Source organism: Capricornis sumatraensis, chromosome 9 (genome assembly GCF_032405125.1).
Source record: "Capricornis sumatraensis isolate serow.1 chromosome 9, serow.2, whole genome shotgun sequence".
Taxonomy (NCBI): domain Eukaryota; kingdom Metazoa; phylum Chordata; class Mammalia; order Artiodactyla; family Bovidae; genus Capricornis; species Capricornis sumatraensis.
Genome location: NC_091077.1, coordinates 60306208 through 60447422, shown reverse-complemented (window position 1 = coordinate 60447422; position 141215 = coordinate 60306208). Strand labels below are relative to the sequence as shown.

Below are 141215 nucleotides of genomic sequence, written 5' to 3'. Positions count from 1 at the left end.
GTGTGACCTTGGGCAGGTTGCTTACCTGAGCCTTGGTTTCCTCATCTGGAAAATGCGTCAATAAAATCCACCTCCCAAGCTTGTAGGGAGGTTAAATAAAATTGTGCTTAGCCCAGTGGTTTTCCTCTGCTATTTCTGACTAGTCTGAAGCCCCTGAGAGGGATCAGATATTTGAGAGATGCCTGGATTATTTTAGGCAACACCTCAAAGAGTAAAGAGCTGGACTCAGAGCCCAGGACTTTGTCTTTAGTCTGAAAGATTTTTTAGGAATTGACCAGTTCACAAATGATGAAGTGTTTCACCTTTGAATCAATAGCAGCTCTCTAGGACTTAGCATTAAGAAGGATTCTGAAGCCGCATCTGAATGCTTTAAGAAAGGATGCCTTGACTGATTAGCCATGTCTGCCATGGGCTCAGGAGAAAGCAGAGTCAGGGTACTGGGTAATGGCCACCACCAAATGCTCCAAAATCTCATATTACAGATGAACAAACTGCGGTGCACAGAGGAGTCAGGACTTGCCCAGAATCATGAAGCAGATAGTGGCACAGATAGGACTCAAGTCCAGTGCTTCCTCAGCGGACATTCTGGAGAATGGAAACACTCCCATCCTTCCTGGTGCCTGCAGGCACCATACCACTTACCACTTCTGGCGACGGCTGTAGAACAACTTCTCCCTTCCCGAGCTACAGTGCTTCATCTCAGACTCCCAACTGACCAGAGATGCAGCACTGCACCTCAGGCTGGGAGACAGGACGCCACACCGCTCTGCACCAGGGGCCGAAGGCAGGGAGTCCACCCTAGGCAGGAGAAGGGGCATTAGAGGGGCCTCGGCTCCTCCCTCCAGCTCCTGCCCTGGAGGCTGCTGCAGCTACACTGGTGTGCTTCCTGCCCTCAGCCTGGCATTTGAGCCCTCTGGGACCAAGCTTCACCCTTCCTTTCCTTTTTAAACAGTTTTGTTGAGATATAATCCTCCTATTCAAATTACACAATGAAATGCTCTTTTAGTTCAGTCACAGAGTGGTGAGTTGGGCTTCCCTGATGGCTTAATGGGAAAGAATCTGCCTGCAGTGCAGGAGTTGCAGGAGATGAGGGTTTCATCCCTGGGTCGGGAAGATCCACTGGAGGAAGAAATGGCAACCCACTCCAGTATTCTTGCCTGGAAAATTCCATGGATGGAAGAGAGCCTGGTGGGCTACAGTCCATGGGATCACAAAGAGTTGGACACGACCGAGCGTGAGTGCAAAAACACAGAGTGTCACAAGCACTGCCACAATCTTAGAACATTTCATCATTCCCAAAGAACCCTCTACCGCCCCCTCACCCCTCACCCTGGGTGATGGTCTACCTTTTTGACCCCATACCTCACGTTTATGCTTGGTGTAGCCCAGCCAAATGGCACATTCATGGTACTTTATATTTTATATCATCAAGCATTTGCTTCAGCCTCCCACCTGGCTTCCCACCCATCCTTCCCACCCATCCTCTCAGAATGATTTCTCAAAATGCAAATGTGCCCATATTTCTCCTGGGTTTAAAATGGTGAAAGGTCTCCTTCTGGCTGAATTCTAAAACCCTTACAAAAGGCTATAGGCCTGCCCTATCTGGCCCAGCTGGGCTGTTTCTCTTGGGCCCCTGCCCTCTTTTTCCACTCCTCCAGGGAGTCCTGTGCACACCACCTTGGGGCTTCCAGGAACTATGTTACTCCCTCTCACTCCCCTGCCCATCTCTTCTTGGTGGGATGAGTCTCTACTTAAATGGCCACTTTTCCTGTGAAGCCCTCTTTGACTTTTTCAGACATCAGAACTCCCCGGTCTGCATCCTTTGCCCTCTTTCTTTCTTTTTTAAATTTTATTTATTTGACTGCATTAGGGCTTAGTTTCGGCACGTGCAGTCTTCGTGCGGTACGTGGTTGTGGCATGGGAGCTCAGCTGTTCGATGGCATGTGGGATCTTAGTTCCCTGAGCAGGGATTGAACCTGAGTGCCCTGCTTTGCAGGGCAGATTCTCCACTACTGAACCACCAGGGAAGTCCTCTCTGCCCTCTTTCTCATCCTTTATTGCATTTGTGATGGTAGATGCTTAATATGTGTTGTCCGAGTGAATGAATCATGTTCTTCAGCCACATCTCTCCAGTGTCAGAGCTCTTTGCCTCTGGGTCTGACTGGGGTAGATCCAGCACCCATGTTTGTTCGTGGTGGGGATCCCTGGGCCTTGTGAAGGCCTTTGTTCATGGTGAGGGACCCCAGGGAGTGCTGCTGGTAGATGAGTGAATGGCCTTGTAGATAATTCGTTTTCCTGTTAAGACCTGGCTTAGATGGGAACCTCTGAGTGAGCAGGCAGAGCCTTGTACCCCCTTCTCCTGTCCCGCCAAGATCTCAGGGCACCCCTCCTGCACTGCTGATACCACTGTGATGGCCTTGATGCTGGATGACATGTACTTTCAGGGATGTCTGAAGGGTGGAGAGGGCCGGCAGCCTTTTCTCAGGGCTGGGAGAGAGCAGGGAAACACACACATCCTTCAAAAATTAGTGTCTCTTATGCCTCGATGGAAACCTGACATCAGGCCCCAAACAGCAGAGTGTTTTCCTTTGGTCTGCCACTTGGGGCAGGTCAGCCCCTCTGTGAGGTATTCCCACCCAAAGAACTGCCTTCCTCTAATATGAGTAGGAACTTCTTCCAAACTGCATTTGGCTGGGGAGTGATTCCAACAACAGGACCCAGCTTGGGGGGTCCTGGACAACCCACAGTGTCTACTCCACTCTCGGACTGCTCCCACTAGTTCTGCAAGAGATGCCTGGCCTGCCCAACGTGGAAGTTTTGGTAAGAAGCAGAAGTGAGCCTTTGCTGCTGGGAGGCCAGCTGATAGGCCAGCCCCTTGCATTCCTCGGTGCGGGACTCGGTCCAAAGCTCTTTCACCTGACCACTTTTGGCTTCTCGCAATTTTGCTGCATATGTGGCCTGAGCACAGACTTTGGAAAACACAGTGACCCAGGCTGTTCCCTGTCAGTTTGCTTCCAGTCCTTCTGTTTTCCGGGAGAAAGAGCCTCAGTTTGGTGCTATCGTGTCTCTGACACTTTTCAGGCTCCTGTTTATCTCCCTCAAGTCCAGGGCCTTGCAAGCCATCGCTCAAGGGGAAGGAGTAAGAGCACCACTGCGTATTTACTGTCTGTCTCATCTTTATTATCTCCTAATTATGGACAGTGTTTAGTTTCCTATTTAGGTATTGAAAAAAGACTCACCTCAAAATTTAAAATCTTATGATTGCAGATATGGCAAAAGTTAAAAAGGGGGCATCTGAGAAAAAAAGGGTGGGTGGCATCTGAGTGCCTGCCATTTGAAAAACCACCCCACCACGTTTAATCTGCAGAACAGCTGTGCAGTGGTCAGGGGAGCTTTATCACTGCACATGGCGAGCCAGGAAGGGGAGGAGATGGTTCCAGGGTCACAGCCTTGCTTGCACTAGGGGAATTGGCAGCTATTTCCAGCACACCCCGTTGGGCTCAGAGTATTGCTGCAAAGATAGCAGCTCTCCTGGGTGCAGAGACAGGAAATGGATGGGAGGCAGTCCCACGCTCCTGTGGGAAACTCTGACACAGGGCCAGAGGTTGAGGCCTTTGACCAGGGGAAGGTATTTGCTTCCGTGTCCTCTGTGGCTATAGGTTGCCTGGTTCTGTTCCTTTGTCTCTAGAAAGACCACAGTGACGCTGGTGGTAAAAAGAACAGTCATGTTTTGAATGTTTTCATTGTGCTAATCCCTGTGCGTCCCAAGGTTCCACGAGAAGGGGATTTTCTAAGGGCACAGAGCTAGGAGCCCATCTTGGGTTCCTATCAGAACAGCCACCTCAGGATCATGACTTTTAACCTCCATGCTGAACATCTCCTCCCCTGACCACTATACCAGTCTATCAGGGTTGAGGACAGGGTCTAACCATTTCATCCATCCATTTAGCAAACCAAATACATCTTCTATGTGCAGAGGGGACAGGCCTGCATCTGATATGGTTCTTATCCTGGAAGAGCGCAGTCAGGCTGAAATGGAAGGATAAATGCCCTTGGTGAGTTGAATAGGGGACAGACCCACGTGGCCTAAGAGAGAGCCCAGAGAGGACTGCTGAGGGCTTAGGTTCCTCCTCCCTGGGGGAGCTAGGAGGGCTTCCTGGAGAAGGTGGTGCAGCTGGATTGGGAGGAGGGCAGAGGTGCAGGAAAGATGTCATTATGCTGCTCTCTGGCTCCAGGAACTCCTCCCTTGAGTTTTGCATACTTGCTGGGAGGCAGACAGAGCTGGCCTTGACCCCATTTCTCTTTCAAATGAGGCCCCACTGAGAAGGGGGTCTATAGCTCTCCTGTTCCACTTACTCCGCAAGAGGCCCCTCCTTGCTCTGGGTCCCCAGTCAGGAGATGGGTCCCACTAGGGAGACTCAGGTGGTGTGATCCCTTCTCACAAGCACTTCTCACTGTCTCCCTGTTTCCCATTCCATCAAAAGAGGCGGTCGAACAGGTGGCCTCACAATCTTACCTGGCAGAATCTTACCTGGTGCTGGCTGTCAACATCCTTCTACTACCGGAGGACGGACTGTTTTTTCTTCACTGTTCCCCAGTGTCTTCAGGAAATGTCGCTTGGCCCCGGGGGGCAGCCTGTGTCTTCTGTCGGGAAGCTCTGGGGAGGCTGGGAAGGAGAAAATAAACAGTGGCTGTCTGGATTTTCTCGCCAGGCCTGAGAGAGGAGACCTTCCTGGCTCCTTCCCTTATATGGCCAGGCTGCTCTGGGCTGGGAGCCTACCGCTAAGTGCCCCCACCCCCCGCCGTCTCTGTGGGCGGGGGGCCACCGCTGGCCACCTGGGACTCTGGTGCTGCAGAGGCTGGGCAGGGCTCAAGAAGGAGGGCAGGACCCAGGACATGTCCCTGTGGGCCCTGCACAAACTGGCCAGCTATTGTGGGTCTGGGCTGCTTAGGGTGAAGCAGGTCGGGGGGCAAGGGGAAGGGATCCACCTAGTTATGACTTAACCCCCAGTGTGACCCTGGCCGAGCCCTTTCACTCTTCAGGCCCCTGTTTCTCCCTGTGTCCCAAATAAGCGTAGGGGAAATAAGAATTAGTCCTCACAGTCAGTCTTACGAGGTGGGAGCTTTTGTATTTTCCATCTTACAGGTGGAAAAACAGGCTTCAAAAGACTAAGACCACAGCTTTCCAGTCAAAATGAGAGCAAGGCAGGATTTGAACTTGGGCATGTCTGACTTCAGGGTCTGTGTTCTGAATGGGCTGGTTGCTAAGGGTCCTCTTGGTGATAATTTCAACTGCTCACACATGCCATATGGAAAAGGGATTCTGCTGGAGCTTTTCCCCAGGAAGATTGGGGTCGGGGGTGTCCCAGTGCTCAGTGATCTGGCCTAAAGGTGACTGTTCCATTAAGCCATGCAGGCATGGGCTGCAAGTCATTCCCCAGCACCCCACATAGGGCCTGGTGCAGACTCAGGGCTCAGGACAGGAGGGCTATGGGATCACTGAATGAATGAAGCTCAGTAGTCACGTCTGTAATATGGGCACAATGTCCTAACTCCCTGGTACATTCTGAGGATCAAATAAAGCAATGAATGAGAAAGCACAGAGATGCCACTTTTATGATGGCGTCGTCTCAGTTCAGATTTCGTTTCCCCTCTGAAGTGCCTGTGTCTCAGCCCCAGGGCATTGTCTCCTAAGTGACCCGTTCCCACTCAGTCCAGCTGTGGGACCGAGAGTTGGGAGCAGATCTGCTCGGGGTCTGGGCTCTGGCAGCAGTGACCGGGTGACCGTGGGAGAGGTTGCTGGAGGGGAGGGAAGGAAGGGAGGTGGAGCTGGTTTGCTGGAAACAGCTCAGAAATGAGCCTCGCATAAGCACGAACATCCTGTGTGCTCTTGAGCTAGCCCTGGAACCTCCCTCAGCCCATCCATCATCATGGCATTCTTTGGGACCCAGGGCCCCTTCCCGGGGCCCGGGGGCGGGGTGAGGGGACCGAGGAGGCCGACCTGTCAGCATGGCCGAGAGACCGCAGCTGGCTGCTCTGCAGGCCTGCTCAGTGTCGGAGCCGACAGCGTGGGGGAGGAGGTGCCTGCAGCCCTCCTAATCCAATTTGTTTGGACCCAGTTCCGAGGTTCATTTGCTAGTGAATGAGGGCCAGGTGTGTGTGCTGTGCTGGGGCGCACGTTTGCACGCACGTGTGCGGTGTGCAGAGGTAAACAGGTGTGCTGTGTTATATAATCCAGGCCTGGGGCACCCTATGTCTTTGGCTTGTCAGCTCCTTCTCGGAGTCTTGCTTCCTCTGTTCACTTCCAAGTCTTCCTCTTTTTTCGTCTTTGTGAGATCTTGTACCAGAAAGCCCCTGGGCACTTGAGACTGAATGACTCTGAGTGGAGTCCCTTCGCCACCCTGGGCCTCAGTTTCTCCACCTGTCTTATGGAGCTGGTCCCTAACCCTGCCTGCTCCACGAACAGCTGTAAGCGTGGGAAGAACGTGGTGGACAGTGAACACAACCGCGTGGGTTTCTAGAGCTTCACCGTGTTCCAAGTACTGTGAGTCCACACACACACCTGGCCCTCTCAAAGCCCTGAGAGCGGCTTCTGTTATCAGAGGCTGACAACCTGATAGCCCCGCATCTACCTGCTTTCAGAATCCTACCCTGTTTACTCCTTTCCAGGGAAGAAGACCACCATCCTCCACAGCTCCCTCAAGTCCTTTGGTTTTGGTAGCATGCAGGCTCTGTGTTTGTAGGTTTGTAGGGAGCATGGGATGGGGGTGGATTCTTGGCTCCTGGTGGGTTTTCCCTTCCTTGGTTCCATTTCTTTTCACCTACGACCCCAACCCAACAGCCCTGTCTTGTCCTCAGCCCGTCAATCAACAGGGCCTTCCTTGTCAACCCATTCTGAGGCCTGCTTTCATGGTCATTCTGAGGATGGGATGGGGAGTTTATTGTCAGCGGGGTGTAGAGGGGAGGATGTGGGTGCCAGTGGGTGGGGAGGGGTGGCACTCACAGTTCTGTGTCCAGGGAACCTGCTGCCTGCCCTCCTCGGGTCCTCAGGAGGCCCTTGTCTGGGGTGTTTGCTCTGTCAGTGTGAGGGTTGAAAAGGGGTGGCTCCCACCAGCCAGTGCCCTTGCCTGAAAGGAACAAGGATGCCCCCATCAGAGAATGTTGGGGTACCTGTGGGTCCTGACCAGGCTGCTGGGCTCCGAGGGATTGAGGATGAGCCTGGGGCTGCCGCTGGGTCCTTAGAAGCCTCAGGCCGAGTCTGCGGGGATTTTCCAGGCCTCGAGGTGTCTGTCCTTCTGCCCCTGCTGCTGCTGCTGCTGCTAAGTCGCTTCAGTCATGTCCAACTCTGTGCGACCCCATAGACGGTAGCCCACCAGTTTCTGCCGTCCCTGGGATTCTCCAGGCAAGAACACTGGAGTGGGTTGCCATTTTCTTCTCCGATGCATGAAAGTGAAAAGTGAAAGTGAAGTCACTTAGTTGTGTCCAACTCTTATCGACCCCATGGACTGCAGCCCACCAGGCTCCTCTGTCCATGGGATTTTCCAGGCAAGAGTACTGGAGTGGGTGCCATTGCCTTTTCCACCTTCTGCCTCTAGGCTGCCATTCTCTGCAATGCTTGCACGGCTTTCAAAGGGGGTGTTCTGAGGAGCTCTAGGCTCCAAGAGCAAGAGGGGCTGCCTACCCTTTTCAGCGCACCAAGACTCCATTGGCAGAAGTGTGGGTTTGGAAGGAAATTTCCCAGAGGCCCCAGTGAACCAATGCCCCCACCTCTAGACTCACCCAGGGATAAGGAGCCATTTAGGGGTAGATGGAAATTTGTCGTTAACATAGTAGCCAAGACTGAAGGGACAGCCCTGGGGCCACCTGTGCCCACTTCCAGCTGCACAAGGCTTGCAGCCTGCAAAATACTCCCTCCCATAGCTTCGGAAATGCTCAAAACCCCTGCCAGAGATAGGAGTGACTTCCTTGCTTACTGAGGCTCCAAGAGGCTCTGCAGTATACTCAGGTCAACACCTGGTGAGTATCAGAGGTCAGCTTGACCCCTGGGCTGCTCACTCTCAACCCAGCTGTCCCCTGAGCTTGGGCCACAGTCGGCTGGATGACCACAAGACAGAGCTCACGTCGTCATAGATGTTGCATAAAGGCCCTGTGCCTTCTCCTGGTCTTGCTCATTTCCAAGAAGTCCGAGGGGCTGGGAATAGGCCACATCTGCAAGCCAGATGGCACTACCCTGGGAGATGGCTGAGGGTGGGGCCCCATGTGAATACACCCCCACCACCCCCACGCCAGTTTTTTCTGGACGGGCTTCTTTACCCACAACTCCCCTTCCGCGGCTCCCTCACCCAGGTACAAGTCCTCCGGCCTGCGTTCTCCTTGGGTTCCAGGGCCCTAGGGTTTCCGGCATATGTCTGGGGAGAATTGAGAAGACGCTAGCCCTGGAGCCCGGCAGACCTCTGTTTGCATTCTCACCCGTAGCACTTTCTAGCTATGTGATCTCGAGCTGGTGGCTTTGCCTCTCTGGACTTTGGCTTGTGTGTGAAGGTCAAATGAGGTGGATGTCAAGTGCAAGCGCGGTTGCTGGCACATTGTAAGCCCACAATGAGCAGCGACAGCTTCCATTATGAGCCCACAGTGAGACACAGGCACGGGAGCAAGAGAGCAGGAAGGATGAGGGCAAAGGTCCAACGTGGCATCTAGAGATGTGGGAGCTGGGGTGGGAGCTGCCGTGTAGGGCCCCTTCCCATGTCCCCTCCACTGTGTGGCTTCTCTGGGCCTGTGTTCCCAGAGCGCCCTCCCAGCCCCTGACAGCCCCGCTGAGTTCACCAGCCTCACACGCTCCCCACTTCCTCCCCAGGGAAGGTTGCTGCCTGGGACTTTTGAGCAAGGCCTGGGAATGCAGTCTGAGGCTAACACAAGATGATGCAGGAGAAAGGGAAGAGAGGGAAAGAAAGGAGCCCAGCCCCACGACCTACAAGCCCAAGCCCAGCCTTGAGTAGCTTGGGCTCTGGGAGGCTGGGGGTAGAGACCAGGGTCCCCGAGACTCCCCATCACCCTGACTTTCCAGTGTGAGCAGACTGGGAGAACAGTGACAGCGGTGACAGCCACCCCCCACCTACCACACTGGGACATGCCATCATCTTAACAATGGCCAGTACATGTTACAGGTGGCACACTGGGTGTCTTCCATGCACTCCACACTTGCTAAGGGCTTTATTTTACGCAGGTTTTTCTCATCCTCACCATTGCTTATGAGTCAGGTACCATTCTTATCCTGTTTTGTAGATGAGGAAACAGGCTTTCACGAGTTACAGCAGTCCCTTGAGGTCACACGGTTAGTAGGCGTCAGAATCAGGGTTGCCGTCTAGCTTGTGTTTTTCAAGCTCCCCTGTAAGACCAGACTATTCATGGAGACAGCCTGAGTCATGAGTCAGTGTCTTAGGACATTCCGTCAAATGTGTGTTATGGAAAGCATCCTTATGGAAAGGGGGCTGTGAGCAGAGAGCACATTTTCAGTTAAGTGAAGGCTCTGTCAGCACTGGCAATGTGTGTCTCTGGAAACAGGGGACTTCCCACAGCATTTCTTCCTTGTATGTGGTCTATTTGAAGAAAATTCCATGATAAAGGAGTTAGTTCTTTCTATCCTGTCTACTTTGCAAAGAACTGAGACCTCTAGGGTTCCAGTTTGCTGGGCTCGGTGATGTTTTCTGGATAATACAAAGGTTGGTTTCTTCTGGAAGGTTTTGGAAGGGAAGAGCAGCAGGTTAGGTACTGGGTCTCCTGTAGGCATGTTGTGTGATTGTAGATGAGTGCCTTCCCCTCTCTGGACCTCACTATGATGTAGGGAAAGGACTGGACTCTGTGGCATCCAGAGTCCTCCTGGGGTCACAAAAAGGGAGATGGTTTGGTTCCGCTCCTGCCCCCACCATGAAGGAATGCATAGATCTCGTTGGGGTGAAAGGCACAGGGCTGCAAGGGGAGAGTCACCCTCGCTGCTCAGCCCAAGGTGGGCCCCAGGGACCTGGGCCTCAGGGTTTCCTGCGCTAGGACATGAAGTCTCAGAGCATTAGCGCTGGAGGCACCCTAGTCGTGTTCCCACTGTTCAGATGAGGAAACTGAGGTGTGGAGAGAAGCAACAAGCTTAAAGTGACGCAGCCCATCAGAGGCCCAGCTAGGACTGACCCCTTCCACTCGCTGAAGAAGCCTAATCCGTCAGATCTTAACAAAGGGGCCCTGGGAGGGAGGCGGGAGAGAGGAGGGCCTTTATGTTCCTTTGGCTTTGAAGATGGAATAATCATGACTTCCTTTTCTAAATATCTTTTGGCCCTTTCTAGAACCAGATGGCGGATGTTTGGAATTTATGTTGTAAATAGTGTTTAAGAAGGGTGTGGGGGTGCAGATGTGTTACTCTCTCCAACCACCAAAAACAGGATCTGCGGGAGGGATGAGGGGCAGGGGGAAGGGGAGCTGGCTGAGAGGAGATCTGGGGAGAAGGGAGAATTGAAGGGGAAGGAAGAGAGGAGGAGAGGGAGAGGGAAAGGGAAGAGAGATTGATGGAGTGAGAGTGAGAGCAAGACAGAGGCAGAGAGAGGAGGAGCGAGGGAAGAGACAGCAACGGCCGAAGAGGGAGGAAGACAGAGGGCAGGTGGGCAAGGGAGATGGGAGAGGGCTCCCCGGGTGCAGGCTCAGACAGGCTCCATCTTGAGTTCAGGAGCAAAGCCTAGAGTTTTCTAAAAATAGTTCCGCCTTTCCCCCAGTGGGGCTGGCAGTGGGGACCCAGAGAGGCAAGCTTGCCCTTTTATGGTAAGAAAAACCCAGATCCTCCGAGGGAGCTGGGCTGGAGCCTGTAGATCTGGATGAAACCCAGTCCTGGGGTCTGGGGTGGGACCGGGCTAGATGGAGGTTGTGATCTGGTGGGGTTTCCTGGCCTGGGTAGCCCCACCCTCTGTGAAGAAAGAGCTGAGGAGGCCACCCTGGGGTCCTGGAGTGCAAGGGCTCCTAGAGACATCTGTTCCACCCCATCTCCCAGTTGGATAGAAGAAGAAACCAAGTCTCAGAGAGGGGTGGGAGAGTATGGGCGCCCTGTGTGGGGAGTGTTAAGTGTCAAGTGAGTCAATGCCCGGGTCCACATGAGATTGGCTCATGCGTCTATCATCCTGGAAGGTGTGGTCAGTGAAAGCACTGGTCTGAGTGTCAGGAGAGCCTCCCCAGGTTTTTGCCTCTCCGGGAATTCCAAGGCTGGAAAGCAGAGCTAGGGCATAGAGGATGCTGCTCCCAGCAGAGGGGGATCTGCAGGCTACTGTTTTCCCCTCCTGTGCCTGGCCTACTTCTGTACCAAAGCAAGAGCTAAGATGGCTTGAGAGACGGGGGAGGCACTCAGGAGACTGAGGGAGGCCATGGATGAAATCTCTGACCATCCAAGCTGGTTGGGTCCAGCCCCTCACCAGGCACATTGAGGTCAGAGAAGACCCTATCTCAGGTCATGTGGTGAGTTGGGGCAGAGCCAGAAACAGAACCTAGGTCTTCCCCTCCGGCCTTGGGCGCTCTCGTCTGTAGGAGTCCCCTATCTGCAGCAGCTGACAACTCTGGGGACCATGTCTGGCCAGGGAAAGCACCCTCCTGGGCAGAGCTCCCAGGACTGAAGCTATGACGCTCTCCTCTGACTACCTCCTGGAGACCGTTATGTCCTGGCAGGGCACCTGCCTTTTCTTTGTCTCCCTCCTTGTGCGGAGACCATACCATAGTCTCCATCTCTGGCTAGAAGGCAGGGAAGAGGCAAAGAAAGATGCATAGGGCTGGGTGGCCACTCTGGCAGTCTGACCTCAGGCAAGTCTCCTTCCATCGTGGACCTCAGGTCCTGCATCTGTAACACGAGGAGATGGTTTTGATGCACTTAAAGGTCGCTGTTGGCTCTAATAGGACTTTTATGCTATGGGTTTAGGATTCAACATGAGGAGTGTTTACTAAGTGTCTCCCAGGATCACCAGGGTGAATGAGATGGATTTAGTAGTACTCTGTAGCTTTACAGTCCCTTAAGGCCTGGCCCCAGTGTCCAAGAGTCTCAAAAGAACTGATCCTGATACCATCTGTCTCTTCTGGGAAACTCGGCTGATTCTCTGACCTCAGCTTGAACCCAGAGCTGAAGTAACTCTGGTCTTGAGTGTCCAGAAATGCCTGCTGGTCTTGTTATCCCCCCCCCCTTTTTTTTTAAAAAGGCTTAAAATGTATTTTAATAAGTTCATGTTGCATTATTTCATTTCTCAGAAAAACTTCAAAGGTATTAGGGACAAATCAAACATGGTACACCAATAAAAAATGCACAGCATAACTACCTAAGATAGGCAAAGCTAAGAGCTACCGTCTGACATTCAGCATACAGCAACCCTGTTCTCAAGATTGTACTAGGCCTATCAAAGCTGTGAATGGCAACATCACAGACACAAAAGGGCCATTTCTGGGTTGTCCTTACCCAAGAAAAAGATGGAGGCAAGTTTAACACAAGATTTTTTTAAAGATACACTAAATGAAAATCTCTAAGAGAAAATGTCTTCCTTGGGACATGAAAGGGTAATATATGGGACATAACAGAACCGTATGTATGTTGTCTGTGACCTCTGTGGACATGTGCCTGAATTCCCACCTGGGAGTGATTGGAACAGTGGGGCCAAGGTCATTGGGGGATGTTTGGTTTTTGTGGTATATGTGGCAGGATTTCTGGGGTAAGACAGTGCACTAAGTCATGTCCAACTCTTATGACCCCATGGACCGTAGCCTGCCAGGCTCCTCTGTCTACAGGATTCTCCAGGCAAGAATACTGGAGTGGGTTGCCATTTCCTTCTCCTTGTTACCCCCTTGATTTTGCCCTCACCGTCGCCCTCTCCCATGTGGAGTCCACTTCCCCAGGCCCATCCGGGTCCCTTCCCTCTCTGCCCTGCACCCCCATCTCTCCACACTGGTCTTCCTGTGATTCTGCCCAATGAGGATGCTTGCTTTCCTCCCCCAACCTCCTGTGACAGCCTCCCCTTCCCCCCAGTAAGGGGAAAGGAAAGGGGACAAAAATAAAGCATTTTGTTCTAAATTGGAATCTTCCCTGTGACTCTCCTGGAATTTCCATGCAGTCTCTGTGGGGCGTGTGAACAGGGCCCCCAGGGATGCTGGCCCCCTCTGCCTCATTCCTGCTGGGCAGATTGTTCCCTGGGGACCTGATCTCACAACCAGGCTCCAGGTCTCTCTGGTCAAGCCTGGTGCTCTCTGAAAAGGGCAGAAGGCAGCAGAGGGGTGGAAGGAAGTGGGAGGAAAGGGGGAGGGGTGTCTCTAGAGGCCCCTGTGTGAAGTCAGGGCAGAACTGATGTCATGCCCAGCTGGGAATCTGACATCCAGGCAGCAGGGGGTGTTCAGCCCCACAAGACTATCCCAGGGCCATTAGGGCTGTAATGTGACATCTCAGGCTGGTGGTGGGAAAAGCCATGAGGTCCAACCTCCTCTAATGGTGAGTTCTAGAGTGTCCCTGCTAAGCTCATATACCTCTCTGGTGACAGGAAGCTCACTGCTTTCCAATCACCTCATCTCTCTGTGGACAAACTGTTGAAGACTTCTTCCTAATATCCTGCAGATACTTGCCTGTCTGGGGCTGCATGCCCTGTGTTTTCAGGCTGCAAAGAACAAATTCCTGATCCCCAGAGAGCTCTTCAAATCTCAAAGATGATGACTGCAGCCCTCAGGATTCCTAACCCCCCAGCCTCATATTTGACACCTCAGAGTCAACAGTGTCCAAATTCCCAGGTCTTTCTCCTCTACTGGGGCTCTTGGTCTGATGGTGTTTTGGGGGAGGGTACAAATGTCCCTCCCAGGAACACTTCTTCCATCTTCTGGAGCTTTGGTTTCTGGAGATCAAAGCCACTCCATGACCAGACCTTCACCACTTAGCCAGCCTCAAATCATAGCGGGTCTTGACCCACTCTTGGTTCCAGCCAAGTGGAACCAACAGCAAACCACTTGTTTGCTGTTCTTCTGAAAACGTTTTTCCAGCCCTGCCTCCCCACCTTTGCAGGCAGGACTCCCCTGGGGTGCCGTCTTCTCTCACCTCTGTCTGTCCAAAGTGTGCCACTGCCACTCTGACCACCCCACCCCAGCTTTATCTTCCCTAAGAGTCTGAGCGTCCACTGTCATACAAGGGGTGAAGGGAGCTGTCCTATTCCCATCCCAAATCATGGAGCGTCTCACCCTGCAGGGCCCAGAGGGATGGACTAACTTCTGTGTTGGCTGTAGAGCCAGGGCCAGCGTCTTAGCCTGTTTCTTTCCCTTTCTCCCCATCTTGTTCAGTTTATCTCATCAGATGCCCTCAGACACAGTGGGGTTGTTGGGTCATATGCCTGAGGTCCAGCAGGCTCTGGGGCAGACTGATCAGTGGCCCCGGAGCCCAGCAGCCCTGCCAGGGTGGTGTCATGGCCACTATGGATGGCCTCCCAAGGCAGCAGCCTGCCTCTGAACACTTCAACCTGAGCTGTTTCCCTGAAGGAGGAGGAGGGTAGGGGCAGAAGCTAGTGGCAGTCGAGCAGTGTCCCTGCCAAGCTTGCAGTGTCCAGTGTGTTTTCCATCTCCCTCGGAGCGTCGCTTGGGTCAGAGGAGGACCTCAGAGGAGGGCACCTAGGAGTGTGGGTGGAATGTGCACTCTCGGGGATGTGCAGGAGTGAGGCGGCTTCCTCCTCAAAGCACCAATGAGCTGTGTCAGTCAGGGGCAGCCCAGGACTGACCAGGCCCTGGGGGCACTCAGCCCACAGAAAGATATGCTCACTGGTGAGAAGTATTGTCTGAAATTTTTTGCCCCTGAGCGAGCATGGGGATGGGAAAGGGGGGCTCTGTTTTTATCTTACTGAAGCATCATTCTTCAAATAGCCCCCTTCCTAAATGCCAAGAGTTTTCCTACTAGACGAGTACAACCAGAAGTAGCTTTTGCTCACAGACTAGTCAGGAGAGTGCTAGGGTTTCTGTGCATGGGTTCTGGAGTCAGCCAGACCTGGGTTTGAGCCCCAGCTGAGCCTTATATAAAGCTGTGTGACTTTGGGCAAATGACACTAAATCTCTCTGAGCCTCTGGGTTTCCAGAGGGATCATGGTATTTACTTCAGAGAGTGCTGGGTGGAGAGCTGGCTGCTTGGGAAGACTTGATATATAGTTATTGTTATTTCTGAAGGAGCAAGAGTAGATTATCCCCTTAGGTGGAGGGTGGAGTTGGGGCTTCATATGGCACCTCCTCCCTCTTAAAGAAACTGCCTTTTGTCATCACATTTGGACAGTTATTTATTTATTGAGTACTATGTGCCAGTCACTGATCTAAGGACTTCATGAGTTGTAACTCATTTAATCCAGATGATTCAATAACCTAATGAGGCTGGTACTCTTACCTTGCCCAAGGTCACACAGCTGTTATGGGGCAGATCTGAGATGCAAACCCAAGCAGCCTGACTCCTCTCTGGCACCTTTAATGGCCAGCCTGCTGCATCTTGAACTGTGGTGTTGGAGAAGACTCTTGAGAGTCCCTTGGACTGCAAGGAGATCCAACCAGTTCATCCAAAAGAAAATCAGTCCTGAATATTCATTGGAAGGACTGACGCTGAAGTTGAAACTCCAGTACTTTGGCCACCTGATGTGAAGAACTGACTCATTTGAAAAAACCCTGATGCTGGAAATGATTGAAGGTGGGAGAAGGGGATGACAGAGGATGAGATGGTTGGATGACTTCACTGACTCAATGGACATGAGTTTGAGCAAGGTCCGGGAGTTCATGATGGACAGGGAAGCCTGGCATGTTGCAGTCAATGGGGTCGCAAAGAGTTGGATATGACTGAGTGACTGAACTGAACTGAACTGCTTGCTGCATCTTAGCTCACTCTATCAGTGCTCTGACCCACCTGGTCCCCTTATCACCTGGGCATGGGGATTCATTCAGCCCACACTGGAAAGGTCCCTGGCTCCAGAGTCAGCCTCTGTTTTCTCATCCAAACAAAAAGGGGCCTGATGAGTGGGTGATTGATGGGCCACGAGAGTGGGTGACTCATGCGGTGCATTCCTGTTTTGAATTGGAGAAAAGGTTTCTGGTGATGAAGCACTGTCGCCAACAAGCCTCTTTTCCAAGAAGGGAGGGGGCCGGTCTCTGTGGGGTTTCACCATGTGTGGTGAAGCCCCGTGGGGCCAGGGTTGTCTAGACAGGCCATTAGGAGGTGGCAGACACGTGGGCTCTTTCCCCACCCCAAATTCCTGCAGACTATCGCAGGCAATCTCCGATTGGCCTGAGGCCCCTCTGTACTGCTGGGCTGGGGGAGGGCCATGTGGGCTGTGCCCACCCCTACTCCGGGGCCTGCAGGCTGCCCTGCAACTTGGTGCATGTAGGGCAAGTTTCTAAATACCCATGTGGACAGTAGCATTAAAGCATTTCTGTTTCTTCCTTCTTAATTATACAAATTCAATAAGAACAAAGTATATAACAAGAATTCAGGTAATTTCAAGGCTTGTCAAGGAAGGGACTGCTCACATACTGTACTGCTGGTGGAAGCTGTGACATGGATTGGCCACTTTAGAAAATAATCTGGTGCTTTCCTGTGATGTTGATAGTCATGCACACCAGAACCTAGCAATCCCTCTCTAAAGATGAATCCCAGAGAAACTCTGGCTCATGTGCTCCAGGAGACATGGACAAAAATGGTCATAATAACCACAGTTGGAAAAAGCTTTATCATGATCCTTTGCACAACCCATGGCCCTGAGCCCCAGGGCTTGTTTAGTTGGGAAATCACTGTTGAGGCAGGGCCCAGGCATAGCCTGGAGATGAGGACCTCAGAGGCTGTCTCCCCCCACCCTCAGGGCTCACACAGTGAATAAGACAGCCCCACGGGTCAGGGGTGGCACCGGGACTGGAGCTTTGTATTCCTCAGGGCTGTGTGTGTGTCAGCTGTTCCCTGGCACAAGCCAGCCTGGGAAAGGGCTGACTTTGCCCAAAGAGCTGTCCTGTGGCTCCTAGAGACCAATGACAAGCAGACTCTTTTCTGTTTTGGCAGTGGTGGAGCTAAAGGAAGAGCGATGGGCTTGGAACTAGAAGACTCAGGTTCAAACTCTGGTGTGGTCACCCGCTTAGCCTCGGTCTCGAGAAGTGGGATTCCTCATCCCTGCACTCAGAGGGGTCCTGGTGGGCAGACTACAAGCACGCATTTTGCAGAGTGGTTTCAAACCCCTTCCGCCAGTTCTAGCTGTGTGACTTTGGGTAAGCTCCAGTGGTTTTTTTCCATATGGATTAGGATGGTGGAATGATGCTGATCCTGCCCAAGGGTAGTCCTGGGAGGATTAAGTGATAATGCAAGAGAGGGGAGATTCCCTGTACATATTCATGAGGTGCTTTGGAGGGTCCCCAGGAAGTTATGGAGTGTGGTGTCCAAGGAGCAGGGCAGGAGGTAGGAGACCTCTGGGGACAAAGGGGCAGGAGCAGCGGATAGACATACCGTGTCCAGGTGTAGTAGTTCACCGGCTGTGTGACCTTACGTAAGCTACTTAACCTCTCTTTCTCAGTGTCCTTGTCTGTGCAGCAGGGCTAATTGTTGCCCCTGCCTTGCAGGGTTGCTGTGCATGACTGTAGTTTGTGTAAAGGCAAGCGCACTGCGGTTCTCCTGTCCGCACCACCTTGCTGGCAGAGGCTTGTTGTGCTGTAGCTCTGCCATCAGCTCTCTGTGTGACCTAAAGCAGTCCTCTCTTCTTCTGGGTTCAGTGACCTCGACTGTGTTTGTAAGGGCCTCAGGCTACTTGACAGCACAGCATTCTCCAAACTCCATACACCTGGTGTTTCCTGGAGAGGCTGGAGTGCAGCTTCCTGCCAGAGCCAGGATTCCCTGTCAGCTGATGAGTGTGCAGTGCTTCAGACACCACACTTTGGGACACATGACCCACAGAAGGCCCTATTATATATGCAGAAAATGAGACTTCATCTAGCCCTTTACACATTTCAAGCTGACCCTCTCCTGTGCCTTGTAACCTCTGACCTTTGAACTTACCCCTCTCGCCTCTTTCCAGACCTTGTTCTCTCTTCAGCAATTCAGGGTGCTCCCTGGCCAGTCCTCACTCTCACTTCTCTCTAAACATAGCTAAGGTCATCTTGCTTCACAACAGGACTAGGGTCCAAATGTAATGAACATGAGCCCCATTTATTCTGCTTTTAGGCTTCCCCGATAGTTTAGCAGGTAAAGAATTTGCCTGCAATGGAGGAGACATGGGAGATGCGGGTTCGATCCTTGGATTGGGGAGATCCCCTAAAGGAGGAAATGGCAACCCTCTCCAGTATTCTGACCTGGAAAATCCCATGGACAAAGGAGCTTGCTCTTAGGTACATATGTCCCTCACGCTTTAGGACAGCCAAGTGAGGTCAGAACAGAGACCATAGCTGTTCTATAGAAGAGGAAGCTGAGGCTCAGAGAAGGCAAGTGACTTGCCCAAGGTCATGTGTTCTGTAAGTAAAAACAAGCCAGAATTGGACCCAGGCAACTGGTTTCAGAGTCTGCTTTTGGACTGTTGTGGCCTCGGGTCTTGTGTAACCAACAGTGGAAGGTGAAAGTGCTGGGCAGGCTGACACTGTAGGACCATGTTCATTCTGGGCCCTAGATGTGGCCAGAGCATACTCAGAAGAGCCGTGTCTTCCAGCCCTGCCTCCCACGTTCCGCATTGCAAGTCCTCTGCTTTCCTCTGAATCCCCTGGCTCCACCACCTCACCTCACTGGAACTCTCTGCTGTCCCCATCTCCCTCCAAGATCCTGAACCCTTAGTACACTGAATTTAGAGACCAGCACCTTCCCCAGCAGAGGCTGCCTCGGGGCAGGCTCATCCTGAGGTCTTGGGGCTGTGGGCTGACCCTTCCCTTGGCCAAGCCTGCAGTCAGAGATGCTTCAGCTCTTTCCACCTCCTGAGGCTCAACCTCCAAGAACATCCCGGGCTCCAGGTGTCAGCTTGGCCTCTAAACCTGTTGTCAAATGGCAGACTCAGCTCAGGGCCTCCTGGGGAAACTTCCCAACACCAGCTGCCCTCTAGGCTCAAACGGGGCTCTAAAGCCACATCCTCAGAAGCACAGAGACTGTGTTGTCTGATGGCCTGACAGTACAGATGGGAAACTGCAACCCAGAGAGGGTAGGGTGTCTGCCTGGGGCCACAGGACCAGGCAGTGAGAAGCAGAGCTGAGGCTGGAGCCTGCGCCCCCATCCCCCAGCCAATGTGCCCTACCCACTGCTGCCTCTCAGCCAACACCCTGGCCTTCCCGCCTCACTGCCTGTCTGCTGGAACCTGAGCTGACATAGCTTCTCCAACAGCTTTGTTTCTTGAAATCATTATTTGAAAACAATTTTACTTGCCAGGAGCCCCAGGCTCTTAGGGCTGAGAAATCAAACCTCATAGACAAGGAAGAAGCATTGTCTATAGCGAAGTCAGCAAGACGGGCCCAGACTTGGGTACAGCGGTGATGCTCAGGTGGTGGGACATCGACGCCATCCCCTCCCTCTACTCCCACCCCCTGCATTTAACCACAGCCACAAGGAGTCCCCATAGCCAACAGGATCACAGATCTGCACATCTGGTCAGGGCAAGATGCATGCATAGAGATCATCCAGTCCAGGCTCTGCACAGATGAGGAAACTGAGGCCCAGAGGGGGTTAGCAAGAGAGCAAGGATCAGAACCCCGATGCAGCATCCCCCGGGGTCTCCCGGGGGAGGAGGATACCACAGAGACCCCCCTCACACACACAACACATACACACAACTAGACTCACAGACCCCTGTCTGCCACTGGTTCTTACCTCTCTCGGGGTCATCCAGGTATGGCTCCTTGTGGCCTGGAGACATGGGCCAGCCCATTTGGGGAATGGCTGGAGGTATCACTGCTTCTCAACTAACTTCACTGGACCTCTGGCACCCCTCACTGCCACTGCCACAGGGGCACTTTTAAACAGCTGGCACTGGGCCCCCCTCCCCTTAGCCCCTTGCCCGCTGCTCCCTGGCCGCAAAGACCCCTCTGCCTTTTACCTTATATGAGCTGAAGAGGCGAGCCTGGTGTTGGGGCAAGGCGGGTGCTGAGTCCTCTCAGGGGCCCCCATTGGCCCAGGCGCCTGCCACGTGACTGCCTCGCCTTGACCTGCCCCCGGTGCCGAATGTTGCTTTTACCCCCTAAGGAAGGAGTGGTTGACAATTTTCATATTTCTTCTAAATTTGGAGATTTCAGACAATGCTGGGAGTCTTGGCTCCAGCTGCCAGAGGCCCATGTGGAAGTCATTAAGCTGAAGAAGGGGGGCTGGGGGGAGAGCGGGAGGCAGGGAGAGGAGGAGGAGGAGGAGGAGAAAGGGGGTAGGGGCCGGAGTTCTGAGGGTTGCCAGTTGTCAGCCTGGGAACATGAGCAAACTCCCTGGGAGCAAGCTATGTGTAAGAATTTCCTCCCTCTCCCCTGGCCCCTGTGTCCCAGGGCTGGAGTGGGAGTGCTGAGATTTTTTTCTGGGAATCTCTGGCAGGGAAGATACCCATCCTGGCTCCTGGGGTCCAGAGGGTGGTGGGAATGGCAGGGGATAGATGACCATGAGGAAGTAAATCCTCTCTTTAGAAAGTTGGGACCCTGGGGGGCCAATCCCATCATTGTGCAAAGAAGGCTGGCACCCCAGAAGCGTAGGGCCTGCTCTGGTCACCCATGGGGCCTGCAACCAGCAGGAGAGGAGTCTGAAGACCCGCCTCTAGGGCTCTCCTTCCCCTGGAGTCCTAGTCTATAGAAATGCCTGTCCTTCACCCTTTCCCATCATGCTCTGGCCATCAGAGGCTCTTAGACAATCCTTAACATTTTTCATGCCTCAGTGCCTTTGCATTGCAGTCCTCTCTGACAAAAGTGCTCTCTCCGTAATCTTCCCATGGCTGGCTCCTCCTCCTGCTTCTGGACTCAGAAGTCACCTCCAAGAGAGGCTTTGTCTGGCCATAGTGTTAGTCTCCATCGCTGCCTCTGCTTGCTGCCCTCCAGGGCTGTGCCTATTTCATATGTATCTACTGAAGTAGTCACTTGTCATCTGGCTCTTCCCAGAGAGCACAACTCCCCTAGGGAGGGTGAGTCCCCAGGCCGCCTGGAGTGCGGGTGAGGGACCGCCAGGAAGATGTCTGTGGAGCCAGCAGCCATGGGCAGAGGAGCGAGATGCCTGTGGAGCCAGCAGCCATGGGCAGAGGAGCGAGATGCCTGTGGAGCCAGCAGCCATGGGCAGAGGAGCGAGATTCCTGTGGAGCTGAGGCCGGTGGAGGGCTCCTCCCAGTGGCCTTGTTGCTCAGAGCTCCCTTTCTGTGGTGAGGCTGGCTGGACCCCAATCACCTTCATTCAGACTCTCATTCACTGTCCCCTGGACCCCTGGCCCACACGGCACTGCTGCCCCCTCCCCTCCCCTTTCCTGGGGCAGGATCACCTCTAGAATTGCCTCAGGCCGTCTTACGTGGGGCAGCTACGTGCCCCAGGGATGTGGCATGCTGAGCCCTACACTGTACTTGGTCTTAAGAGGCTCCTGGTCTAGTAAGAGGGTCTTCACCCCGACTTTGTTTCTTCTCGGAGCTTGTGTTTGTCCCTGCCTTTGCAGTTTCTTGGCTGTGAAGTCTGGGTGCAGTTGTTTAGCTGCTGCTCCGTGAAGTGGGGAGCACAGGGCCTGCCGTTTGGTGTTGCCGTGAGGGTCAGGTGGGGTGCAGTCCTGGGGGATGGGCCAAGTCTGGAGCACTGCCTCTGCCGCTTCCCGGAGGGGGTGGGGCTGGGAACTGTGTTTAACATCTGTGACCCCCACTTTCCTTCTCTGTAAAATGGAGCCAGAAGCAGCCCTCACCTCCCAGGGTTGCTGTGAAGATGAAGGCAGACAGTGCTTATGAATGGGTCAGTCTTGTGTGGCCCCAGAATAAGTGCTCAGTAAATGCCGGATATCTACCCCACACCTGACACATAGCAGGCTTGCTGTTCGTGTCATCTGCTTCCTTCCTGAGCCGAGAAGATGGATGCCATTCACGCGTGTGCCCCTGGGGTGTAAGACTGTGGCGAGGAAGGCTGTAGGCCCACCCTCTACTCTGCTCAGTGTTTTCGTCCAAAGCACCACCAGCGGACCCCAGGGAAAAGATAAACCAGCCCGATGGAGCCCTATGGAAAGCCCACTTTGGAAGCTGTGAAACTTAAGTTATGCTTCTGTTACTCCTGCTACTGTCTCATCAGGATATTACATCAAGACAGAGAAGAAAACAGAAAAATAACCAGTGTAAGTCACGGAGAGACCCACCATTTGAATACTCATGAACTCTGCGCTTGGCCAAGCATGAGTCGGCCATCCTTGTGAGCCAAGTTTCCTTTATCAGGAAGTCTTTTACTAGAGGTCAGAGCAAGGATTTGAAATGACCTGGAGGCAGATCCTAGGAGAGGAGGTGTTCTGGAGCCATAATATCTCAAGAGACTAACTAAATGGCAGCCATTTGTGACACAGTCTCCCCAGATCAGTCTCAAACATTTTTGAAACCATTTCTGTTTGCTCTTATGCCCTCTCTTGGGAGTCATTAGTGCCTTAACCATTAACCATTGTGTGACGTGGCTTTTCTTTCCACACTGTGGCGAGGCAGCCATGAAACCCCTCCATTCCCAGGGGAAGCAGAGAGACTGGCTTTGTGAGGGGGCCAGAGTAAGGCATCTGGGGAGGTGAGGGGAGCCTCTTGTTAGGGGCTAAGAATCAGAGTGTCTGGTGAGTTCCCTGTCCTCAGAGGGCGTGTGCTGTCAGGGGCAAGGTAATCCCTAGTGGGAGGGTGAGGGGCCTGGAGGCCAGGAGACTCAGGGGAATGGAGCAAAGCAACTCCACCTCTACTGGTGATCAAGGAAGAGGTTGAACTGGTGCAGTTGAACCTGAAGGAAGATGGGGTTTAGACCTACATAGGAAAGACTTTTTTTGAGGGAAGGGCATGTGGGATCTTAGTTTCCAACCAGGGATCGAACCTGCACCCCCAGTGCACAGAGCCTTAACCACTGGACTGCCAGGGAAGTCGCAGGAAGGATTTTTTGAGTCAGTGGATTTACTCAAGGATGAGATGGACTAATGGGCTGTCTTGATAAACTGATGGGTCAGAGAACTCATCACTTTACCAGGACAGCTAACAGACTGAACGACAGCTTGACAAGTCTCTTCCAGCCCTTAGATCCTGTGAGCTTTATCTCACACTTCATGTTCTCACCCCACCCTGTCCCTGGCCCCTAACCCTTATTTGATGCTAGTTCGGCCCAAAGGCAAACCTCAGAGGTGATCGTTTGGGAGACATGTTTTGGAACATTGAAAATCAAGCTCCGTATGTTTCTGTGATGAGCATACGACTTTTGTTTCATTGACCGAGTTTGATTCTGAGAGGTACTAAACAATTAGTGAAGAACTGCTTATAATTGTCATCAAACCAATTTTTAAAAAATACACATATTTTAAAATATTTATTTATTTCACTTACTTATTTGACAGTGCCTGGTCTCAACTGTGGCCGTGGGATCTTCACTGTGGCACGTGTAATATTTAGTTATGGCATGCAAACAAACTTTTGTTGTGGCATGTGGGATCTAGTTCCTGACCAGTGATCATACCTGCATTAGGAACATGGAGTCTTAGCCACTGGACCACCAGGAAAGTCCCTCAAAAATATTTTATAGATAGCTGTCCACAACATATTACTGAGGTTAAAGATTGTGGTATAGAAGAAGATATATGGAATAATACCATTTAAGTAAAAGGATGTGTTTGCCAAACTGCAAAGAAATACCACTTCACACTCTTCAGGATGGATGGCTATGATAATAATAATAATTATCACCACCACCAAAACCCATAGATACTTAGACACTTGTTCACTGACCTCTGTAGCAGCATTATTCACAATAACCAAAATGTGCACACAACTGAAGTGTCCATAAATGGATAAGTGAATAAACAAAATGTGGCTCATGCATACAGTGTAATGTTGTTCAGCCATAGAAAGGAGCAAAATTATGGTACATGCAACAGCGTGGGTGACCTTTGACAACATTATGGTAAGTGAAATCAGATACAAAAAGGATGAATACTGAATGATTCCACTTATATGAGGTATCTAGACAAAGTCATAAAGACAGAAAGAATAGTGGTTGCCAGGCCTGGGGGCAAGAAGATGGGGAGTTAATGTTTAATGGCTATAGCGTTCCTGTTTGGGATGATGGAAAAGCTCTGGAAATGGATAGTGGTGATAATTGCACGACAGTGTGAATGTACTTAATGCCGCTTAATTGTTCACTTAAAAAAGTTAAAATGTTCAGTTTTATGTTGTGCATATTTTTACCATAACAAAATAAATGATGTGTCTGTGTGGAGGAGTAAGTGTGCATGTAGCAAGATGCCCTGCTGGAGGTTAGGTTTGTGTTTCGTCTTGCCTTAGTCCACCGCATGGACAGACCAGGACAGAAGGTCATTATGAACTGCCTGAAGGGAGTATTTCTGGGAAAGGCAGGGAGAGAGGGATGTAACGAATCTTTTGTGCTGCTCACCGGGGAGGGAGCAGTTGTAGGGGAGGGGCAATTGTGTGGTGCAGTCCTTTGAAATTTCTGTGACTCTCTGGCATATCAATGCTGTTGGAAAATGGGACAGATTTGCCCCATTGAAGGGCCCTAGGCAGTTGGCTTGGAGCCTTTCCCTGGTCTAGGGAGAATATTAGCTTTCAACTCTGAAGGCCCTTTGGGGATTGTGAACTTGACCCACAGTTCTGGATGTAACTCACCAGGAGCAGCTTCTGCTTGGACAGTCATATCCTTCTATCATGGTCAACACAATGATATAGCACCAGGTGGGGCTCATCACTTGTTTATACCCCCAAGACACCTGTAAGGATTAGGGGACCGCTGGGTGTGTAAGAGAACAGTGGTAAGAGCCTCCGGGAGAGCGGCTGCATTGTGCTTTGCTTTGTGCTCTTACTGGCATATGAGGCCTTGAACACTTAAAGTCTGAGGAGCAATTGGGCCACAGTAACCACAACCTGAATGGTGCAAAGGAACTGCCTGTGACACATGTGAGTGTGTGTATGGTTGCACATGTCTGCGAAAATATACTGTTGGATGTTTGCAAGAATATGGGAATTTGGGTGATTTTGTCTTACTTCATTGTAGTTTTCTGTTTTTGATTTTTTTTTCCTGATTTGCTCTGAGGTGGTGAACTTAACTAAAGGGGTTTAGTTATATTCTATATTCTATTATATATACAGTTATTACAATATAAGGACTTATATTTTTATTTCTATCTAATTTCTTTTTTTGTGTTAAGATAGAATATATTAGTATAGCAGTACTTTACAAAATTTGTAAAGATTTATTTTTAAAAATAACTTACTTAAAATAAAATATATTTATTTAAATAACCATGGAGATCAAACCAACTCCTAGTCCATGTTCCCCCAAGGAGAAGGGCACTGATCATGACTGATGATGAAAGGGGTCAGTTTTTTGTAGAAGCCAAGAGCAGTGTGACCATTGTTTCACCTGCATGCCACAGAGCAAGTTCAGGTTCACTGCCCCTGTATGAAAGGGTTATGGTAACAGAGGGGAGTTATTGGAGATAATTTCCAGATGGGAGCAACCTGATTGGCAGGATTAGGCGAAATTACTTTAATAGTCCCCTCCAGGCCTCGGCTTCAGTTGACTTTGCTCATCCATCTCTCCCCTTTGCCATAGAGGCCCCCTCCCTGCTCCCTACCCTCACCCCACCCACGTCTCCACATCTGACACTCCTCAGCAGCCCTCAGGACTGCAGGCTGACTCCAAGCCTTTGTAAACCACCCGGGATTATTAAACAAATCCTATAATTAGAAGCCAGGTTTCCTAAACGAAGTGAAAAATGTAACGTTACCCTTTGTTTGTTCACTGGATGCTCAACGCATGTCCCATGACCCAGAGGAGATGTGACTTTGGGTTTCCAAGAAGCCTTAATAAGGTAATGTTTATAAAGTTCTTAACTTTACAACTCCATCAGAGTACAACTCTGTGAAATGAGGACAAGCTATAATTCCGAGATATCTGCCCCGCTCCTTGCCCAGTGGTAGAGAATGTTGTTCCCTTATGTGATGTGTGGAAAGCCCTAAGATTGTGATTGAAGGAAGTGCGTCTGGTCTCAGCTTTGACACTGAACTGCTGTGTGACATTGCATCAGCCCCCTTCCCTCTCTGGACTTGTGTTTACCCTTCGGTAAAAGAGACATCATGATGGGACCTTCTTGTTCTAAAAGTTTCTTGTCACTCTGACATTCTACAGTTTGACTGCTGTGTTTCTCTGCCATAGGGTTGTAACTCAAGCAAGAATTCTCCAGATTTTACTTCTCTTCTCTGGATTCCTCAAAAGGACTTGGTAATGTGCCTTGAACTGGATAAATTGGTTGGGGTTGGAAAGACACATGGATGTATCCTTTTGTGCCTCAGCTTTGAACCCTTAAGGGCCTCTCTCATGAGATAAAGTACATTAAAAATAATGTGAAAATGACTTGCATCATAAAAAAAACTCTCACGCTCTGTTGTAATTATCATTAAACTGACTATTTTTCTTAAAAAAAAAAACTTCAAAGGAATTCAAACTGGTCAACATGAGGAACAGTGGAAAGAACCACTGTTCTGTCTGGAGCTGGTAGGCACTATTCAGTTAACATAATTCCATGGTAACATTATATATAACTGACATTTATTGAGTTCTTTCTATGAACCAAACTCTGGGCCAAGGGTTTACATGCATCCTCTCAGTTAATCTCATAGCAAATCTGTGAGATAGGTACTTTCTCATGATCCTCACTTTATAGATAAGAGACAGAACCTTAAAGACATGAAATAATTTGCTTGAAGAAAATAAGTGGTTGGAGCCAAGACTCCAGAACCTGTCATTGATCTTTGTAAATCCACTGCCTGTATACTTCTGATCCAATTATGGTGCTTGTGGAAGCAAGTATCACGATAAAACTTCCACCACACTGTGTTGCTGAGTGATTCTGATGAGCAGAGCCCACTTAGGCAGCCTACATAGGACTTGTAGATGAGAAAGGCGCCTTGGGCCGAGCCTCCAAGAGGATTACTTGTTACTACAGCACAACTTGGCCCATCCTGACTGATACCACTTGTCACAGGGAGAGGGATCAGCTTTATTCTTTGTATTCTCAAGAGCAAATGTCATCAGCAGATGGAAGAACGGGGGAGATAGACATTTTTAAAAGAAGTAGAAACTAATAAGAAACTGGGACCATCCAATAGGAGTATCACTGAGACGCCAGCAAAATGACGTGTAAGGTCCCCTTGAGCCTGTGATTCTAAGAAATGGTCTAAAAACAAGATTCGTAAGTGATTCTGGAATGACAGGGTCAGAGCTGGCTCTGTGGTTGAGATAATAAGATAGAATGCAAAGGAATCCCAATATGGAAGACAAAAAATTATGGACATAGTTATGTGACTCCCTGACTGAAGAGCCCAAACCAGTGTTTCCCAAGAGCACACAATGTGGAGGTGGGGGGTAGGATGGATGGAGATCACGGTTAGCCTGACCTTTGAACTCTTTCCAGCGCTGACTCAGAAAACATATCCCTTGGGCACTGAGCCCTCTCTTCAGACACATTTCCCTCGAATGTAGGTTTGTCCGTAGAGCATAGCCAGGCTGTGTCAGAAATGATCTGGATGGCTTTGGTGCTCTGTGTGCACTGCCTAACGACAGGGTGCCCACTTCTAACCACAGCCTGCATACAATGCTCATTCCCTAACTGGGGCGAACATTAGGGTTGGGTGGGGGTCAAAAGTAGCTTTGGGAGCCGAGCCTTTCATCTCAAGCTCTGCCACCCTTTTACCTACCCTATGAACATGGGCAGATGATTTCCCTTCCCTGGGCCTCAGTTTCAACTCCTGTGAAAATCTTTTTTCTTTCTTTTTGTTCTTTTAATGTATAACCTCCTGTTAAATGTAGAAGTCTAGCTTCTGGTGTTTTCAGTCATCTGTGTTAACTTGGAAATGAGCATTTCAGATAGCACAGTAGGGTAATTAAGCAGAGATCTTAAGGAAAAATCTGAATTCTCACTGTTCTGCCTACTTACGAGAGCTCCTGTGAAAATCTTACATTTACATAGGATTGATGCCAGAAATAAATAAAGTCACAGATGTAAATGTGCTTAGTAAACTGTAGAGTGTGACCAGTGTAAGAGGGGTATCACTGTCATCATTAGCACAACTACTTGCAGCATCTGCCTGGGTGCTAGGGCTGGACCACCTCCGTCTCCCAGGGTCAGAAACCTTGGAGCTGTCTTCTAACAGCAGAAGAATGGATTGGGGCTTCTTTCCTGGGAACCAGACTTTGGAAATAGATTCCACGCTAGGCACTTCTTCCTCTTTCCCCACAAATACAGTATTTATGAGAACTGACTTTCCAATGGAAATTTGGCAAGATTTCACATTCTGGAGACACCGTACCTTCCTCCACATGCCCTGAGGACTGAGGTCATGGGCTTCCCAGGAGATGCAGGAGTTCCCACGGATACAAGAGGTACAGGGGACTGAGAAGAGAGGGGCCCAGCAAGACCCTAAGTCACAGGCTTGTCCTAAAATGTTGATACCGTTACCGCTACCATCCTCTAAAAGAATATGAGCTCAGGAACTGTTTTAACTGTTCACTGCTGTACACCCAGTGCCTAGAACAATGCCTGGTACATAGTTGGTGCTCAGTAGATATGTGTTAAATGAAGGGAACAAACCCTTCTCAAGACTTTTTAAGGCTCTTCCTTGCTCCTACCTTGAAGGTCACAGCTCCTAGAAACTTACAGAGCCTCCCAGACAAGCTGTGTAAACCCCCACTTGGTGCATCTTCTCAATATCGTCTCCCAAGAGGCTCAGACCACAGGGACGAGCTTCTGTTGGGAGGCCTGGGTTGAGTTCACTGCAGCTCTAAGAGCCTGCAAGTTTTGCAGGCTGTTTTCTGGTCGGGGGAGGCAGGGTGGGGACGGAAGCCTTGGCTGTGGCCATCAGGGCTCCTTGCTGAAGAGTGAAGGTGAGGGATCTTGGAGTCTCTGCCTGTCCCCCAAGTGGTGCATAGTGAGTAGCCTTAGGGTTTCTCTCTTTTTTCAGCAGATCCTGCCCTGGTCACAGCGGGGCCCAGACACCGGAGTCAGGAGCTTGAGAAACGCATATGAATAAGGTGTGTCCAACGCCTGCAAGAAGCTTCCACCTGATGACTCTTCAAATCAATACTGAAACAAAACACCCACAGGCAAGACCCCATCCACAAATTTGCGGTCGTGCAGGTATACTCCAAAACCTGGGCAACAAAAATAGCACTATCTGAGCCAGTAGCTGAAGCCAATACGTAAGTCAGACTTTGGTGAGTACCATCCATTATTAGCTGTGTTGGGGGGAGCAGGTCTTTGAACCCAAGCTGCAAGGGAAGTGTCCCCCCTCCCCCCAACCTCTCCCTCCCAGGACTCCTCTCCCATAAGCAGCTGTGAGACACCACCGCCTTCTCTGCTCATCCCCCACAGCACAAGCTCCCTCCGCCTCTGGGGTCCAGGCTCTGAGGGACTGAAGAGAACATTTCTCACCCTTTTGCGGCTTCCCACCCCAAATAGGTGCAGACCCACCCGGCAAGAGGAGGGGCTGACGGTGGGGGAGGAAATCAGAACTCTGGATTTTGTAAGTCCAGACGTCCTGTAAACTCTGACCAGAGTATAAACATCCCCTGGGACTGAGGGGAGGATATGCTGGTGGGCAGGGGGCCCGGCGCCTCCATCTGCCCTGAGGACAGGCTGTTTATTCCACATCCTTCACAGGCCGCCTTGGGCTCCTTCCTGTCTCAGTCTGGGCAAGTAGAGGCAGGCAGGACGGCCCGCATGGGGGCCTGAGGCCTCAGACGTCAGACTCGACCTCTCTGGGCTAGAAGGGAACTTATAAAGCTCAAAGAGCCCAACTCTCTCTTTTTCTTGAGTTTCCCTCACAACTGGTCTTCTGGCCTCCACTAAAACACCTCGGCTAATGGGGAGCTCACTCTTTCCCAGGGCAGTCCATGCTGTTACTGGCACTCTGGCAGCTGAAAATTTCTAGAAGGAAGTGCTTCTGGAATTGTTTGGTGTGACCTGATTGAGCATAGCTAAGAATAACGTGTAGCACGGCCATTCACTGAGCCCACACTGTGACAGGTGCTTTAGGTACGTTTTCCCATTGAATTTTCCCTCCTTTCAAGGAGGACACAGGCTCAGAAGAGTTAGGTTACTTGCCTGAGGTGACTCAGCTATTTTGTGGTGGGGCTGGGATGCAGTTGCTATAGTTCAAAGTCTATGCTTTAAATATTAACCTATACTGGTTATTCATGATCAAAAAGCAAAAATAGCGCACATACCACAAAAACACCCATACACCAAACCAGTCACACACAAACCAATCACATTACTATAAAAGCAACCCAAACTAGGCAAATCTTAAGTTTATCTATTGTATGCTGGGCCAATCATAATTTTTATGATAAAGCCATTTTAACAACCGTATGAGGCAACTGAGGCTCATTGAAGTTAGAAAAAAAAATGGACGTGGCAGAGCAAGTGTTCAAGCACCAGTTCTGAAGTCTGCAATTGCCACTACACCCTATTGCGTGATAGGAGGGGACTGAAGAATAATGAAAGACAAAACCTTTATCACAGTTATTTTCAACAACTAAAGCTCCAAAAAGTGGGATGTGCAATCTCAGAGACAAATGATTGCCCTACACTGGAGGTGTCCAGCAAAGATGCTTTAAAAGGAGTTCTTACACTAGTAAAGGCTAACACAAGATATTCCTCAGTGTCAATCTGCAACCCAGAAACACAAACTTGACATTTTCAAGGCTGGATCCTGGGTGGAAGAGTGGCCTCGGTCACCCAGTCCCAGAGCACAAGCCCACTCTTAGAATTCTACCCCGCCTCCACTCATATTTCCTTGACTGCCTCTGGAAACGGAGGCATTGGCTCCTGGCCTGGGCAGAGGGTCATGTGGACTTGGTGGGCCTTCTGCATATCCCAGTGGCCGCCCATTCACCCAGGCCTTGCCCTTTTTTGAGAACTGGGAGCTTTCTGGCTGGGTCTGTTCCCACCAACAGCGTTCCCGTCCAGGGAGCTTAAAATAGTGCCTCTTGGCTGGGGCCCTGAAGCGAGCAGTGAGGGAGGCATTTGTGCAAATATGGGCCTGGGAGAAGAACTCCTACCCTGAGAGGGTGGGGGATGGGGTGGGCAGCTCAGCAGGAGAGCCAAGACCTCCAGTGGAGGATGCGCCCTCTTGGCCACAGCCCCCTCCATCTTGCAGCAGAGGCGCCTGCTAGTCTCCTCCTGCCTCCTCTGACCTTACTGGGTCAACTTGGGCAAATCTCTACACTGAATCCCACAGGCCTTCCTGGCTCAGCCAAGGCTCCAGGGTGGGCCCACAGGGAACAGGGACCGCTACATTCTTCTGCTGGTTCTATCCTTGTCCCCCTATCACAATGCCCTTCCTACCCAGGAACATCCTAGGTAGCAACCTTTTTTAGAAAAAAAATTATGCATTTAGCTGCACCAGGTCTTAATTGTGGCACGTGGGATCTTTGGTTGCAGCATGCAAACTCTTAGTTGCAGCATGTGGGATCTAATTCCCTGGCCTGGAATCAAACCTGGGCCCCCTGCATTGGGAGGGTGAAGTCTTAGCCCCTGGACCACCAGGGAGGTCCCCAGAAGCATTCTTTGGAAGGCCCAAGTCAAAACTTGTTTTAACAATCACAGTGACAATTGCAGCTGCCACTGATTGAGGGCTTACTTTTGTCAGGTGCTCTGCTAAGGGCTATAACATGCATTATCTCGTTTGATCCCCACAACCATCCACTGAGAGCCAAGTTACTATTATCTCCACTGTGCATGAGAAACTAAGTTCAGAGATGTCAAGTAACTTTCCTGAGATTACACAGCTCTGAAGTGGCAGAGGCAGAATTAAAACTCAGGTCTGTCAACCTCTGGAGTCTGAACTCTGACCTCCTGGGCTGCATCTCCTTCTCTGGTTCCCCGCTGCTCTGGCCTCCCATGCTCCACCCCAGCATTACCACCGTGTGTCACATATATATAGCTGTTTGGATTGAATGCATCAGGTATTTAGTGAATGCCTACTATGAGCCAGGAATATTGCTGGGTGCCAGACCCACAGCCTGGGAACTCTTACATCTCTCTGAGGACTCTGTTTGGGCTTGGGTTCAGTGACTGCCCCAACATGCAGGATCTGGTTTGATGATGTCAAGGTGTGGCTGAGGCAAGCATAGACCCTCCTCAGTGACCAGCTGACCAGTTGGACATTCCTGCCTCCTTGCTGACTGTGATACCCCTCTTGGAATCAAATTTGCTTTGAATCCTCTGTGACTTTGGGCTCTCTGAGCCTCAGTTTCCCCATCTGTAGATTCGGGATAAAATTAAGACCTCACCACAGGGTGGTTGGAAGGATTTAATAAAGCAGTGCATGTGGTACTTCCCTGGCAGTCCAGTGGTTAAGACTCCATGCTTCCAATGCAGAAGGTGCAGGTTCAATCCCTGGTCGGCAGACTAAGATCCCATATGTTGAGCAGTGTGGCCAAAAGATTTTTTAAAACAAACAAACAACCACAAATAACAATGCACATGAGACTTCTCACTCTACTAGGTGGTCTAAGTGGAGGAAGAAATGGCAACCCACTCCAGTATTCTTGCCTGGGAAATCCCATGGACTGAGGAGCCTGATGGGCTACTGTCCATGAGGTTGCAGGAGTTGGACGAGACTGAGCAGCTGAGCATGCATGCATGCAGGTATTCTAAGTAAGTAGAATTAAGCAGCAGCTATTATTACTTATTGTTTTCCTGAAGATTACTTTGTCCTAGTGCCAGAGGCCTAGGGCCTAACACATGGTAGGTCCTCCAAGTAAAGGCAGTCATTCACACAGCAGACAGAAGCTACCACCCAGCCCCTGCCCCCTCACTCCTGGCTGGTTGTGTGTCATATAGTTCCTGCTCTGATCTGGAAGGTGTCCCGGGCACTGGTCCTCATCAATGCTAGGGTTGCTCCGGCGGCCATGGGTAGGCACGAGACTTTTACTTACCTGGTTCCCTTGTTTTCATCCAGGGAAAAGAAGTGGCTGGCGTGAAGGTTCTGCCAGGGTTTGCCTGCTCCTCGGGGACATCTGGCTTTCTGGTGGTGCCACCTGGCGGTGAGTACAGAACTGCTTCTAGCTGGGCGGCCTCTGAGGGACCTGGTAGCTCTGAGCACAACCATTTCCTGCTCCTTGCTCTCCAGCCCATGTAGCCCTTCCCTCATTCCCCTGTATTGATCACTGACTGTGAGAAAAGACCTAAGGGGTCTCTGTGGGGTCTCTGTTGTTATGCCTCCTTCAGGCCTGGCTCTGACCTGCAGGGGAAGGTCCCTCAGTGGTCAGGCAGGGTTCATCCTCAGGATACCCTTCAGGTCTGATGACCTTTCAGTGGTTTCTAGAAACCAAAGTTAGAAGAATGGGCCTGCTTCCTGGCTTGAACTGGCCCAGGAATGGGAAACCCAATGATGGTGACTGGGTCCATCCTTGACTCCTCACTGTACCTGCTTAAGTATCTACAGATCCCCCTCCCCTCTCTGGGGCCACCAGAAGGACTGGCCTGGCTTCTAGGTTCTCTGTCTTTTAAAAAAAATACTTGAATTTATTTATTTGCCTGTATTAGGTCTTGGTTGTGGCATGTGGGATCTTCAGTTGTAGCACACGAACTCTTAGTTGTAGCATGTGAGATCTAGTTCCCTGACCAGGGACTGAATCCAGGCCTCCCGCTTAAGAATTAGGAGAATAAATTGTGCTTGATCCAGCCTTACTCAGCTTTGCACCAACATGCTGTGTGAGTTTGGGTAAGGCCTGTCCCTCCCTGGGCCTTGGTCTTCCTGTGGTAGAATGGTGATGGGGCAGGTGATGGGTGAGGAGCCCTGTAGTTCCCTGACTGGGGCCTGGGGAAGGTGCAGATTTCTGGGACTGCCTCATTAGAACTCTGGGGCCAGGACCCTGGAATCTGTGAAGTTGGAAGCTGAGGCAGCCAAGCCCTGTCTTTGGGAGATGGAAGCCCGCAGTGTGTGTTGCTGGCAGGGAAGAAGAGTGTGGTGGTTTCAGGGGTCCTGAGAAACTGAGGAGCCCCCTTGTAGCCCAATCCCCATCTTTTAATTTCTCCCTTTCTGTGGATGCAGGGAGGGGGCCCCCGGCTGCATGTCTGTGGGACCCTACCAGCAGCAGCATCAGAAGGGCAGCAAGAAGGCTGCACAGGTTACAACCAGCTTGCCCTCATCCTTTGCGTCCTCATGCTGGCTGTTTCACACATCCAAAGGACAGTGGTGTTGGGGCTGGGGCAGCCTGGGGTGGGACTGGGGGCCTTTGTTGCTTGAGGAGGTATTTTCAGAGTCCCCCTCCCTCTGGAGTTTCCAGTGATAGAATAGAGCCCTGTCTAGTATTTGACCAAATATGGTGGTATCTCTCATGAGCTCGAGCCTCAGCCAGCTTCTCAGTTATGCTGTGGAAACCTGCCCCGGACAGATTAATCTTGTGACATTCAGGAGCGCCTTGCACCCTGCGTTCTTCCCCTCGGCGATTCCTGTAAATGGCCAAGAGTGGCCCCAACAGGACGGTATAGTCCTGAAGCCTGCTCTCGGTGTCCCTCCCCTGTGCTCTTCACACCCCCTTTTACCTCCTCCTCAGGGGAGCTCGCTTGCTCACATTCAGCTGGGCTGCTCACTTGAGGGGAGAGACCCAGACCAGGTCCATCCAGGACATGATTCCTAGACAAGAGGACCCTGGGGTTACCTAAGCTCATGAAATTTTGGCCAGAGGCTGTGAGGTCCAAAGCTCTCAGCCAGGAGGGTGGGCCCAAAGAGGTAGAAAGGAGAGTTGGCTGGGCCATGAGAACTGTGCTTGCTCTAATGCTAAATAGAACAGCAAGAATTGATGCTTTTGAACTGTGGTGTTGGAGAAGACTCTTGAGAGTCCCTTGGACTGCAAGGAGATCCAACCAGTCCATTCTGAAGGAGATCAACCCTGGATGTTCATTGGAAGGACTGATGCTAAAGCTGAAACTCCAGTACTTTGGCCACCTCATGCGAAGAGTTGACTCATTGGAAAAGACTCTGATGCTGGGAGGGATTGGGGGCAGGAGGAGAAGGGGACGACCGAGGATGAGATGGCTGGATGGCATCACCGACTCGATGGACATAAGTTTGGGTGAACTCTGGGAGTTGGTGATGGACAGGGAGGCCTGGCGTGCTGTGATTCATGGGGTCACAAAGAGTCAGACATGACTGAGTGACTGAACTGAACTGAACTGAATGTTCCCAAGAACAATTACACCATTATTGTACAGTGATAGTCTTCATAATAAACAGCTATGTTTATTGAGCACATGCTACACACCAGGCACTATGTCAGCTGCTTAATGTGGCTTATTTCCCTTACTCCTAGTAATAACCCCTAGAGGTTGTTCTAGACACAGGGGAAATGAGACTCAGAAAGATTTCCAGCAGAAATGGGCCAGGCCACCACTGATTCATGGGCACGGCTCCCATTTTACAGAGAAGGAAACTGAGGCTGAGAGAGGATGGAGGTCACAAGCAGCCACGCAGGGACAGGCCCTTGGAGTGGAAAGCTTCTCTACATGAGGGGGAGCATTGCATCTGGAAGCCCAGGACAACCCGCCATCAAGTCCTCATGGACCTCATGGACTTGGCTCTCGTGAGAGCACACAGATTCAGAAACATGTTCATAGCAGGCTTGAACCGTGCAGAAAATATGCCAAGAAAAGCAACACTGGGGGTGGATAAAGCCCTGCCCGGAGACCAGGTATGAATCCCGGCTCTGGCATCCCTCACTCACTGTATAATCCTAGACAAGTCCCTTCTTCACTCTGGCCTCAGTTTCCCTGCCTGGGAGCTATGGGGGTGCCAAGGGCCTCTGAGCTTACCTGGGGCTGGCTGAGGCTGGGGTGCCTGAGGCTGTCTCCCTGGGAGATGGGGCCTGTGTCCTGCTCCTGGCCAGCGTGCTCCAAGGACATTTGCTGTCCTGACCAACGGACAGCCTGTCCCTCCTCCACCCTCGCCCCCTCGCCATCCCCCAAAGTAACGAAGCTGATTGTCTTAGGTAGCCCTGTGGGTGCTGGCTGGGCGGCCGGCCGCAGGCCACAGGCGGAGGTGCCACCCGCCAGAGCCCCACCAGACACACAGGGCATTGTCCCTCAGTCAACAGCCCCTGGGCACCTCAGCCCGGCTCCTGGCTTGCCCCCACGCCCCTCACCGCCTGCCACCGCGCCAGGCCTGCCAGCTGGGAGCCCAAGGTTCCCAGGCGATGACGAGCCCACCCACCCACTCCCCCGGCAGCCCCCTGACGAGCTATAATTGCTGCGCTGAGTCCTGTTGCTGCCATTCTCGTGGCGGAGGCATCTGGGGTTCCAGGCGGGCGGCAGCTGCAGGCTGATCGCCTGGCTCGAGGGATGGACTGGCCGCATAACCTGGTACGTGGCGATTCCCCACCCCACCCCCACTCCTTTTTAGGGCCTGAGTGTTTTTTTTACTTCTTCTCCATTGATTAATAGCCACCTCTGTTTGGCTTGGAATCTGCAGAGGCGAGTTCTCCCTCTGTCCTGTCCCCCAGGACGAGAGAGAAACAGAGACTGGTCTCAGAGCCTGCAGCCATGGCCAGCGGCTCCGGCTCCTGAGCTGGGCGCAGCCCCACTGCACCAAGGCCCTTTCAGGCCAAAGGCAACTGAGGAGATCTTGGCAATCTCAGTTATCGGGGTTTTTCCAGAGTCTCTCTGTCCTGAGATCCAGGCTGTGTGATCTTGGGCAGGTCCTTCTGTTTCTCTGTTTCCCATCTATAAAGGGATGGAGGGAGACGGGTTCTCTTCTGAATTTCTCTGAGTGGAGAGCCAGGGTTTAGGAATGCCATGTGAGCAGCTCAGATGAGAAAGCCTATTGTTAGGGAGATGTCTTTCTGTACCAATGACTTGAATCTGTCATGGATTTGGTGCCAAGAAATGGTTCTACCAAGAGGGGCTCTGCTGGAACTTGTTTGCAAGGGTCAAGACTGGCTGGGTAGGCGGGAGAGATCAGCACGGGCCATGCGGGTGGCGGGGTGAGGGGTACAGGGCAGGTAGGAGCCTGGCTAGGCTCAGGGAGGAGATGAAGTCCCCTCTGGAGGCTTCTCTCTTCTGACCACCCAAGTCCTGGCCCTCCTCTCCCAGCTTCCTCCTCTCCAGACTCCAGTTCTGGAGTCTGCATTCTGCTGGGCACCCAGGTCCTCTCCCATGTGAATGAGAGGCTTTCCTGATGCTGCTTGTTGTGCAGGGAGGGGTGGACAGCAGCGGGTGGGGGTGGACAAGGAGTCGGGAAGGCAGATGGTTGGGGGGTGGAGGAGTGGAGAACCAGTGTCATGGAGTTAATCAGGGGTCTTTGGCCATGGCCTGTACACATCACTAACCTCATCTGCCCTCATCTCCTGTCCACTCTATTTCAGCCCCACCATTTCCTTTCAGCAAAGTTTTAAGCCACTGAAACTTCCTCTCACATGGTTCCCTCCCCCACCTCTATACCATTTTTAGGCTCCTTCTGCCCACATCTGCCTCTGTCTTATTCTTCAAACCTCACCAGTTATGCCCCCTTCCCCAGAAAGGCTTTGCAAGCCCACCCCACTGCCACCAGGCTAAGTGGCTGGCCCTGCTTGTCTCTGACCGCACGCTGTGTGGCCCCATCCCCACTCTGCTGCTAGCGAGGCTTGGATGCTTGTTTCTTGTCCACCATCTGTTTTCCTTGCCAGACTGCAAGCTACAGACGGGCAGGGGTGGTGACAGGCATTCATTCACTCAGCAAATGTTCACTGAATACCTAAGTGCCCAGTTCCGTGCAAACATGGGGGACAAGGCAATATGTGGAAATGGATAGAGCGCTGGCTGTCACGGAGCCTGTGTTTAGTGGGGGCCTGACTTGTGAAAGGAGCGCACGTACACTGGAAGACGGCAGTCGTGAAGGAGGCATGGGGGTGCTGAGAGCCCAAGAAGGTCCACAGAGGCCTCCCTAAGGAAGTAACACTGGAGCCAAGACATGCGGGGTGACTGTAGGAAGCAGCCTGTGTGAAGCCCTTGTGCGAGGAGAGGAAGGTTCGAGAGAAGGCCTGAGGCTGAAGCATGGGTACAAGAGGAAACCAGGTGTGATTTGAGGAGGGAGAACACAGCAGAGGTCTGGCCTGGGGAGGTGATGTTAGTAGGTTGGCATTCCAACCCATCATTGGGCAGGTGTGGAGAACTGATCAGAAGGAGTCAGGGGGAGATGGGAAGATATGCAGTACCAGGCAGGAGGCTGCTGAGCTGTCCGGGGAGTGGCAGGTTGGTGCAGGTAGAGAAGGGGATGGGTGGGGAGGTTTTAAGAGGTGCAGCAGGATTTAGTGATGGACGTGGCACACACATGTAGCAGTGCAGGTGTGGGGGGCTGGTGGGGCCAGGCCAGGGCTTGACAGGTGGCTCCCCTAGAGGCCTTTCTTCTTCCCTCCTCCTTCCTTGTGCCCTGAGTCTTGGCCTAGGCAGTGACCTGTCTCTCCCACCTTTAACTTGTGGCCTTTCTCCCCAGCTGTTCCTTCTCACCATCTCCATCTTCCTGGGGCTGGGCCAGCCCAGGAACCCCAAAGGCAAGAGAAAGGGGCCAGGGCGGCCTGGGACCCTGGCCCCTGGGCCTCACCAGTTGCCACTGGACCTGGTGTCCCGGGCAAAGCCCTATGCCCGCATGGAGGAATATGAGAGGAACCTGGGGGAGATGGTGGCCCAGCTGAGGAACAGCTCCGAGCCGGCCAGGAGGAAGTGCGAGGTCAACCTGCAGCTGTGGCTGTCCAACAAGAGGAGCCTGTCACCCTGGGGCTACAGGTAGGCTAGGCCAGGCAGCCATGGGAAAGCTTTGTATTGGGGGTTGCAGGGGATGCCCTTCCCACTCTCCCTATCAAGAGTGAAGACCTTGGATTCAGAGGCTTAGGTTTGCATCCTGGTTCTGCCTTTTACTGACTGTGTGGCTTTGGGCAAGTTGCTTAGCCTCTCTGAGCCTCAGATTCTTCAACTATACGTGGAGGTGATAGTAGTTATCTACTTCACTGACTTGTTATGAAACGAGACATCTATGCCGGGCTCTGATGTTGTGCTCTCCAAGTCTCCAGTGAAGGGCCTGAAAGGCCTTCCCCTAATGCCATGTCCTCCAGCTCGGAGTGCCTTGTACACACCGCTAGTTACAGCACTTTCAGGCAGTGCTGAGTTGGCTGTGTGCACATCCATCTCTCACGCTAGATGGGACCATCCCAGTGCCTGTATCAGAATCATCTAAGGATTCTCACGCCCCATCCAATCAAAATCTCCAGGGATGAGGCCCAGCAAGTGGCATTTTCTACATCTCCACATGGTTAGGATACACTGCTGGGCTTGGGAATCAAGACCGGCTGCCCTTGGGGGACAGCAGTGGTGTCTTACCTTGGTTGTAGCTCCACTTCCCAGCACAGCACCTGGCACACAGAAGGGGCCATGTGTATGTGTGCTGATTAAATAATAAAGAAAAAGACTGACCCTGAGGGGTTCTCACTCACGAACCCAGGCCACAGACTTTTAGCCACATAATTTATATCTTGAGACTAGAACAGTATGTTCATAGAACTTTCTGTGACAGTGTAAAGTCCAGTGTGGTAGCCACTAGCCTCATGCGGCTCCTGGGCGCGTAGAATGTGGCCAGTGTCTCTGAGGAGCTAGTTTTGATTATTTTAAGCTCGAACAGCCCCATGTTGCTAGCGGCTCCCATACCTGGAATGTGGCAACTGAAAGGGTCTATAAAGACCCTCTGAAGCCAGGCTTCTACTTTGCTGTGCCCTTGACCTTCTCGGGGATCTTATGAGTATGTAGGCTCTGATTCAGGAGGTCTAGGGTAGGGGGAGGTTCTGCATTTCTAACAAGCTCCAGGGCTGCGGGCCCACAAGTTCACTGCCTGTCCTCCACATGGCACATGCTTGCTGTGCCGAAACCTGGGCCAGGAAAGGCAGGGGCGTGGTGGTGGGTGTCGGTTTGTCCTTCCCGCGATTGTCCTTCTTTCTGCCCTGTGCTCTCTCCTGCGTTCCCACAGCATCAACCATGACCCCGGCCGCATTCCTGCAGACCTGCCGGAGGCGCAGTGCTTGTGTCTGGGCTGCGTGAACCCCTTCACCATGCAGGAGGACCGCAGCATGGTGAGCGTGCCCGTGTTCAGCCAGGTGCCTGTGCGTCGCCGCCTCTGCCCGCCGCCGCCACGCCCCGGGCCCTGCCGCCAGCGCGCGGTCATGGAGACCATCGCCGTAGGCTGTACCTGCATCTTCTGAGACAGTCCTCCCCACACCCCCTTGCCGAGCAAGGCGATGAAAAGTAAAGGCTGTCTTTTGTAAAGCAAGAACTTGGGTTTGCTCCTTGTGGCTCTGAAGCCAAAACTGGGTGGGAGGTAGATTTCAATCAATGTGGAGGAAGATTTTCCATCACCCAGAGTTCTTCAACACTGAGATGGGTTCTTACAAAACTGTACATTCATTTCTATCATTTAACTGTTAGTCGCTCAGTCGTGTCTGACTCTTTGCAACCTCACAGACTATGGCCTGCCAGGCTCCTCTGTCCTTGGAATTTTCCAGGCAAGAATACTAGAGTAGGTTGCCATTCCCTTCTCCAGGGGACTTTTCCGACCCAGGGATTGAACCTGGGTCTCCTACATTGCAGGCAGATTCTTTACCATCTGAGTCACCTAGGAAGTCCTTTCTACCATTTAGGACAGTCAGATACTTTCTTTGCATTTATAAGCCTTTATTTCAGTCACGTTATTGGAGCTTTATTAGTAGAAACCTATCTAGGAGTGAACAAGGGCTGATTCTCCCTGGTGAAGTGGAGGGCCACTGCAAACAAGCCGTTTCTGCCGGGGTGGGGGGCGGGGGGGGGTAACGGAGGTGGGGAGTGTGCAACTGGGGGCGGGGCAGGGGGCAGGGGACTGAGAGGAGACTTTGTGTTTCTAATTCAGTGGTTTCCAGGTGATACTGACGCTGCTGGTTATGGGGACCACATTTTGAGAACTGCTGGCTTATACCAAGAATCTTTGCTGATCAAAAATGCAGTGTGGGGACTTCCCTGGCAGTCCAGTGGTTAAACTCTGCCTTCCAATGCAGGGGGTGTGAGTTTGATCCCTGGTCGGAGAATTAAGATCCCACATGCCGTACAGTCAAAAGTTTAAAAAAAAAAAAAAAGGCTATATGGACTCACTTGTCCTAAAGCCCCTGCTGGCTTCTAACCCCTGGATGCTAATCCCTCCCCCAACCCCATCCATTAGACCCTTGCAATCCAATCCTCCTGTGCCCTCCTAGCCCCTGCAGCAAATCCTAAATCAGCTGTTCTAGGGGCTAAAAATACCTAGGCTCTCTGAAGACAGCTGAGGGGCTCAGGCGGTGTTTTCTGAAGGTAAGAATAGCTGGCACTTTAGAGTTAATTTTGAGAAGACGGCCAACCACCAGTGTAGAATACTTGGCTGCTCAAACTTCAGCGCCTAAAGCAGCCTTCGTTCTGAATGTTTTCAGGGTCTAATTCATGAAAGGGCAGTGGTTAGGTATGTGCCTGTCTGGGCTGGCAAGTAACTTACCTTTTTTGGTATTGTTCTAGAGTGGATACTGGTTAAAATTACCCTAGGACGCTTCGGCCTGGTTCCAGACACATGGAAAATAGACTTCCCGTGCCAGCGCGTGCTGATGCCTTCAGCAGCCGTTTCTCCTCCCTGAGGGGTGGCTCTTCCTTGTCGCCTCTGCAGTCTGCTCTCCAGGCCTTAAGACTTCAGCAGCACATGAGGGGCCTCCAAGGCCTTTTTGTGGGGAAAGGGCCTGGGAGCCCCCCAGGGTGCCCAAGGCATAGGGATTGGGTGAGGAAGCTTCTAATAGGGTGGGACTGCCTGTCCTCCTCCTATGAGAACATCAGACACACCGAGGCTGGTGCTCAACGAACGCTCGTTAATTTTATGTGGGTGTTGCCTTTTCCTTTTCCTGGGCTTCAGTTTTCTCAGTTTTGAAGCAAGCAGTGGGATTTAGGGATCTCCAGGGTCTTCTCAGGTTTTACCATTCTGTGACTTAGGAGCCTGGCCTTGTGAGCTTGGGCTGACAGTTGGCCTTTCCCAGTTCCCTGGTTTAAGGGCAGCAATGGGGAGTTCAGGATCTTTGGAGCGCCAGGTCTGCATTTTCCCCCCAACTTTATGTGGTCTAAGTGGGTCTCCTGTTTTCCACTGTCTGGTGAGAAACTACTCCTCCACAAGAACAGAGGCCTCATCTAACTCCTTCAGAGCTGCATCTCCAGCATTAGGGCAAAAGTAGCAGCAGCAGCGGTGCAGGGATTGGTGAATGAATGCATGCACTCATGCTCAGAAGCCTCTAGGGGGAGCCCATGATCTGCCCTTTGCCTGTTGCTTCTTCAAAGGTGGGTCAGTAGCAAGGATTCCTCTCTCCCTCACTATTCCTCACCCACCCCAAATTCTACCCTCTAACCCCTCCCCACAAAGTGCTGAGATTTTGCTTGGGTTACCTGCTTTAAGGGTGGAGTCTAGGGGGGTTGTTTCAGCCGTCTACTACTTGTTGGAAAAGACTGATGCTGGGAAAGATTGAAGGCAGGAGGAGAGGGGGTTGACAGAGGATGAGATGGTTAGATTGTATCACTGACTCAATGGACATGAGTTTGAGCAAACTCTGGGAGATGGTGAAAGACAGGGAAGCCTGGTGTGCTGCAGTCCATGGGGTTGCAAAGAGTCAGTCACAACTGAGTGACTGAATAACAATGTTGTACCCAGGACTACTGAGGTGGTGTGACCTCTTTCCTGTTTCATTTGGCAGGTTGTAGGGCTCTGTCTTTGCAAATGCTGTCTTCTCCCAGAGAACTGTGGGCCCATGGTAGCCTCTTTTCTGGCCTAAGAAGGCTAGGGTGGGCTCTGAGGCCAAGGTTTCCTGCTGGTTTCCACACTCCCTTCTGCTGCCTTCAGGAATTTCTGGCTTTTCCTTACAGGCAGAGAGGTAGTGGGATCCGGCTGGCGCATTTGGGCTTGTGGAAGCAGGTAGCGTAGGCATCTTGGCCTGTTTTTGTTCTGAGCTGTTCAGGCCTGCCTACCCAGACAAAGGAAGTTTCTGAGGACCAGCGAGCCCCACTGCAATGAGGCTGAGGATCAAGTGAATCTGCCCTGGTTGGCCTCTTCTGTGCACATACCCTGAGGGATGCAAGGGTTATTAGGGACAAGTCTGATATTGGCCTTGGTCCTCCAGCCTAGTACCAATGGTCATCAGTTATACCACGACAGCCCACAGCATCCTTATTTCAAACACAGGCCTTGACAAGAAATCATTGCATGTAGATTTCACCAGACCTGAGAGGAGGGGCAAGGAACAGCCCCATCCTGCATCTGGCTGACTTCCCTCCAGCATCCTTTCCACCCCTCTGATCTTGTATTCTGGAGATCACCTCTTCCTCAGGGCTGTTCTAAGCTGATTAGTTTAATCTCATCCCCTGTGTCCCAGGTACTGGTCCAGTAGCTAAGTCCTAAGCTGTCTGCATGTGGTGTGCATTTGACCACAGGAATTGGTTCAGTAGGGGCCCAGTGAGCCCAGAGCCAGACTCTGCTTCAGGGGTTGTGAGAGAAGACCCTCTGGCCCTGGGAGCTGTTGGCGGCCATCTCTGACCACGAAAGAAATGATGACGCTGGCATTGCACTACACTCAACGCCTGCCCTGTGCCTGGACTTTAATAAGACCCTGTTATTGCTTAGACTAGTTTGGGTTTGGTTTTTTACTACTGCCACAGCCGAAAGTATTCTTACTGATGTGTCGGCTTCCTATTTCCTATAATGACCAATGAGTGCATGCTATGTGCACCTCAAAGGCACCATCTCTTTCACTACCATCGCTTCCGCATAGTAAAAGCAACTTCAGACGAATCTGGGCCTCTGCTGCCTTGAAGGGTATTTTGTCCTATACTGAATTCAGTTAACTTTTAAGGAGAAGCTCTGGATTTAAGTTCTATGAATTCGTCAAGAGACTGGGCAAATTTGTTCCTCACTTTGGGCTTTTATCTCCATCTCTACAAAAAGAGGGAGTTAGCTGGATGATCTCTGGGACTCTTCCTGTTAGCAATTTACAATGCCAATGTCATTTGGCAGTGTGGTATCCTCATGGGGATCTGGGCCCTCCTCAGAACCAGCTTTAGCTGGTCTGGATAGGACTTGGGCATCCAGTCTCCAACAAACTTCATCACAGCACCATCTTTCCTCCCTTTTCTCTTCTGGGTAGATATTTGGGGGGTGAGGTACAACTGCCTTCTACCAGCTGGAAACTTGTCTTCTTATAAGACAAGACTCTTAATGGACAGAATGGTCGTTTCTTCCAGTTGCCAAGGAAAAAAGTGTTCCTCTTCCTACGGCCTGATATGTTTCCCTTTTTCCTCTGGTTGCCAGGAGACTCGGAGCTAGGCTGCCATCTCTGCTGGGGTAACCATTTCTTCCTCGTATACTTCCAGCCATCCCCTCCAAATGCAGTGTTGTTTAAAAACTTGGATGGTATCTAGTTAAAAGTTCTTAACTAGGTACTTGCATCTAGGAAGCCTACCATAAATAGGAGCTATTATCCTGTCTTATTTATGTTTTCTCATTTTCCCTCTATTTGTAACCATCTGGTTACATATGTTTCATTGGAGGTGTTCCTTAGGTGCCTTTTGGGAGTAGACAATAAAGAAATTGGATTCAAAGTTCTCTGCCTTATATTCCCTACCACAGTTATCACCATCTTCTACTTAGAAAACAAAGTCAGAAGCAGCTTAAGATGGACTTTTATTTCTTCTTAAAAAAAAAAATAAATAAGTGAATACATTGGCTTGAATGTTCTTCCCCTTCTCTTACTCTCCCCCTTCAAAAAAAACAACCACTGTGAGAATCCTTAAGATGGAAAGGCAGAGAGTGGGTCACCGGGACCCACACAGGAGGGGTCAGAGAAGGACTCTTGTGGGTGCGCGCGGCTTACACGCGCTGTTGTGAAGGGAGTCCTTCTTCAGCAGAGGCTGGACATTTCCAGCTCTCCTCGGAGCCCTCACAGCTCAGTCTTCACCTTGTGCATCAAATCCTTTTGGTCAATCTTGTCTAGGTCCTGGTACCAGCGGTTGAAAGCCAGCAGTGCCACGTTCTTGGCTGCCACAGCCATCACCTCCACGGAGCTGGCCGCCCACTCCAGGGCATTGAGGTGGAAGAGCTGGTCATGCAGTGTGAACCGTGGGAGGGGGGTGTGGGGGCTATGGACGGGGTGGGCCTGCCACTCGGCCGTCTGGACTGAGTAATAGGAGCGAAAGAGGGTCTTCAGCTGGGACCGGAGGAGGGGCTGGGGGGACTGGACTCGCCAAACAGCGGCCTCCTGAGGCTGCTTCCGCCGGAAGCTGGCCGAGATGTTGACGGGACAGATGTTGTCCAGGGCACAGAAGAAGCTGGGGAAATCTGCAGTAAGGATATTGGCAAAGGGGAAAAGCCTGGGGTCGGGGAAGCCAAAGTAGGAAGAGTTGAGGTAGCCATGGACCAAAGAGACGACGGTGGGCTGGAAAGAGCCCTGGACGACGTCGATGGGCGGGTCGAATCCTTCAAAGGCGATGGTGCTGCTGTTGTCCAGGTGCAGGGGGGTGGCGATGACCACTATGTCATAGTTGTCAGAGCCCGTGCCCGCCTCATTCTCATACCTGACCCGATACAAGGGTTTCCCCTCTGGACAGAGAGAGAAGAGAACACAAAATCAACTTCTTTCTTGGCTGCCACCCGCTTATCTGCTGTCCGGGGCCCAGCACCGAGGGGCAAGACCCTGGGTGCAGCCGTGCCGTCCAGCTGCTGTGTCAGTTTTTCCATGCTGGTATGGTGGCAGGGCGAGCCCTGGACCGGAATCAGGAAACCCAAGCTCTTTCTCTGGCTGTGGCGCTAACTAGCGAGGGAGCGTGGGCAAGGCTGTGGCCCAGAGTCCTCAGTGGTCAAATGAATGGGGCTAGATGAGTGCAAGTCTCTGCTTTCTGCTCTGACATTTGAATCAGGACAACAGTGCCCTCTGGTGTCGCTTGGCAGTGCTGGGACCTGCACCCCAGCAGAGGAGTTTTAGGGATAGAGAAGGAGGAAGTCTTCATTGTGTAGGAAGGGAGTGGTCATGGCTCCTGCTCTGTCTACTTACCCGTTGGCTGCAGAGTCACAGTGGTCACCGTGGCATGGATCACGTTGGCCTTGGTGAGCTTCAGCAGACCAGAACAAACCAGCTTGTTGCCTCCCTCCACAGACCACAGGCTACCTTGGGCCCCGGCTAGAGACATGGCTCCTGGGCAAAGGGGGAGGGAGGGCGACCAGTGGGTTCTCAGCCTCTAGGCTGTGGGGCTGGAGAGGCCAGTACCATCCTACCCAGGCCTCTGTCCCAGGCCAAGACTCCTCCCAACCCCCACAGGGAGAGACAATACGCAGAAATAAATACAATAGAATTCACAATATTGTAAAGTAAAAACATTATGCTCAGTGCAAGAGCCGCTATAGAAGACCACAGATTGTATGATTCTATTTAAATAGACTGCCCAGAATGGGCAAATCCAAAGAAACACAGAGCAGATTTGTGGTTGCCTAGGGCTGGAAGGCTAGGGGATGTTGGGGGAACTGATTGCTATAGGGATGAGTTTTGAGGGCAGTGAAAATGTTCTCAAATTGATTGTGGTGATGGAGACACAGGTGTATGTGTGTGCACGCTCAGTCATGTCTGGCTCCTTGTGACCCTGTGGACCATAGGACACCAGGCTCCTCTGTCCATGGGATTTTTTTCCAGCAAGAATTCTAGAGTGGGTTGCCATTTCCTCCTCCAGGGGATATTCCCGACCCAGGGATTGAACCCATTGCTCCTCCATTAGCAGGTGAATTCTTTATTGCTGTGTCACCAGGGAAGCCAGATGGAGACACAACTCTTGAGTGTTCTGAAAGCCATTGACTCCTACATTTTAAATGCGTGCACTGCATGATACATGAATTATATCTCAAAGGATACCTACAAGATACTGGGAGAGTGAGCAGGATCATCTCGCTGAGGGGACACTGCTGCTGCTACTGCTGCTAAGTCACTTCAGTCGTGTCCGACTCTGTGTGACCCCATAGACGGCAGCCCATTAGGCTCCCCTGTCCCTGGGATTTTCCAGGCAAGAATACTGGAGTGGGTTTCCATTTCTTTCTCCAATACATGAAAGTGAAAAGTGAAAGTGAAGTCGCTCAGTCATGTCCGACTCTGTGCGACCCCATGGACTGCAGCCTACCAGGCTCCTCCACCCATGGGATTTCCCAGTCAAGAGTACTGGAGTGGGTTGCCATTGCCTTCTCCAGAGGGGACACTAGGCAGGACCAGAAGGCTGGGAAGGATCTAGCAGCGGCCAGAGGAAGAGTACCCTGTGCATGTGGGAGGTACTTATTAATTATAAACCCTTTCATTCATTTATTTAGCAAAAATGGCCTGAGTGCCTATGATGGTCAGCACTGTTGTAAGGATATCTCAGTGAACAAAGGGGACAGATTCCCATTGGGAAGCCTGCATTCTAGTGGGAGGAGATAAAATAAGTAGATTCAGTAGCTTGGCAGGGCAAGGGGACTGGGACTCCTGGGGGTGCGAGAGGTTAGGCAGCTTCGATGAAAAGGCAACATCTTCACAGAGACATGGGAAGCAAGAGTTTACTATGACTGCGTCTCCAGGAAGATTCTTCCAGGCAGAGGGATGGCCACACAAAAGCCTCAAAGTGGGAGTGTACGTGGGACGCTGGAGACACGGCAAGGAGATCAGAGTGGCTGGTCTGGGGTGCGTGAGTGGTGAGATGGTGAGGCCTAGACCACACAGGGGCCTGCAGACCACTGGAAGGACTTTGGATTTTCCTTGAAGGAAAGTAGGAGCCATTATAGTCTTACACGCAGGCCTGTCAGGAGCTGTCTTTTGTTTTAAAAGGATCATCTGGGTGATGTGTTGAGCTTGGAGGGGCCAGGGAGTGGGCAGAGGGTGGAGGACCTGGTAGAAGACTTGTAGCAATCCTGGTGAAGGATGCTAGTGCTTAGACCAAGGAAGAGGCATTGCTAGGAAGCAGTCAGATTCTAGGTATACATGGAAGGTAAAGCAGATGGGATTTCCTGACATATGACACAAACGGTATGAAAGAAAGCAATGATTCGAGGTTTTGGCTGGAGCAACCGAAAGGAGTAATTACCAGCCAACCTACGGGGAGGCTGGGAGGGGCAGGCTTGAGGGGAAAGATCAGAAGCTCAGGTTTGGATGCACTGAGTCTGAGACGCCCATTAGCCCTTCCAGTGTGGACACAAGGGTGACGGCTGACACATGAGCTTGCAGTTCTGGAGACAGGTCTGGGCTAGAGGTCATGTTTGGGAGTCAGGTGGGTAGAACTGAAGCCCCAAGACTGGCTGAGGTCACCAAGGAAGGCTGAGTAGTTGAGAGCAGAGGAGGACAGAGGACTGAGCCTGGGCCTTCCATGTTGGAAGGCAGGAGAGGAGAAGAACCCAGCCAAGCAGGCCAGTGAGTGTCTGTGTAGTTCCTTGGCCTTGAATGCCCCTCCTCGGCCCTCCACCGCCCCAGTAAAATCCTACTGTATCTTTCAAGGCCCAGAATAGTCACCACACCTTGGGGAAGATGTGCCTTGATGCCTTTCTTGGGCAGATCTGTATCCTGTGCTGGGAAATGGTGGGTGATATATGTGCCTGCCCACCCCAGTAATGAGCTAGGAAGATGCAGTGCCCTAATAAGTGGATAGCCAGGGGCCCAGAGGCCTTAGCGGGGCAGATTATGAAACCAATCCAAACAGGAGTGGCAGAAACACCCCGGACCTGAGATCTGAGCTTCCCTTTTGCTGTGAAGTGAGGTGAACACCATCTCCTGCCAACTGAGAGGACGGATGCCAGAATCAAAGGGTGTTGGGGTGATGTCATGTACTGAGTTGGATAAATGTAAGGTTATTACAGGGAGGGCTGGGGAAGGGCAGGTGGGCAGGCTGAGGGCTGGAGGCTCACCAGCAAAGGCGGGCATCGCTGCTGACTGGCCATAGCTGGCCCGCAGGACGGCGGAGACTACGTCGTCGATAAAGCGCTGGGTGACGCCCACCTGGAGCAGGGACTCAGCCACGGAGCGCTGGGTCATGTTGACGAAGGCGGATTCTCCCAGCGAGTAGAGCAGTTCCTCCACACCCGAGAAGGCATAACCGTGGGCCTGGTACTTATAGATCCTGGGAGACATGTGGGCCCAGAGCCCTTGTGCAGAAAGGCCTTTCTGCTGACCACCTGCCGCTGGGTCACTGCACCTTGGGGCCCACCCCTCCTCTCCATGTAGGGGTGGGAGAGGAAGCTTGTTATATTACCTTGGCCTATTTGCTGGCTATGGTGGGCCCGTCCCACCTGGAGGGACAGCCCAGAGGGAAGGGCAAACACTTTGGATCCCACCAGAACCTGGCTTCACATGGTGGCTCCTCTGAATGACAGTCATATCACCTCTCAAGCCGCTCCCTGAAGAGGTTGCAGTCCTCTTCTTTCTCAGCTGGGACTGCCAAGCAGTGGTCCATGCTCACCCCCACTGTCATATCCCCTCTGCAGTAACAACAGCTCTTCCCTGGCTTCTAGGACCACGCTCGACCCCATGGCAGCTGCTTTATGCAAAAGTTGTCACCCTCTCTGCTAACTTGGCCTGTCTTCCCCTGTGGCTCGGTCCAACGAGGCTCCCACTCATCCCCTTGCTAATGTCTTCTTCCCCCACGACTCCCCACCTTGAGGACTGGCATTTGCCTGGAGCCATCGGCTGATGAACTTTTGGATAGTGGCCTTTGGAATACTGCTTCTGCTCGGGCTGTTCTGTAAATGTGCTGGGTTTGGTTGTTGACAAGAAGCCCAAATGGAGGTGTCCAGAAAGCAGTTAGAAACTGCTTAGGTAGTGGGTCTGGAACTTAAGGGGAAACTGGGGCTCACAGGTAGAGGCTGTCTCCCACAAAAGGGAGAACTTGGTGCTGGGGGGTTGGATAAAATTGACAAGGGAGAAAAGTATAAGAAAGAGGAAAGAGAAGTGAAGAACTAACTTTGGGGATACCTGGAGAGTACAAGGAGGAAGTGCCATAAAAAGCATAGTTACAGGAGTGGAAAGAGCAGAGAAGTGCCAGAAACCAGGAAGGAGGCCTGGAGGCCATGAACAAGTGTCTGATCCTGAAGTCTCTGCACCTAGGCCAGGAAACAGGGAGAACCTTTGAAAGGACTGACTGTCGGGGAGAGCTGGGACCACCCTGGTGAGTGAGTGGACTATGAGGGGTGGACAGAGTGACAACAGGATACTTATCCTTATTTGGAGTTGATGGGGAGGGGGCTGGGACATAAGGGGGAGACAACTGGCAAAGAAAGGTGTTTGTTCTAGATAGGCCTGGAGGACAGAAGAGTTTGTAAATGGTGGTCCACAGGTTGCTTGTGGCCTCCAGATATGTCTTATTTGCCTTGTAAGATGAACTGGTTGCACGCGTTGAAAAACTAATCTCACATACAATTGGATTTCCAATTTCTTCTGAAAAACTGGAATTTGCCCTGTGAGGCTGGCATTCCCAGGTGCCCACAAGCGGTTTGAGCAGAGAGCTAGCTGCCCATTCTGATGGGGCTTGGCTCTTCAGGACCCCTCACTCCTTATCCTTCCCTTTCACTAAACTGCTGCACTTATTCATACCCCAGGTAGGCCCTTGAAGGTGGCTGAGTTTGCAACCCATGCTTTTTTTTGGCCAGAGCACAAGGGATGTGGGATTTTTAGTTCCCTGACCAGAGATCAAACCCATGACCCTTGCACTAGAAACACAGAGTCTTAACCACTGGACCACCAGGGAAGTCCTGCAACCCATGCTTTTATTTACCAGTTTAGCCGAGGGAAAGAGGATGCCAGCGTGACAACACGAGAGACAAGTACTGCTGCACTAAAGTAAGTCCCTTCCTGATGCTAGGGGTGTGCTCGGAACCTGGGTGGAATTCTCACACCCAGTGAGTACCTTTTCCATTTTGACAATGTACAGTCAAGTTGGTTCCTTCTGCATCTCTTTTCCTCTCTCCCTCTGGAAGGCCCTCCCCAAGGCTCTGCCCAGCCCTACCTCATGAACTTCTCCATGACCTCCTCCACCCACATCTGCAGTCTCAGGAAGCTGATGCCGTAGTGCCACCACAGGCGGAAGAGGTTCAGCAGGTACCAGTCTGTCTCCTCCAGCACGAAGTTCTCCCCATTGAAGATGGCGCTCCTGCCTCCCACCTCGCGCCGGTGCCGCAGCCCTGAGGAGACAAGGAAGAGGCCCTTAGGTCCCCTACAGAGGCCCCCTGAACCCCAGGGAAACCTAGCAATGCCGGAAGCTTAAATTCAGGGCCATCCTGAAGGATGGCGCCACTAAAGGGAAGGCGGCACTATGTTTGGTGCTTGTTCAACAACGGTAAACAGTGTGCTGGGGAGATGTTGGCCCGGCTGGTCAACAAAGAAATGAAAATTAAACTCATATTCCGTTTTATATGTTTTTCTAACAGGGATCCACTCAGCCATGAGTGAGGGAGATTCAGTCATCATCCTGGATTGTCTAGAGGCTGAGCGCCATGGCACTTGCTCTGGGATGGCGGCCCCGGGCACCAAGGCCACAAGGAAGAAATCACAGCTCCTGACAACCAGCTGCACTCTACAACTGAGAGAGCACCGGAGCTTCGGATCGTACTTCATCCTCTCACAGTCTCGGGAGAGGCAGAACAAGAGTCAGTACCCCCCAGGTAAAGACGGATGGATGGAAGGTGAGGCTTAGAGATTATAGGGACTGCCCTAAGTCATGGGTTTTCCTTTCTTTCCCTCCCATTCCTGTCCCTAAACCACAAAGTTCCCCTACCCAGAGGCAACCAGTAAGTATATTCCTTCAGCATCCTTCTAGAGATATTTTGTGCCAACACTTATAAATGTGTACACATCTGTGAGCTGTCTCTCCCTCCACCCACCCCCATATACTATTAATATACACAGTGGCCCGCACCTTACTGACATGTGCATCTTATGAGAATGTTCTATAACTGGGCATATAGGACTTGGCTACTGAATAGTCTGCTGTGTGCTTAAACAATATTTAGTCTCAGATCCTAGTGGATGGGCAGGTAGGATATTTTCAACGTTTTACTATTACAAACAGTGCTGTAATGAGTAACCTTGTGCGTCTGCTGCTCTGTACATCTGTGAGCACACTTATGGGATCACTTCAGAGAAGTGGAATTTCTGTATCCAGTGGTATATATATTTGTGGTTTTGACAGATGCTGCTGGGGTTGAATCTCAGCTCTCTTCACTTATTAGCTGTAGGGCCTTAGCCCTTTCCTTGGGAGGAGATACAGCACCCGTCTTGCAGGCTGGTAGGAGGATTAGAGGTAATGTCTATGTGTGACCCAGAAGGACGCCAGGTGCTTGGCAAGCACACGGCATGTGGAAGCCATTGTGATTATAGATTATTGAGAAGCAATAAACTGATGGGGAAAGAAACTAGTCTGGGGGTGGGGCTGTCAAACCTGAATTCTAATCCGGGCTCTGCAACTAACTCACTGTGTAACCTCAGGCATGTTCCTTCCCCTCTCTGGTCTCAGCTGCTCCATCTGTAAAATGAGGAGATTGGGCTACATGACATTCTGGCCTTGACCATCAGGGTCACCTGGGAAGGGCCCGAGGGCTGCCGCCAGCCCCAGGATGGTGCACTCACCCAGCTGCTTGACGAAACCCTGCATGTGGAGGCTCAGGGAGTGAAAGGAGGCGGCGCCGCTCTCATAGTGCTGCTTGTTGACGGAGATGGTGGCTAGGCGGCCACCCACGGTCCCCTTCTCGAACACATCGATCTGCACCCGGGGGCCAAAGTGCTGTTGGAGGAAGTGGGCCACAGCAGAGCCCCCGATTCCAGCTCCAACCACAGCTGTCATCAGGCCCAGGAGGCAGGCGTGGGGAGAGACAGAGCAGGGGCATGAGACTGAGGGTCACTCCTTCTCAGTCTCCTGGGCCAGTGGTTTCCCAGGTACTTGCATCTCATAGGCTTCTAACATCTCAAAAAGGAAATCTGTAGACTAGTGCTTAGCAAAGTGTTAGCTGCTCAGTCACTTCTGACTCTTTGAACTGTAGCCTGCTAGGCTCCTCCATCCATGGAATTTGCCAGGAAGTAAAGCAATCAATAAACAGCAAAGTACAACCTGCAAACTACCACCTACTATAACCCTTATTTTATAAAGAAAAAGACAAGTTAGCAGCAAAGGGGCAGGGAAGAATCTCAAAATTTATTTAAGGGAATAAATCTAGCTTTATACAAACTCAATGAAAGTCAAAGTGAAAGTCACTCAGTCGTGTCTGACTCTTTGCAACCCCATGGACTGTATGTAGCCTGCCTGGCTGCTCTGTCCATGGAATTCTCCAGGCCAGAATACTGTTCCCTTTTCTAGGGGATCTTTCCAACCCAGGGATCGAACCTAGGTCTCTCACATTGCAGGCAGATTCTTTACCATCTGAGACACCAGGGATATTTTACTATGAATTGGTGAATACCTGGTCACTGCCAGGTAATTAGGTTAGATTAGTATTAGGAATCCACTCCTTAATCCAGGGGTTGGCAAACTACAGCCTGAGAGCCAAATCAAGGCAGATTTCTGTTTTTGCAAGCTGAAGCTTTATTGGAACCGAACTATGCCCTTTCTTTAGCTTATTGGCTATGGCTCTTTCATGCCAGGCAGAGTTGAGTAAAGTTGGAACAGAGGCTGTAAGCACAGCCTAAAATCTTTACTCTCTGGTCTTTAACTTAAGAAGTCAGCCAACCCGTGGTCTATTGCAACTTCTCACCTGACACAAGTCATTTCCACATCCATGTTTGCCAAGCCTGGAATTCACCCTGTGACAGATAACTCGTCACCATATAGGGCACTCTATTCCACTTTGGACTCTTGTTATAGTTTCAGCTTTTTCAGCTTTTTGACATCTTTTGGGGTCTTACCTACTGTCTTTACTTCTCCTTCTTTCCTTAGTTAGTTGCAAACGTAGTTCATATACCATCAATATTCTGATCCAAGTCACTGAGAAAAGCGTGTTACTGGTCAGGGCTCTGAGGTGCTGCTAGGAACCACTGACCAAACAGATAGCAATCATTACACAGCTAGTGTAGCAGGATAGTGTAGAGGATAGTGAAGCAGCTGTGAAGTTACTGAGCTGGACAGCCATGCTACCCACAATTTTTGCCCACCAGGTATCTAAGACACAGCTTTCCTCTCACCTGACAGTCTAGTAACCTATCAAAGAGAAGGAGATTTGTCCTTACTAGACCCATGTTGGGCTTTCCAGGTGGTGCAGTAGTCAAGAATTTGCCTGCCAATGTAGGAGGTACAAGAGACATAGGTTTGATCCTTGGATCAGGAAGAGCCCCTGGAGGAGGAAATGGCAAAACCCACTCCAGTATTCTTGCTTGGATAATTCCATGGACAGAGGAGCCTGGTGGGCTACAGTTCATGGGGTTGAAAAGAATTGGATATGACTGAGCACGTGCACATGCACACGCACACACACACGCACACACACACACACACACACACACACACATACCCCTGTTGGACCCTAAGACTACTAACTCTTGTCAAGAAGGCAAAACTACAAGGTTCTTTATGATCTGGTCTCCATTTACTTATTCCATGTCCTGCCTCAGCCTTGCAACACTCCACCTTCTTGTCTGCCTCAATTTCTTTTTTTGGCCATACCATGCAGCATATGGCTCTTAATTCCTTGACTGGGGATAGAACTTGTGCCCCCTGTAGTGGAAGCACAGAGTCTCAACCACTGGACGGCCAGGTTAGCCCCCTGCCTCAGCTTCTTTTGCTCTGGAACAGAGACTTCGCCCTGTCATGCCTGTGCCTTTGCCCACGTCGTTCCCTTTGTAAGAAATGCTCTGTCATCCTTTGTCTTGCTGACCTCTGTGGCCCTTATATGTCATTCTTAGCTGGCTGGCCTGACCTCCGAAGACAACTGTCCCTCCTGCATATTCCCACAGCATACTCTCCTACCCTGGCCTGGTCCGTGGGACACTACTCAAATGATCTGTCAAGATCTGAGGGCAGGTCCCTATGTCCCCAGATTCTGGCAGGCAGTAGAGCTCACTATTGCATTTCGAAAGAACAAATTACTTCTTTATTCTCAGTGTTTACAAAGCCGGTTCCAAGGATACCCTTTAACCTTTTAAACCAAGTGCTTCCCACCCTTTCCATTTTTGACAAAGCCCCGAATTACCCATTTTTTTCCCCCCAGAGAAATTGCTATCACAAGACCTGGAAGCTGCCTAAAGGCTATAGGGAAGCAGAAGACCTCATCTCACCAAGAACTGGCTCCTTCAACACCAGTGACATGACATCTGCTCTCTAGTCTGTGGTAAGATTTGCTGGACATAGAATGAATGAAACAGAGAGGGCCCTGTAGCAATGTAGATCGGGATCCTGGAGGACAGTGGGTTTTACCAGTGAGCAGAAGCCCATTCTCTACAGAAAGAACAGCATAAGCAGGGGCCGGGTGGAATTATGGGGGAATTTAAAGGGTCCGACGCCACACTGAGGTGTTCAGATTTGATCGTAAAGCGGCCTGAGGGTTATGACATCTTAACAGGAAGCTCCTCATTCCCATTGTAGGTAGAGTCCAAGCCACCGAGGACACACAGAGGCTCTTATCAGAGCAGTGAGGAAAATTAAAGTTGCAGGAAGCTTGGCACTGCCAAATCTTTTGCCTTGATGATGCCTGGGGTGAGGTGGGTAGGGCCAGCTGGAATGAGGCAGGCAGCAAGTTCTGCGTTGGCAGAAATGGTTGGGCTGTGAGGAGGTCCTGCCCCTTCCTCAGTGGTCACTGGGAAATGCCATGCTCTGCTGCCCTTTCTCAAGAGATGTGGGAGCCCTGCACATCAAGACCTTGCCTGCCTAATTCTTCCCCATCCTTCAAAGCCTGGCTCCAAATCCATCTCCTTCATCAGGACTTCTCTATCTACTCCAGCTCTCAGGATTCTCTCTCCTCTGAAAACCCTAAATGTTCAGTCCTAAATTGATTTCTGGCACGCTTCAGCCTGTCTTAATCCTTTATGGCCTGAGCTGGGGTTTGGTAATGCAGACCTTAGCACCGCACTGGCCCCATTATGTCTGTGGCACTCCCATGGGGCAGCCCTCCCTCCCAGTGAGAGTCACTCCTCTCCCACACCAGAAACCCAGCATCTCTGTCTACAGGAATCTGATATATGAGGGACTTGAAAATCTTTGATTCATGTTGAGTTAAAATGACAAATGTTAGGAGGAAAAAAGTATAAACAAACATGGAATGTTAGTCAGTTATATACATGATGAAGTATTTAGCAGTATGTCCTGATGTCTGCAATTTATTTTGAAAAGCATTAAAATGTAAGATGGATTAATGGACATGTGATAGGTCTGTGATAAGGCAAATATAGTAGCAGTTTCTTAACAGCAGAATCTAGGTGCTGGGTAAAGAGATGATCAATGTGTAAGTCTTTCAATTTTGGTCTAGGTTTGAAAATTTTCAACATAAAATGTTGAAAAAAAAAAAAAAAGCAAATAAGAAGACTGCTGTGAAAAATACCTCACTTTGTCATTCAGCAAATCTGTCCCCAGAGGACTTACCATGGGTTCTGTCTCTCCTAGAACTGCCTCCTACCCTCCATGAGGTTTTTGGCTTAGATGTTGCTTCTAGGAAGCCCTCCCAGAGCCCACAAAGACGGCTGAGTGCCCTTCCTCTATATTCACAGTCTTTCTAAGCCTCAGCACTAACTTCCTTGTATTGTGCAGTCTCTCCTCCTCCGGACAGGAACTATGGACCAGTGCCTACTACACAGACGACCCTCAATAAACCTGTGTGAATGACATCATCCAGACAGACCAGAGTCCTGGGGGAACCTGGCAAAGAGCCAGGTCGAGGGCAGATGCTCAATGCCCCTGAACCTTCTGGTGAGATCAGTGACCAGTCCTTCCCCAAGGCTCTTTTCTGCCCCAGGTAGCCCTGGACACAGGCCCACGCCTCCCTCCCCATCAGCACCTCGCCTACTGCGGTCCCCTTCCTCGCCCAGTCGCAGTACCTCGGCTCTTCTCCACCCAGCTCCTCTCCCGAGGACTCCTCCCTCGTCCAGCTGCCTTCCCCTTCCCCCATCCAGCTGCTCCCGGCTGACAACCCTTTTCCCGCGCAGCCCTCCCCAGATCTGCACCCCACCCAGTCCTTCCCGCACCGATTTTACTGGGCCGGGCATCGCCTGTAGCGGCGGCAGCGAGGAGCGCGGCCAGCGCGGCGAGGAGCCGGGCAGCGTGGGCCATGGCGGGCAGCGATGGGGGCAGCACGCCGGGGATCGGGCACTGGCGGGTTGGCGCTGGGCGCCCCGCCCCGCCCCAGCGCCCAGCTGGCTGTTCCGCCTTCCAGCCTCGCTGGTCACAGCTTCTCATTGGACAAGCGGCAGTCCCTCTTCGGCACGAGGCCCTCATTAGCCGCATCTCTCTGGGGGCAGGCTCTGTCATTGGCAACTTCTCCGTCCCGCCTCCTGGATGCGGTTTCCTCATTGGCTGGCTTGTCTTGCTCCGGCGCAGGTGTGCGCGCTTTGGGTACTCAGCATCAGGACCCGGGCCCAGCTCCGGGGAGATTGATGACAGAGGAAGAACTGAAGCTTTGACGATCTCCGTTCAAATCCAACCTCTGAGCGTTAGTAGCTCTGTAACGTGCCTTCTCCGTGTCTCAATCAGTCTTCCTGCTCTACCTTTCTAGGTGGTTGTGACAATCACGTGAAATAAGGCATGTGAAATCACTTGGCAGTGTCTGCAAGTGCTGGAGATTGCTGACCAACCATGCAGCCAGGATGGCAAGGCGCTACTTGTTTCAGCATGCTGAAACAAAGCCAGATGCTTTCCAGACTGCTGTTAGTTACCACGTGTCTTTGCGGCTTTGACACAGTTTGTGTCTCTGCCTTCTACTTAAAAAAAAGGTAAGAGTTTCATCCACTCTTAGAGGGGAGAGGAAAGGTAGAAAGGAAGAGATAAGCTCCATTTTTCACCCTCTAAGGAAACAAAAGCAGCTTCACTGTGGCTAGTTTACTACACTATAAAGGACAGATTTCCTCTCACAGAAAATAAAATTGGGGATGAGTTTCAAAATAAAATAAGGAAAACTCATGTGTATTCAGTCAGATTATGGCTAAGAATAGAAATAGAAAGGACTCTGAGAAGAGTAAAAGATTATAGAGCTGAGATTACAGCCAACTTTGTGAGTCTTAACATGGCCAAACTGATTAGTAAAATGGTAGATGAATAAATATGCATTTCTCATTAAAAAAAAACCCCAGGAACACTTTTGGGCAATATTTGTATTAAAATGCAAAACCAGACTCAAGATACTCCTTTAAATTACTATGTTTTCTTTTTGGCCTCACTCTGTGGCATGTAATCTGCATTTCAACTTGTGCCCCCTGCATTGGGGGCAGCCTTAACCACTGGAATGCCAGGGAAGTTCCTTCCATAATCATCTTTTAAAACAAGCATTCATTGATCACTTTGTGCCATGTTCTCTTATATGCTAACAGTATGATCCATGCAGTATTTTTTTATAGGGTAAAATCATATTAAAACAACGGAGGATGAGATGGCTGGATGGCATCACTGACTCGATGGATGTGAGTCTGAGTGAACTCTGGGAGTTGGTGATGGACAGGGAGACCTGGCGTGCTGCGATTCATGGGGTTGCAGAGTCAGACACGACTGAGCGACTGAACTGAACTGAACTTGCTTTTTAGTAAGTAAAGTAAATGTTGCTCAGTGGTGTCCAACTCTTTGTGACCCCAGGGACTGTAGCCTACCGGGTTTCTCCATTCATGGGATTCTCCAGGTAAGAATACTGGAGTAGATTGCCATTTCCTTCTCCATATCTTCCCAACCCAGGGATTGAACCCAGGTCTCCCGCATTGTAGGCAGACGCTTTACTGTCTGAGCCAATTTTAGGGTCCTTGGTTAATTCTAGATTTTACAGCTGTGTTTTCTCCTGTTAGGAAAAAATTCTTCCAATCCCACACCATGTGTATCAGAGTTGTAGGACAAATTCAAAAAAGCTGTTTAAGAGGAAAAGCAAGGAGCCATAATTCTGGCGGCCAAGGTACTAGCAGTGAGACTGGGAGTGGGGTTGGGTGATTCCTTCAGTTGTTTATTGCTGCATAACAAACTACCCCGAAACTTAGTGGCTAAAGGTAACAATCACTTTTTTTGCCCATAAATCTGCACATTGGGCAGGACTCAGGGAGATCTCATCTGTTCCATGTGATGTCAGATGCGGATGTTCCACTGGGGACTGGAAAGTCCACTTTCAAAGTGGCTCACTAAGGTGGCTGGCAGGTTGGTGCTGGCTGTCAGCTAAAAGCTCAGCCATGGCCCTGGGTTCTACTCCACAGCCTACTTGAGTTGGCTCTTTGATTTGATGGCTAGGTATCAAGAGTGAGCATCCAGAGACAGGAAGGTGTGGGTCAGAAACCAGCAGTGTCACCTCCCTATAATCTACTGGTTCAGATTCAAGGAGATTTCAAAGCTGTGTTTTAAAACCTCCAGTGAATTTGAGAATGGACAAGAGTACAGATATACTTACCAACTAGCTCTGGGATTGTGAGAAACAATGGATTATGGAGCCAGGGTGGGAAGAATGATGAAAATGCAAAGCCAAAACTACAGGAAAGGCTGGCTACAAAGAGGGGCACTTAGCCAGGAGGCTGGGTATGTGGAAGCCAGTGGAGAAGCAGAGGTAAAGACAAGGCTAGGCAAAGGTTGGGAAGGACACATGGAAGCAGGCGGCCACATGCCAGTAATTGGATTAAGAGGATGGTCAGAAGTTCTGCAGTTTGAGTAAAATGATTAAAGCATGTAAGATTATTAGAACCAAGAACCAAGCACAAGAATATAAGGCAGTGCCAGACAGAAAGGCAGAAATAAATAGGAGTCCAGATTTAAGAAATATATAGAAATCAGGAGGCTAGTCAAGGAGGTAAAAAAACAGTCTTGCCTGCACTGCATCCACTTGCCTGGGCACTTGTGAGACCCCAAGTTCCCTCCACTGAGCGTCAACAAGGTCGGTCAGCAATCAGTGAAGTGACCATGTCAATACACAGTATGATTCTGGCAGACAGTGAATACATGAAACACAGTAATTTCAATTAAGGTTTATTAATGTTTCTGAAGATTATATTTCACCTTTGTCTTCTTTGATTTTGCTTTAGTGTTTAAGGATGTTTCTTCATTTATTAAATCCTTTGCCATGAAAGAGCACCATGTAACTTATGTCAGTACAAACTGAATGATTCCTTTACAGTGGTAAGGAAAATCCACCAAAGATTCATAAAATCCAAGTACTAAGACACCAAGGTCCCTCTTCACATAAGCCAAAGCTTCCTTACACATATCATCTACAAGCCAACAGTATCTTTTTACTTTACCATCAAGATGAAAATAATTAAGAGCGCCGAGACAACCTTATTTCTCCAGTCTAAATAGACTTCCTCAGTATAGTTTAAACAGACACACACAAAAAACAGAAGTTGAAAGGAAAATAATTCACTATGACTGATTAACTTACAATTATTTTTTTATAGTCAAGCACCAGTCTTCCCCTTCCCTTAGACTTTAGGCAACTATGAAAACATACAAAAAACAATGTGTATAAAAAGCAATAAAAATAAATATTCGAGGGCCTACTGTAATAGGCAATTTGCACATTTCATTTAATCCTCGTAACAGTTTGAGAATTGCAACTATTTTACAAACATGGAAGCAGGCTCACAAGAGTGAAGTGACTAGGCTGGGAATTATGTTCGAGTTGATGCTTACTAAGCATATGCTGCTCTGTTATGCTGTGCTGGCTCCTGAAAGCCTTTCAACTTTTTGAGATTCTGTTACAGCTCCAGCTTCTAAATTTATACTTTTAACTCTGCAAAACTACTGAATAATAGAAGAATCTAAAATTATTCTCAATCTACTTGCTAAAACAGGAGGGTGCAAAGAATACTGAAAAACTCAAGTAATCAGAACATTCCACATCTAAAATTATGGTTATTCTAATTCATTTGTAATGAATAGCTAGAGATCCAAGCACAAATGGAAAATCATAATTGCCTCACTTTCTTATTGTCACTATTTGTCATTCTCAAAGGAATGAAGGCAAAAAACAAAACAAATTCCCATTGTGAAATCTGACTGCTCATTACATTTACAGGATGTACTTAGTGGAATGCCAAGAGGTTCTGGTTTTAAAATCTCAGCACCAGTCTTGTTTGCATCTTAGAAGTATGTACTTGTTTTTTTAAGTGTCTAAATCTGGTGGAGGTGGCAGTACCCATTAGGGGATGGTTTTGCTGATGCCTATCTGTGTTGTGTGCTAGAGCTATCTACGATGTCTAAGAGGCTGTTTCACCACCCCACAGAATGGGGTCATAGAGTTCTAGAAGAAATGGATTTATTTTATGGGAAAGTAACTTAAACCTAAACCTGGACAATCTGGACACCTAACAACATTTAATTGTCTGTTGGGGGTATATTTGCATGTTTATTATAGAACTGTTGAATCTTAAATACTGAAGTTAATATCTAGTTATTTTTTACTTAAGTTCTCACTGAAATTTAGTTTACTAGTTTTAGAGATTTTTTTTTTCTTTGAGTCCAGTCCTAAAAAGACTATGTTTTCACACATAGTCTGAAGAAACTGAAAGGGTGAGATAGATCATTAAGGCAGCTTCTAACATTAAAATATCTATAAAGATCCCCTTTCTAATGTTTGATATATACATCATCATTCACTAACTCATTTACTGAATAAATTTTTTATAGAACACTATCTATAAGACTGAAATAAAAAAATATACACATAGGCTCATTACCTCTAGGAGGTCAGTACATAAAAGGGGAGCTAGATGTTTACATGTGACATAAGACAGATAAAAAACTAGGATATAAAGCTAGTTAATGTAAGAGAGGTAGTGAATTGTGAGTACCCCCCAAAAAAACCCCAAAACAAACAAAACAAAAACTCCAAGCCCATTATAACTAAATGAAGTGAGGAATCATAAGAACCTAACATTTTTTGGTCCTGACCACCTCCCTACATAATCTAATCAAGGATCACAAGATAAATCTGACAAAGTGGCAGAGGATTTAAGGGCCAGTGGAAGGAGAAATTGCGGTAAACTACTTGCATAGACCAGTTTAGGTCATTAGTGGTTGGGGCTGCCTCAATTTCCCTGAAATGATTATACACCCAGGGAGGCTGAAAATAATTTGAAGACAACCCAGCAAGGAAAGCACAAGGTTTCTTGGCCAGATTTGCTTACAAGGGACCTGGTATCTTGATTTCTTGCCAACCTCTGTCTTCCAAGTCTTTCCTGGGGCCTTAGCCTTGTAAATAGGATTTGAAAAGGGAAATGAGTGTGAATATGAAGTCCACCTGGCAGAAACTACAAGGACAAAAGACAGAAGAAAAATAAAATGAAAAGGGTAGACTCTGAAAATCTATGTGCATAAAAATCAATCCAAATGGTTTAAATTCATACAGCTATAAAGCTTTATCATTTCAGTACCCAAATGTTAAACCAATCCCTACCACCTCCTCTTCCCACCAAATTCAAGATCCTATTCAATTTCTGTTATAGGGACCAGAAATGAACATTTAGTTGAAAACACATAAACACACACTCATTTCCACCTTTAAAAAAGATTTTCGATTGAAAGTCATCAGAGTACCAATTTTAAAATAATTTTCTTAAACACATTTTGATAAGGCCACAGGAACACTTGTCACATTGTTCAAATGCCCAATGGCAAGACTTCTGATGAGACCAAACAGGTCACATTAAATCAACAGATTATCTCAGAAATAAAGCCAATATGACTAAATCCAGAACAGATCACATGAAGTACCTCATGTACAATACGAACCTAGCTTAATAAATAAAGGAATCACAGGTGACTGCACTCTGGGAGAACATGCAGTTCCCCTGGGCCCATTCATAGTCTTCTTTGAGACTCTACTGCCACTTCCACCTGGGCAAGTCTAATGGTGCGGCCATGAAGCTTGTAGCCATCTTGCCTTACGAATGCCACGGTGCCAGGCTGCACCCCAACACCAGCTGGCACGTGACAAATGAGTTCATGCTCATGAGGGTCATATTTGTCACCGATGGGTGTCATCTTCTCCAGGCCATGTTTGGCGAACACACTTTTCAGCTTTGCTTCTAAAAGTGACAATCCTCGGAAGATCTTCTCCAGAGTGAGCTTCTGGTCTGCAGGCTCTGTTTCTTCAGAAATACACTCTGTAGTCTTCTCCAAAATGTCTGCAACCTCCACCAAATCCTTACAGAAACTCTGAATTCCTACAGAGAAACCAGACACTCTTACTGTTTGTGAGGAAATCACTGTTCTTGAGGGAGATTTTGGGGAAGGCTCAAAGAGGTGGCTGGTATACTAGGTACCCCAGGAAATGCAAAGATTGCTACATGGGATTCGAGGATCATCACCAGTGATTACCCTTGCAACTGAACTGATGAGCCAACATTTCTCTTGGAAGCCGCCTAGGAGATGGGGAAGATCATTAGAACCCAAGAACTAGGTAAGACTATGTACAAAAGGTTCAGAAACCTGTCTTTTTAAAAACTTGACTTAGTTTTATATGCTTCTTTCATCTATGGGGTGAAGGACAGCAAGGCCTGGTATGCTGCAGTCCATGGGATTGCAGAGTCGGACGTGACTGAGTGACTGAACAACTCACCTTTAGTGAGTTGTTCACCTTTACATATATTTTGAAAATTCCTGCCTGTCTCATTTGTGCTAAGGCATGCATTCTCAATAGGAAGAAGACGTTCATTGATGGGGGAATAATAAAAGAGGAGTTGATAAGACTGTGCTAAGGAGTAGTACAGGAGTGATTTATTCTTGAGGATTAGCTAAACAGAAACAGGAAAGAAATATACTCCATAGATGAGGTACGTCTCTAAATGCCTGCTACAAAGTTATATCTTATTGTTTGTAAGGAAATCACTCTGTCTGCTGGAGACAGGCCACCAAGCTTGTGTAATTTTTTTAGAGTCACATAAATTTTATAAAAGTGAACTCAGTTGTTGAGAAATCTCATTACTTTCAATGAAGCATTCTTCATTTTTCTTATAGAAATGATAACGAATATCATCTTTGTGTGTTAACACAAAAGCCCTGGTAGGAGCTGGTGAGGGCGAAGGACTTTGTTGATCTAGTTTTAACCCAGGGACAAGTTTAAGGCCCTGTATCAAAACATGCAGCCAATAAAAGAGATAATGACAGAGGAGAGATTTCCCAGGTACATACTGTCTGGATGGAAAGGCTGCAGTTTGCTGAGCCCTGATAGTTGGAAATATGCGACTAAAACTTGGATGAAATATCAGAAACACATTTGGGGGTCAGTACTGAGTTATTTAGGAATACAATTTCGGGGTTAGTATTTACTCAGAGTCTTGAAACATAGTATCTAAAGCACTGAATGAGAATCAGAAGGCTAAGCCAAAGGAATGGCGTTGGATGGGACACGAACAGAGTGAATCTCGTGTATAAAAAGCAGATAAAATCCAAAGAACAGGAAGGAGTATGAGTGATACAAGGGAAAGAAAAATAGATTAGGGATCACGGATCAATGGATTCATATCTACATCTGACGTCAAATAACTTTTTCTAGCTTGCCTGTAAGAGGAGACTGGACTAAATAGTATCCAAGGGCCCCTCAGGCACTCCATTCTATGTGCAGTAAAAGTATAATGCTCCATATTAAATTGTGAGTATAGCAAGTCATCGCAGATGGCCTTTTACCCTTGAATCTCTGTTATTCAATTAACAGTTTCATGAACAGATTTGGAACAAGATGCGGTACATTTAGAAAAAGATTTCTGAGAGACTTTGAAATGAACCAAAAAGATTATTCAATGCCATCAGTGAAAAAATAGATTTTATCTAGCACAGCCATCAGGGTTATCTGATTCCATGTGGTCTGAGAGTCTTTGAGTTGTAACTCAGCAAGTTGGCTTAAAGCTCAACATTCAGAAAACGAAGATCATGGTATCTGGTCCCATCACTTCATGGGAAATAGATGGGGAAACAGTGGAAACAGTGTCAGATTTTATTTTTGGGGGCTCCAAAATCACTGCAGATGGTGATTGCAGCCATGAAATTAAAAGACGCTTACTCCTTGGAAGAAAAGTTATGACCAACCTAGATAGCATATTCAAAAGCAGAGATATTGCCAACTAAGGTCTGTCTAGTCAAGGCTATGGTTTTTCCTGTGGTCATGTATGTGAGAGTTGGACTGTAAAGAAGGCTGAGCGCCGAAGAATTGATGCTTTTGAACTGTGGTGTTGGAGAAGACTCTTGAGAGTCCCTTGGACTGCAAGGAGATCCAACCAGTCCATTCTGAAGGAGATGAGCCCTGGGATTTCTTTGGAAGGAATGATGCTAAAGCTGAAACGCCAGTACTTTGGCCACCTCATGAGAAGAGTCGACTCATTGCAAAAGACTGATGCTGGGAGGGATTGGGGGCAGGAGGAGAAGAGGATGACAGAGGATAAGATGGCTGGATGGCATCATTGACTCGATGGACGTGAGTCTGAGTGAACTCCGGGAGTTGGTGATGGACAGGGAGGCCTGGTGTGCTGTGATTCATGGGGTTGCAAAGAGTTGGACACGACTGAGCGACTGAACTGAACTGAAGCTGTAGAACGGTGACAGTAACGCAAATGATTTTTGTCTCTAGTTGTGAAAGTTGTCTGGTGGAGACATAGTTACTGCATTCTGGATATAGACCAGTTTTGCTTAGATGAAGCAAATTTTAGCATTTCTGATTGCCTATGTGTCTGCCTTTTGGATTCTTTTCTAAACATCTTAATGATTCACTTCACTTGTTTGTTAAACAGGATTGCCTGTACATGCTTGAAAAGATAACTGTACATGCTTGAAAAATAACAAAAGTCTGGTGAAAATAAAGGCAAACATTATTTTAGCAAATGGTTCATTTCCCAACATTCCCAGTAAGCAGCACAGAAAGCCTAGGGGAATAGAGGAAGGGTACAGCATAGGTTGGTTAAGGACCCAGATGTGTTTTTTGCTAAGTTCAGTGTGCAGAACTGCTAGTAAGTGCCCTTAAACTAAAAAATATTTTTATTATTAATAAATCTCTCACCAAATATCTTGGCATCTTCTACACATCTCTGGGTTCGCCTTCTTATATTTTCACTGTCAGCTACAGCTCTCTGGTATCTCACCTGAGCATCAGAAGCAAAGTCAAAACGATGAGAAAACAAATGCTTATTGGTGGAAAAGAAACTTTTTGCTTATTTTACAAATTTCACCCTTGGTATAGATTTTTATTAAAACAAACAAAAACATTAGGAGTAGTGTAGGAATCTTGTATCAACTACTCCAAATTCCCAGTCAGAGAAGCAATCTCTGTTTACAACAGTTCTGACAGGCTGTCATTTAGGCTGCCAGTTTCAACCCATAACAGCTGTTTTCAAGCTCATTATCTTCAGAAAAAGCTTTTTTTCCCCATCTTCAGCCAACACTGCCACCCTCCAACTTTCTTTTGTTGAACTGAACTCTAGGACAACCAAGAGTAAGTTTTAAAAAATATGTCATCTTGGGACTTCCTTGATGGTTCAGTGGTTAAGACTCCATGCTCCCAATGCAAGGGACCCAGGTTCGATTCCTGGTCAGGGAACTAGATCCCACATGCTGCAACTAAGACCCAGCACAGCCAATGAATATGTATTAAAAAAATATGTCATCTATTTGAAGGCAATTATTTAGCCTCTTTAGTCTTTTTTTCTTTCATTCTTATAATCCCTGGTTCCTTTCATTATTCTCATAAGACACACTTTCTAACTTCATTGCCCTTTCTGGGTGGTCCTGCTTTGGAATTACTCTATTTCTCAAAATCTGTCAGTACAGTACTGGCGCATTAAACCAGACAGAGTCTGACTGGCAGAATAAAATGATAAATGACCACACTAATTCAACAAATATTTATTGAGTGTCTACTACATGCCAGGCATTGTACCTCCATTGAAACTACCAAAATATCAGATATCTAAGTACTGTGACACACCAGGAAACTGAACAAAGATAAGTATCCGTAGTCGGCAATGTTTTTCAACTACTACAGATTATTTTGCTCAGTATATCTAACAAAAGGGAGTAAAGAGCTAATTAGAGGAAACTGTTTAAAAAACTGACTTAAAAAACTTTATGTGAATATTTAAGCCAGAGAGAGGATGTGACTACAGGTAACATAAACAGATAATAGAAAATATGATATATATTTCAGACTATATGAACAGATAATATAAAATCTACCTACTGTTAAATCTTGGACTTCCTTCTCCAGTTTAACAGCTTTTAGCTTTAAGGCTCGTTCTGCAAGAGAGGGTCTCAGTTCATCAGGGGGGTCCTCTGAATTGCAGTCTTCACCAGCGGTTCTCTGAGTGGCAGTGCTGAAAGGATGCAGCCATCCCCTAGCCATGACAAACAGCCAAAGTTATAACAAAGTTCAGAGACTGGAATGCTTCCCAGATTGACTCTCTCTAGACAAAGTGCTTTCAGTTTCAGTAACAACACAAACACTTATAATGTGCTTGTTAAGTGCCAGACACAGTTGACAAGATTTTATTAAATCATCTTTTCATCTCACAATATGTGAGATAAATACTATTATCATCCCTATTTTGTAGATGAGAAAACCGAAGTTCAGAGAGGCTTATGCCTTGCTCAGGATCACACAGTTACTGTTGAATCAGGATACTGAGCATCAGGCAGTAGAAATAGCTGGAAGTGGGGACACAAAAGTCAGCAAGAGAACATCAAATTATAGTACCTAGAACTAGCAGGACAATGCCAGAAGCAAGAATTGAAAACAAAAAGCCATACAGTTCAGGTTCAGTCTCTCATCTTATAAATGGGGAAAATTAACCCCAGTAAAGGTACCTTATCAAATGGGAGTGAGGCCTAGAATTCTAAAGCTTTCTTGATATACAAGAAAAAAAAAAGCTTGTAAAGCTTTTACAAGCTCTAAGTAAAAGGCTTTTATAGAAGAGAATTAGCATTAAGAGAAAATGAGTTGGGAACTTACCATGTAAAATCAAATCAATCAAACACTTACAAAACATTTACTGTATGTTGTGGACTGTGAACAGGTGAATGAAATAGATTATATAGATATGTAGTTCAGTTTACATAAACATTTTAGAATAGGGGTTTGTAGATCTTGGATTGCAGCAGTTTTGAACCCCCTGTTCAAGGAAGTTTCCATTATACCTCCTGGGTCCTCATAATTTAATATGAAGTAAAACCATCAGGAAAATCTGTGGGTGCAAAAGGTCTTTAAAACAAATAGTTTATTTATAAAAACTGGCATATACTGAAGAGTGGCCACTAAGGTGAAATCTAAATGAACGCTTAGTAGGGGTAAAGGAGTTTAGTTCAAGAAAGGGAAGAGGGAACCACCAGTATAAGTGTGTGGTCAAGATTACTTCTTATCTTTCATGCTGGTACTGAATTCAGTTATTATGATATAATCTTATGTCAAATTATACATGATTACCAATTTTTAGTTCAGAAAATGTGGTCATCAAACAGGGTGAAATAGATCCTTCCTCCTAAAGTCCTAAAAAACATTTATCCAATTAAAAATAGGTCAAAATATCCTCAGGGCCAGTGGAAGTGAACATGGCTAGGGCCCAAGTCATGAGAAAGAGGGAACTTGTGGTAGATTCTTTCAATTGCTACTCTTTCAGAACTGGAGTGGGGGAAAATTTTATTAGAAGGAACCATTTTGCTCCCCATCACTTCCCTACACCAAAAACTGCCAAAAAGATTAGGGAAAAAAAGCTTGAAACCCAGAATTATACCTCTCACCCTAGTGCTGGGTCAGGCGTGTTATGGTAAAAAGGCGACAAATAGTTATGCAAAATTTTCGGATTTCACCGTAATTTACTTTTCAGAGATCCAACCTTACCCATCCCCCTACTCATCAATTTTTATTTTTTCTGGTAAAGAAACTGTGAACAGGGAATCGTCCCTGAGAATAACGAAAGTTGGTCACTAATTAAAAGGGCAGATTCTACAGCCCTGACTGGTTTTCAGTCGGAATTCCATCACTTCATGAGTGTTTAAGTTTGGAGACGTTACTCAAAATTTCTAAACAACAGTTTCCCCCAATTAAACGGGAGAATAAAAAGAACTACCCATAGGTTCTGCAATCGGCAAGATAAGTGATCAAAAAAAGCTGCTGCAATCGATGGATAAAAGCAGCAACCAGAACTTAAACTCCTGAAGGCAGGTGGAAGGGCCGTCTGGCAAAGTCCAACGCCCTCCTTTCAGTTACAGGAAAAGTGAAGCTTAAATATTGGTTCCCCACTATGTTCATACAGGGTGCTAGGAGAGAATCCCAATTCACCTGTAGGCACCAAAGCTGGAGAAAGGGGCGGGAAGGGCACGTCCCCAATTCAGTCGGAAGAACAATTCCCACCTTCGAGGGCGTGACCTCAGATCTTCCAACGTACCTCAGCCCGACAAGGAGGCGCGGCTGTGAACCTCAGTTTCCCGCTCTGTAAGATGGGGCCGTGAGCGCCCAGTTGTAGCGGCCGAGAGGCTAGAGAGGTCTCCTCGTCTTCCAGCCCAAAACTGTCCCTTCAGATCGTTCGTCTCTCATTGTCCTCAAGTTCCCAATCCCCACCTGCGTCGCTTACCTGCTCTCGGAAGCGGCATGGACGGCCAGGGGCTGCATCCGCCGACGGACCGCCCACAGGACCCTGGCGGCCATGTTCCCACCTCGGCTTGCGGAAGCAGCGCATGCGCACTTGCTCCAAATGACGAGCTATGCTCACTTCAAAAACCACGCTTCCCAGCAGCCTCCGCGGGCGTTTTTCTCTTAGGGCCCCGGATGGGAACGCCACTTGTCGGGTTGCTCCTGTGCTGTTCCCTACCCGGTCTATAAGCAACGCAACGCTTCCGGTCCCTGGCGTGCTCCACGGGTAGGTTGGTTTCCTGTGGCAAGGGAGTAGGCTCAGTGCTAGGCGAGGAATACGCGGCGACCACGGAGAGTAACTGTTGTGCCCTCAAGTAGCTTACATGAAGTTTTACACAAGGTGCAAACACCATATAAGGTCAAAATATGACCCTTATTTAAACGCGAGCGGCTTGGTGTTGCGGAACCCTAGAATACGATATGACCTAGTGTAGGGCGTTTTCCCAGGGGAAATAACGTTTGCACTGAAAGCGGAGTAACGAGTAAATGAAAAGAGAAGGCAAGTGGTTCAGGTAGAAGGAAACAGCATCTGCAAAGTCAAAAAGGAGCGCCTTGCGAGTAAGGGACTGAAGTACTGGAGGAGGCGGAGGAGCAACACAAGACCGTGGCTAGAGCCAGGGCCTGTGAGGAATTAAAGTCAAAGCGTGACCCTCATCTCTTGCCACTCACGCTCCCTTCTTTCGTCAATTTCCCCTTCCCCCTTGACTTACTGTGATTAGAAATGTGTAATTTTTTTTTTTTCTCCTCACTAATGTGTAAACTCCATTAGGGCAGAGATTTTTTTTTTTTTTTTTTTGGTCTGTTCATAGTTGTTCAAAATCTTTTTGTCCAAAGAACTTCAATGTTACAGTGCCATTACGTGTTTAAGGGGTCACTGACCGTAGTGTGGAGGAGACTGGGTCTAAGAAGTGGGGAGACAAGCTGCAGGGAAGGGGTGTGTTCTGTCCTGGGATTACCTCACCAGAGAGGCGTTTGTAACCACCTGATCTAAAGTAACTACTATTTTAGGTACATCCAGCAGTTTTTTTGTTTTTGTTCTTAGTGTAAGCTTCATGAGAGTGTCTGCCTTGTTCACAGCTGTGATTTCTTACGTCTAGTACAGGGGCAGGGGAGCCTGGTGGGCTGCCGTCAATGGGGTCACACGCAATCGTATCTGACTCTGTGCGACCCCACCAGGCTCCTCTCACCTTGGGATTCTCCAGGCAAGAATACTGGAGTGGATTGCCATTTCCTTCTCCAATGCATGCATGCAAAGTTGCTTCAGTCGTGTCTGACTGTGTGTGACCCTGTGGACAGCAGCCCACCAGGCCCCTCTGTCCACAGGATTCTCTAGGCAAGAATACTGGAGTGGGTTGCTATTTCCTTCTCTGGTAGATGCTCTAGTATTTGTTAAATGAATTAATGAAGTTGGATGGTGTCAGTCGAGATGGGAAGAAATGGATGAATTTTAGAGAGATTTAGTATGGAAAATGACAGGTTGTGAGTTGTGGACACTTGGAGTTGCCAGACTAGTTACTGGATAGTCCTTAACGTCAAAAAAAGTTTTTTAAGGAAGGAGGAGTGTGCCTTCTTCTGAATCTTCACCTTAGCGTGGCTCGTTCGTACTGTAGCTATTTGAGTCATAGTTTTTCTCTGCTTGTTTGTGAGTTCCATAAAGAGAAAGCTGGAGTCGCCTTATATTCTATCCAAGGCCTGGCTCAAATGTGTTATAATCAGCAACCTTCTGTTTCCTTTTGACCTTAGGAAAACATGGGTTAAGGAGTGATCATGATTCTCTTTTACATAGGAGAAAACAGGCTCAGAGAGGTTGGTGAACCTGCTCAAGGACCCCCACTGAGGATACAGTAATACTAGAAATCTGATAATCTAAACGCTGTGCAGTACTGGGGAGGATGGAGCTTCAAGTCCACCTTAGAAAAGCCCTACACTTTGAAAAAAAACAACCAAAGTAGAAGTGGCATCCACGCTGTAGCCATTTCGTTAAAACGTCTCGTAGCTAAGTTACATACCAGGCGTGCTGCATCCACTCATTAGGTGCGTGTGTGCTTCTGAAGGCTGCAGTGCAAAAGGAGGGAGGACATGAGTGAAATAGAACCTTGGAACCAAGAGGACGGGGATTCTAGGGTCAGACTCCATGTATTCAAATGCTAACTCCACCACTTCTTAAATGTGGACTTGAGTAAGTTACCTAACTTCTCTGGGCTTCCATTTCCTGAACTGTGAAAACTGGGATAACAGAACCTATCTCACAGGGTTTTAGTGAAGATTAAAGGGAAAATACCTAGAGAAGTAATTAGCACCAGGTTTTGGCTACATAAAAGGCAAAAGTAAAGTGTGGAGCCCTTTGCTCAAGATTACTGAGTGGGTAACAGAGCAATAAACCAAGCACTGCTAAGTTACTTCAGTCGTGTCCGACTCTGTGTGACCTCAGAGACAGTAGCCCACCAGGCTCCCCGTGCCTGGGATTCTCCAGGCGAGAACACTGTAGTGGGTTGCCATTTCCTTCTCCAATGTATTAAAGTGAAAAGTGAAAGTGAAGTTGCTCAGTCGTGCCCGACTCTTAGTGACCCCATGGACTGTAGCCTTCCAGGCTCCTCCATCCATGGGATTTTCCAGGCAAGAGTACTGGAGTGGGGTGCCATTACCTTCTCCGAGACCAAGCACAGAGCCCTGCTAGGCATGGGGCCCTCTGTGACTGCACGGGCTGTATGTCTTGTAAGCCAGTCACGGCTAACAGTGCCTGATGCGTGGTGAGTGCTCAGTAAATGTTAATTATTAATTTTGTAGGGTAACCCCTTCAAAGAGCCAAGATCTATTGTGGGAAAAGGCACTCAAAATAACTAAAAATAACTATAGGAAAGAATGTGACACACATCACATACACAGTTGAATTGCTGGGTGCCATTCCAGGATCTATGTTTTAAGGAAGAACATTGGCAGTGCAGTTTATGTGAGCTCCATTGTCATTGAAGACACTCAGGTGGAATTTGGATGAAAGATGTTAATTATGGATTGGTTGCTTTTTAGCCTTTAATGGTTGTTAAAACCATGTGAAAGTCATTTCTTCAGTGGAAAGGACGCAAAATTTGAGTCAGATGTTTCTTATCTAGCTAATAACCACTATGGCTGAACTTTTCTATTTCTTGGACAGTGTGCAAGATGCTTCCTGTGTGTTATCTCATTGAATCCCCCCAGTAGTCTTGGGAGAAAAGTAGTGTTGTTAACATGGTTTTCACAGGTAAAACAATCAGAGGTCAGAGTCACAGCTGGTAAATGGCAGAGGCGGAGCTCAAGCAGCCTTGTCTGGATCCAGGCTTATATTCCTCATATATAAGCCTCATATTCCGCCGCTGGCAGATGGGTGCTTCTGGTCAGGTTATTTTGCTTGCTTTGGTCTGCTGCTTCCTCAGAGGGTGATACAGTTTGGGTGAGGCTCAAATGTGTAAAGCCTTAGGTAAGTAAAGTGTGTGCAGCCCAGAGTGTCCAGAGGCTTCTCTAGGTTTTCCTTTCTTTCCCCTTGAGTTAACCTTTGAGCTTTTGCATTTAAATGGTTTTTATCTTTATTGGAGGGAAAGGTGGTGAAGGCCTGAAATGGGCCTACAGTGTTGAGAAAGTAACGAATGGCACAGTTAGAAGACTGCCTGGGACTTGAGGTCCTTGCTCTTCTATAAAATTATCAAATGTTTATAAACGGTTTAGCACTCCTGTGGCATAAATGAGCCACCATCCTCTTGGTTTTCTGTGATAGGTTTACTTGATAGTAGGGTTGAAAGGGTGGACTGGTGGGTCTCTAAGTGCAAAGTAAGGTTAAAGACATAGAGAGTATCACCTGGATTTCTAATCATAGCTCCCAGAGCCTGAGTGCCGTATACATTAGGTGGGGAACTTCACTGATAGCAATGATCCCACCTTACAGTGCCTGCAACATTCTGTGGACATTAGAAACCTGTGCTTCTGAGTAGCACTGTGAGCTTAAAATATGTCAGCTGCTGAACTTCTTGGCCTGCTAACCTCCTCTGTGCCAGATCTCTGATTTGAAAACACTCAAATCTGGGATTCTAGAATCTGTGTCATGAGGAATGATTGTAGAATTTGCATAATCTCTGTAGTTTTTGTTCACTTCATGCGAGTAGGGATAATGGTATTGATTTTTCAGCCTGTTTTGCCTAGAGACTGTCAGCAATGCCCAGTGTGAATCCATTTGGCACAGGTGTTGTCAGATGATCAAGTCCCATCTCTCTCTACTGCACCACCGATGCCTCAAGACCTTCCTTTTTCCTATGGACTGGGAATGGGGTGCTGAGAAGGGGATGGAATGGCTTATTCACATGTGCTTTCATTTTTCTTCTTCAGAGGGGAAGGCAAAGACATTCAACAAAACCTTTACAACTGTAGAGATTTCTGTCTCCCTCCTTCCCCATTTCCACCCTCTGTAGAGTTATAAGGATGCCTTCTAGTTCCCTCTTCTACTTCTTTTCTTCCCATATACCCTATAATCATGCAGACAATAAAGGCTGGTCTTTGGGATGGCCAGAGAGTTTGGCCTACTTTCAGTCTTCTGATGTCTCCTTGTGAAAAAGGCGTCGCCTTGGATGGACAAGGTGTTATTTCCTTTGGATGAAATCCTCATCTTCTTTCTAGGTCTTCTTCATTTCCCATTCCTGAATAACAGAAAAACAGGGAAAAAATCGGTTTGTTGAATATTCGGGTGTAACTTGCAGGATGAAAACAAGGTAAAAACATCCTTGATTTCTTTCTTTTCCTTATCTTCCACATCCTCAGCAGCAAATCATTCTTCTCTACCTCCAAAACCAGCTACTTCCTATCACCTCCACTAAACTTTCCTAATCTCTCATCAAAATTCTCCTAACTGATCTCTCTATCCCCTCATCCATTTTCAACATAGTAGCCAGAATGGTCTTTTAAAAATGTAATTCATACCTCAGAATTCCTTGGTCCAAATTTGCCAATGACTTTTCATTATGTTAGAACAAAATCCAGAGTTCATCCAGTGGCCCATAAGGATCAAGGAGAAGCAAACTCTGGCTCATGGACCAAATCTGGCTCACTACGTATTTTTGTATGACCCATCAGCTAAGAATGGTATTCAGATTTTAATATTTCAAAAAAAATTTTTTTCATGACACCTGAAATTTATGTGATATTCAAAGTTGTGTTCATAAACAAAGTTTTACTGGGACACTGACATGTCAGTCACTTCTTTACATACTGTCTATGACTACTTTCCTGCTATGATGGCAGAGGTGGGTGGTTGTGAAAGAGACCGTGTGGTTCACAGAGCATCAAATATTTACTGTCTGGCCCTTTCCCGAAAAAGTTTGCTGATGTCTAGTCTAGGTGGTCTGGCCTTGGGCTGGTTACTTCTCTTATCTCCTGTCCTAATGCTCAGGTATTTGTTTTCAGGACCACACTTTCTTATCTGCAATTTTGAAACCAGACAGCTGAGACCAGAATCTTTTTCAAATGTTTTGGCACAGATTCAGTGGCCTGGCCTGACCTGATATGAGGTCGTTTGAAGTCTTTATTTAATGTGCTGTGAATGTTTGTGTCTTGCTATAGAATTATCAACATGTTTGCTTACAGAGTACCTCCTGAGAACTTAGGGTTTTTCATCATACATAGTATATGCACCACATTACCTTTGTAAAATTCAAAAAGTTCTGGAACACAGCTGGCCCCAAGTTTCAGAGGTAGAATTCCCCAAGTTTCACTCCAGTCTCATGGAGTGAGCTGTTGACTTGGAACTGGAAGAGATGGATTTGCATCCCACCTCTCTCAGTGATGCCCTGCATAACCTTGGGCAAGTCCCTTTACTCAGTTTCCTCACCTATTAAATGGGGCCTTTCTTGTCTCAAGACATACTGTAGGTTCAGAAACCAAAGCTTGGTAGAATTCTGTATTAAGAAAGAGTAAATAGGTTCCAAAGGAGATTTGAGGGTCTTGCTTTCTGAGCAAAGTTTATGAGTTTTACTGCATGGATATATTGGCAATTCTCTGTCTTTCTCACTAGCTGTTTTTTTTTGTTGTTGTTGTTCTTGGTGAGGTTCTATAGAAAGGAAGCTTCCAGGTCTCTGAATTTTGATTAGCCAAACTATCGTGGTACCTTGGCTTTTTGTAGCACCCTTCCTTGGTTGGAGTTTATGATGGATGGGCTCCTCTTCCGTAGCTCAGAAACACAATTGACAGGGAGAGGTTGCTCTGCGGCATTGTTCTGGGGTTTATTTGCAGTTTCCTGTTGATGACAAGAGATAGTTACACTGGTGAGGTCTAGTACTCACACAGCCTGCCCTTCAAAGAATGCAAGTAGAAGACGTTGTCCAAATATGTCAGCCTCAAACGGTAAGCGGTGCAAAATATCTGAGGGTCTTGGAGTAAATTTGTGATTAAATGACTAAAGTTACTAAAGTTTAAGTATCTGAATCCTCACTGTGCACCAGACATCGCATAAATCGTCATAGTTCATTTAGCCTTTTCAGTTATATATAAAGCTGATGCTTATTATGTTGTTACATTTTACAGATAAGGAAAATGAGAAGGTCAAGTCACTGCTCAAGGCCATAAAGCTGGTGAGTGAGACAGGTGGGATTTAAATCCCACAGTCTTGTCTCTTAACCTCTCTCCTGCATTCCTTCACGTTTTTTTACACTGCCTTTATTCCTTAAAATTTTCAGGTGATTGCTTAGTATCTTGCTGGATGTAGTTCCTTGAATGTGACATACCAATAGTTAAGCCTGTAGGGAATTTAGAGAAGACTCTCCAAAGGCCATCACAAGGATCAAAAGTGGATGGAAAAGCTCTGTGGAATGTGAACATCAGGGCATGCTGGTGGGAGGAAGCATCTGGGATGGGGGAACCACTTCTACTCCTCCAGCAGCCCTCTGTGATTCTCAGAAATTGTTTTGTCCCTGGGCTCTAAGCTTTTCTGTAAATGAGGTTGGAAATGACCCCATGGAGAGGAAGTGTAGGAGTAGAAGAAACTGCTCTGGCTTCTGAGTCATGAGGTGTGGCCTGACCTTGGATGGCAATAGGAATACTGTTTCCTTGTCTAAAAGCAGGTATAAACATTTATTCATTTGTCAAGCATTTATTGCACTTCTACTACTTTTCAGATATATATATTCACACACAAATTGTGCCTAAGTGCCATGAAGCAGAAAAACAGATGGGACTGTTGGTAGTTTAGACCAATGGTTCCCAAATGGGGACGGTTTTGTCCTTCCTGGGGATGTTTGGCAGTTTCTGGAGACACTTTTGGTTGCCATAACTGAGCATGGAACTCCTGGCATCACAAGGGTAGAGGCTGGGGATGCTACTAAACATCCTACATGCACATGACAGGCCTTATACAAAATTACTAGTAGTCGTGCTGGGGTTGAGACACTGATACAGACTGAGGTCACTGAAGTTCTCCCTGAAAAAATCCCATTCAACATGAGGGTTGCTGGAAGCATTAGAGACAATGGATGCAAAGCCCTGAGGATAGGGCCTGGTACACAGGGGATCCCAGGAGGGGGTCTGTACCAATGGCTAAAGCAAGCCTCTGGAGTCAGACTTCCTGGGTTTGGGATCCTGTCTCCCATTTAGCTGAGTGACCTTGAGCATGTACTTCAACATCTGAACCATAGTTTTCTTGTCTGTCAGATAGGGTGAATACACATAATATTGCCTCACTGGACTGCTGTGAAGATTGTGTGAAATCATACAGGTTAAGATGCTGCACTAGCCTGTGGTAATTTATCAATACAAGTTTGTTTTTATTCAATATAGTATATTATCAATAACCCCAAGGCCACTTTTAAGATTACATTCAGGATAAAAAGTCAATTAGTGGTGCTTCAGTGGAGAGAACACAGGCCAGAGAACTTGCTCCAAAGAGTCCCCTTCATAGGTGTGCCACTTACGACATGTTCCCTCTCAGGGTTTTAGCTTTCTCATTTGTAAATAAGGATAGCTCCTACCCATCAAAGGATGATCATGAAAGCCTGTAGCATGTGAGGGGATTAAGGTGCAGCTCACCCCACTCTTGTTCTTGCTGTTGACGGAGAGCCCCAGGGCTGGGCCCCCTGCCAGTGACTGCTGCAAGCGCTCCTTCACAGTCACCAGCCGCAGCTCCAGGTCGATCCGGTGCTCCTCCTTTGCCCGACACTGAGCTTCCAGAGTGGCCAGAGCCTCTTCAAGAGCCTTTAACTTGGCCCCTGTGTCCAAAGACATCTATGAGAAATAGCTGAGCCTGGCCAGAAATATCAGGAAGTTTGGCAGCCCCACAGGCCATAACCTGCCTTCCCAGAGGGCCTTTCTAGCCTTACTTCAGGTTAAGGGATGGACGTGGGCCCTGCAGTTCTAGCTCCGTGCTGGGTTTTGTGGTCTTTATCTGCCCACTATCCATTTCCCCATTCCCCTCTCTTTCCCTATAAATTGAATGGGGTTGACCTCACTTCCAGTTTAGGAGATTGGCACATAACTTAGACCTGGCCCATAATTGTATCTCATTTTCTGGTCAGAGGTTAAAGTGAATCCTGGAAGAAACACAAGCTGGAATCAAGATTGCCGGGAGAAATATCAATAACCTCAGATATGCAGATGACACCACCCTTATGGCAGAAAGTGAAGAGGAACTAAAAAGCCTCTTGATGAAAGTGAAAGTGGAGAGTGAAAAAGTTGCCCTAGAAAAAAAAAAAGAAAAAAAAAAAAAGAAAAAGTTGCCCTAAAGCTCAACATTCAGAAAACGAAGATCATGGCATCCGGTCCCATCACTTCATGGGAAATAGATGGGGAAACAGTGGAAACAGTGTCAGACTTTATTTTTTGGGGGGGCTCCAAAATCACTGCAGATGGTGATTGCAGCCATGAAATTAAAAGACGCTTACTCCTTGGAAGAAAAGTAATGACCAACCTAGATAGTATATTCAAAAGCAGAGACATTACTTTGCCGACTAAGGTCCGTCTAGTCAAGGCTATGGTTTTTCCTGTGGTCATGAATGGATGTGAGAGTTGGACTGTGAAGAAGGCTGAGTGCTGAAGAATTGATGCTTTTGAACTGTGGTGTTGGAGAAGACTCTTGAGAGTCCCTTGGACTGCAAGGAGATCCAACCAGTCCATTCTGAAGGAGATCAGCCCTGAGATTTCTTTGGAAGGAATGATGCTAAAGCTGAAGCTCCAGTACTTTGGCCCCCTCATGCGAAGAGTTGACTCATTGGAAAAGACTCTGATACTGGGAGGGATTGGGGGCAGGAGGAGAAGGGGATGACAGAGGATGAGATGGCTGGATGGCATCACTGACTCGATGGACGTGAGTCTGAGTGAACTCCGGGAGTTGGTGATGGACAGGGAGGCCTGGCGTGCTGCGATTCATGGGGTCGCAAGGAGTCGGACACGACTGAGCAACTGAACTGAAGGTGCTTATGGGGTCCATTGGGAAGAGAAGCCTTTCTTCTGGAGTGGCTGCGTGGACTGTGTGAAGGCTAGAGTTATGAAGCCTTTATACCACCATGAGGGACAGAGAATGAAACCAAAGTAGGGAAAGGCAGAAGCAAGAATTAGAGAAATATGCTTCCTGGTGACATCATTTAAGTCCCTGGACTTTGGTATACCTGATCACTTAAGTTATGTTTTTCTTTTCATTTCTAAGCTGGTGAGATTTCTTACTTGTAACCAAGAATCAACACAGAGCTTTACACTGATCACAAGACCTTGCTAGGATTTTGCTGCTTATTCAGTTTAAGCCAACAAACCTGTGTTAGGACTTTGTGTCAGGAGCTGTTTTGGATCTTAATAGGTTTAAAAATTAGTTCCATTGTTTGCCCTGAAAGAGGTTGCACTGGAGGGTTTTCTGGTAATTGTGATTCTTTTTATTCATTCATTCATTCAGTGAATATTGAGTGCTTGTTAGGTACCAGGCAGTGTTCTATGCCCTTGAGATATATTAGTGAACAAAACAGGGAAAGATCTTTGCCCTTATTGAACTATAATTGTGTGTTTATATGTATATGTATGTGTGTGTGTGACAGAGAACAATATAAATACAATAAGTAATCTATTAAAAAGTTATATGCTATAGAAAACAATTGAGCAGGACAAGTTGGACAGTCAAGTCAACCAGCTTCAAACCCTAGTTCTGACTCTTAGAAAGTTCTTTATATTGAAACCAAACTGTCTTCATGTGTCTCCTTCCCGTTGATTCTGGTTCCTAGCCACATAGAACAAGTCATTAAGCCAGAAGTTCTCAGTCTGAGGTTTGTGAATTCCTAGGCAATCTGTGGCTCTGGGTGCACTTGAGCTCCTGAAGTTATTTGCAACATTGTGATTTGTGGGGGTTTTCTCCCTTAGGAAAGGGTCTATAGGTTCCATCAGATTCTCATGGGGCTATGTGACCTTGGACATATTTTATATAAGGATAGGACCTCCAGTTCCCTGCAGCATGTTCAGAAACCTCAGTCTGAAAGTGTGCTGAACTGCAGCTATAGAGAGAATTCAACAGAAAAATGGCAGAAAGCGGGGTGCAGAGGAGCCCAGGGTATACAGGGTCTGCTGAGGTCATGGTCCTGGATTTCAGAAGGGAATACTGATGAAGTGTCACTGTCCATTATTCTCAGCACCTGGACCAATATTTCACACATTTGGGTCCTTAGTACATAGCTGTGAATAATGAGTTAATGTGGGGTTCAAAATGATATCTCTTCCTTGATTCTAAAGCACACTCTGTTTTTCATGTTTTAAAATTTCTAAGATCAGATCTCACTTTACCACATTAAGTATATACATTTGTGTTACTTTTTCATCCCCTCACTCTAAAAACAGTTACTCAATCAGTGGCACTTTCATTAGTCAGGAGAGATGGTTATGATGGTGGTGGTGAGGAGGCATAGAAAGGGGAGGAGAAGCCTCCCTGTTCCTGGTAAGAAGCCAGGTGGTGAGTACTAGGAGAGGTGTCAAGGCTCAAGTGTGAGCCCCTCATATGCTCAGGGCCACACCCCATAGATACCTGGGTTGTTCCGAATGGCTTCCTTTAGTTCCCTCTTTTCCTGCCGCAGCGCCATCAGCTCTGTCCGGATTGTCTCTTTCTCTTTCTCCAGCTTCTCTTTTTCTACCAAGTACCTCCTGGCATCCTCCTCAGCTCGATTCTTACCGTACTTATACTGATGGGCACCTGTAGAGATGAGGCAGGAAAAGGTCCTCAATTCTGAGCTCTGGTGAGAGTACTTGGGTGGTGTTAGCTTCTCTCTCAGCCACAATCTGTCCATAAAATGGGAATATTTAGGTCCGTACCCCTAGACCTATTTAGAGGGAAGGAGAGGAAACTAGGAGCCAGAGGGAGGCAGCAGTGTACAGGGGTGAGGAGGAAGGGCTTTGTTGTTGATAGGTAGCTAGGTTATGTCCAACTCTTGTCCAACTCTTGTGACCCCATGGCCTGCAGCCCGCCAAGCTCCTCTGTCCATGGGATTTCCCAGGCAAGAGTGCTGGAGCGGGTTGCCACTTCCTTCTCTTGGGGATCGTCCTGACTCAGTGTTGAACCTGCATCTCCTGCACTGGCAGGCAAATTCTTTACCACTGAGCCACCAGGGAAAGCCCCACAAGGGCTTTAGAACCAGACAGATGAAGGTCCGTGTCTTCTTTTGCCCATTACTGGTTGTGTGTCATCAGACGAAGTGAATGTGGTGTTTTTGTGCCTTCCCCTAACTTTAGTTTCCTCATTTGTCAATATGGATATCAATCAGGTTTACCTCTTGGCACTGTGATAAGGTTTTAAAGAGATAATTCATGAAAAGTGCTTGGTAAATAGTACCTGGCAAATAGAGCTTAGTAAATGTTAGATAACAATTTAAAATAGATTTTGTGATGTATACACATTTTGGTTTAAAAGGGCATTTTTATAGTTAACTTTCAGTGCATATAGGATAGACAGCTACATGTAACACAGATCTACAGAGAATTGAGACCTGGGGTTAAAGTCAGGCATTGCCTGTTTTATTATTGAGAAAAGGCTGGGGGGAGGGGGGAATAGAGACCTAGTGTTCTACTATAGGCTTTACACTATGGTGGGCAATAACAACAAATTATTATGGCAAAAATTTATTGACCACTTACTATATACTAGGTAATTTATCTGCATTTCTATTTAATTCTCACAAAGTTACTGCTATTTGCTCTGCTTTATTGTTGGGAAAACTGAGGCACAAGAGCTTAGGTCTCACTGCTAACAATGGGAGAACCCAGGTTTGAACTCATGCCTATCTGACTCAAGGATTCATGCTATGAAATACTGCCAAGCTCTAACAAGGCCATAGTCTAACCTTTTAGTGAAGGTTTTACTTTTTTTATGCTACAGTCAGTCACACACAGTCTTTTGTAAGTGGGTGTGGAGCAATTCCCACAGTTTGCTGGTAATTAGGGGGTCTTGTCTCTGCAGCTCTGTAGGGATTGCAGTGGTCACCCATGGCCTATTTAAAAATCAGTTCCTGCTTTAACTACTCTACAATTCAAACCTCATTATAAATAAAGCATGGAGGGCTGAGAAGAGGGCGCATGGCTCCCTGTACTTCCCAGCTATACAGTAGCATCCCAAAGGAGCTGGGTTTCAGACTTTTGGATTTTATAAACTGGTAATAAAACATAAATAGGGATATCCTGATTCACTTTGCTGTACACCTGTAACTAACACCACATTGTAAATCAACTATACTTCAATTTAAAAAAAATTCACAGAAAAAATAGGGTACCAACAAAGGACTGTCAGCATTATATTGTTGACAATATAAAGACCTTAAAACTGCCAATATTATTACTGTTCCCACTGTTTAGCAAAATAATATTTTAACATCAGAAGTTGTATACAAATGTAGAACAGTCATTTATACTGAGTAGAATTAACTTTATGAAAAACTTCATGAACTGTGCTTATTTTTCTCATTTCATTGCAGATGAGTGAAAACTTCCTTATGGACCAAACCAGCAAGTAGACTCACCTTTGGGAGCCACCATTCCGATCCACCTTGCTGTGTCAGCACCGCGGAGAGCGGCTTACCTCACACCCAACCCTGTAATGCTTGAGTGTTAAAGAAGCAAACTAGATTTTCATATCCTCTGTAAGTGATGAGTTGCTTTTCTTTTCTACTTTCAAGATTTTCTCCTTGCTTTTGGCTTTCGCATTTTAGCATGATGTGTCTTTAGCAAATTGTTTATTTATTGCTGCGTGCCTCTGGCTGTAGTGAGCAGGGCTACTCCTCTTTGCCGTGCATGGGCTTCTCATTGCAGTGGCTTCTCTTGTTGCGCAGCACAGGCTCTAGGTGCATGGCAGGCTTCAGTACTTGCAGCGCAAGTGCTCGGTAGTGGTGGTGCATGAGCTTGATTGCTGCACAGCATGTGGAATCTTCCTGGACCAGGCGTTGGATTGAATCCGTGTCCCCTGCATTAGCAGGAGGATTCTTATTCACTGGACCTCCATGGAAGACCTCCAGGAAGTGTGATGTGTCTTTTGTGGATCTCTTTGCCTTTATCCTACTAGAACTTCACTGAATTTCCTATATGGCACATTAATGGTTTCAATAAATTTGGCAACTTTTCAGCTATTATTTCTTCTAACATTTCTTATGCTCCTCTTTTTCTTCTCTCCTTCTAATACTTCCTTTATGTATATGTTAGTACTCTTAATGGTATGTCTCACATTTCTCTGAGGCTCTGTTTATTTTTCTTTGTTCATTTTTCTGTTATTTTAAATGCATAATCTCTATTGATTTATCATGAGGTTTACTGATTCTTTTGCCAGTTCAAATGTACTGTTGAGCCATTTGATAGAACAATGTCATCTTACTTGCTTTTTTTTTCTTTTAACCAACTGAAGCTCATACTTCATTAGATTTACTTAGAATTTATCCAATGTCCTTTTCTTTTGCAGAGCTACCACATTACATTTAGTCATCATGTCTCCTTAGGTTCTTGGCTGTGACATTTCTCAGACTTTGTTTTCTCCCAGTTTTATTGAGATAATTCACATAGCGCTGTGTAAGTTTGAAGTATCGGCTTCCTTGGTGGCTCAGATGGTAAAGAATCCGGTTGCAATGCGGGAGACCTGGGTTCCATCCCTGGGTTGGGAAGATCCCTTGGAGGAGGGCATGTCAACCCACTCCAGTATTCTTGCCTGGAGAATCCCCATGGACAGAGGAACCTGGTGGGCTACTGTCCATGGGGTCTCAAAGAGTCGGACATGACTGAGTGACTAAGCACAGCACACTGTGTAAGTTTAAAGTATACTGTATAAATGATTTGACCTATATAAATCATGAAATGATTACCACAACTAGTTTAGTGAACAGCCATTATCTTGTGTAGATACAAATTTAAAGAAATAGAAAAAAATGTTTTTGCTTGTGATGAGAACTCTTAGCATTTACTCTTTTCTCTTTCATATGTAGCATAGAATGGTGTTAATTATATTCATCATGTTGTACATTACATCTCTAGTATTTATTTATCTTAGAACTGGAAGTTTATACCTTTTGACTGTCCTCATCCAGTTCTCCTCCCCATACTCCCTGCCACTGGTAGCCACAAATCTGATCCCTTTTTCTATAAGCTTGTTTGTTTTTGAACTATTAATGCATGGAACCTACAGTATTATATATTAGTTCCTGGTATATAACATAGTGATTTGATATTTCTATACATTTTAAAATGATCACCATGGTAAGTCTAGTTACCAGCTGTCACCATAAAAAGTTATCATGCAGTTGTCGACTATATTCCCTGAACAGCACATTTCATACCCATGGCTCATTTATTTTATAACAGGAAATCTGTACCTCTTAATCTCCTTCACTCCTCTCCTCCCACGGCCCCCTCCCCTCTGGCAACTTCCTATTGTTCTCTGTATCTATGCCCTTGTTTCTGTGTTACGTTTGCTTGTTTTTTTCAGATTTCATGTATTAGTGAAATTATATGTATTTGCCTTTCTCTGTCTGATGCATTTCACTTAGCATGATACTGTTTAAGGCCATCTGTGTTGTTGCAAAGGGCAGGACTTCACTCTTTTTAATGGCTGAGCAATATTTCATTGTATATATGTATGTCACATCTTTATCCACTCTTTTTGTCGTTTTTTAAAAAATTTTTACTGACATATAGTTGATTTAAAATATTGTGCTTCAGTTGTACAGCAAAGTGATTAATTATACATATCCATATTTTCATTTTTTATCAGATTCTTTTCTCATATAGTTATCACAGAGTATTGAGTAGAGTTCCTTGTGCTATACAGCAGGCAGGGCTTTGTTGGTTTTCTATCTTCTATATAGCTGTGTGTGTATGTTAATCGCAAGCTCCTGATTTATCCTTCCCCCCCATATTTACCCTTTGATTACCATAAATTTTTTTTGATATATGTAAGTCTGTTTCTGGTTTGCAAATAAGTTTGTTTAAAGAAACAGATTCCACGTATGAGTGATACTATGTTTGTCTTTCTCTGTCTTACTTAGTGTGATAATCTCTAGGTCCATCCATATTGCTGCAGATGGCCTTATTTTGTTCTTTTTTATGGCTGAGTAGTATTCCATTGTATTTATGTGCCACATCTTTTTATCCATTCCTCTGTTGATGGATATTTAGATTGCTTCCATGTCTCTAGCTATTGTAAATGGCGCTGCAGTGAACTCTGGGGTCCATGTATCTTTTAAAAATTCAATGGGGTCCAAATATCTTTTCGAATTGTTTTTTTCTGGATATATGCCCAGGAGTGGGATTGCTGGATCGTATGGTAGTTCTATTTGTAGGTTTTTAAGGAGCCTCCATACTGTTCTCCATGGTGGTCGTACTAATTTACATTCCCACCAACAGTGTAGGTGGGCTCCTTTTTCTCCACACCCTCTTCAGCATTTATTATTTATAGACTTTTTGATGATATTTTGATTTGCATTTCTCATATACTATGATGTTGAGCATCTTTTTATATGCTTTTTGGCCACCTGTATGTCTTCTTTGGAGAACTATTTAGATCATCTACTGTCTTTTGATTGCATTTTTTTTTTAATGTAATGCTGTGTGAACTGTTTGTATATTTTGGAGATTAATCCCTTGTTAGTTGCTTTGTTTGCAGATATTTTCGCCCATTCATTCTATGGGTTGTCTTTTTGTTTCGTTTATAGTTTCCTTTGCTGTGCAGAAGCTTTTAAGTTTAATTGGATCCTGTTTTGTTTTGTTTTTTAATTTTCATTACTCTAGGGGATAATATAATCTTCTAAAAAGATATTGCTGTGATTTATGTCAAAGAGTGTTCTGCCTATGTTTTTCCCTAGGAGTTTTATAGTGTCCAGCCTCACATTTGGGTCTTTGATTCATTTTGAATTTATTTTTGAGTATGGTATAAGTGAATATTCTAATTATATTCTTTTACATGTAGCTGTTCAGGTTCCCCAGCACCACTTATTGAAGAGATTCTTTGCTCCATTGTATATTCTTGCCTCTTTTGTTACAGACTAATTGACCATGGGTGTATGGATTTATTTCTGGGCTTTCTATCCTTGTTGCATTGATCTATATTTCTGTTCCTCTGCCAGTACCATATTGTTTTGATTACTATAGCTTTGTAGTATAGTCTGACGTCAGGGAGCCTGATTCCTCCAGCTCCGTTTTTCTTCTCAGGATTGCTTAGGCTATTCAGGGTCTTTAGGGTTTCCAAACAAGTTAAAAATTTTTTTGGTTCTATTTATGTAAAAAATGCTCTTGGTAATTTGATAGGAATTGCACTGAATTCCTATTCAGGCATTCCTGAATGCCTACAATTCCTAGGCAGTTGTAGACTGCCCTGCACAGTATAGTCATTTTGATAATATTGATTCTTCCAAGAATATGGTATATATCTTTCCATCTGTTTATGTCATCTTTGACTTTTTCATCATTGTTTTATAGTTTCAGAGTATGGTCTTTTGTCTCCTTAGGTAGCCTTTTATTCCTAGGTATTTCATTCTCTTTGATGCAATAGTAAATGGGATTGTTTCCTTAATTTCTCTTTCTGATCTTTCATTGTTAGTGTAAAGGAAGGAAAGAGATTTCTGTGTATTAATTTTGTATCCTGCAACTTTACCAAATTCATTGTTAAACTCTAGTAGTTTTCTGGTAGCATCTTTAGGATTTTCTATGTGTAGTATCACGTCATCTGCAAACTGACAATTTTACTTCTTGCTTTCCAATTTGAATTCCTTTTCATTCCTTTTTCTTCTCTGATTGCCATGGCTAGGACTTCACAACTATGTTGAATAAAAGTGATGACAGTGGACATTCTTGCATTGTTTCTGATCTTAGAGGGAATGCTTATAGCTTTTCACCACTGAGAATGATTTTAGCTGTGAATTTGTCATATATAGCCTTTATTATCTTGAGGTAAATTCCATTTATGCCCACTTTCTGGAGAGTTTTTATCATAAATCAGTGTTGAATTGTGTCAAAAGCTTTCTCTGCATCTATTGAGATAATCACATGGTTTTTATCCTTCATTGTGGTAATATGGTGTACCACACTGATTGATTTGTGGATATTGAAGAATCCTTGCATCCCTGGGATAAATCCCTCTTAATCACAGTGTGTGATCCTTTTAATGTATTATTGGGTTTGGTTTGCTAGTATCTTGTTGAGAATTTTTGTGTCTATGTTCATCAGTAATACTGGCCTATATAGTTTTCTTTTTTGTGGTATCTTTCTCTGGTTTTGGTATCAGGGTGATGGTGGCCTCTGATGTTGATCCACAGAGGGTGCAGCCTTAGGCATATACGGTCACCTTGGAGGACAGTCATTTTAGCAGGACTTTCTTCCTGATCTCTCTGTTACACTGCCTGACTCTTGGTATCATATCCAGCTGTTGCTGCTGCTGCTGCTAAGTTGCTGTTAGGTTCCACTAATTGTCAGCTGATTGTTCTATTGTTTTTGATAATGCTCTGTATCAACATTTGCTCCACATTCTATTCCCACTAAAGTCAATTCTTTTGAAGGAGAGCTTTGGAGTTAAGTGGGTTTTTTTTAAGTTAATTAATTTCTTTATGGCTGTGCTGGGTCTTTGTTGCTGTGTGTGGGCTTCCTCTAGTTGCAGCAAGTGGGGTCTGTTCTCTTGTGGTGCATGAGCTCACTGCAGTGGCTTCTCATTGTGGTGCACAGGCTCTGGGGTGCATGGGCCTCAGTAGTTGTGGCACGTGGGCCTAGTTGCCTTGCTGCATGTGGGATCTTCCAGACCAGGGATTCAACCCATTTCCTTTGCAATGGCAGGCAGATTCTCAACCATTAAACCACCAAGCAAGTCCCTGGAGTTCAATGTTTTTATGACTTGCCTTTCTTTTTACCCTGGGCAAAAGTCTCAGAGTCACTATTCTGAACAATGGCCTGCTTCTCTTAGAGTGACATCTTTGTTTGGGAACTGGGTGCTGGGTGGGGACTGTTATCTCTGATCTTCTAAACTTGCCTCTCCTAGGGTGGAAGCCCTGCCTTATGAGTGATCTGGGGTGAGGGCATTCAGGGCCCCCATATCCTTGGCCTGCCCAACCTTGAGTACAACATTTGCCCTATGAGTGGAGTCTGGGAGCACCCTACTTGTGGGCTGCACTCACCCATTTAATTTAATGTCTGTAATACATAATTGGTGATTTAATGTCTGTAATACATAATTGGTGGTGATAAATGCTGGTGACTTGTTCTTACTGGGGAGATACTGCTACTCTTGACTGGGTGTGAGAGGAGAGAGAGCCCTGTTTTCTTGTCCACAGCTGCCTAGAGTAGAGATTCTGCCTCACTGAGTTGGTAAAGAGGTAAAGGAATGGGTTGTGGCTCAGATGTCACAAAGTCTCTTAGCTGAGATTTAGTAAATTATCTAGAGTAAATCTTCACTTGCCATATACCCTTAGGAAAGTTTCTGGAGACTTAGATGACTGATTTAGCAGTCCTCACTGGTTATGGTTGTTTTCTGGGAAACAGGTCTGTGGAGCTTCTAATGCCACCATTTCCTCAGTAGTCCCCTCAGTTCCCATGATTTTTGTGTTCTTGTGTGTCCTTTTGCCGTCCCCTTCCACCATAGATAGGGCTGACCTGTGTAACCATTAGGATGTGGCAGAAATAATCACAAAAGCCAGTTCACGAAAACAACGCAGCTTCTACTCTGTTCCTCCTTCCTGGGTCATGTGCTGTCGGGGAAGCCAGCACATGACTTGTCTTGTCATGAGGACAAGCAGCCCAGTGCTGAGGTCCCCATGGCAAGGAACTGAGGTCTCCTTCCAAAAGCCAGCACAGACTTGCCAGGCATACACATGAACCACCTTGGGAGCCGATTCTCTAGCATGTCAAGCTATCAGATGATTTCAGATGACCAGCTGACTTCTTGACTGTGACCTCATGAGAGACCCTAAGCCAGAGCTACCTGTCTAAGCTGTCTTGGGATTCCTGACCCACAGACACTGACATAACAAACACTTATGTTTTGAGCTGGGAAATTTTGGGTAATTTATTATGTAGCAATAGGTAATTAATACATGATCTTGGGTAAAACCCTTCTCTTATGTTCTTATTTCTTCATCTGAAAAACATTGTTGGACTAGATCCATGGTTTCCAGCTGTCTTCGAGGAGCTGTATGATTTCACAGTGATGGGTAACAGGCTACTGGATGGAGTAAAGGGATAGCCAAGCAGGTCTCTGGACTCCAGGCAAAGCAGCTCTGCTTTTTCTCTTTCTTATAAACTGAGCCTCAGTATAAGATTTGATTTGAAGAATTTTAAAAAAAATCTTTGTTCTAGTTTTTTTTTTTTGTTACATTTTGTGATTTCTTCAATCTTACATGCTTATTTCAATTCAGTTTCCCATTTTGAAATGGGTATTCCATAGGCTGTGCATTTCTAGTGTCCACAAGTCTATAAGGAATGTTACAACAACCCTTTAATTGTTCAGAGAGGAAACTCTGGAGAGGGGAGGGACTTTTCCAAAGTTACATAGTAGTTTAGTGACCAAGTAAGGAATGGAATACAAATCTCCTGACTCTAGAAGAGATTATCTGTGCTAATGAAGTGGACTTCCCTGGTGGCTCAGTGGTAAAGAACCCACCTGCCAATACAGGACAAGTGGGTTTGATCCCTGGGTGGGGAAGATCCCCTGGAGGAGGAAATGGCAACCCACTCTAGTATTCTTGCCTGGAGAATCCCATGGACAGAGGAGCCTGGTGGGCTACAGTCCATGGGTTCAAAGAGTCAGATACAACTGAGCAAATAAACAACAATGATATGGAGTGATCATAAAGAAAAGTATTTTAAAAAATAAATCTTCAAAAAGCAAAGACTAGAACTTGACTCTGTTCAGGTACAGGGGGAAGAAAGTAAAAGCAACAGAAGACTCTTGGGACATGCTGTCCTACAGAAAGCTGGCTTGCTCATAGAGATAAATCATACGGGAGTAGAGATTTATGTTGGGAATCAAAGAGACCTTTTACCATAGAGTTTTCTGACACAGTTAGTCATTACTTTGCAGTGTGGCAATCAGGCAGTTCAACAAACTTTTATGAAGTGCTATGCAGAGCCTGAGCTGGGACACAGAGGTGAACTCTCTCTATATATGTGGCTTTATGTAGTGCTAAAATTTTTAAATAGTTGCTGACATTAAGAAATAAGTAGATTTCTGGTTTGTTTTGAATAATTGGCAAATCTGAGCTGGCAGTGCTGCCTGGGGGCCTTGGCTGGAGCTGAGTGTTGGCTGCCCCTAGAGCTGGGGCCTGAGCACTCCAGTTTCCTTCAGTCTCCCCCAGCCCGCTCCTGTTGTTTTCCCTCTGCGGCCTTCTGCTCACTGCCCTTTATCACTCTGCTTGTGCTGTTATTTTTCGTAGAGTATTTTCTTACACCTCTCCTTACTCACTTACCATATGACCCCTGGGAGGATCTGATTTTGAGACCCCCTCCCCACCCCACCCTGCCTCTGTCCTGGACATTCCCCTCCTTTCCTCTCTTGCACACACAACTTACTGGAGGCGTGGCGCTTGACTTTGACCTGTGGGTCCACCCGATGGGACTTCTCACTGCAGGTGGAGGCATGGCGCTTGACCTGGGCTCCAGAGGGACGCTCAGGCTCCTCGTCCTAGGTGGGAGATGGAAGAAGCTAAAGCATGGGTGGGCTCCGAGCCCTCAGTGTGGGTGCTTGGAGATGTGCACTTGATGGTTGAGTGCTGCCTGACCTCTGAGATGTTGGCCTTACACTTGTAGTTGTGTGCAGCCCTCAGCAGTCTATAAACCACTTGCAATGGCAGTATGTTACTTGATCCTCATACCTTCCTAAAGGCAACCCTAAACTGGAATTTCTGCTGAGTGGAAAATTAGGACATCTCAAAAGACTTTGGGTGACCATATTTGATTTACCATAGATTTTTTTGTCAGTACATCAATTGGATGTATAAATTTTCTGAATTGCTAAAATAAAGTCTTAAGTTAAAAAGAGTCAAAGTTGAGATCAGTCAGTGATAGAAGTGGCATAACTTAATAGACTGGCTATACATTTTCACAGGAAAGAGTAGTGAGAACACTCAACATCTTATCAAAGCTCAGGAAACCATGAGTGGACTATAATAGTCATATAATAATAATATTGATAATAGCAGTATTATTTACCCTCATTGTAAGACCTTCCAGTGTTTAGGTACTGTGCTAAGCTTTTTCCATAAAGTATTTCATTTAGTTCTTGCAAGACCTGGAGGTAAGAGCTCAGAAGGTCATCCAGCACTGTCCAGGGCAGGGGTCCTGGCCTGCAGACACATCTGCTTTCCTTGGCACCTTGATTCCCTCTATCCTGTCCATGAGCTGTGAGGCCTGACTCACCAAACAATGTCTAGTGAGAATGTGGTCCCCTTGCTCTCTCGTGGCAGGAGGAGGCACAGGGCAGATTGTGGAGCAGGATGGGTCATGTGATGGCTACAGAGGCCTTAGTGTAGGTTAATAAGCTGGCATCTTCTTGGTTTAGTGAGCAAGACAGGGAGATTGTCCTGGGAACTGAAGCCCAGACTGTGGATGCCAGCAGGTAAAGGGCTGTGGGGGCAGCTATTCAGTTATCATCCACCTGAGACAACTACTGAATCGGTTCACAGAGCTGTAACAGGGGTGGAAAGCCCAAGCCTGCTCAGACTGGAGCAGTGCTCTATAGCTTGCAGAGCCCTCTCTTCTTCCTAGTGAGGGGCTCTTTCCTCCACACTGCCCAGCCTCCTGTTCGAGATTCTCCCAAGCCACAGTCTGGGGCAAGAAGGTCCCCTCTCCCCCTCCTTCCAGGTGCTGGTTAAACAAAAATGATTTCTCTGAGGCAAAGGAATAGTGAGGGAAGGAGAGAGGGAGAGCTAATAAGTGGCCTTTGCCATGTCCCCCAAAGTCCCAAGGGACCATACCTGCATCTTTTCATAAGGAACATCATCATAGACTCGGGGCTCAGGCCACTGATCCTGGCAGGATCTTGCGTATCTAGAAGATACAAGGGATGATGATGATGATGATGATGATGATGTGACAGTGATACTTATGCAGCTTACAGTGCTTTCCTGTCCACTTATTTGATTCTGGCAGCAGCTTTTAATGGAGGTCAGAAAGTCAGTGATAGCAGCATGCCAGGCAGCACTGTGCCACTGATGTGTTTAGAGCTTATAGGCAGGGACGCATGGGATTCTCACAATCCAGGAAGCAGGTTATTCATCGCCTCCATTCTGTACGTGAGAAAACAGAGGATCCAGGCTGGCAAGCAACCAGCCTAAGCTGTTGGTCGTGATAGAGCCATAACTCGAAGCTGGCACTTATAATACAAACTCCGCAGACGAGCCTCGTGCCTGCCCAGAGACTCAAGGGTATGGGGACCCTAAGTTTCTATGGCATGAGCGCAGAGCCCAGGCCATGGTGCAAAAGAGCTTCTCCTTTCTGGCTCATTCCACCCACAGCATCCCCAACCCTGAGCCTCCTCCTTTAGCCAGCTTACTCCTCCTGATGGAAGAGGAAGGCACCCACTCTGACTTCCCAAGGAAGCAGTCTTTCTCAGCCCATCCTCCCTTCCCTCCCATTCCGCCTCTGAGAGGGAGCTGAGATAGGAAAGGTTGTAGGCAGGTTTGGGGGGCTGTGGGGTACTGGCCCTTACAAGAAGGAGTTGCGCCCTGCACTGACGATGCTGGTTAGGGTCTCCACATCCACATAGTCATAGTGCAGTGCTTCGGGAGTGACTTTGGAGCCCATCTCCACTAGCAGCAGCCCAAGCCAGCGGCCCATGTCCTCTGAGCAGCTTGCCTGAGGGAGAGAAGGTACAAGCTGAGTTCACTGTGGCACATTCAGGGCCTCTGGCTACCCACTCACTTCAGCCAAACCCATATACGTATAGTATCTGTTTGGACTTAGGGATCCAAGAGGAGCAAGACTAGAACACTCATCCAGAAACCCAAGTTTTCTGGATAGCAAATAGAGAAGCCAGCTACCTCTCTGAAACATATAACCTCACTCATTATCCTCAGAGCCTTCTGGACCGATTGCATATGAAAACAAAATTTAGGTGTTCCCTGAACTTTTTAAAAAATATTTGCTTTTTATTAAATGAGGAGGCTATTTATCACATAACTCACATTTTTTTCTTGTATCATAAATGCCAATTATATATACTGTTGTATACAGGAAAATCTCTAAGAAGTTGCTGGTCAACTAAACACATGTTTTAATTTAAAGAACATTATCATAAAATATATAATATAAATATTAGAAAACATATGAATTTTTGCCTAACTAAAAAAGTTATGACAGTTTGATTCCACTTGTTTGACTTAGTATGAATAGAATGCTAGATTTCTAATTTTAAAAAATAGATATGTAACAAGCAACAAAGATTTACTGTAAACTACAGTCAATATCTTGTAATAACCTGTAATGGAAAATAATTTCAAAAATAATATATGTGCATATATAACTGAATGACACAAAAAACAACTCTACTTTTTGAAATTTAGGAATGTTTATCTTCCAGTTTTTCTAAATGCTCTATGGACATCTAATAACATATGAGAAGCAGAATTTTAAATATATTTGTGTAAGATATAAGATTAATATAAGTTAATATAAATAGAAATCTATTATGTTTAAATTGGGAGACCTGGGTTCGATCTCTGAGTCGGGAATATCCCCTGGAGAAGGAAATGGCAACCCACTCCAGTATTCTTGCCTGGAGAATCCCATGTTTAAATTACTGATGACATCATTCAAGATGCTCCTATTCTTATTTTTTTTGCACTTGATAAATACTCAGAGAAATGTTAAAGAGCATCATCATAAAATCAAGTTAGCACACAAAAACTAAACTTGAATTTAAAAAGCACAATTTTTGCCAGAAAGCTCTTTGTGAAGAGAAAAGGAAAGCTCTTTCTGAAGAGAAATAAAAGACCCATCTCAAGCTACTGAAAGTAGAAGTGACTTACAGAGTCAATATTTCCTTACATTTAATAACTGAGAGAGGCAGTGGGTACTGGGCAAAGAAAACAATACCAAGAGGCTGGGTCTTAGTTGTAGGAAAAAGACCAAGAGGCCATTAATCCTCTGTGGAGCTTTGGATGAAGCATGTGACTGCCCTGGCCTCAGTTTCCTTATCTGTAATATGAGGGGGTAGTTGTTTAAGTTTTCCTTCAGTTATATTTTAAATTTCTAAATAGCTGAAGGATTGACATGTAAAGAGAGATTCAGTGTATTCTGTATGACCCCAGAGAGGAGGCCTGGTGTCGGTGGGTAGTTAGGAAAAATGAGTGGGTGAAATGAAATCACATTGTCATTCAGCCATTTGTCCAACAGATGTTAATTGAGTCCTTACTGTCCCTTATTGAGCCCAATACTGTCCAGCCCAGGATTGCTGCATATCAGGCTGGGTTCTGGAAAAACAAAAATATGCTGAACGGGTGTAGTTGCTGCCTATACAGAGTTTTAAGATTTCAACTCAATATGGAGAGAATCTTTGTAAAAATTTAGTTGCTTGCTGGGAGGAGCAGTGGTTTATCTGAGATGAACAGTCACTGGTGGGAAGTAAGTTTTAGAGAGGTTTCCAAAATTAGATCAGAGTTAGACTAGATGCCTTTTAGGCTTGGGACTATATTTATAAGGCAGAATAAACAAACCTTGGGTCTAGGGTTCCCAGATTTAACAAATAAAAATGCACAATTCTCTTAAGTTTGAATTTCAGATAAACAATAGTTTATTAGTATAGGTGTGTCCCAAATATGGGATATACTTGTACTAAAAAGAATTAGTTAGCATTTATCTGAAATTCACATTTAAGTGGGTGTTCTATAGTTTAACCGGCTACTTGGCAACAGCTGGCTTACTTTCCCTCTTCCTTAGTCCCTGTAATGTCAATAAAGTCCCCTGGACAAAAGCCAACCTCCAGGCCAGAGCTCCTCTTAGCTCCCACCCCTAAGCTATTTTCTCTTCTCACCTCCAAGATAGCGACCTCCTGGCGGTTGTGTAGGATCCTGAAGGCAAATGGGTGTCTGGGCCCAAAGCCTGGGGCCACCTCACAGCCGCGGAGGGCAATGGCGTTCACGTGGGTCCGCAGGTCTGTTCGGTCCTTATGGAAATACAAGGTGTTACGCTTCAGGCGGCACCAGCGCTCCTTCCATCCGTGGTTCACCAGCACGTTCAGATAACCTGGGAGGGAGAGACCAGCGATGCGACCTCCTGACAGTGCTGGGGGACACAAGTCAGGGCGCAGGGACAGAGGGCCCGGGCAACTCCTGTACTCTAGCTGGAGAGAAAGGCCTTCCGGGTCCCGAGTCAGCTCATTCCTGGCCTGTGACCTCAGCTTTGTTTGTTATCTGTGAACAGGGGATTGATAATCATATTTGTACATACTTGCACAGCCTTCAGACCATACCAACCTTGATGAAAAGCACAGAACCACTATATATAATGAACGAAAGACACAACTCTTCCTTCTGCCTTTCCTCCTAAAATAGCAAAAACTAATTGCGGAGGACAGAAAACAATGGCTGATGCTGCCACCTGGTGGCAGCGTGTGGGAACAAAAACCGTGTAGCCAGGATGAAGAGCTAAAAACAAGTGAGGGGCAGGCTGATGACTTTAGAATTCCCTTTAATGTTTTAGGTCTTAATTTGTTTTTTACCATAACAGTGTCCTCAACCACTTACAAAATATTTCTTTATATCCATGTGCTTTTATAATGTTCTTTCCAGGTTAGCAGAATATTACTGTTTACCTAAAACACGTGATTTTTTTTTAAAAATTGGATTCCAGTACGTGGAACAATGTGTTTAGATGAACAATGTTTCTTTTCTTTCAAACTACTTTTAATTCGCATTTTATGCATTTACAATAAAGTCCTTATATACTTTTTTTCAAGAAATATCCTTGTAAGACTGGACCATAACTTAAACACTTGGTATATTATATTATATACTGGGAAGTTAAGATGCTCTTCTCTTGTCATAGTAGAGGAAACTGAGACCCAGAGATGGGCAGTGATCGGCACTAATGTCATAGAGAGCATAGAAATAGGACAGTTGGCTGACTTTTCCTTCTGTTAGGTGTCAGGGCCTCATGGAGGAGTGGGGGATGGGCATGGATTATTGATGGAGTGGAGGTTAGGCATCTAGTAGGATTCTATCCTCTGCCTTAGGAATGAGGTAGATTAGGGCTGGAGGGTCTTCTGGCTTGGCCCCAGGATCCCTCATCAACAGGGTCTGAATTCTCTGCATGCATGGTACCCACCACAGCATGGAACCTCCTCAGTAGAGGACGCCTGCAGGTCATCAGCCAGTGCCTTCTTCTTAGAGAAGCTGATGATACGGGTGATCTTGCGGCCTGCAGCCCTGCTCATTGAACCCTTCAGCTCTGACAGGCTGCTCTTCTTCCCTTTGCCTGTTGCCGTGGAGATGGGTTAGGTGAGGGGAGGGAGCCCCAAGTTCCAGATCACCTGCCCCTAGCCTTCCCCCCAGCCTTTGAACCAGCACACAAGGCCTGGCCCAGTATGGATAGGCCAGGTCACATCAGCCAGGTCTCCAGAATGGTCGGGACCTGATCTGCACTGCGTGTGCTCATGGCAAGGCCCCTCCCAGCTCTAGCATTTTCCCACCTGAGCCCCCAGAGGCTCCTACCGTGTTCACGGCCCAGAGTGGAACAGCTGTCACCCATGCCCAGGCTGTCAGAATCCGAGGTCTGCTTCTCTTGGGACAGCCTCTGGTGAGGAACACAGACAGCCCCCTGTCAGAGGCACACTCAAAGTCTCCCTTTCTTGGTTCAGTCTCCTCTTGACCCCTGTACATGAGGATTAGCTAACGAAATATTTGTCAGTAACTGTCATACTGGTATGAGGAGGACAGCTATGACTTAGGGTGGTTGTGTCTTCCATTTATTTGGAAGTGAGGAATTCAGTCTATTTGGGGAGTGAGAAATTCAATATAATAGGCTGAGATTAGAGTCCTGGGAGTTTGGACCATATCTGGTAGGTGATGGGGAGGTAGGAAGGTATTTAAGTGGGACAGTAGTGAAGTTGGTCTTGTAGCCCCCCAGCTGCATCATGGGAGATGGACAAGAAGGGGGCAAAACTGGAAGCACAAGGGGCAGTAAGAATGTCATCCTGGGCAACAAGAAACTTGACAGGAGGGTGAACCAAGCACCAGTGAGGATGGGGAAAAAGATGAGTTGGCATTTTCAAAACAGTCATAACAGGACTCGGTGGTCAGTAAATGTGAATGGTGATGAGAGAGGAATCCATTACAATTCTAGCTTGGATGAGAGAATGGCAAAGATACCACATACACCACCCACCCACCCCATGGTAACAACTTCATGGTCAGCCAGCAGTATTTTTACTTATGCCAACTCTGGACCAGTCATTCATTCATTCCTATTAAGGAGTGGTGTAGAATAGTCAAGATGGACCTTGGAAGAAATGATGTCTTTCCTCAGCTGTGGGGATGGGAGAAAATCCTTTCACCTCTCCAAGCCTTCTCACTTGAATTACCCTCCTGTCAGTGGGCCGCTGTGAGGCACCAGGGAACTGGCACAAGTGAATTGTGAGGCTAATTGTTAGAAATTGTCATTCCTAACATCTGTGTGGTATGTGACTATCCCACTTTAAGAAGCTAAACTGTGCCAGCCAGACTCCGGACAAGACTACAGTGATACCTATTCACTTAAAAAGGTGAACTTACAGAGCTCTGAGGCCCCTAAACCTTTTCTGGAGATACCCTAGACCAGGCTCGGGGATGCTTTGCTATAAGCATAGTAATAGAAGGCAGGGGAAATGAGAGAGTCTGTGTACTCTCCCAAGTTTCCAAAAGTTGGAAAAATGGCAACTGTCAGAAATGGGACAGAACTGTCAGGTATAAAGAATCACCTCTGTAAACTGTGGAACAGAAGTTGTGGTTCCTATTTGTTCTGTGATGATGTACAGAAGTTTTTCATCAAGCTAGACAGCAAATATAAAGAAACACTGTGTGCACTTTGGAATTGACTTAATGACGGTGACAGCTCAGTCACAGGAGTCTATGGAGAGAGAGAGCCACCAGTAACACGTCCTCACTCCCACTCTTCTCCAGAAACACCACCTAAACATTTTAGCTACCCTCCTGCTGTACACTCAGCCACTGGTCAGCTGGCTGGGTGTGATCAGCTAGCTCTGTTCTTATTATGTGTGACTTTGGGCAAATTTCTTTTTGCCATGGCTTCCTTTTCTGAAAATGCAGTTCATCAAAGAATTGTAGAAATTAAGTTAGGTACACACACACATAAAGCATTTAGAACAGTGCCGGCCACAGTCACATTTTCTATAATGCTAGCCTTTATTATGTCGTGTGAGACCCTTATGTGGGGGTCTTAACTTCCCTTAGGATTTGGGGCTGAGTCCCATGATCACCCACAGCAGCTGGTGAAACATAGGCTTTAGCGTGTATTTGCCGGTGGCCTGACAGAATGAAACGACTGCTTCACTTATGTCCCACTGGACACTCCTTGTCTGACTGATTGATTCCGATTTGGTGTTCATGGCTTGGTTCAAGTGTGACCTCTTCCTGTCCTGGCAGGGTAGTCACTCCCTTCTCTGGCTTGTGCTGCACCTTGGACATGGGCATTCATGAATTCAGTAAGTGTTTATTAAGTGCCTGGTCAATGTCTGGCTTCACCAGCAGCCTGCGCGTCCCTTGGGACAGAGCCTGTGCTGAGCTCCCACAGGCTGTCCCAGAGGGGCCCTGTGAAGACAGAGGTACCTTGTCCAGGTCCACCTTGCACAGGAGGACTGGGGATCTGGGCACGTCTGCCCCCTCGGTGCCCCCGACGGCTTTGCTGACCTCTCGGATGACCTGTGGAGAGGACACACACTGTGAACAGGTGAGAGATGCTGTGGGGACAGAAGCAAGAACGAGGTCCAGCAGAGCGATTGGGATCACTGGGTGGGAGACAGGTTGGCATGGCCTCCTGCCCCATGTGTAGGGCACATCAGGCTCTGAACAGGCTTTCTCCTGTGTCTGTCCCTTGAATTGAAAATGTAAGGAGCTGGGAGCCGAGAGGCTTGGCTTCTAGACCTGGTGCCATTACTACTTAGTTGCATGGCCTTGGCAAAGCCATGTCCCTGCTCTGGGATTTCATTTCCCCATCTGTAACACAGGGATGCTACTGTCCACTGCTACCTCCTTGGGGGTGTGAGGACCAGTGAGGTGACGGGTGTGAAGGGCCATGTGCATGCCCTGCACAGGCATGAGGAACTCACTTCTGTGACATGTTGGAACTTTACAACAACCCGCAGAATAGCCAGGATTATTCTCTCCATTTCAAAGATGTGGAAACTGAGACTCCAAGGCTCTCACCTGCGGCCCTGCAGCACAAGCGTCCTGATCATGAAATAGTAACAGACCGCTGCTGCTCATCTGTCAGGTGGCTTTGCCTGGATTATCCCCTTGTATATCCCTACAGCAGCCTTGTGGGGTGGGGTACTTTGGTCCCCAAATTACAAATGAGGATGATGAGGCTCTGCCCTACTGTCTGCGCTAACAGGGGTACCAAGGCAGGCCTCTTTGACTCCAAGTCTAGGGCTTTTTCTTACCCAACCACCGTGCCTTAGGACAGAGCACTCCCCCCACCCCCACCCCAGTAGGCAGGTTGTCTCTCTTCCTTCCCCTCCTGAGACAAAGGCAGTAATGAGAAACTGTAAACATCCCAGTGGGAGAGCTGGTTATCACAGGAAGGAAGAGAGGATAGGGAGGGAGGGAAGGGGGGGTTTGTTTCTTTGTTTGGAAGATCAGAGGAGGAGAGGTCTGCTGCAAGGGCCTGGGCTTCACCATCACTGACAGTAGTTGCTGACGGTTACTGAGGACTTGCTGCCTGGCAGGCTCTATGTCAGGTACTCTCTAGAATGCTTACAAGAGCCATTTTATAGAGGCAGAATCTGAGGCACAGGGAAGTGAAGTCCTTTGCAGAAGATCACATAGTCAGTAAATGCTGCCTAGGTCCGGGACTTGAACTTAAGGTCTGTATAGCACCAAAGTCTTCCCTCGTCTTGTCACCTTGGGACTAGATTTCCTTAGATTTTCCTTGGAATTGGATTCACTTCCATTTCTGGTCCGAACCACTGGTGGTCACCTCAGCTTCCTCATCTATAAAATGGGAACAATATTAGTCCCATGGTGAATAGTAAATGAAGTCATGTGTATAAAGCTCTTACCACAATGCATGGTGCAAAGTAAGTGCTCAGTACAGGGTAACTCTAATTGTTGTGTAAGATGCAGGAACTGGGTCATAGGTGGATCTTATAAGTATGCACATTTCACCTAAGATAAAGAATTTCTCCTTTATTTAAAAAAAAAGGATTAGCCTGTCTAATGATAAAATCAGCTTCTTCTGTGGGAGGTCTTAAACTCTCTATTCCTGGAGATGTACATTGCAGGTAGGATAGACACACAGTAGGCATGGTAGGGGGTTCAGATAGCTAGAAGGAACATAGGTCTCTACGCTGAGGTCTGTCTCCTGGAGATATCCGAGGCCCATTTCCACATAAAGCCCTAGCCATGTGGAAGGTACTTACCCTCTGAGCCAGGCCTGTTCTTCCAGTGACAGGGGCCCACCCCACTGAGGGCTGGGCCTGGGGAAGAGAGGAAGGAAGGGAGGAGGGAGGGAGGGAGGGTGGAAGGGTGGGTGAAGGGCACAGGCCCCCCTGTACCTTCAGCCACTCCTCGGCCTGCTCCCGGCTCTGCAGCGCCAGCACCAGGACTTCAGTAGCCCCCTGGGAGAAGCGCAGCTCGTGCCTCTTGTGCCGGCTGTCCTTGGGCACATAGATGACATTGCAGACATCCAGCGCTAGCCTCAGATGTGGCTGCCGGTCCTTGGAGCTTTTGTAACACTGGACAGGAAGAGAAGGGGTTAGGGCCTCCTGGAGTGGAGAGTGGAGGGAGGAGACTGAAACTCAGCCTGCCCCAAAGAGACCTTCCCACCCTTCCCAGCTGTGGGCACTGCATGAAGACAGGGCCTGTGCCTGTTCACCACAGAGACGAGACACCTGGGAGGGGCATCTTTGGGAAAGCTCCAGATCTCAAGGGCTACTGAGCGGTCTCAAGGGCTACTGAGCGGTCTCAAGGGTCACAGCTACTTATTTAGGAAGAGGCAGGTTTTAGCACAATACCAGGAAGACCATTCTAGTCTAAAGAACCAGGGAAGAAACAGGCTGTCTTGGGAGGAAGCCAGCTCTCTGCTATTAATGGGCTACAAGGCAAGAATGTGGGAGACAGTTACAGCAGAGATGGAGTTACAGCTGGGCTTGGGAAGTCCATAGTTGATCAATAATGATTCTCACTTCCCAGTTCTTACTATGCGGCTACCATTACCTTGATACCAGGACCTGACAATGACATTACAAAAAAGGAAAGTCATAGGCTAATGTCTCTCATAACATAGTTGTAAAAACTATAAACAAAAGAATCCAGACAAATAAAAACCATACTGCATAGAGATCAAACGTTTTCTAAGAGTGCAAGAGTGGGTTATCATTCAAAAACTAACCATGTAATTTGTTGTAGGACCAGAAAAAAGAGAAAAACTACATATTTCAATATAAGCAGAAAAAATATTTGATAAAATTCTGTATTCATTTGTAACATAAACTCTTAGCAAACTCTTAGAGGGAAACTTGCTTAATGTGATAATAAGGAGTACCTACAAAAAAACCCCACAAACAAACATCAGCCTTAATGGTGAATTATTGAACTTTCCTTTGAGATCTGGATTGAGACAAATGTGCCTACTCTCATCACTTCTGTTTATATCATCCTAGAGGTCCTTAGTTGTTCTTGTTTAGTCACTCAGTCGTGTCCGACTCTTTGCGACCCCACGGACTATAGCCTGCCGGGTCCTCTGTCCATGGGATTCTCCAAGCAAGAATACTGGAGTGGGTTGCCACTCCTTTCTTCAGGGGATCTTCCTGACCCAGGGTTTGAATGCACATCTCCTGCATTGGCAGGTGGATTCTTTACCACTGAGCCACCAGAGAATCTCCACTGGAGGTCATAGCCATTGCAGTAAGTCAAGAAAAAGAAGGCATGATGTGTGGAAAGGAGTATGTCATGATTCTTGGCCTGATTCTGACCTGGGATGAGCTTTTCATTGCTCCAAGGTGAGAAAAGGTCATGTTTCAGCAGATACATGTTTAGTAAGACTTAACAGGTAAAGAGATGTCATTTTTTCCCCAGAAATTATGTCCATCCTTATACTTTGGAATTAAAGGTATATTTCTTTTATGAAATGATAGTGATGAGACATGACAAATTAAAAAGTTTCAAGTTATATAATAACAAGTATTACATGGGCTCAGTTTCAGAAAAAGACAGATGTATAGAAATGAGGGTGGAAGTTTATGCATCAAAACTTAACAGTGGTTAGCTCTTGGTCAATGGGACTTTTTAAAAAAAATCATTTTTCTTTTTCTTTTCTAGCTTTATAATTAAATACATTTACTTAGTGAAAAACGATAAACATTGTTTTAAGATAAAAAAAATCATGTTTCGGAAAACAAAACTTGGTAAAGTCGATCAGTTCTTCACATTTTTTTTTTTTTTTAATTCTGCTTGGGTAGGAGAGCTCTGTTCTCAGAAGAACTGTCCTTTGAGCCTCTGTGCACAAAGCAAACCCAGAGGAACAGAGGCAGGCATGCCTGCACGCACACAGACACACACATGCAAGTCCACGTGAGGCCAAGAGGCTGTCGTCTGTGGCCACTCACCAGGAGCTGGTCCTCCTTGATGACGGTCAACTGCTTGGCCCACTGCCCGAAGCGCTTTTTCCGCAGCAGGAAGGCACATATCCTGCAGTCCCTCACCAGGTGCATGGAGGCCTCCTCTGAGGGCCACTGGTGTGTGGGCTGTGGCCCTTTCCCTTCCTCCTCCTCCTCATCGTACGACTCGTAGGAGCTGCTCATGGCGTCAGAGTCATTGTCTGCAGGAGCCACAGGAAAGGACCTGTCCCTGTGCTGTCACCCGGTGTGTGGGGAGGTGGGCCTTCTTACTCTTTTGCAGATATTCCTGCTCTGGGGCCCAAGGGGTGGGTGTGAGGTGTGATCCTGGTAAGGACTAAGCTCCCACACGGGCCCCGTGTCTTTCAGATTTACCACTTGCTTTGTGATCTCAGTGACTTTACCTCTCAGAGCTTCAGTTTCCTCATCAATGAAATGGTCATAATAAATTATAATACCTACCTCACTAGGCTATTTTGAGCAGCAACAAATGCAGAACGTTTAGCTGAGTGTTTGGCACTCACTGAGGGCTCAGTAAACATCAGCTATTGTCTTTACCCATCATCTTTGCATCTGTTGTCTCAGGTCATGTTCATGGCCCTCAGCAAGTCCCTGTTTGATACAGAGGAATCTGGAGGCTCAGGGAGAGTAAATCACTTGCTTAAGGTCAGTTACCGAGAGTCAGGGCAAGGGCTTCATTGGGGGCTCCTAAGTCTGCTCAGCAGTCCTCCCACTGAACCCAAGGATCACTGAGAAAAAGGGCTTTGAGGCCTCTGTAGTGACCCCAGGGAGTTGAGGGGGGCAGTGGGTATGGGCATGCCAAGGTCAGGTCAAGGTTTGTTCTTCCTGAGGACAGAACTGGACTGAACGTCCACCTAGTACTTACAAGAATTCTTCAGCTCCCCATTCATCCTGGTGGCAGGGTAGCTGCTGTCTGCATCCTCATAGTAGCCATCCATAAGCGAGTGGGCTGGGCTGCAGCCATCTGTGGGGTTGGCAGAAAGAGCAGTACTTGGAGAAATGCAGGCAGACTCCAGGTGCCAGGGCTGGTGAAGATCTTAGACATGGTGTCCTCCTCAGGGAAGAGGGAGTGGAGCTTCTAGTCACTGCCTGGCCAGAGTGTGGGGCCTCCTCTCCATATCTCATCTGCCTTAGCGCCACACCTGCCCCCTATGCTCCTGTCACCCAGAATGGCCCTACTGGGCCCTGTCACACTTCCAGGCCTATGTTCATGCTCTTCCCTGTGCCCTCTTAGCAAGAGCTAGAAAATTCCTGCTCAGCCTCCAGTACCCAGCCTGAAGATCTTCCCTCTGACCTCCCCAGGCAGGGCATGGTCAGCCTCTCTCCTCTGACCCAGAACACTGGTGTGTGTGTGTGTGTGTCTTGGTCGCAGTTCCAGTCACTGGACGGAGGAGTGGTGTCCCAGCACCTGGGCCCAGCCCCCCTTTCTGCTTTGCCCTTGTCTGTCTTCTTCCACCTCAGCCCCCCTGCTCACTTCTTAACGCATCCACCCCCTCCTCTCCTAAACCTGCAGAGGAGGAGGAGGACTAGAGGAAATAATAATAATACATACAATAGTGAATATATTCAACACATACAATAGCTGCTAATGCTGAATTTTCGCACTTTTCCCATTCATGAGAGTCAGTATAGTATAGCAATGGAAGTATCCTAAATTGTATTTTATATCACAATTACCAAAGGTCTTTATTTTTCTTTTCCATTATTTTTATAAGATACTGAATATAGTTCTCTGTGCTATACATAGGATCTTGCTGGTTATCTGTTTTGTATTTACGAGCTTGATCTGTTAAATCCCCAAATCCTAATTTATCCCTTCCTTTGCCCTTTGGTAACCATAGGTTTATTTTCTATGTCTGAGTCTGTATCTGTATTGTAAATAAGTTCATTTGTATCATACTTTAGATTCCACATATAACTAATATCTTCAGGTCTTTGTCTTTCTCTGATTTACTTCACCCAGTATGAAAACCTCTAGGTCTGTGCATGCTGCTGCAAGTGGCATTATTTCATTCTTTTTTTCCTGTGGCTGAGTAATATTCCATTGTGTGTGTGTGTGTGTGTGTGTGTGTGTGTGTATGTATATATAAAATATCTTTACCCATTCATCTGTTGATGTATGTTTAGGTTGCTTCCATGTCTTGGCTGTTGTAAATAACACTGCTATGAACATCAGGGTTACATGTATCTTTTCTTTTTTCATATTTATTTATTTTTGGCTGTGCTGGGTTTTTGTTGTTGCCCTAGGGCTTTCTCTCATTGCACTGGGCAGGCTTCTCATTGCAGTGGCATCTCTTGTTGCAGGGCACAGGTTCTAGGGCATGTGGGCTCTGTAGCTGTGGCGCACAGGCTTAGTTGGCCTGTGGCATCTTCCAGGATCAGGGATCGAACCCATGTCGTCTTCATTGGCAGGTGGATTCTTAACCACTAGACCACCAGGGGAGCCCCATGTATCTTTTCGAATTAGAGTTTTCTCCAGGTGTATGCCCAGGAGTGGGGTTGCTAGATCATATGGTAACTTATTTTTAGTTTTTTGAGGAACCTCCATATTTTTCCCTTAATGGCTGCACCAACTTATATTCATTTGGGGTCTTTTAAAAAATGCAGATGTCTATGGCTGATTCATGTTGATATATGGCAGAAATCAGCATAATAGTGTAAAACAATTATCCTCCAATTAAAAATAAATAAGGAAAAAAAAATTTAGATCCCTGAACTATATCTCCAGAGATTCTGAGTCACTGGTGTGGGCTGAACTGAGGAATCTACACTATGGAAAAACCTATTTAACTGGATGGTTCTAAACATATGTAAAAATAGAAAATGTATGAAATTCCAAGGAATCAGATTTTTTTTTTTAACAATTAAGATTATTTTGATACGGATGGTCTCTGGAGCATACTTTGAAGCTCAGTGGGTTAAGGGCATGTGCTTTGGGGTTAATCAGATCTGAGTTCAAATCTATCTCCATTATTTACTGAGTGACCTTGGAAAGAAAACACAGTTTCTCTGTATTTCAGATTCTTTACCTATAAAATTGACATGAACAGTTCCTACCTTGGATTAGTGATATAATGCATATGAACTCTCAATATAAAGCCTGGCACATAAAACATCTTAGACAAATGCTGCTGCTACTGCTGCTAAGTCGCTTCAGTCGTGTCCGACTCTGTGCGACCCATAGACAGCAGCCCACCAGGCTCCGCTGTCCCTGGAATCCTCCAGGCAAGAACACTGGTTGCCATTTCCTTCTCCAATGCATGAAAGAGAAAAGTGAAAGTGAAGTCGCTCAGTCGTGTCTGACCCTCAGCGACCCCATGGACTGCAGCCTTCCAGGCTCCTCCATCCATGGGATTTTCCAGGCAAGAGTACTAGAGTGGGGTGCCATTGCCTTCTCCGAGACAAATGCTAGACATCATTATAACTATTATATCTTGGTTTCTGCAGTGCAGGGAGGGAGGTATCAGACCCACTTCATAGATGAAGAAACTGAGGCCACACACTTTTCTAGTGATAGACCCTGGATTAGAACTGAAGTTGCCAGCTCAGGGGACAGGTGCCCACCCTCTCCTCCAGGAAGCCTTCCTTCTTTCAGACCAACTTGCTCTCACACCACGCTGTTCCTCAGAGCACTGCTCTGGGCTCTCAGCCCTACTGTTTTCCTGAGGATGGCAGCACTCAAATTCCCAGTGACTGGGGTGCCCAGTTATATCTCTCAAGTGAGGCTCGCAGCCTGCTTTTCCCAGCAGACATCCTGAGTCTCAGATGCTAGAGACATCCCTGTGGGGTGGACTGGGGTACTCAGGCCAGAAGTGAGGGTGGAAAAGGAGGAGGCGCAGGAGGGAGAGGGAGGGAGCACCGAAAGCCCTCGGACACCTGGCAGGCTGGACAGTGTGCGAGGGCAAGGATACTTCCTGTCGGGCGTGGCGCCCTCTTCCTGGACAAGGTCCCTGGCCTTTCCTGAGGCACTCCCTTCCCTCCCACCCCAGGACCCCCGCTGCTCGAGGAGACAGCTTCTCTGCCCCATCTGAACTCTCTGCAGAGGGGAAAGAGCCTCACCCAGCTGAGAGCTTGTCCTGGGATTCAGGGTCTAGCAGCACTTCATCCCCTCCTTCTCTGTCCTCAAGTGGATAAAATAAAGTCAGCTGCTTCACATAAACAGCTGCTGGCAGTGACATAGGTCCTAAGTCTGAAGAGGGCCATGGATCACCTGGTCCAAGTCCACCATCTCACTAGTTTTGTTTGAACTAGTTTATTAATCATAAGAATAGTATATCATAATAGCCCAAAGATGGAAACAACCCAAATGTCTATCAACTGACAGATGGATAAACGAAATATGGTATATTCATACAGTAGAGTATTATTTGTCTATAAAAAGGAAGTACTGATACATGCAATGGCATGAATGAACCTCCGAAGCACTATGCTGAATAGAGTCACCCAGACAAGAAAGGCCACGCATTGTATGATTCTGTTTAAATGAAATATCCAGATAAGGCAAATTATAGAGACAAAGCAGACTGGTTGAGGGGGAACAGGAAGCGACTGCTTTCTGAGTGTGGGTTTTCCTTCTGGACTAATGAAGATGTTTGGGAACTTGATAGTGCTGATGGCTATGCAACACTGTGAGTGCACTAAACGCCAGTGATTGGACGGTTGGAGTGGTGAGTTCTACGTCATGTGTATTTCACTACCACATGATGAAAAGCACAATCACAACAAAAGAGTGTGAATGGGAAAATATGTTCCCTTTCACCCAGATTTCTGCTCATTCATTTCCTATAGGAAAATACTGTCAAGAGTTTCTTGCATGTCCTAGAAAAACTGTTAAATGCCTGTGTGAGCACCCTATTTAAAAGCGAATGGGATCATGTTACATGCAGTATTTTGACTTTTTTTTCAGTATGTATCCTGGGATTAATTTCTGATCAGCCCGGACAGACCCGTCTCATGTATTGTTTGATGGTTGAAGAATATTCCTCTGTGCTGCCAAATGATAGGGTATCGGGACACAGAAGTCTGATGCAGGTTCAGCTGCACATGGTGCATCACCCAAAAACCATAGTAGAGTTTCTTGTATGCAATGTTAAGTCCCTATTCCAGGCCGTAGCACTCGTGAACTTCCGCCCTAGTACCTTGATATGTGTGTATCCAGCCCCTCTTTCTTATTTCAAGGGTAGAGGAACAGAAGCCCAGAGAGGGGCAGAGGGTTGTTCAAGGTCACATAGAACTGGGTCTGGAGCCCCAGGCCATGCCTACTGGCCCGCCCACCCAGGCTGTCACAGGAGAGGTCATGGTCTCCCACGCTCCTCCCCAGTAGGTGGGCATGGTGGAATGGTGCCAGGCTTGGAGCTCTAGCCCCAGCAGGACACACAGGAGCTTCAGGACAGGAGCCTTCTCCCCCTCACCCCCAACCCTCAGGGATGAGAACTTACTGTGGGAGCTGATATACTCAGGGGACTTGCCAGGTCCCAGGGGAAGGGCCTCCTCATAGTAGTCCTCAGGCGGAGGCCTGTTGGGGAGTGGTGGAGGCAGGTCAGCTGTCTGAAAGAGGACAGAGGAGGTGTGTGAAACCCAAAAGACCAGGAGAGCATGGGGAGCAGGCAGAGTGACAGGGAGGAGCCTGGGGACGAGGGGGACAGGAGCTCCTAAAAGGCAGGATGCAGTCTCTGAATATGAAAGGACATGCTGCTGCTGCTAAGTCACTTCAGTCGTGTCCGACTCTTAGCAACCCCATGAACTGCAGCCCACCAGGCTCCTCCGTCCGTGGGATTTTCCAGGCAAGAGTACTGGAAGGATATGATGCGTGGTCAACAACTGGTACCATTTATGATGGTGATGATAGTGAATTATGCAGTCAACAGATAATGTTTGATGTGATTTGAGCCCCCTGCCCTAATTTCATGGCCCCAAAGGCTGGGAACTTCATTTTTGGTCTGTGATCTAGACCTTCATTTTTGTAGGTGAAAACTCAGGGTCAGAGACCGGAAGTGATCTGCCACACAGCAGAAGGGAGGAAGGCAGAGGCCACCCATCTTGTGATCCAGAGCTTTCCCCATCACTCCTCCTGTGCTCCTAAAATCAGAAGTTGGGGTGGGCATGTCCTTTGGGCCTGAAGGGACAGGTCAGTTTACCACATTATCCCTGATCGGCACTGGCACAGTGAGCATGCCATCATGAATCATTAAAATGTTCTCACAGTGCTGTTTCTGCCCTTAACCATCACACTGAAGACAGAGTAGATCTGTTATGGTCAAGAGGATCCCCAGCATTAGAGTTGAGAGTTTCCCTCCCTCCTCCAGAGAAAACGAGGGCCAGAGAGTGTAAGAACTCACTTGTCTCAGAGATGGACTCTTGGCTGGCTCAGGACTGGCTGCTTTGCAGGACTCTGCCTCGTCCTCTGGCATGTCTTGAAGGCTGCTCAGGTCACAGTCTAGGGGGAGTCAGGCCATTAGGACAGAGTAAGTGGAGGATGAGCACGGCAGAGTGAGAAGAGGACTAGATTTGGGGTCAGGAAGCCCAACCACCTCCATTAGTAATCCAGGGCAAGTGACTTCATCCCTCTTATCCATAAAGTGGTCACAATAATCCCAGTGTTATCAGGGAATCAGATGGGATAATGCAGTTTGGTACAGTGCTTTGGAAGTTTCCAAGGGTTATTTAATGAAGGCATGGTGTTTTCCCTAAGTCTGTCAGTCCATGAATCCTCTCATCTGACCCACAGCTTTCTCCCTGTGTTGTATAGTGCCGTTCTCCCTTGGGATAGATCAGGGATCGCACACACCCTGCACGCGGCCTGGCTTGGCTGCTCCCATATTCTAGGTGCCTCTGCTGGTCCCTCACAGCTTCATTTTCTGCTGAGCTGCCGGACCGCTCAACTCAGAGACCAGGCAGCTACTAAGATGGATGTTAGCAGCAGATGAGACAAGGCCCTATTGCCAGCATTCTTCAGCCTGTGTGTTCATCCCTACCCTTCCTCAAATCTTGAGCTGATTTCCTGTAACTATGGATTTTGACTAGACTTTCAGACCTGACAGGGCCCAGAGAGGCAAAGGGACTTTTCTGAGGTGACTCAATTTCGTAATGTTAGCGCCAGACCCAGATGCAGGGGACCCTTCTAGAGACTGAGGTGGTAGACGTGCATGACGTGCATGAGCTGGAGGGACAGATTCAGAGTAGCTTACCAAATTCTTCGAAGAGGGACTCCACGAAGCTGGGCCCAGAGTGGAGGTCCGCTGTGTTCACATACAGGTAGGAGGCTTCTTTGGCTGTGAGGAAGGGGAGAGCAGGCCAGCAGTGAGGAGGGGCATGGGGGCCCAGGACTGCTGCTGCTGCCGCCGAGGGTGGCTAGTCCACCCCGCCCACTCAGACTTCCGTCCTGCACAGGACACAGCACTCAGGTTGCAAAGCATGTGCATATCCTACATCATCTCCAGAGCTTTCAAACTTTGTTTCCTTTTTTCCATTGTTATTGAGGATCTCCTTCTCTGAGTGAAAGGATGCCCAGAGCCCAATATAGAGGACAAAGTAGAGGCGCTGCTTTGGGGACAGCTGGGGGCCAGTCGGCAAACTGCTGGCCCTTTCATTCGCCAGCAGTCCTGTGAGAGTGGCCGAGGACACTGTCCCTGGGAAGTGAGGCTCAGTTTCACCCAGTGGTGACCCCCCCATGTCACTTAGACCCCTCCAACCCTGCGGGATAGGACACAGCCCCTTTAGAGTTTACTGAGCTCTTGATTTACACATACCATCTTGTGGGCTCTCTTGAAGTTGGGGAAAGGCTGGAGCAGAGGAGGAAGCTTTGCTGCTGAGAACACAGTGAGGCAGAGAGGCTGTGGGGAGTAGAGGGAGGGCCTGAGTGGAGATGGAGGGGCAGGCACACTACCCATAAAGCCAGGAGGGAGTGTGTGAGCATGCATCTGAGTGCAGGAGAGTGTGATGTGTATGTGATATGTCTGTCAGAGTGTGTGTGAGTGTTGTGCATATATGCTGTGTGTATGTGATGAGTGAGTGTGTTTTGTGTGATAGAGCATGGGGGTGCGTTATGTGTGATGTGTGTTACTGTGTGAGGTCTGTGTGAGAGCATGTTGTGTGTGTGAGTGTGTGGTAGTGGTGTGTACATGAGTATGTATGGCATGTGTGTTGTGTGAGTTTGTAGAGGGCCAGGGGTGGAGGAGGACAAGGAGCACAGCCAGGGCTATGGTGGACAAAGCTTGGAGTGCATGGGGACGCTGGTTAGACCATGAAGGGAGCTGAGCTGCCATGCTGTGAGGTTTACTTCCTCCTACCAGCAGGCCCTGGGCAGTTACTGAGAGTTCTTGAGAAGCTCTGGGCAGCATGCTGACGGCTGACCTGGGAGGGGCTGCAGGCTCTGCAGGATGGAGGCCACGGCCATCTTCTTCTCCAGAGTGGTGTCGCTGAGGTACTCGTGGTCCAGGAGGCTGAGCAGCCCTGTGAGCTCGGGGAGGAGCTGCTCCAGCACTGAGGAGGAAGCCCGTGGAGCACAGTCTCGGCTGTGTCCAGGGTCTGGGCCCCACCCTCACCCTGCAGGGCCCGGGGAAGCAGAAGCCAGAGGACAGGGCCCAGGGCAACACAGAGACCTCAGAGGCCCTCACACAGCTGTCCCAGCGCTGGCCACCAGTGTCCCGTGGGAGAGCTCTGCTCAGTTAACTGTGACGTTTTTCCGGCTCCCTGCTCCCTGCTCCTCCTCCTCAGACCTCATCTGGGGTTGGCCTGAGGACTGAGCCTCCAGCTAGTCTGAGCAGAGGCACTGAGCCCTCTCTTTGTCCCAGCCTGCCCTCTGCTCTGCAGGCCCAGGGTCCTTCCTCACTGAGCTGAAGGGTCAGTGCAGGTCCCAGGCAGGAGCTCTGGCTGTCCAGGACACAGGGCAGGAAGGAAGCCTTCCTGTCCCATCAGTCTATACACTTCAATCTCTGGAACCTTCTGTTTCCGGTGACTTGACAGGAGCCAAACTAAACATTAACCCTTCCCACCCCTGGCCAGAAACTCTTGTTGCTGTTCTTTTCTCTGTACACCAGTGTTTCTCAGACTTGAGTGTATATAAGGAATTACCAGGGGATTCTGTCAAAATGCAGATTCTGACTCAGGAGGTCTGGTATGGGGCCTGAGATTCTGCATTGCTGACAAGCTCCCAGCTAAAACTGACGCTGCTGGTCTGAGACCACACAGAGTTGCAAAGCCTAAGGCAGAGTCCTTCAAAAAGACTGAAGCATACCAAGACCATGATGTCATCAATGTCTCTCTGTCCCAAAGCAGTATCTTGGGACTTGGTTTGCCTTAGAGCCTAAGACTGACTTCTCTATAGAAGTAGTATTGTCCCTCTTTGCAGCTTGCCAATCACTTGTGCATAATAATATGAGCTCACGTGTATTGAACAGTTATTTCCAGCTGTGCTAATCCCTTTCATACATACTGGGAAACCAGTATGAGTTTAACATCACTTAAAATTAAGAATTAGATCTCAATTAGGATTAGATCTGATAGAGTGTCTGAAGAACTATGGATGGAGGTTCGTGACACTGTACAGGAGGCAGTGATCAAGACCATCCCCAAGAAAAGAAATGGAAAAAGGCAAAATGGGTGTCTGAGGAGGCCTTACAAATAGCTGAGGAAAGAAGAGAAGTGAAATGCAAAGCAGAAAAGGAAAGATATAGCTATTTGAATGAAGAGTTCCAATGAATAACACAGAGATAAAAAAAAGCCTTCCAGTGCTCAATGCAAAGAAACAGAGGAAAACAATAGAATGGGAAAGACTAGAGATCTCTTCAAGAAAATTAGTGATACCAAGGGAACATTTCATGAAAAATGGGCACAATAAAGGATAGCAATGGTATGGACCTAACAGAAGCAGAAGATATTAAGAAGAGGTGGCAAGAATACACAGAACTATACAAAAAAGGTCTTCATGATCTAGATAACCACGATGGTGTGATCACCCACCTTAAGCCAGACATCCTGGAATGCAAAGTGAACATCATTACGAACAAAGAAGTATCATTACGAACAAAGAAGCATCATTATGAACAAAGCTAGTGGAGGTGATGGAATTCTAGTTGAGCTATTTCAAATCCTAAAAGACGATGCTGAGAAAGTGCTGTACTCAACATGCCAGCAAATTTGGAAAACTCAGCAGTGGCCACATTACTGGAAAAGGTCAGTTTTCATTCCAATCCCAAAGAAAGGCAATGACAAAGAATGTTCAAACTACTGCACAATTGCACTAATCTCACATGCCAGCAAAGTAATGCTCAAAATTCTCCAATCCAGGCTTCAATAGTATGTGAACCGTGAACTTCAGATGTTCAAGCTGGATTTAGAAAAGGTAGAGGAACCAGAGATCAAATTCCCAACATTCACTGGATCATTGGAAAAGCAAGAGAGTTCCAAAAAGACATCTACCTCTGCTAAAGCCTTTGAATGTGTGGATCACAACAAACTATGGAAAATTCTTAAAGAGATTGGACAATACCAGACCACCTTACCTGCCTCCTGAGAAATCTGTATGCAGGCCAAGAAGCAACAGTTAGAACTAGACATAGTTCTAACAGACTGGTTCCAAATAGGGAAAAGAGTACATCAAGGCTGTATACTGTCACCCTGCTTATTTAAGTTATATGCAGAGTACATCATGTGAAATGCCAAGCTGGATGAAACATAAGCTGGAATCAAGATTGCCAGGAGAAATATCAATAACTTTAGATATGCAGATGACACCACCCTGATGGCAGAAAGCGAAGAACTAAAGAGCCTTTTGATGAAAGTGAGAGGAGAGTGAAAAAGTAGGCTTAAAACTCAACATTCAGAAAACTAAGATCATGGCATCCGGTCCCATCACTTCATGGCAAATAGATGGGGAAACAATGGGAACAGTGAGAGATTTTATTTTTGGGGCTCCAAAATCACTGCAGATGGTGACTGCAGCCACGCAATTAAAAGATGCTTGCTCCTTGGAAGAAAAATCTATGACCAATCAAGACAGCGTATTAAAAAGCAGAGACATTACTTTGCTGACAAAGGTCCATCTAGTCAAAGCTATCATTTTTCCAGTAGTCATGTATGGATGTGAGAGTTGGACTATAAAGCTGAGTGTTGAAGAATTGATGCTTTTGACCTGTGTTGTTGGAGAAGACTCTTGAGAGTCCCTTGGACTGCAAGGAGATTCAACCAGTCCATCCTAAAGGAAATCAGTCCTGAATATTTATTGGAAGGACTGATGCTGAAGCTCCAGTACTGTGGCCACCTTATGTGAAGGACTGACTCATTGGAAAAGACCCTGATGCTAGGAAAGATTGAAGGTGGGAGGAGAAGGGGACGACAGAGGATGAGATGATTGGATGGTATCACTGACTTGATGGACATGAGTTTGAACAAGCTTCACGTGTTGGTGATGGACAGGAAGCCTGAAGTGATGCAGTCCATGGAGTCACAAAGAGTCGGAACACTACGGAGCAATTGAACTGAAAACTGAGAAAAGCTTGAATTAAAAACATTGGAAAAACTGAAAAAAATACATAGTCACACATCCCATTAACCTTGAAAGCTACCACACTGTCACACATCATATAGCCTTTGGAAAACTCTGCTGTGTACCCATAAGAGAATGAGAGTGAAGAGGACATGTAAGGTCTCAGTACTATGTAAAAGTGGGTGTGACCTTGGGGGTACCCCTGGAAAGCATCTTGGGGACCCCCAAGCATTCCTGTCCCCAGCCACATCTTTCTGAGAATTGCTGTCCTTCAATAAATAATCTCAGATTGCTAAGCCTTTGTATTCCTTAAATCAGTCTGTCTGTCCGTCTCTCCCTCCTTCCTCCTCTTCCTATCTCCCTCTCTTTTGTCTGTGAGGTTTTATCTCACAAATTTCCTCTTGCTGCTATCAGCAAGTGCCTCTTGTGGCAGCATTCTGGCTTCTAAAAGCTCTCCTGCTTCTAAAGTGAGGACAGGTAGTTTCTGAGTGAGTTTCGTGCATTTAAAAACACGAGTTTAAGTACCCAAGCATTATAACACCCTTTTTTGCTTTTCTTTTTCCTGGTACTTGATAGGATTTCTAACGTGGGCTCTTGACTTCTAAGTGTTTTTCGTTTAACTGAGCTGTGATCACAATAGTCCAAATAGAGCAAAGGAGGGAGCTGAGTGAATCTGGGAGAAGCACATGGGGAGTGAGGAGCTGCTCCGTCCTGGTGGCATTGGTTTCTGGAGCCTGCAAGGAAGTGGTAGGCAGCAGATGATGGAGGGAGTGCGAGCCTGGGAGAAAGCTCAGCTTGTAGCTTTAGTGGGCAAGAACTGTTCCTTGAGCTGAGCAGTTAATGCACATCATCTCATTTAATCCTCGCAAACCACATAGGTGTCTCTGTGTTCTATGAGGGAGGAAGCAGAGGCTTAGAGAATTGAGGTCACCCAGCCAGTAAGCTGTAAGGTCAGGCTCTCTGACTTCAAAGCTTGCATTTCGCTGTGACTCCCAAATCCTCTATCAGAGAACTTGGGCTCAGAGAAAGGGAGGCCAGGTTGGGGCAGGAAGGAGGCGGATGGCCCCTCAAAGCTTGCTTGCTGAGCTGAGTCACTGGGGGTCTTGATCTGGAAGTTCTCTCACTGGATGAGTGGGAGACCCTTATTGTGGGGCTGAGATCCTGCTCAGTGGGCCTTTCTCCACTGAGCCCACTGAACTTTAAAGCCCTAACTATGTCGATCTCAGGAAAAAAACAAGTGATTCAAACTTATACCTGACTTACCAGCAGAACGTCATCCCAGGGAGAAGCTTCTACATCATGGTTACAAGAAAGCTTTTGGCCAGTGCTCTGTTCTTTAAAGATGATAAGGAACTCTTCCCCCAAAGCTAGCTTCCAGGTGTGGTAAATACAGATGTGCCTTTGAGAGTACCTTCATCTTTAACACCGTATAATTCAAACCACAAGGATTTAAGCTATCAAATAATTTAATTTGGAGAGAAATCATATATATATAAAATGATATAATGCTTATGACAAATGGTCATACCTCTCCCAGGGGTTTGCTGGACCTCCTACCTGAGAGTCTCATTCAGTAGGCTATGTACTAGGACCCAGGAATCTATATTTCTAAGGAGTATTCCAGGTGATTCCAAGGTTCAACCTCTGAAAAACACGCCCCCAGAAAACCTACTAGAGGGCATGTCCGTGAACATAAAGATTGTGGGAAGACCTCCCTCATTCCTTAAAAAATTGTCATTAGACATCTCTTTCTGAAACAACTGAGTGAAGGTGGGAATAAGCCCCTGCAGACGACTGTAACTAGCTGGGACATGAAGGCTTGCTTAGGAGAGCACAGTGATTAGGGCTTTGGGGTAAGACCTCTGAGCTGGACTTCTTGTGCTGCCACTTCCGAGTTGGACAAAGATGGGCACATTAGAGAGCTCTGAGCCATGGTTTTCTCATCTGTAAAGTAAGAATACTAGGACCCCAGCCTAACTAGGTTAAGATGATGCTTGCAGAGCACTTTGTTCCGTGCTGTGCCTGGAGCCATCAACAGGGCCATATTATAGTTGTTGCTGCTTCCTAATATTCCCCAGAATTGTGCACACTCCAGAGTATTGACCAGATAGTATTTAGTGACAGATCTGCCATAGTTGTGGTAACAGACTTTGTGAGGACATGTCTTAATCTGTGCCTCAATCACAGCAGATGCCCAGCAAGCATCCATTCATTGAATATTTTGATGACCCAGGCCAACACTCTGATTTTAAGGATGTGGAACCTGAGGGTTCAAGAGTTTATCTGACTTAGCTACAGTCACACAACTAATTGAGAATAAGAATATCTAGTGTTAAATTTACACTAGGTTTAATGCTTAGATAAGTCATAGAAGAATGGCTGAGAGCTCAGGGTATACACAGTCTGGGCCCCACCCAGCTCTGCCATTTTCTGCTTGGGGAAACGTCTTAACTTTCCTTAGCGTTCAATTCTTCATCTATAAACAGTGGGGGTAAAACAGTAGCTTCTGCGCATGATCGCTGTAGAGATTAAATAAAAAGATACATATGGTGGTGCTCAGGGAACTCAATGGTGTTCTCTTCATCTGTGTAACCCCCCAACAGATTCAGGTGTGCTAGGCACAAGGGAAGGGAGTTCCCAGGGCAGGAGGACATTGTGGGATTCTGCAAGCAGCCCCCTCCCCACATGGACTGTTCACGGCCCTGGGCCTGACACTGAGCTTGTGCGGTTATGGCCATTGGAGGTGGTAGAGCCCCTTTTCTCAGAGTGCTCCCCTCCTAAGGACTCCCTCCATGCCATGTGGAGGGACAGCATCTTTCAGCTGGAGGGGCAGTAATACAGCCCAGAATCCTGTCCTTGCCATCCCAGGAAAAATCACTAGTTCCTACCCCACCCACCTCCCATCTTTGCTCCTGGTCCAGGTCATCTCTGCTGTCCGTGGGCAGATGGGGCATCGGGACAGGGTTTCCTTTTATGACTAGATTTTATTTAGAACCATGAATACATTTCATTGATCTTGTTTGGTTTAGTTGAGCCTTAGGGAGGTACAGTGAATTCCAATCGAGAAAAACCAGGGAGAAATAGTCTAATCATTGTTATAAGTCTTCATTTTTTTTTTTACCAGGTGGGACAGAGGGGCATAGAAATCCAAGATTTGATAACTGTTCACAGGGATGCAAAAAAGTTTGTCAAATAAAATTAGAAACCTACTTAAAAATTTATCTAAGGTTATACCACTCTGTGCTTATTGTTCCTGGTGAACACCCAACTAAGACTAAGATCAGTTTCCTCTCTGCTGCTCCACCCTCCCCTCCTAAGTGAAAACAGCATGAGGTGGTAGAGAGCAGAAATCTAAGCCCCAAGCAAAAAGCACTGCCACCTGTTCCCAGGGCTGCATCCCTGGTGCAGCTTAAGTGAAACCTTGAAGCAAAAGGCCTTCATTACAACCAGTATGGGCTCCCAGTGCAAAGAAGGTCAGACTTATTTAGAGATCTGAAAGGTAAAAGGTCTAATTTCCATGACAAAAAGCAAGTAAATAATACATCTTCGGCAAGCCACAGGAATAACAAACCCTGTTTGGGTTCCTACCTAGTCAGCTGGTGGGCTCTTTGACTTGTGATCTCATTCCTGGGCACCTTTTAGTCTCTGAAATTTACAAAAATGCTTGGAAACAGCTCACAAGTTATAATTTCATTAAATGCAAAGCAGTAGGAGGAAAGCAATTTCTCTTTTCCCCACTTCAGTACTTGACAGGCCTCTTTAGGACAAAAACAACTCATCCTTCTTTGCTATCAAAGTTAGAGAAAATGCAAACAGTACGGTTGAAAAATGAAAAATAGGAAGAGTTGTCAGAATGTGGTTTTATGAAGGGTATGCAGTTTTTCTTTTCATGTACTCAAATTTCCTTTCTCATTTCCCGACTGCAAAATAACCCAATTTCTATCTCATAAAGGTTCCTTACCTGGAGAAAGAAGTAGTACATTCCTTTAAAACCTTTTGATCATGATTTTAGAGATGACATTTAGTAAATTGTTTTAACAGCCTAGCATGTCAGTGAGGTATGACCCATTATAGCAGTGGGGAATTAACTCACCTTAGAAAGGAAAGCAGTATACTTAGTAGAGGTGGTCTCAACAGTTGGGTAGGAGGAAGGAAGGAAAGAGGAGACTTTTCTGTGGCCTTCCAACCCTGAATGCCCTTCCAGACACCTTTGTCCAGGCTGCTTTCTGCTCTGTTCCTCAGCCTCTTAAGCCCAGGTCTCTGCATATGTGGTTCCCCCTTCCTGTCAGAATTCCCTTCTCCTCCTAACCAGTAATGGCCCCCTTCAGCCCTCTACTCACTCATGGCTTTCTCACAGACCTTCACTGTCCTCCTGACCACATACACTCCCTTTATTTTATGCTGTCATAGCATCACTCTCCCTGTGATACTTCTTATGGTGAAATGTTACACTCTTCACTGGCACTCTGGATGGATCCCTGGATGAAAAACTTGAGCATGCAGAAGCCATGGGACTGATTGATGGAACTGAGTATCTGAGGATTTTGGTATTGGTGAAGGTCCTGGACCCAGTTCCCTGCAGATCCAGAGGATGGCTGTATTTAAATACGTCTATCTCTGATTAGCATCTGTTTCCCCCACTTGAGCCTTAACTCCTTGAGGGTAAGAATAGGGCCAGGTTTTGCTAGTGCCTGACATAGAATATGTGCTTAAGTATTTGTGGAATGAGTAAATTCTTGAAGCAAAGTTTTCTTAAGAGTTGATAAAGTCCAACAGCTAGTTAGACAAAAGCTATGACAAACTTAGACAGCAAATTTAAAAGCAGAGACATTACTTTGCCAACAAAGGTCTGTCTGGTCAAAGCTATGGTTTTTCCAGTAGTCATATATGGATGTGAGAATTGGACCATAAGAAAGGCTGAGTGCTGAAGAACTGATGCTTCTGAACTGTGGTGTTGGAGATGACTCTTGAGAGTCCCTTGGACTGCAAGGGGATCAAACCAGTCAATCCTAAAGGAAATCAGTCCTGAACATTCATTGGAAGGACTGATGCTGACACTCCAATGCTTTGGTCACCTGATGTGAAGAGCTGACTCATTGGAAAAGACCCCGATGCTGGGAAAGATTGAAGGCAGGAGAACGGGATGACAGAGGATGAGATGGTTGGATGGCATCACCAACTCGATGGACAGGAGTTTGAGCAAGCTCCAGGAGATGGTAAAGGACAGGGAAGCCTGGGCATGCTGCAGTCCAGGGGGTTGCAAAGAATTGGACATGATTGAGTGACTAAACAACAACAACAGCTAGTTAATGTATAGTTAACCATGTTTGTTCTCATGGTGACTCAGGATAGTAAAAAAGATGCTTGAAAGGAAAAAAACAGAAAACACCCAAAACAGGTAGCAAAAAGCCCAGGGTACAAAAGGGAGCAGAAACCCTTTTGTCTCATGCAGCTAAGCTCCCCAAACCCTGTTTGTTTGAACTTGTACCCCTCGTGTGAATATGGTTTCCAGTTGGTTTAGTGATGCATGTTTTGTGGATTTTAATCCTAACATAGTAACATTAATACAGGAACTATGTGAGTTTAAGTCTTATTTCCGTTTTCTAGCTTTATACCTTTGGGATAATTACATAACCGCCTGATGTACATCATTGGTGACCTGTGAAGCTTATCTACCTCAACAATGGGCCCTAGTACAGTGAGAATGTGCCTAAAATAGAGTCTGGCACATAGTAAATACTCAGTACATGTTAGCTGTTAACATCATTCTTCCTTTACTATTATATGTCATACCTTGCTTTAAGAGGTTTACATGTGTTCTTTACATAATTAAATTGTGAATTTTGGTAGTCTTAATGAAATTCATAACTTAATTCTTACAGATGTGGAAACTGAGGACTGCAGAATGGGAAGAATCCTGAGGCCATTTGGAGATGCCTCTCCCAGTGCTCCTTCAGAATGCTGTGTCCATCTATGCTAAGTCCTGCGTTAACTCTGCAGCGAGGCCCCCAGCCACACAGGTGAGGCTGAGGGAATTGACCCCTCACTTCATGGGTGCAGAAATGCCTCATTCCTCTGCCCAGTTTCTTCCAAGTTATTGCAGATCAACCCATCTGGGGCCATGAAGATGTCTCACTTCCTTTCTCTGAATTTACAAGCACTTCACGGAGTCCAAATGAAGGCCAAACAGTGGGCAGGACATTGGAGGGGACCTCACTGGTTGGACTAGCATTGTTGATTGCTAAAACAAATACATCCTGTTGTCCCAGAGCATACAGGGAAGACTGTGGTTCATGTGGGCTGGAAAAGAATAGAAAAGGAGCAGCAAAGAAACACAGCTGCAAAGCCAGTGCCTTGTGCTGACTGCTTTCCAGGAGTTATATATAGCTCCTGTGTGAGGCAGGCAGAGGGCTGTCGAGGTCACCTTGAAAGGCTTTTGTGTGTGATAATTACAGCTTATGGAGGAAATGGAATATCCTTTATGCTGAAGAGAATAGTACAGTTTGACTCCTTGGGAGAGAAACCCAGAAATCCTGAGGGAGGTGGAAAAGAAGAGTGGAGGATTTGGGATTTGGTAGGAGAACCGACTCTTTGGAAAAGACCCTGATGCTGGAAAAGACTGAGGCGAGAGGAAAAGGGGACGACAGAGGATGAGATGGTTGGATGGCATCACTGATGCGATGGACATGAGTTTGAGTAGGCTCTGGGAGTTGGTGATGGACAGGGAAGTCTGGCATGCTACAGTCCGTGGGGTTGCAAAGTCGGACATGGCTGAGCGACTGAACTGAACTGAGGAGAGTATCTGGTTTGGATTCTGACTCCTCCTACTTGCTAGTGTGGAATTGGGTAAATCAGCCCCTCAGAGCATCATCTTCCTCTTCTGGAAGAAGGGATTTAGAATCCTTGTGTGTGGGAATCCTTTGTGGGAGGCAGAATGGGCAATGGTGGGGTAAGCGTTTGTAAACTGTGGGGATTCTTACTGGGGATCCTCTGTAGCACAGTTCTGTGACGTACTCTTGTTCCAGGAAGGTAAAAGGTCAGGGAGGTGGCAGGTCAGTGGGGAAGCAGGTTGTGGGGCTGTTTTGGGGTGACTCTGTTCTGGGAGGTGGGCGAGGGTGACAAGCTCATGGAAGCCCTGTATGTTAATGGCCCTTTGAGCAGCAGCTCTGCCCATGTCTTGTCATCCACCAGGACAGCTCTCATTCTGAACACCTTGTTTCTCAGCCCTGGGTGGCCAGGGAGGTGGTAGTTCCCCCTCATCAAGACATTTCCAGACAAGAGTCGGGTGGGGCAAGGAAATAGCTTTTGGCAGTGGGGCTGGATTCTCCCAGAATTGTTCCTTTGTGTGCAGATTCCTCCCTGTTTGGCTTACAAAGGAAATGGTTCCAGGAGGAAGTGGAAAACTGTGACACACACAGGCTCAGCCCTCACACACAAGATGGCAGCTGTTTCCGCTTGGTGGAAGTCCCTACCATCTCCTTCACTGAATGGAGTGGCCTGGGATACCGGATGATAAAGGCAGGGAGTGTTTTTGAGCTCTTAAGTGATGTTCCAGATGTTATGCTAAGCATTTTGCATGGATTACCTCATTTAATTCTCATAATGGCCCTGTGAGGTAGTTACTGTTCTTACCCTCTGTTTTATACATAAACCAAGTGAGGCTCAGAGAGGCACAATTGTTTGTTTAAAGGTGGGTTGGTGATGGACGGGGAAGCCTGATGTGCTGCAGTGGCAAAAAGAACCTAGACCTAAGTCTAGGGCCTAAACTTCTAACTGTTGCATCATAATTCTTTCTGGCCACCTTCTTCTAAAAGAGGTTCCCTATCTCCGAAGCTCGGTAGAACCACCAGTGAGCCACTCATGACTACTCCCCACTAGTGTCCCTTCACAGGATGGGTGCCTGGTCTGAGGCCTAGATGGAGCTGGGCTTACCATTCTGAGAAGTTTGAGGAACTATCTCACCAATTGTCTGCAACAGACACTGAGGATGTCTGGCTAGGGGTTTGTGAATAATGCTGATAATAATAGTCAACGATGACAGTGAACATTTATTGAACACATTTTACAATGTGGGCCTAACACTTATATTTCTTTAATAAATTAGGACCTCAACTGGACAAAAATTGGATTAATCCTAATCCTTGATTCATGAGATACTGTCATCATTGGTCCATGCATGCTTCATTTTTATTTATTTATGTAGTCAGTTATTTTTGCTAATGTAGTAAGTGCCGACAAGTCCACCATTCAAAGCAGAATCCCGGATCTAGACAATATCATGTATCTAACTATGATTTCATGCTTCTGCTTACGCTCTCCCAGTCTGTCATCCTGAATGCTGTATTCATCACACCCTTGTTTTCCCTTATAGACTGCAACTAGATTTACCCATAAAAATTTAAAAATTTTAGTTGTTATAAAAGCTGGGAGAAATATCAATAACTTCAGGTATGCAGATGACGCCACCCTTATGGCAGAAAGTGAAGAGGAACTAAAAAGCCTCTTGATGAAAGTCAAAGAGGAGAGTGAAAAAGTTGGCTTAAAGCTCAACATTCAGAAAACTAAGGTCATGGCATCTGGTCCCATCACTTATAGGAAACAGTGGAAACAGTGTCAGATTTTATTTTCTTGGGCTCCAAAATCACTGCAGATAGTGATCGCAGCCATGAAATTAAAAGATGCTTACTCCTTGGAAGGAAAGTTATGACCAACCTAGAGAGCGTATTAAAAAGCAGAGACATTACTTTGCCAACAAAGGTCCGTTTAGTCAAGGCTATGATTTTTCCAGTGGTCATGTATGGTTGTGAGAGTTGGACTGTGAAGAAGGCTGAGTGCCGAAGAATTGATGCTTTTGAACTGTGTTGTTGGAGAAGACTCTTGAGAGTCCCTTGGACTGTAGAGAGATCCAACCAGTCCATCCTAAAGGAGATCAGTCCTGGGTGTTCATTGGAAGGACTGATGTTGAAGCTGAAACTCCAATACTTTGGCCACCTGATGTGAAGAGGTGACTCATTTGAAAAGACCCTGATGCTGGGAAAGATTGAGGGCAGGAGGAGAAGGGGATGACAGAGGACAAGATGGTTGGATGGCATCACTGACTCAATGGACATGGGTTTGGGTAAACTCCAGGAGTTGGTGATGGACAGGGAGGCCTGGCGTGCTGAGATTCATGGGGTCGCAAAGAGTCGGACACGACTGAGTGACTGAACTGAACTGAAACTTTATTAAAAGGGCATAATGTTATTGGTAATTTTTTTGTGACTTTTGTCTTACTGTGATACTGCTAAAGGTTTATCCATATCGTTGCCTGTCATTGTGTTCATTTATTGTGCTGTATGATACTCCACTGTGAGAATATTCTCCATGGCTAACACTCTGTGCCTATTATGTTTATTTCATCTTTGCAGCAACTGCATATGGTAGGAGCTCTTCTTATCTCAGTTTTACTGACAAGAAACTGAGGCCTAGAGAGGCTGAAGAGCTTGCTGGAGGTCATAGGTGCCAGGTTCACATCTTTCTGGCCCTCACTGTTCGTTGTGTTTTGGTGTAGAGGGGAAAACACAGGAGCTGGAGCCAAAAACCTAGGGCTCAGGCTCCATACTTACTGGCTGTGTGGGCTCAGGTAAGTTGCCTCTATTTCCTCATCATTAAAGTGGAGGGATGGTAACTGCTCTGTCTACCTCTCAGGCCTGTTGTGAGACTCAGACCTGACAATATCTGTGAAAAGTGATAGTAAACAGTCTGTAAATGGAAGTTTTTATAAATTGGTATGTTGTGATTAATGATCACACGTGTGTCATCTGCTCCCCCTTTCACTCAATCAGACAACAGAACGTGTGTAGGATTCAAGAGATGAGCATCCCTATTCAGAAAAGCAAGGGTTAGGTTGACCATAGAAACCCATAGAAACCTCAGCCCATAGAAACCTTTGTGTGATTAAAGAATTATAAAATTATCAATAGAGGCCTCAGGCTGCACTGATGGGAACAGTGTATTTATCTTTGTTCTGTTCAGTAGAGTTTAAAAACTTTTTTTTTTTTTTACTATTTATTACCTATTTTCAATGTCTGAGACCCCACCCCACTACTGTTTGCTTGTGGTGTTTCCTTTGCATGTCTTGTTCTCCAGCTACTATATGACCCTGGGCAGGTTACTTCACTTTTCTGAGTCTCCACATCTGAATAATGGGGATAATAATAATAACTACACCTTACAGGGCTGTCATGAGGGTCCAGCGAGGTGTTATATGAACTGGTTAGAACAGTTCCTGACACATACCAAACTGACTAATGTCATTATTTAAACTCTGCCCTATTCCCTAGACGGTGCCCATTTATTCTTTGAGAATTAGTTTAGAGGCCACTCCTCCAGGAGGCCTGTCCTGCTCTTCTGGACAGGTGAGGTTAACTGTTAAGAGCCTCCAGGGCAGACAGTTTGTTCAGTGACCTCCATTAAAGTGTGAACTGTGAGAGCAGAGATGATGCCTGAGTAATATCTGCTGCTACAGCCTGGTGCCCAGTACCGTAATGGGCACAAAGCAGATGCACTGCAGAGAGATGAACTAACAGCCCAGAATTCAGAGGAACAACCACAGGTCAGGGAGAGGGCCGCTGATTCTGCCTGTGACAGCCATCTCCAGGAGCAGAAGGGCTTACGGGGATGGGGGAAGAGGCAAGCAGAGGCAGACGTGTTCTCTGGGGCTCTGGAGGACAGTCCAGACCAGTGGTGGCAGCTCCAAGACCACATTATTAGGTCCACTGTATGTAGGAACTTTCCAGAAATTTGAACTAAGAAGAGAGCCAGCTATCTCTTCCGAGAGTGGCTGAGTCTTGGCGGACTGCCTGTTGGCCAGGAAGGTGGGGGTGAGTTAGTATAGTGGGTAATTGTGACACTGGGTGACTATGGTGAGAAGCACACAGAATCACACCTGGGATTTGTCCTTCCTAGCCCAGTGACCCCAAGCAGGTGACATCAGTTTTCTCATCTGTGAGGCAGAGGTAATAAGACCACTCATGTCAGAAGGTTGTGGTGAGCAGAAAGGGAGATCACGTAGAAAAAGTGTTAAGGTTTGTGCCAAGCACATGAGACCTCCTGCAAAGGTTGGTTGTTACTATTAATGTTGTTCATGTTGTTAGTAATCACAGGGGATTCAGGTATCTCCCAGAGTTTAGTCTAGACATTCTAGGTGGGAGGCTAAAGGTTATGCTCAGAATGGCCACCCAGGTGGTAAGTCCATCCTCTTCCCTCTCTTCCTTCCTTCCTTCCTTCCCCTTGCTTGCAAAAGCCTTCCAGTGCTAACCCTGGATTATGTTCTGGGCCAGGCCCCTGTGAGTGCAGCCCACAGGGAGCCCAGGCACCCCCGAGAGCCTTTGGGAGATGCCTAGAGTGATTTCCTGCCTGCAGAGCTGGGGGTGAGAATGAGAAAATGATGTTTAAAGGTCTCGGGAATGACTGTCTTGAGTCTTGAAGAGCCCTGGACATATGTCTCCTCTGCTCTCCCATGAGATCAACAATTCTACATGTTCTCTTTGAAAATGGACAGAGTATGAAGCTTTATGTTTTTCTGTTCTTAAACAGGAAGGTGAGGTAGTCTTACGAAGTTTGCTGCTCATATGCAGTATTTGCTGCAGTTCCTAACTGGTCTCCTTTCTCTAATCTCTCCCTTTCTACTCTAATGTGAGCTTTAATTTTCCCCAAGTGGCAACACACAGCATAACCCCCTCCTGCTCACACCTCTTCAGAGCTCCCCAGGGCCCAGACACCAGTTTCCTTTGTGACTCAGATGATGAAAGAGCTTCATATGCTCCCTATACTCCCTGTGGTTTCTTCCCTCTGTAATTCCATCCCTTTCCAGGATGGGCAGGCAAGAAGTGAGAGGAATCCATCCTGATTTTTAAAGAAAGGAGATCATTTTAAGAAAGGAGATCATTTATAGAAGTGTTGTTTAAACATTGGCTTTTTTTTTTTAATTGTGTGCTTCCTGCATGCTGATTGCTTTTCTTGCAGAAATCCAATTGTCCCATAGTCAGACAGGAGATTGTTATCTCCATTTTTAGCTGAAGAAACTGAGACCCGGTATTAAATAGAAGGAGCAGAGGGGATTCAGACCCTGGCAACCTGACACCGCAGCCAGTGCACTCAGCTCCCACAGTGTGCTGCCTCTATTATTAGTGACCAGTCACACCCGCAGTTGTGGACCTGGAGGATAAAGCTCTACTCGAGGCTCCACTTTACCTCTGCCTGCTTCTCTGGGCTATAGGCACACTGACCAACTTGTGCTCTGAGCATGGCTTCTGTGCCTCTCTCCTTTTTACTCGCCGTTGTCTCTACTTAGAATGCTGATCCCCCAGTGTTTCTGAGGTTCCTGGCTAAAAAGTGTCCCTTGAGTCTTCTGAGCCTTTGTGTATTCTCTTTGATGGACACTAACCAGATATGACTTCATGTCACAGGCATTGGTGACAGAGTCTTAGTTTTTCTGCCTCACTAGGAAGTTTGGGGTGTAGGAACCCTATGCTTCCCCCTCTTACCCCTTAGAGCTACAGCTGGTTGCTGGCTGGAGGTGAGGAAATGCGATCGGTCCCTCTGGCTTCCCAGCACACCCCTAGATCAGGTTTCTTTTTGCTTCAAGTAAAGCTTAAAAAAAAAAAAACCCCACTTGGTTTCATATCGGCTGAATCTACCCTTTGCAAACTCTTCAACAAGAATGGGCAGGAAGAATAAATATTTATTCTACAAATGAATAAATCTGATTCAATCTTCAAAAAAAAGCCTTAGTATAAATTATCATAATTTCTCCATTCTAAGATTTCACTGATTTAAAGATATTTTATCTATTAAATAATAGCTTTTTGAAAAAAGAAAACAGAAAAAATGAACAAATTGATGTAGCAAATTTACGATGTTCTTTCAAAGGTATGTTTGGTATCAATGAAATATTTTTAAGAATATGGTACAATTCAATTTTGATTTTTTTCTTTTGATCCCGGTGCTCTCAGAAAAAAGTTTTCTAAGTCTTGACTAGATCACTATGAAGCATGGGCAAGTGTCAACGATGTCCCAGCCCTGAACCCCTGGGGTTGCTGGGTCAGCAAGGGCATGTAAGGCCAGTCATGTACCAGTGGCAGCCCTGAAGCCCCCAAGACCAGTGGACAGGCTTTCTCCCCAGCAGAGCTCTGTGCTCCACTGACATCTCTTGACCATGTCAGTGGTTCTGGGGAAAGCTGACTGGGAGTCCATCATGTGACCTTAGGCACAACACCACCCCTTGAGCTTCGGTTTCTCCGGCTGTAAAGTGAGAGGCATAGGATTAGACAGGCAGTTTATGTTCTGCAGATGGAGCTCTGGGGTCTGGGAGGCTTCTCTGGGGGCTGCCTTGGGAGTAGGAAGATGGAGTGGACTGTATTCAGTATTTTCATTCCCACTTCCCCCAGAGCAACTCTTTGTTTAAGATTTTATTTGCAGAAGGATTCTGAGGCTAAATGTAGTTTGAAAAACACTGGTAAATGGCATTCTGGGGCCTTTCCAAATATTAGTGTTGAGTACGTACTCTTGAATGATCTGAGGACAGGGCTTCATTCCTCAGCCTGGACACACCCTCAGAATCTTTCTCACCACAGTACTCCAGGCAGACACTCCCAAACTCTACATATTAATTCAGGGGTTGGCAAACTTTTGTGTAAAAGACCAGATAGTACATGTTTTAGGCTTTTCAGGCCACATGTGGGCCTCTGTTGCAGCTACTCAACTCTGCTCTTTTGGCAAAAAAGCAGCCATAGATAAAACATAATGAACGGACATGGCTGTGGGCTAGTACAGCTTTATTTACAAAAAGATGTGGGGTTCTGGATTTGGTCTGACAACCAAGGTGTACTGCTACCCATGCCGTAATAACACTTCGACCTGACAGGTGAAGAAACTGAAGCCCAAGGAGGAGATTCAAGTAACTGGATTTGGCCGGGATCCCTGTACCTCGGTCAGCGAACATGCTTTCCCCACTCCACACTGCTCACTTAGCCATACCCCTTACCCTGATTTGGATTGTGGGCATCTGAGATTGCACGATTGAGGGAATGGTGCCCAGAAAAGACACGTGCCCCACTTATCCCCTCTCAGGAGATGAGTTTTCCCCTAGGTTCTTAGAGGGCTATAAAAAGCCCCTGAGCTTGCCTCCTGTGGGACGTTCTGTCAGTAAATTCCCCAGAGCTGGAATGACTGCAATGTGGTGCCACATTCTGCCCCTTCTGCAGCCTCACAGCTGTGCAGGGAGAAGAATCAGGGCTGAAAGCCTCTGCGCCTCCACCCCCACTTGGGGTGTGGCTGGGATTCCCCGAATGGAATTTTAGGTGGAGGACAAAACCCTGCCTGAGCCCTCCTGGGGCAGGATCTTTGCCAGTTCCAGGAGGATGAATGTTTCTTGAATTCTAAACGCCAGAACTACAAGGGCCATAGTGGGAGGAGTGTGAAGGGTAAGAAATAATGTCCCACACCAGCTGCTTGGCTGTACCATTCACTGACGGAAGCTGTCCCTCCGGAACTCTTTAGATTCCCTTTCCCTCCCCTGCTTCCCACCTTGAAATCTTCACCTATTAAGTCTTTGTGGCTTATCTGGCAAGTCCTTCATGTAGTAGACCTGGGAATGCCTCTCTCCAATGGACAAGCAGTGGAGAGCAACGGTAAAAAACTTAGGTTTGGAGGTGGGCAGGGCTGGATATATAAATTGTCTAGGCCTTAATCTTTTCATCTGTAAAATTAGGATATTAAAAAAAAATACGTGTACAACACATTTTAAAGTAGGTACTGAAAGTAAATTACAGTAAATAAAATGCAACAGATGGCAAAGTCATGATGAACATTCCCTTCAAATTCTGTTGGGAGGTGTGGTGATGAGACTGCAGGGCTCAGGGAAGATAAATATCACAAATATATCCAAAACTTCAAATTATTGTGCATTCACACACTGACACGGGCCACAAACACGCTTTCACAGGGACTGTACTTATCAGTCTACCACAGAACCAGATTTTGCCATAAACTACAAAATTTTTAACACAAAGTTATATTTACATCTTTCTAATTCATATACATGCTCTAGCTGTGATTTTAAAAAATAGAAACTACACATTGTACAGATACTGTCCCCTCACAACTGCTGGCAACATTTTTGGATGGAATTTCTCCCTCAATAAAATTAATGGCATATTTTATACACATGAAAGTCAAACTGCATCAGCTTCATGGTTGTTGAGAGGACTAAATGGCTCAATGTGCATATGTAAACTGCCTGACTCATGGTGAGTGCTCAGTTGGCAATTATTATTAAACATCTGTTATGTGCTAGACCCTGGAAATAAGATGTAGAGACAGTCTCACAGCACAGGCTTCATATAGACACAGAGGAGGCATTTAAGTTAGTACAACACAATATTCTAAGAACTGAAACTGAGGAGGGTGGTGGTAACCCAAAGTCAGAGGGAAGGTCCAGGGAGGATGTCGCAGATTGTTTTCATGGAGGTGATGCTGAGCGCGCGCTCTCAGGGAGAGGGAAAAGGAGAGGCATCGTTTTAACCTCAGTTTTTGCATCTAACTGGGAGGATGTCTCACCTGACCACTTCACAAGGCTTTTACCAGAGTTAAGACATTGAAGAGAACTTCAAGGCTGAAAGGGTCCCAGTGAAAGGATTTTAGTGGTCAATTCTCTGTTTGAGTATCCCTGCTGTTACACAGGTTCCTTCTGGCCCAGAGTGACCCTGCTGTGGGTGACTGCTGAGTGAGAACCTACATGACTGCCAGAGCTGCCCAAGCTCTAAAGGAAGCACTCTATGATTAACAACCCTGACACTATGTGGGAATGGACACAATTGGTGAATGTGAAAAGGCTTCTAGAAGTTAAAAACTTTATAAAAATGTATGTACCTATGTTGCAGAAGTGAGTGGCTGAGCCATTCGCTAGGACATGGTATTTCTGCTTCTATGTCCAAATCCACTTCTCTGCTGGCACTGTGTGCTTGGCACATTTATTGGAGGTTTGTCCTCTCAGGCTAGAGTACCTATACCCTGGGAGTCCATGGTGGAGGGCAGGGTGGAGTTAGGGAAGAAACCTAGAGAAAAACACGGTGTGTCTCTGCAAGTCCACTGCACAAAGATTTTTTGGTGGGGGGTGTTTGTTCAGGTATGTTATGGATGATATTAGAAATTTGTTTGGCTTTAGATAAAATGAGACACTTCAAGCTTTCAGAATCCGCTTTGGGTAACAGACCAAACCCTAGAATTTCACTTGGTTGAAAAGTGTGAAAGGCAGTGCTGGAGCAAGTAATCAAGGGAGGTGTTTGAGCAAGGTCAAGGGTCCTGATAAGCCTGTGCACGAAAACAAGCACGTCAGACTCACCTGCAAGCTTTGCAAAAAGTACACGTTCCCAAACCTCATTCCAGACCCCCAGACCTCTGGGGGTATATTTTCAGTAGGATCCCTGGAAGACGATGATTCTTCCAGCTGGATTCAAGAACCATTGCTTTAGACAAATAGAGAATAGGTCTTACGGGAAGCTGGAGAGATGAGAGGAGAAACAGGAAGCTCTTACAGGAGATGACAGGATATTGGAGAGGAAGCCACCCAAGATACATTTTTCATTAACAGTTAACAGAATTGGGGGTCTGACTGCAGAAAGGGTAAAAGCAAAGGAAATGATGAATAGTGACAAAGTCTATGTTTCTGTCCCTAAAATAGGAATCACTGAAATGGAAAATCCTGGAGCTGAAAGTGGCCTTACCCAGCTCTACTCTGTGATCTTTGTATTTTTTCTTATTTATTCATTCATCATCTCAGCAGACATTTTTTTGCACATATGCTACATGCAAAGCATTACGTTAGATGCTGGAAAAGAATCGTGAACAAGGTAAGAAGGACCCTGTCCTCATAGAGCTCACATTAACAGCTAATTAATTCCTATAATTAATCATTACTGTGAAGATGGCAAAGACCTTGCAAAGATGGGCACAATAAAAAACAGAAATGGTATGGACCTAACAGAAACAGAAGGTATTAAGAAGAGGTGGCAAGAATACACAGAAGAACTATGCAGAAAAGATCTTCATGACCTAAATAACCATGATGATGTGATCACTCACCTAGACATCCTGGAATGTGAAGTCAGGTGGGCCTTAGGAAGCATCATTATGAACAAAGCTGGTGGAGGTGATGGAATTCCAGTTGAGCTATTTCAAATCCTAAAAGATGATGCTGTGAAAGTGCTGCACTCAACATGCCAGCAAATTTGGAAATCTCAGCAGTAGTCACAGGACTGGAAAAAGTCAGTTTTCATTCCATTCCCAAAGAAAGGCAATGCCAAAGAATGCTCAAACTACCCCACAATTGCACTCATCTCACACACTTGCAAAGTAATGCTCAACATTCTCCAAGCCAGCCTTCAATAGTACATGAACGGTGAGCTTCCAGATGTTCAGGCTGGATTTAGAAAAGGCAGAGGAATCAGAGATCAAATTGCCAACATCCATTGGATCATTGAAAAAGCAAGAGAGTTCCAGAAAAACATCTACTTCTGCTTTATTGACTATGCCAAAGCCTTTGACTGTGTGGATCACAACAGACTGTGGAAAACTCTTAAAGAGATGGGAATACCAGACCACCTTACCTGCCTCCTGAGAAATTTGTATACAGGCCAAGAAGCAACAGTTAGAACTGGACATGGTTCTAACAGACTGGTTCCAAATAGGGAAAGGAGTATGTCAAGGCTATATATTGTCACCCTATTTATTTAACTTATATGCAGAATACATCATGTGAAATGCTGGGCGGGATGAAGCACAAGCTGGCATCAAGATTGCTGGGAGAAATATCAATAACGTCAGATACGCAGATGACACCACACCTATGGCAGAAAGCGAACAACTAAAGAGCCTCTTCATTTAAGTGAAAGAGGAGTGAAAAAGTAGGCTTAAAACTCAACATTAGAAAACCAAGATCATGGTATCTGGTCCCATCACTTCATGGCAAATAGATGGGGAAACAATGGAAACAGTGAGAGACTATCTTCTTGGGCTCCAAAATCTCTGCAGATGGTGACTGCAGCCATGAAATTAAAAGATGCTTGCTCCTTGGAAGAAAAGCTATGTCCAACCTAGACAGCATATTAAAAAATAGAGGCATTACTCTGCCAACAAAGGTCCGTCTAGTCAAAGCAATGGTTTTTCCAGTAGTCATGTATGGATGGATGTGAGAGCTGGACTATAAAGAAAGCTGAGTGCCAAAGAGTTGACGCTTTTGAACTGTGGTGTTGGAGAAGACTCTTGAGAGTCCCTTGGACTGCAAGGAGATCCAACCAGTCAATCCTAAAGGAAATCAGTCCTGAATATTCATTGGAAGGACTGATGCTGAAGCTAAAACTCTAGTACTTCAGCTACCTGATGCAAAGAACTGACTCATTTGAAAAGAGGGAGGAGAAGGGGACAACAGAGGATGAGATGGTTGGATGGCATTACCGACTCAATGGACATGAGTTTGAGTAGACTCCGGAAGTTGGTGATGGACAGGGAAGCCTGGCATGCTGCAGTCCATGGGGTCACAAATAGACACTTCTGAGCAATTGAACTGAACTGTGAAGATGGTAACCAGTGAAAAGTAGAGTGCTAGGGTTACCTGTAATGGGGGATGTAGTGTAGGAGACAGGGAAAGATTGTTTTGAGGAAGTAATATTTGAGCAGATTGCTAGGGATGAGTTAACCAGGTAAAGGTACAAAGGCTATTGTGAGGAGAGTCCACAATAAGACAGGGGCAGGAGCCCAAAGAGAGCTGGTAAAAGGCAGGGCGGTCCTTGAGGCCACACCGCGATTGCAGTCTGTATTTTAAGAACAGTGAGGAACCACTAAGCAGTTTAAGCACAATCAGATCTATAGTTTTAAATAACTCTCTCTAATTGTATCAGGCCATCTTCCCATAGTCTCTCCACAAGCATAGATAATTCATAAGTCCCATTAAAAGCTATGACAGATACACATTTGAATAAAAGATGAATAAAAAGTAAAGTCTATACTTCTACAAGTTCTGTTCTCTACAGTTTTCAAAGGGGCCATGCCTATGGAAACCTCTTGCGTGACAGTTGTTCTAATTTATCTACTACTGTGGTCCCCACAGGAGCCACTCTAGGACTCCCCGATCTGTGTCCACTCAGCCTTTGCTTCATTATGTCTCTGGGCACCTCTTACTCTGAAACTGAATAGCTCTTTTCATTTGTTTGCTTCTTCCAGATTGTGCCCCAGTTAGTCTCTGTTTAACCTCTTGTATAGCCTTCTGAAGAGTCTTTCTAATACTCTTCTACAGGACAGCTAGTTTGAGAAATGATCCCATATCCCCTCTCCCTTCAAATTTAGTTTTATTCACAAACAGCCCCATTTCCTTCAATAGCTCTTCACATTGTTGTGTTAATAGAAAAAAAGAGAAACAGGAAGGGTGATTTGATTTGGTGGTGAGTAAGATGAGTTCACATTTGGGTCACTTGGAGGATGAGTTGACTTCCAAATGGAAATACACCAAAAGCAGGAGCCAGTTCAGGAGTGGAGCTCGAGTCATGGTTGAAGATGGACACTGAGAGCAGCCCTCAAAAGAGGCTTGGTCGTCTGCAGCAGTAATGTAAAGATGAGGCAAGAGTCATCATACAAGAAAAACTGAGCTAGAGAAAAAGATGGGAAATAACAATTAACGAGGGCTTCCCTCGTGGCTCAGCAGTAAAGAATCCACCTCCAGTGCAGGAGACGCGGGAAACATGGATTTGATCCTTGGACTGGGAAGATCCCCTGTAGGAGGGAATGGCAATCCACTCCAGTATTCTTGCCTGGAGAATCCCCATGGATAGAGGAGCCTGGCAGGCCACAGTTCATTGGGTCACAAAGAGTCAGACACGACTGAAGTGACTGAGTATGCATGCAGGCACCTATCATAGGCCAGGCACTGGTCGCTGGACAAATATGACCACATTGCAGTTTCCTAATCCTGGGTGTCATTCTTCCTGCTTTGCAGACTAGAGGGACAAGACTTAGCTGGGTCACTTGCCTTAGAGCAAGAGAAGCCCTGAGGCTATGAGCACCTATAACAGTGGGATTGGAGGCTAGGCAGGAGTGGGGTGGGGAAGGAGAGACAGAAGAGGCTTCTGGCAGATGGATGGAGCAGTGGTTATTTAACCTAGGTTTATCTGATTCCAAAATCCATGCTTTCTCCATCTTTGCAAATAGGAGAATCCATTTAGAAAAGAGCTACAGAGAAGCCCAGGAGATGGGAATGAGAAGAGGTAAAAAATTAGACAAAATAGAAGCTGCTGTGACTCTTAGGAGTGGGCTTTAGTCAGAAGGTGTGATTGGAAGTAAGACTGCAAGGAGGGAGAGAAGTGTATGGGGAGAAACAGGAGACTGTGGCAGTGGGGTTTTATTTTTCTGTTCAACTGCAAGGGTTTTTTTTAGAAGGGTAAGATGGGTATGAGGAGCTAATGGTATCCCAAAACAGTTATTTTTCTGAACCTAAGATCAGAATGAAATAATGATAAGCTCTTGGCAGAGATTGGACAGGGAGGGCTTACTTGGCAGGGTACTCACTCATGTGAGCAGTAGAGTTTGAAACTGATATTTGAGGGAGAGGCAGAAAAAACTCTTGAGTGGGACAAGGAATTGGAAGTGGTGCCCAGTGACCAACAGAACCCTCTACAGAGAAGAGGGTAAGGTTAAATCCTATGCATACACCCAGTGCAAAGTGTGGCTAAAATCCAAGTAATTATATTTGATAAGTGTTACATCTATCATCTACTGAATGCTTCCTAAGTGCTAGCTTACATGCATCGCCTTTCCCCACGACACTCCAAATAAAATGAAACTGGTATGCAGAGAAATTAAGTAATTTACCCAGTTCATACAAGATCATACAGCTAGAAAGCTGTGGTCAAAACCTAAGTTTGTCCATTCCCTGAACCATTCAGCCGTACTGAGTCTCCAGGCTAACAAAGATGACTTTATGGAACATGTTTGGAAGACAACATATGGGTGTGTACTCCTTTCAGAAAAACAGTAATTGATAGGAGTAGAAAATGAACTCAGATGTCGGGGAAGAGGTAATGGGAATTTACAGCCTGGGGGACAGAAATCGGGCAGTGAGTCACAGAGGGGACATGGAGGGGAGCCCATTGTAGGAATGGCTATGGGCTGCTTGGCCAATGGAAGCCACAGATAGGAAAGATGTGACTTTCCTAGTACAGATGTCAAAGCTGGGCCACCAAAGGCAAGACAAGAGTGGGTTCTTTTAGCATCTCTTGAGTGATAAAAATCTCATTTAACGAGACAGAGCGCTAAGGGCCTGTGCACTGGGATGACCCTGAGGGATGGGATGGGGAGGGAGGTGGGAGTGGGGTTCAGGATGGGGAACACATGTACAACCATGGCTGATTCACATCAATGTATGGCAAAAACCATACATTAATTAGCCTCCAATTAAATTAATTTTAAAAATCTCATTTAATGAAAAGCAGAGCTTCAGATTATGTCTTAAATTATAATCTCCCAGAGAATATATATATAATTCAGCAAAAGAAACTCCCATCTTGGGTTGAATGCAACTAGTTGAAAAAGAACTAGTTGTGAAGTAAAAAGGAAAGGAACTTCGGTAAAATTGATTCCTTTGTATGAGCTAGGCATATCAGAACCTTGGGCATTAAGAAGGGAATGAGGGAAAATTTAGACCAAAGACTTAAGCAAAGATGGCTTGAGAACAGTACAAAGTTCACAAAAGCAAAATTGTGAAGATACAGCTGTAGTCAGTAGGCACAAATAATAGCATAAATAAGAGAAAATAGACATGTTGGCCTATAAATATTTTGTCACTCAAACACTTGTCAGGTGGTTCTGTTATGGCACGTCAGATGGATTTTCAAGAGACAAGCACCATGAAAGAGCTCCAGGATACAGAAATTATGACATAGCCCCTGTCTTTGAGTTGTATACGAAGTTGTCTAGCCCAATTCTTAAAAGAGAGTAGGAACTCAAAAGTGTCCTCAGAGTCAGACCAGCTTGGGGTCAATAGAATTTTATTAAGTTAAATGTGATTAAAAAAAACACAATTATTACTGTAGCCAGTGTTTACTGAATGGGACTCATATGGTAGGCATTGTCTGAAGTATTTTCCATACATTTAATAACAACCCCATGAAGTAGGTATCATCAGTATCCATATTTTATCTTTATGTGAGGATAAAGAGTTAAGTGATTGGTTCTGTAGAAGGTGGTGTCCACAGTCATTAGTCTATAATGACGGTGTTACTTTCCCCAGTGGCTGATTCTCTTTGTATGATGTTCATGAACTGGGGAAGTCCTGCTGGAAGGAATTTCCTTATAATGTAAGGTAAGTCATTTCTGTGTCTGTTACTGCATCATATGAATCCTCCTTTACTCATGGGAAGACACATACCCTGTTAGAAGAGAAATCCTACTTCTTAGGTTTGTTTTCATTCTTAAGTCAGTTGACTTTGATGCCGAGCTTTTATGTGTAGATCTGAACGGTATGGTTGTGGCATGATGGAGGAGCCCGAACATGCGCTAAGAAGATGCGGTGTCCAAGCCCTGTTCTGTTCTAGGGCTTGGGCAGGTCACCTGCAGTCAGCCAGCAGCCAGTTTAAGATCAGGACTTAGGTTCAAACTCAGCTCTGTCTCTCACATGATGAGTGACTGTACAAGCTAATGTCAGTGCCCTAATCCTGCTGTTATGGATTGAACTGTGCCCCCACCTCAGATCCATACACCAAAGTATGGAAACTCTAACCCCTGCTCTGATGACATTTGGAGATAGGGCCTTTAAGGAGGTAATTCAGGTTAAATGAGGTCATAAAGGTGGGCCCTAATACAATAGGACTAATGACCTTCTAGGAAGAGGAAGTGATACCAGCAATCTCTGTCTCTTTCTGTCTGTGCACAGGGAAGAGGCCATGTGAGGACAGAGTGGGAAGGCTGCCATATACAGGCCTGGATGAGAGGCTTCACCAGAAATCTACCCAGATGGCACCATGACCTTGGACTTCTAGCTTCCTTAACTGTAAGGAAATAAATCGGTTGTTTGAGCCACCCAATCTGTGGTATTTTGTTATGGCAGCCCTAGCTGACTAATACACTGCTAGACCTGCCTTCCTGTGAGGTAGGGATTAACAATAGTACCCAGTCATATCCCTGTCCCATTGCTTGTTCCAAGGCAAGCCATGGAAAAAGCTGAGCATGTTGCCTGGCTCATGATAATACCGTGATGATTTCAGTTGTTACTGTTATTAATAGTGAAGTATGGCTTCCTTCCCTGGGCATGACAGTCTCACTCCTCACACAGTAGGTATGAGGGTGAAATGAGACCTGTGCTTCTTAAAACCTCCCTAACAACATTATTTTGCCAACAAAGGTCCGTCTAGTCAAGGCTATGGTTTTTCCAGTGGTCATGTATGGATGTGAGAGTTGGACTGTGAAGAAAGCTGAGCACCGAAGAATTGATGCTTTTGAACTGTGGTGTTGGAGAAGACCCTTGAGAGTTCCTTGGACTGCAAGGAGATCCAACCAGTCCATTCTAAAGGAGATCAGCCCTGGGTGTTCTTTGGAAGGAATGATGCTAAAGCTGAAACTCCAGTACTTTGGCCACCTCTTGCGAAGAGTTGACTCATTGGAAAAGACTCTGATGCTGGGAGGGGTTAGGGGCAGGAGGAAAAGGGCACAACAGAGGATGAGATGGCTGGATGGCATCACTGACTCGATGGACATGAGTCTGAGTGAACTCTGGGAGTTGGTGATGGACCGGGAGGCCTGGCGTGCTGCGATTCATGGGGTTGCAAAGAGTTGGACACGACTGAGTGACTGAAATGAACTGACAACAGAAGAGAGTGCTCACACCCTCCTGGGGATATGGGCACAACAAATTTCCACGAGAATGATTTGTAAAGACTCACATATCATCTTAAAAACCCACACAAATTTTGTGTTCTAGTTCATGTGCAGTTGTGTTTGCTTTGATTCCTACAGTTTTTGCAGTGATTTCTCAGGGTAGACCACTGAGTTTCTAGACAGATGACCTCGTCCTGTGTGCCTCATCCACTGCGCTTGCATCTGAGAAGGCCTTTGCAAGTCACGAAGCACAGTTCTGATGTGAGGATTTGGTGGTATGTATCTTTCAAGATCAGCATTACAACTGTTCAATTTGGGATGCACTAGAAAGTGTGCTTCATGTTGTTAGTGAACTACTTGAGCCACTGTTAGTGAGCACCGACTGTGTGCCGGGCACTGCTGTCAGCAGGGTGGCTGCCCAGATCCACTCCCAGCCTTCCTGAAGCTTACATCTGACAGGCTAGGTAGACACTAAACACGTAGTCGGATAACTGACTCTTAGAGGAATGGTACATCGTGACAAGAGCTATGAAGGAGAAAGTAGGCTAGGAAGGCCTGCAGCAGGGGGGAGGGGCAGAGCCCTAGAGCATTCTAAGTACTAACAGATTCCTGGAGAAGTCTGGCATCCTAGGAAGAGTGGTCTAGAAGCAGCCTTCTTTAGTGAGGTATCAGTTATTAAGCATTTTAAGCTGGTCTGTCAAAGCAGGGCATAGTCTGCTTTCTACAACTCTGAGTAAGCTAGGTATGGATTTTTGTACTGGGGATTTTGTACTGGGGACAGGGTGGTATTTGGCACCATGTGGGGTGTGATGGGGTGGAGGGCAGTGCTGTTTGCTTTAAACGTATAGTGTGGGAGATGGGGATAGGGGACATTAGAGGCACCTCTGTTCTCTTTTTCTCTCCCCGACAAGTGTGTATGCTCTGTGCACACTTGTCCAGGAGTCAGTTAACAGGTAAGAACTGCTTTATAGATCACAGCCTTGGTCCCCAAAGAGCCAAACCAGAAGCGCCCCCCCCCCCCATTTTCTGCCTGACTTTCCAACTCCTAATAGGAAAGGGTTGATGCAGCACTTTGTGCTAGAGATGGTGTGGGTGGGGAAGCTGTCCCCAGCACCTTGAATTGGAAGTCTGAGGTCCCCTGCAGCCCTCTGAACTCTGGCTGTACCCATAAGAGGAGTGCAGGGGGGTTACCATACCTGCTCTGGGTCCCATCCCTGCCCCCAGTGCCCTTCCTCGTTACTTCCACACCCCTGGCCACTCCTTTTTTTCCCTTGGAGGTCTCAGTGCAGCAAACAGGCAGATGGGGGAAGCGTGTAAGATTATGTTGGGAAGGGGAGGAATTTTCCATTAATAATAATAATAACAAGAATAATGATACTTGTCAAGTTGGCAGCACTTGCCAGCTTACCAAGTGCGTTCACACTTGTGGTCTCCTCAGTTTCCAGAGGTGGGGCGTTGTGACACTGGTGTTCTGGTTCCTAGCCTTTGTCACTGCCCCCATGTTCAAGCAAGCCACTATTTTTTAACAGCTACAAGCCCATTGAGGTGTCCAGGCCTTTATTTAAGCATAGCTTCCCATGAATGCGCCCCCCATAAATGCTCTCTCTATGCTCCTGTTAGCTGCAGTTTCAACAAGCACCTCCACCACGTCTGTGAAACTTTCTTAAATACTCTTCAACTCTTCAAACTGTCCAGGTAAGAAGGGGTCTCAGAAACAATCTAGTTCAACCTTGTCACTAGCCCAGAGAGAAAGAGGGTGGGCTAGGGTCACACAGCTTGTCGGGCTCAGAGCCAGGGCTCGGACACCCATGCAGGCACCCACAGGCACTCCTGCAGCTCCTCCTCCCGACACCCTGGGTAGCTGCACACACTTGTCTCCTAGGGCTTCTCAGCGTGTGAACAGTAGGGGCTTAACACGCCCTGTTGTTTTCAAGAGTGTGACTTGTTAACTCTATTCTACCCTTGGTGGAGGGGGTTGGGATGGGGTGAGAGGAGCTTCCCTTCCTCAGGAATCCTTTTAGGGATCTTTCATGAAGTTAAGGCTCCGAGTGTATGAAAACTGGTTTCACACACTGGAGGCAACTCAAGTCCGGGACATGAGTCCCCCTAGCAGACCCCTAGCAGCCCAGGCACAGGAGGCACCTGTCCACACAGCGCCGGGTCTTCGGCCCCCCGCTTCTCCCTTCCTCCTCGCCCCCACACTCCTCGGCCCGGCCCAACCCGCTAGTCTCTGCCTCCTCCTCTGGCTTTTGGATCGCGCGGTTCTCCCCTTACCGCCCTGCAAAGCAACAAGTGTGGGCGCCGCGTTTCTTCTTACCCCGGCCTCGGTCCATGGCGCCGGTGATAGCAGAGCAGGGCGCGGTGCCTCCGGCAGGCCTGGCAGCGGCGGGCGCGGCGCTCTGCAGTCCGGCCCCAGCCCCGCGGGAGCGCCCTCCGCGCGTCCCCTCCCCCGACAGGATGCTCACCCGGCGCCCCCGCCCGCCCGCGCCCGCCCCTGCGCTCGGCTCCCGGAATAGACCCGGAGCCCGCCTGGCCCCCTGGGCCGCGGGTGTCCCTCATCCCCACACACCCTTGCCACGCCCTG

General features: G+C 47.1%; 4 protein-coding genes and 1 non-coding gene across 9 annotated transcripts; 2 read left to right on the top strand and 3 right to left on the bottom strand.

Moving 5' to 3' along the window:
- The first annotated feature begins 36526 nt into the window (after positions 1-36526).
- IL17B (interleukin 17B) lies at positions 36527-40407 on the top strand. The gene is made up of 3 exons (XM_068981525.1): positions 36527-36547; positions 38655-38944; positions 40176-40407. The coding sequence occupies exons 1-3, from the start codon at positions 36527-36529 to the stop codon at positions 40405-40407; spliced, it is 543 nt and encodes a 180-aa protein (XP_068837626.1).
- A 4686-nt stretch (positions 40408-45093) lies between these two features.
- PCYOX1L (prenylcysteine oxidase 1 like) lies at positions 45094-57463 on the bottom strand. Of its 3 annotated transcripts, none has more exons than XM_068980885.1 (6): positions 57379-57463; positions 52846-53052; positions 51227-51401; positions 49134-49345; positions 46276-46416; positions 45094-45824 (listed from the first exon to the last, which is right to left on the bottom strand). In XM_068980885.1, the coding sequence occupies exons 1-6, from the start codon at positions 57461-57463 to the stop codon at positions 45166-45168; spliced, it is 1479 nt and encodes a 492-aa protein (XP_068836986.1). In that variant the 3' UTR covers positions 45094-45165. The 3 variants fall into 3 exon arrangements, with proteins under 3 accessions (XP_068836986.1, XP_068836987.1, XP_068836988.1); XM_068980886.1 differs by having other exon boundaries at positions 57363-57399; XM_068980887.1 differs by having other exon boundaries at positions 49134-49168; positions 57363-57399.
- Positions 57464-60379: 2916 nt separating this feature from the next.
- GRPEL2 (GrpE like 2, mitochondrial) lies at positions 60380-69992 on the bottom strand. The gene is made up of 4 exons (XM_068980224.1): positions 69919-69992; positions 67533-67686; positions 66357-66438; positions 60380-63531 (listed from the first exon to the last, which is right to left on the bottom strand). Exons 1-4 carry the CDS (start codon positions 69990-69992, stop codon positions 63167-63169), a joined length of 675 nt encoding a protein of 224 aa, XP_068836325.1. The 3' UTR covers positions 60380-63166.
- Positions 66821-66893, top strand: TRNAW-CCA (transfer RNA tryptophan (anticodon CCA)). Its single transcript has one exon. It is a non-coding gene; the product is annotated as a tRNA-Trp (tRNA).
- Positions 69993-73261: 3269 nt separating the features above from the next.
- Positions 73262-140983, bottom strand: AFAP1L1 (actin filament associated protein 1 like 1). Of its 3 annotated transcripts, none has more exons than XM_068979927.1 (18): positions 140949-140983; positions 110433-110516; positions 109584-109681; positions 108684-108792; positions 104111-104209; positions 103216-103427; positions 101164-101343; positions 99218-99310; positions 97106-97187; positions 96720-96869; positions 95428-95639; positions 93106-93251; positions 92372-92444; positions 90969-91080; positions 80980-81144; positions 78015-78193; positions 76102-76230; positions 73262-74638 (listed from the first exon to the last, which is right to left on the bottom strand). In XM_068979927.1, exons 1-18 carry the CDS (start codon positions 140962-140964, stop codon positions 74615-74617), a joined length of 2163 nt encoding a protein of 720 aa, XP_068836028.1. In that variant the 5' UTR covers positions 140965-140983; the 3' UTR covers positions 73262-74614. The 3 variants fall into 3 exon arrangements, with proteins under 3 accessions (XP_068836028.1, XP_068836027.1, XP_068836029.1); XM_068979926.1 differs by lacking the exon at positions 140949-140983 and adding an exon at positions 111598-111722; XM_068979928.1 differs by lacking the exons at positions 104111-104209; positions 140949-140983 and adding an exon at positions 111598-111722.
- Positions 140984-141215: the final 232 nt, after the last annotated feature.

What these genes read in the sequence shown, in the direction of transcription:
- GRPEL2 (XM_068980224.1), bottom strand. Translation starts at nt 69,992, where the DNA reads ATGGCCGCCAGGGTCCTGTGGGCGGTCCGTCGGCGGATGCAGCCCCTG. An exon ending in CATGCCGCTTCCGAGAGCAG is followed by an intron (nt 67,687 to 69,918) that starts GTAAGCGACGCA and finishes TGTCATGGCTAG; the next exon opens with GGGATGGCTGCATCCTTTCA. An exon ending in AGGAAGTCCAAGATTTAACA is followed by an intron (nt 66,439 to 67,532) that starts GTAGGTAGATTT and finishes TCTGATGCTCAG; the next exon opens with GTGAGATACCAGAGAGCTGT.
- IL17B (XM_068981525.1), top strand. Translation starts at nt 36,527, where the DNA reads ATGGACTGGCCGCATAACCTG. An exon ending in TGGACTGGCCGCATAACCTG is followed by an intron (nt 36,548 to 38,654) that starts GTACGTGGCGAT and finishes CTTTCTCCCCAG; the next exon opens with CTGTTCCTTCTCACCATCTC. An exon ending in CTGTCACCCTGGGGCTACAG is followed by an intron (nt 38,945 to 40,175) that starts GTAGGCTAGGCC and finishes GCGTTCCCACAG; the next exon opens with CATCAACCATGACCCCGGCC.
- PCYOX1L (XM_068980885.1), bottom strand. Translation starts at nt 57,463, where the DNA reads ATGGCCCACGCTGCCCGGCTCCTCGCCGCGCTGGCCGCGCTCCTCGCT. An exon ending in TGCCCGGCCCAGTAAAATCG is followed by an intron (nt 53,053 to 57,378) that starts GTGCGGGAAGGA and finishes GCCTGATGACAG; the next exon opens with CTGTGGTTGGAGCTGGAATC. An exon ending in AGCGATGCCCGCCTTTGCTG is followed by an intron (nt 46,417 to 49,133) that starts GTGAGCCTCCAG and finishes CCCTTTGCCCAG; the next exon opens with GAGCCATGTCTCTAGCCGGG.
- AFAP1L1 (XM_068979926.1), bottom strand. Translation starts at nt 111,640, where the DNA reads ATGGCCGTGGCCTCCATCCTGCAGAGCCTGCAGCCCCTCCCAG. An exon ending in TTCCTTATGAAAAGATGCAG is followed by an intron (nt 91,081 to 92,371) that starts GTATGGTCCCTT and finishes TCTCCCACCTAG; the next exon opens with GACGAGGAGCCTGAGCGTCC. An exon ending in GGGTGCTACAAAAAGCCAAG is followed by an intron (nt 74,639 to 76,101) that starts GTACCACGATAG and finishes TCTGTTATTCAG; the next exon opens with GAATGGGAAATGAAGAAGAC.